This window comes from Pipistrellus hanaki (genome assembly GCF_964339955.1).
Source record: "Pipistrellus hanaki genome assembly, chromosome: 15".
NCBI lineage: Eukaryota > Metazoa > Chordata > Mammalia > Chiroptera > Vespertilionidae > Pipistrellus > Pipistrellus hanaki.
The window spans coordinates 28,607,556-28,747,164 of record NC_140517.1 but is presented as its reverse complement, the minus strand read 5'-3'; the positions used below and the strand labels follow the sequence as shown (position 1 = coordinate 28,747,164).

The 139,609-nt window shown below is 56.6% G+C and overlaps 1 protein-coding gene and 1 pseudogene across 2 annotated transcripts; both read left to right on the top strand.

Annotated features, from left to right (window-relative positions):
• The first annotated feature begins 28,318 nt into the window (after positions 1-28,318).
• On the top strand, positions 28,319-139,261 carry PEPD (peptidase D). The gene is made up of 15 exons (XM_084905647.1): positions 28,319-28,409; positions 38,002-38,185; positions 40,581-40,708; positions 49,114-49,177; positions 54,650-54,697; positions 55,033-55,094; positions 68,490-68,534; positions 78,284-78,359; positions 79,695-79,741; positions 118,163-118,231; positions 119,869-119,946; positions 128,417-128,565; positions 134,941-135,125; positions 138,160-138,351; positions 138,768-139,261. Exons 1-15 carry the CDS (start codon positions 28,393-28,395, stop codon positions 138,903-138,905), a joined length of 1,482 nt encoding a protein of 493 aa, XP_084761773.1. The 5' UTR covers positions 28,319-28,392; the 3' UTR covers positions 138,906-139,261.
• On the top strand, positions 66,292-66,868 carry LOC311633771 (large ribosomal subunit protein uL6-like; annotated as a pseudogene). Its single transcript has one exon. The product of its transcript is annotated as a large ribosomal subunit protein uL6-like (transcript).
• Positions 139,262-139,609: the final 348 nt, after the last annotated feature.

Here is a 139,609-nt window from a genome sequence, read left to right as displayed (position 1 = left end):
CAGCCTGGTATTTGTGTCTCTGTTGGTGCAAGCCACAGCTCCGATCTGGCCTGCTGAGTGGCCGCAGGCAGCTGTACACCCTGAGCTTTGGTTTCCTGGCCTGTGAAATGGGCTCACAACACCGGTGGGAGGGCACCTGTGGAGAGAAGTGCTCTGCAGACGGACCAGCTCTGTGAGTCCTGCCCCGTGGGCTACCTTCCCCTTTGCCTCTGACCCGGCAGCTCGGTGAGCTGTCTACACTCGCGTCCTCACTTACTCCCCTCCCAACACTCCTTGGCCCACTAGGTCAGGCTGCAGTGTCACAGCCACACCCCGGCTGTCTTCACCATAACTGGCAGGGTTCCACTCACCTAATCACCAAATCCCTTGGCTACCCTCTAGTTCCCAGCCCCCGCCACCTCCTCCAGCATTGAGGATGGAAGAGGAGACAGAGCTTAAGTGACTTGGCTGCCCAAGAAAGATCCCTTAAACCCAATAATAACCTGAAACTACAGGCCTCCCCTCAGCTAACCTCCAACAGGCCACTAAGAAGGGAACAGGTGTCCGTGCAGGCCGTGGGTTCCTGTGCCACTGTGGAGGGCTGCAGAGTGTCTGGGCTGCGTCCTATACCCAGTGGACAATCTTCTTCAGCCCTTAGCATGGTCTGTTTCTGGGACAGCCGTGATGTCGGCGGATCAGAGGGCCAGCATCGGGGAGGAGGTTAGACATGTGCCCTGCCCTCTCTCCTCTGTCATCAATAGGGAAGAATGTGACTTTGGATAACTAGGTGGTCAATGAGATAGTTGTTCTGGATCAGGAAATAGGTCACATGCATGCACATATACAAACACTAAGTTACACACACACACACTTGTATACACACACCTGCACAGATATGCACATGTGCACACTTACATGAATGTACACACAGGCACCATACAGACTTCCACAGACACATGGGCATTGGGACGCCTTCTCTGTCAGCAGGGCCCTGAGGCTGCCCTGGGCCTGGCTGGTCTTCATATTGTTCTGGGGGACTCTGCAGAGGAACCCATCTGGAGATCCTTAGATGCCCTCTCACCCCCACCAGAACCCCAGGGGCAGTGCTGTTATTTAGTTTTTCATTTCCTTCCCTTCACTACAGGGACCTCAGCACCCCGAGCCACCCGAGGGTATGCGCTCTGTGCGTGGTCTCTGGGATTCATTTGAGTGGCTCTAGTGGCCATCTCTGACTATTGATTCCACAGTGTCAGACTTTATTAAAAACTCAGTCTGGTCTAGGCATGGATGCTCTGGTGAGTGCACACACACACACACTCACACACAAGCCCTCAAATGCATGAAGAGCACACATTCACACAAGTATGCACGCCCATGCACAAGACAGACACACACCAACACATGTACACATGCTCACACAGACATAAACATGCCATACACATTTTCACTCAAGTACACCAAGCACACACAGCATATACAGTCATGCACGTGCACATGGAAGCACACACAAAGCGCACACACATACACACATACACACACAAACTCGTGCAGCATGTCCTTGAATAACATGTTGTCCAACGCCGTTTCATTGTAACATTGATGAGATGCTGTGGGACGCTTGTTGATGTCCGTTACCTCGGGTAAAACTGGTTTTGTTGTACGTCGTTTCACCGCAGTTCCATGACCCATCGATGACGTGAGGTGAGGACATATGTACGGAGACATGCCCGTTGGTGAACTCGTGGGGCAGGCCGCCAAGAGAGCCTCTTGATTGCTGCCCCTCCTTCTTTTGCCTCCTTCTTCCTTGGGGATGGGGCCTTGGCCAATGGACAGGAGGGACTCGGCTTGGCTGGCCTCCAAGAGAAGAGCAGCAGAAAACACGATTCCACCTCTATTTTCACGTGCTTTCCCACTGGGCCCCGCTCTGACCCCTTCAGAGCTGCCTCCGTGACTTAGCCCCAGCCCAGGGCTGCAGAGGAGCCCGGGGATCAGTGCCCCGGCCTGACTCTCCGCCTCTCTCACCCCCATTGCCTGCCTCCTAGACAACAGCATGTGTCCCAGTCCCTCAAAGACCCTCTTAAGACCTCGAGGTGGGGGTGCCTGCTCCAAACTCCTGAGCACCCTTCCAGGCTGGCGTGGGTGATGCCTCACTGCTGTCCCCGCCCTGGCCAGGCAGAGCCGGCCCATCCTCCGCTGTCCCTGAGCTGGGTGACCGTTGTCCTTGTCACACTGTCATCCAGTGGGGCCCGGCTGTCTCTGCCACACTCGTTAAGTCACTCTTGGAGGCACAGGCAACATCCTCCTGGTCTGGACGAGCCAGGAGCCCGGCTCACGGCAGTCCCTCCACAAAGACATGCGGGTGGAAGGCAGAACAAACGATGCACCGATGGTGCCAAGCCAAGTCAGTTCTGTTCCCTGCGGAGACGAGGACCTAGGCCAGCGGGAGAACGCTCCCCGTCAGCCTGGCTGTGCCCCAGAGGGAAGGGGCTGCAGGGGGGCGTGAGGGACAGGCCATCTCTCAGGCCCACCCCTCAGCAAAGGACGCCTTCCCAGGCAAATCCTTTTCCTGAGTGACAGGGGACATCAAACCAGATGCACTGTATTCAGATCGTATGGATTCAGGTCACTGCGTCCTCACTTTGTATTCTCACCCAGCTGCGGCTCAGGTGACATCGCTAGTCACCCAGACACGTCGCGCTGAAGGGAAACATTTAGTGACACAGAAGAAATAGGTCCCCTAGGGGCCGCTCTGGCAGGAGGGTGTATGTCTCGGTTTCCATGTCCATAGGTGAGCCTGTGTCCAGTGGTCACCTGCCGATGCAAATGTCCCTAATTTATTCTTATCCCCTCGCCCTGCTGAGGTCAAGCTCCCTTATCCCAACCCCTTTCCTTAAGTAAGATCAATTCATCCCAGTCTTAGCTGAGGCTTTTGCCTTTTTAAAGACATTTCGGATATTTTGGTTCTTGACTTTCCACATTTATCATTAAAACAATTATCAGCTGAAAATGCCCCGCTCCCTAAAACAATGCAATCGGACGACAGGAGCATGCTCGAGGTTATAAATAACTTCCTCTCTCCCCGCTACTGTTTGCAGTGCTGTATAAATCTTTAGGTGTGCGAGTTTCATCATTACTAATGTGCTCTAAAATGTAATAAAACTTTTCTCATTAAAAAAGCCAGCCAATCAAAATAAGCACCTCGCAGACCCTCAGACGGAGCCTCGGCATTTGCATTGCAGAACAACCGTAATTTTATTCATGAGCTGGCATAGCCGCAGCCCATCAGTAATTAAACACGGAACAGCTGTCACTCTGCTGCATCCAAGGCAGACCGGGTGGGATAATGAGCCCCTGCCCTGGGCTCCATGCAGGGTTCTGTCGCTGGAGGAGGGGGCCGCCACAGGGAGGGGCCGGTGCGGGTGGTAGGGCGGCTGGGCCGGGGCTCCCGGCTGTCCCTGACCACCCACTCCAGACTGCCCTCCTCAATTCTGCGGGGAGAGGGTTTGCTCATATTTGCTGGGCCACGTGGCACCTGGTGGAGACGGGCCGGGTGGGGCACTTCCACCTTCTCTCTTCTGTGTTGTTTGAAATAGCTTAACAAGGCAGCAGGTGCTATTTTTTGTCATCAAGGGAGTTAATTTGCAAAAAGGGTCTGGTGCTGAATGCTCCTGCTAGACTCCCAAGGATTGGAGGGAAGAACCCTGAATCTAGATAACCAAGCCGGAAGAGGCATCTGCAGCCTCTGGCCCACATCCCCATTCTGCAGACGAGGGCAGCTGAGAGGTGGAAAGGCACTGTGGCTGGGGACAGTCACTGTGAGAGCCCAGTGTTGACTCGGAGTTGAAAGCTCTGGGCTGGGACCCCCACAGCCCACAGTGTGACCTGGGGCAGCTTAGCCACCTCTGGGCCTCAGTTTCCTCTTCTGAATAGGGAGTGGGGGATGGGGGCCCTTAGGGCTGCCAGCACAGATGTCCTGGGAGCAGAACCTTCCTGGGGCACGGTCTGGGGCAGACCTATTTCTCTCCTGTGAAGCCAGATAGGGAGCCAGGCAGCGTTCCGCTAGCAGCCCCACCTGGACTCCCCTGGGACCCTTCTAAACCCCAGTCTGACAACAGCTTCTCTGGACACCCCTGAGGGTCTCTCCCTGCCCTCCTCCCTCACACTCCCTCCCTCTCTCTGTCTTCTATGCGTTTCCAGGTTGTCTGTGCCACCTCCTACCATCTGTGGCACATGAGGGTTGACGACAGGAAAGAAGGTTTGAAACCAGGGACCTTGGTGAGGCCCCGGGGCCTGTGGAGAGAAAGTCCCACGGGGCAGGCATGCACACTATTCGCAAGGACCAGGATGCTGGATAGGACCTACCTGCCAGGCTGGGGCCCTGAGGACTGCGGAGGACAGGGATGCCCAGGAGCAGGCAGCCTGCTGCTAATGTGCACGGTGCCGGGAGGCGCAGTGCGGTGTGGGCACCTGGGGCACGTGTGCGCGTGTGCTGTGCGTGTGTCCACTGGGCGTGCAGTCAGAGGGCGGGACCCCCGGGGCCCAGTGCCTCTGCTCCCTTCTCCACACGGCGGGCCCAAGGACAAGCAGGGAGGGAGGGGTCACTCCCACCAGGTAGGCAGTGGGGTCTCCTCGAGGCCCTCACTGCTAGTTAAGCCCACGATGGTTTGAGTTCAGCAAAGAGAAGGCTTTCTTGGGGAAGGAAGGCCAGGCCCTAGCACTTTGACAGGCGTGGCGTCCGGGGGAGCGGCTGCTGTGGGAGGGAAACCGCCGGGCAGGGTGGGAGCTTAGGGCTGCTCTGGCCCACGGTGCCAGGTGGGCGGGGGCTGGTGGGTGCGAAGACCGAGATGCTGCTTGACCCCGAGGCCGGGCCCGGGCTTGGCAGTGCGGTGGGAATGCAAGGCCTCGGTCCGTCCCGGGGGCTGGGAGACGCAGAGGAGGGGCAGGTCGGTGTCTCCAGGGACCCAGGCCCAGGGGTAACACCGCAGACATGTTAGGCCCCCGCAGGAGCGGCCTGATGGAGAAGGAAGGGGCACTGCCCAGCCAGCAGAGAACCCTGCCCGAGGAAGCCCGCCCCTGCCACCTGTGCGCTAATGTCCTCCTGGGCTGCACTGGCCCCTCCAGCTTCTCCCACCTCCTCACACGGTGACAGGCATCCACGCTCCATGCCACCGCCACCGCCGCCGCCGGCCATGCTGACTGCTCCCGGGGCCGTGCTCGGTGCTGTGCCAGCTCATCGCCACGCGTCCCTGTAGCGAACCACGAGGCGGGAGCTGTCCGTGTCTCCCTGTGCAGAGTGATACCTGTCAGAACACTGGTCACAGGGCGGAGCCCACCTCAAACAGATGGGGCCTCAGGTTGTGCATCCAAAAACCCTGGGGATTGGGGCGGGTGTTAGTTTTGGGGTCACGTGCTTAGCCCGGAACCCATCACCCATGGCTGGGGGTGCGGTGCTCTGATTGGCCCTCGCCAGAGCAGGTGGGCAGTCGGCTGCTCCAGAAGCAGGAGGACAAAGAGTGGGAGAGGGGGGTCCCAGAGACAAAGGGGGTGACCACAAGGCGGATGACTCGTTGGGTGGCAATGCAGGCCCCAGGGAGCGCCTCTTCTGTGCTTCCCTCCGGTGCTCGGGGGCAGGGGCTGGCATGCCTGTCCCCAAGCCTTTACTCGGGGAGCCCTGTCTGTCCCGGAGGCCCTGGTGTGGTCCAGGCCTGGGGGCCTGCCTCTGTCAGCATTGCGGCTTGCCCTGCTCTCAGGTCTGAGGAGGCGCAGGGTGGGGTCCTCTGGCTCAGGCCCTCTGAGCTCTGGCCCTGGGGACCCCATCAGGTGGCCACTGCACTTACATAACTTAAATATATGGAATGTAATTATTTTTTTTAAACATACCAATAAAGTTGTCTCTGATTGTTTTAGTCACAATACAAATAGCTTCAATTAAAGCAGAAATAGGGCATGGGTTTATAGCTCCCATGAATCTAAGAGTAACCTCAGTTCTGAGGTGGAAAAGCCTGCATCTCCCATCCGGGCAGACCATGAATCCTGCGGCAAAATGTCCCCGATTCCAGTCCCAATGGGAACTGCAGGCCGGGAGGAGGGAGAAGGGACACCCCCTGAGTTGCCCGTGCAAGATCCCAACACCAACAGCCGGTCCAGGCCTGTGTGGGAGGGGCGTGGTCTCCAGGCCCACGGGGAGGCTGGATGTGGGTGGAGGACACTGACCCACTCACGGGTCCGCACCTCTCCCTGCCGCCGTGTGCCTGTCTGCCGAGACGTCCAGGGCCTGGGGAGCCCCTCGCTGTTCCTCTCTCCCAGGCCTCTGGGCCTTGGGCTCTGGTCGGGCTCCCTAACCTCACAGCCGCCCAGACCAAATTCCCCTTTACAAGAGGGTAGTTTTCACCTGGGCAACCCTCTTGGACAGACCCAGGCCCCGAGACCCAGCCAACCCCCACGTTGCAGGCGGGGAAACTGAGAAATCCAGGGGCAGCATGGTCCAGGGCCACACTGCAATAGGAGTGGCAGATCAGGGAGTCCCAGTTCAAGGAGGCCTCAGGAGAGGGTGAGGACAGAGGGAAAGCAGCCACCCCCGTGTGAAGGCCAGGCCCTAACCGGCTTCCCTGCCCTGCCCTGCCCCCTCCTCCTTCCCAGGGCCTCTGACTGTGATGGGAGCCCACCGCACCCCTGTCCTGGCCGGGCAAAGCAGGCCTCCCAGCAGCCACCCTCACAGGTCTGTGAGCTGGGCTCAGCCTTGTGTCCACTGGGCCTCAGCCATCCTCCTCAGAGACTTACTCCCCAGAGTGTATTCAGAACAAGCTGCCTGCGATGGTGACCCCGGTGACACCAAGGCTGGAGCAGGGTGGGGGCCTGTCTGACGCAGGGGGGACTTCATGCCTGCCCTTTCTGGTGAACTTGAGCATTTTTCTATCAAACTCCAATGAGAAGGTTTGGGGGACTTTAAAAAGTGGAATTGCAAGAAAAAGATAAACTTGGAGACAAGCATTCCTCTCTAACCAGACTTGTCTCTTTGTCCTTTGCAATGTTTTAGAGTTTTCTTCGTCTAGGTTTTATGTGCATCGTGTTCAGTTTATACAACAGTTCCCGGTGAATGAGGCCCTTTTTCAGTCATTCCTACCAGCCAGTCACTGGTAAGCTATGGACTTCTCTTGGCAAAAGTTCCGTCAGAACCCTTTTCCAAACCCTCGCAGTGGCTCTAATTGCTGTGTGGGTAACTCTTTTGGATTTTGTAAGTAAACATAAACATGTTATCTGCCAGGAATGATAATATTGTCTCGTCTTTTCTAATCTCTGCACTGCTTTTTAAAAAAAAACTTCCAGGCTTACTGTGTTGGCCAAGTACCTGTTTAAAATTTGAGGATAGCCAAAACCGGTTTGGATCAGTAGATAGAGCATTGGCCTGTGGACTGAAGGATCCCAGGTTCAATTCTGGTCAAGGGCATGTACCTTGGTTGCAGGCACATCCCCAGTGAGGGGTGTGCAAGAGGCAGCTGGTCGATCTCTCTCTCTCATCGATGTTTCTGGCTCTCTATCCCTTTCCCTTCCTCTTTGTGAAAAATCAATAAAATATATTAAAGAAAAAAAGATCCGAGACCGGTTTGGCTTAATGGATAGAGCGTCGGCTTGGGGACTGAAAGTCCCGGGTTCGATTCCGGTCAAGGGCATGTACCTTGGTTGCCGGCATATCCCCAGTAGGGGGTGTGCAAGAGGCAGCTGGTCGATGACTCTCATCAATGTTTCTAGCTCTCTATCTTTCTCCCTTCCTCTCTGTACAAAATCAATAAAAACTATTAAAAAAAAAAAAAAAAAAAAGAAGAAGAAAAAAACCTTGAGGATAGAGGGGCCACCTCCATTTCTCAGGGAGGCCCAGAGATGGAGCCCTAGGAGCCCAGCGTCCATGCACCCAGGGCAGCGTCCAGCAGCGCTGTGGTGCTCCCGCCCTTAGCACGCCCACAATCCCAAAGGTCTTGCATTTCCCTGGACTCTCTCTTCCCTCGCAGGCACTCCAGGGCCTGGCTGGGGGTGAAGGCAGCCAGTCCCACCCCCTCTGAGGGTCTCCGTGTGCTGGGGGCTCCAAGGGATTTTTCTTGCCTTTGTCCCCACGAGTCCCTTCCTGAAGACCCCCAGCCCCTGGGTACGGCCGCACTGATAAACCCATTTCCTGACGTAAGGCCCCTCTGGGCCTTCCCCTTGCTGAGCTCCAGAGGGAAACCCAGCTGATTCCTCCCCTTTGCTTCAGGGGTGGGACATGACCCAGAGCTGACCAGTGAGAGGACCTCATTCCCTTACCACGCTGATGGGTTCAGTGATTGACAGAAACATCAATCCTGAGTCTCCGCCATAGCGCAGTCCCACCTCCTAGCAGTGCCACCAGACCCTCCCCTCAGCATGTGCTAACCAGCAGCACCGCTGCTCTCCACCGAGGGGGCAGGGAGAGCGGATGTGGGTGTGGGAGAGACATCCACAAGGCAGTGAGGCCCAGCACACACGGTGCAGGGATGGAGGGCAGGGTTGCTGGGCTCAAAGGTGAGAGTGGTCCCTTCCGCTTGGCTCTGTGGTGGGAGGGAGCACCGTGGGGAATGGCAGCCCAGGCGTGTGAAAGGGGCACTGACTACCGAGTTCTGAGTCCAGTCAGGACAGGATTTGAGGTTGGACAAGAGGGGACATAGGGCAAATGGGGGCTTGGGCAGGGAGCCCCAACATCATGGGCTCGAACTCCTTCTGGAGGGGCTCAGGCTGTGGGAGGGGCTCAGGCTGTGGGGAGGGCCTCAGGCTGTGGGGAGGGAGGGGCTCAGGCTGTGAGAGGGGCTCAAGCTGTGGGGAGGGCCTCAGGCTGTGGGAGGGCCTCGGGCTGTGGGAGGGGCTCAGGCTGTGGGAGGGCCTCAGGCTGTGGGAGGGGCTCAGGCTGTGGGAGGGGCTCCGGCTGTGAGAGGGGCTCAGGCTGTGGGGAGGGAGGGGCTCAGGCTGTGAGAGGGGCTCAAGCTGTGGGGAGGGCCTCAGGCTGTGGGAGGGCCTCGGGCTGTGGGAGGGGCTCAGGCTGTGGGAGGGCCTCAGGCTGTGGGAGGGGCTCAGGCTGTGGGAGGGGCTCCGGCTGTGAGAGGGGCTCAGGCTGTGGGGAGGGAGGGGCTCAGGCTGTGAGAGGGGCTCAGGCTGTGGGGAGGGCCTCAGGCTGTGGGAGGGCCTCAGGCTGTGGGAGGGGCTCAGGCTGTGGGAGGGGCTCAGGCTGTGAGAGGGGCTCAGGCTGTGGGAGGGGCTCAGGCTGCGGGGAGGGCCTCAGGCTGTGGTGAGGGCCTCAGGCGTGCACTTGGGATCCTCCATTTCTTCTAAAGCAGCGGCATTCTTTGACCAGCTAGAAATCTGAGGTTAGGTCAGATTTAGTTCCTCCCCACCCAAGACAACCCACCTTCCAGGCCGGGGAGGGTACCCTCCGAGGGCAATTTCCACTCAGACAAATCATCATCATGGGATTGCATCATATACCACTGATATTAAGAGGAAAATGTACAATTTTTAGTTTGGGAGAGCCCTTGGGACCTTGCTCAGGCCCAGGGTTCTGACTAGTGCAGGTCGGATAAGCCCAGCACTGTCCGTTGCGGACAGGGACAGCGGGCAGAAGCTCCTAAGGCAGACCCAGGGATGGGCCTCAGGAGGGCCTGGGTGAGGGGGGTCAGGGTCCCACGTTGGGCCGAGTGGAGAGGGCTGTGCCTAAGGGAAAGAAACATTGAGGCCAGGAGGCTCATTTTGCATGAATACTTCTCTACGCCTGGTCAGTTCTGTAGCCAAAGCACTTTTGTCCCCTGGAGGGAGTTAGGGTGGATTCGAACTAACCAGGAAGTTCTTTGATTGCTATTTTAAAACTTCTCTCTGTACCTAGTCTGACATAATAATTACCTGCCTGAGATTTATCTCAGGCAGATTATGAGCAATGATAGGGTTTAGGGTGATAATTGAGTGTATCAGACACCTCACCTCCTCCCTCGCCTTCAAACTGAAGCCACGTGGTTTTCTCTCTAGGCCACTGGCGTTCCTGGCCATCCTGCCTAGAGTGAGTTATGGAAGGAGACAGACACTTTGCAATGAGTCCTGTCAGCTCCACCCCGCACCCTGCTTGGGCGGCTGAATGGTGGCTGTTAAGCTCTGTCTTGGCCCAGCACTTTCTAAGTCAGCCCTTCGCAGGAGACTTACAGCCCAAACGCTAAGCTAGACTCCTGCTCATCACCAAGTATTTACTGGGCTCCTACTGTGTGTCCACGCGGTTCTGGGGACACATCGTAAACCAAACAGAAAGAGCCTGGCCTCGGGGAGTGTGGAGGGGATAGTTCCACAGACACACAATCAAACCAACTGAAAAGGAACTGCAGAGACACGTGCTACCAGGAAAATGCCCCCGGCTCAGAAGGGCCCCCAGGGAAGTGAGCCCAAGCAGCCATCCAGAAGGCGAGGAGGAGCGGGCCAGCAGGAGGACGCCTCCGGGCGGGAGGATGGGAAGGAGGCTGATGGGCATGGAATGAGGGGAAAGTGGAGGACATGAGCTCAGAGGCTGGCAATGGTGGGGGTGGAGGATCCTACTCAGTCCCTGTTAGAGTCTCCTGCAGCCCCATCTTCTCCTAGACCCTAGGACCTAGAGAAAGCCCTCTGGGATGGGCTGGTGGTGCAGTCAATAGAAAGCCCTGGGTGTGAGCTCAGGAGTGAGCATCAGCGCTACCCGCGCCCCCTGGCGGTAGGGCAGCTACACCATTGCCGGGCGCCTTGTTCAAAGAACAGGGAAAACTTTTTTTTCTCCCACAGCCTCTCCCTCCACCTGCAGGGATGCTTTTTATTTGCTTTTTAATGCCTTCCTCCCTTGGGCATAGGGGATACTTGTGGGGTGAGTGTAACCTCACAGACACCCAGGGCCCCACTCTAAAACTCAGTGCTCAACCCGAAGCTCCCATTGCTTGTGCTCAGCCTCCCCACCCCACCCCCCCCCAAGCAGAGGGGTGGAGCAGGGGGTGGGGAGCAGGTGTCTGGGAGCCCACTCTGCGATGTGGGGAGGTGGTGGAAGGTGACATTACAAGCCCCAGCACATGTTCCAGTGTCCCTTACAAACTCAAGTTCAAAGATAAAAATTACTACGAATGTCAAGATGAGGACTGCGGAAGTTCAGTCCCAAGCACAGGACCTGGGTCTGTTCTGAGCATGGGGGTGGAGGGTGGGGATGGGGGCTTCGCCACTGTCCTGGTTCAACTCTGGTAAAAGCCTGGAGGCTTTCTAAATGTCTAATGCCTGGGCCCACACAGACCAATTTCAGGGGTGAGATCCCACATCATGGTTTTTAAAATGTGAAGCTAGGGTTGAGAACTGCAATGCCGGTCTGTGGTCTGCTGTGCGTGAGCGTTGGGGGAGCTACCGAGCAGTGGGGGCTGAAGTAAAACCTAGTCAGGCCCCTCCCGTTGAGGGAGACAGATCAGCTGTGCAGCCGCTGCAAGGGGTGCCCTCCGGCACTAAACCCCAGGGCTCGCTGGCTGTGCGTGGAATTGGGGAGAGGGCCGAGGAGAGGGATCAGCGTGGACCTCTGGGCTTCAGGGCTGAGGGGGGTGGAGGGTGGCCTGTGCGGAAGGGAAAGCTGGGGCGGGTGCAGTGAGAAGGAAGCCCGGGGCTGGAGGAATCGAGGCGTCTGAGCTCCCCTTTGAGGGGAGTTCATTTTCCACGTGTAGGACCCAGGTGGGAGCAAATGGTTTGGCTTCCTCGGTTCCAAAAAACCCAATTGGAAGCTTTTCTGGACAGTGACGGGGCTGACAGTTAGGGGTGGCAAAGGCAGCCACAGAATTGCCTCTTGATGCTGTGTCAGGGCAAGAGGACAGGTAGAAATGAGGAGGAACCTCTGTGATGACAGACAGATGGCCCTGGTGGCCCTGGACAGACCTGGGGCCTGGAAAGAGTGGGAGGCACTCCAGCTTTATTTTTATTAAAAATTTGTTTTGTTTTGTTTTAATATTTGTATTGGTTTTAGAGAGGGAGATAGAAACATCAATGATTAGAACCATCAATTGGCTGCCTCCTGCAACCCCAGTACGTGCCCTGACCGGGAACTGAACCATGATCTCCTGGTTCACAGGTCAACACTCAACCCTTGGTGCAAGGAGCACAGGCCACCGGGTAGAGTGGGAGCAGGTGTATTTCCCATGAGGTCTTGGGCCTGGACTTTGCCCTGCTTCTGCCATGGCTTCCTGTGTGTCCTTAGGAGAGCCATCAACAGCTCAGGTTGGCCTCGGTGTATTTATCCATAAAATGGGCATCGTGCCTTCTCTGTTGCAGGGTTCTCAGAGTGGCGGTGAGGGTTGGGATCCAGCACTGCTGGGCTTGGGCCAGATTGCTGGCTTGGCTGGGTTTGGCCACATGCCTCCAGTTTCCATCAGCCCTGGGGGAGGGATAGAAAAGAACGAAGAATAATCTGCAACATTCTGCTCTAAAAACTGAGGAGTTGGTGGTTGTACCATCTGTCAAGATGAGGAAGTATAGGTTAGAGGCAGCGAAATCTGACGTCCAGGTCAGGAAATTCTCGGGACTGGGCAGCCTAGGGCTCTGGTCAGCACCTTCCTTCTGCAGCCTCTTCTGTTGGGAGACCCCTCCCTGAGGGGCTCCAGAGGGAAACCCAGTGGTTCCTCCTCTTTGCTTCCGGGTGGGACAAACCCAAACCTGGCCAGTGAGAGGACCTCATTCCCTTACCACCCTGATTGGTTCAGCGATGGGCACGTGACCCAAGCCAGTCCTCCCAGGCGCTTTGTGCGATAAAGTCCTCTCTTTCTCTGGGATTACAAACTGGCCTGTGAAAGTAGAATGGCTATCTTGGCTGCCGTAAGAAGCCAGTTTGAAAATGAAGCCAACAAGAGAAGAAAGCCAAGCCACAAAAGGGAGATAGATGCCTAATAACACGGTTTGGGCCCCTGGATCCGGCTGCACCTGCAGCAGCAGTAAATGCCCATGCTGTAGTGGGTGCTGTGGAAACAGACACGCTTGAGCGCTCTGGCGCTGGCAGGTTGATCCAGAGCGTGTTTCTCTTAACTACGACTCCAACAGGAGTCCTTCCACTGGCTCTGGGCGAGGGATGGAGCAGCACGGCAGATGGTGGCCATGAGGGAAGTGTTAGGGAGAATGCAGAGACAATCGACACGTGTGCATTTTGTCTATCGATCCTCAGCAGAAACGCAGGCACTGTGTTAAGCTGTGGTTGGTAAAAACAGCTCTGTGTGAAAGCAGAGAAATGAAGTGCTGTGAGTAACTTGCCGGCAATCTGAGGTGAGACGAGGGAAATGGGGCTTGGAGGATCTGTGAATGCTCGGCTTGTCCCCGGAGCGACATCCTCGGAATGCCAATCATCCTGGCTGTGCTCCCGACAAAGCAACTGGGCAGGTGATTTTTAAATGTTTATCCCTTTAATAAAAATGACAATAAAAGCACTCGAACAAACATTTGGGAAACAGAAGACCATCCCTTACAATCCCACACCCCTAATACAGCCGTTGTTAAGACAGTTGGGGAATGGAATGGCAGAGTCCTTGGTGTGGCTGATGAGTCTGTGCGATGTGTTCATTATTCCATCCTCGGCTCAGCCGGGGCCGTGACCAGCCCCAGAGGTGAAGGTGAGGTGGTAGAGGCTTACTCTTCTTTAAAAATATGTTTTTGTATTAATTTCAGAGAGGAAGGCAGAGGGAGAGAGATAGAAACATCGATTATGAGAGAGAATCCTTGATTGGCTGCCTCCTGCACGCCCCCAGCTGGGGACTGAGCCTGCAACCGGGGCATGTGACTGAGAATCAAACTGTGACCTCCTAATTCATAGGTCAACACTCAACACTGAGCCATGCCAGGCCAGACGAGAGCAACACGGAAGCCAGAAAAACCGGCCTGGAATCCTGCCCTATTCGTTGAAGAACTTTGTGATTCTAAGCAAGTTACTTAGCTCCTCTGAGCCTCAGTTTCTTCATCTATAAAATGGGGGGATGATGGCACCTATTTCATTGGTGCGTTATGAGACTGAAGTGAGGTGGAGCTGAGCACATACTGGTTCTCTCCTCGCCCTCTTGCCTTAGCCACACACCCCGGTCCTGGCTGCTCTCCTTGTCCTAAATCCTCCATCGGAGCCTGAGCCACCTGTGGTGTACTGGGCGGGGGAGGCCTCCACCCAGGAAAGGCTGCAAGTGGGGTGGGCATGTTTGTGCTCTCTTCATGCCCACAGTGGATCTGGGGTCAACGCAAGTGTCTTGGGAATGGATCCCCTGTTTCCTCCCACATCGTCCCTGCCTCGGAGGCTCCTTTGAAGCAAGTCCCCTGATGGACATCACACACCTTCAAGAGTCCTTGCTGTGAAGGCTCACAGCCCCAGCCTTGTTACCAGAGGAACTGGCTTCCCAGTGTCTCACTGCATCCTTCTCTGTGCCCGGGCACCATATGCCATCTGTCACTGTCTGCAGGGACCTAGATTAATGGGGGAAGAAGCAATTTCCATGCAGCCACGGTGAAGACGTGACCATCTGGGAAGTGCAGGGACTTTCCAAACCTGCCATGTGCCCAGGTGAGACCCTCCCCTCCCCAGTACACCCAGCCCCTCATTCCACACCGTCCTGTGCTGGGACAGCAGAGGTGCCAGGATCCTGAGATGCAAACAGGAGGCGCTGAGGCTCACACTCAGCCCCAGAGCTGGGGCTGCAGGAAGGCTGGGGCTCATCTCCGCCAAGAGGGGGCTCCTTGCCGAGGCCACACGGCGAGCTGGGGGGCAGTATTAGGCCTTGACTAGGTCTCCTGTCTCTGAGCTGAGTGCTCACGTTGGGGAGGAGTTTACAGAGGCCAGAGGATGTGTCTGTCAGAATGGGGGGTCTCAGGTTCTCCATACTAAGCCCTTCCTCACTTTTGAGACCTTCTCTGCCCAGCCCTCTCCCCTGGACCTGTCTATCACCTTGGAGATGCGGGCATGAGCACCAGAAACAGGGGTGGTGCCTGCGAGCCCTGGTGTAGTGGCTTGAATGCTGGTCCTACCAAAATATGTCCCCTGAACAGACAAGAATGGAGTTATGCCACCACAAGCCAAGGAGTGCCAAGGACTCCTGGCAGCCGCCAGAAGGATGTGAGGCACAGAATAATTCTCCCTCAGCACCTCAAAATGAACCAGCCTGCACACAGCTCCATTTTGGATTTCTGGCCTCCAAACATGAAAGAATAAATTTCTGTTGTTTTAAGCCATCCAGTGTGCGGCAATTGGTTACAGCAGCCCTAGGAAATCAGTCCACCTGGGAGCCCACCCAGGGGCAGGGGCTGGCCAGCCCCGGCTGGTGCGGGTGGCAGGCCTGGCCAAGAGCAGCACCCAGGAGGGCGGGCGGCAGGTGCTCACTGGCAGGGGGGATGAGTCCTTCACATCCTGACTGCCTTTTGTTCAAACACAGATGCTAGAGGAGGTGAGAGAACAAAGCCGGACACTAGCTAAAAGCAGTAAACTCAGATCTTATTTAGTAACCACCGTGGTAGGACAGAGACGTGGGTGTAGAACTGAGCTCAACTCTGAGCTGAGGTGACAGGACCTTTTAACGGGAGAATGAGGGAGTAGGGCGGGGAGTAGGCAGGGGCTGGAGCAGAGTCAGAGAAGCAAAAGCTGAAAAAGTAGGGGTGGTCAGTGTGAGGAGGCCAGTGGGCTAACTGGGCTATGGAAGCAAGCTCCTCCCCCCCCTCCCCCCAGAGCCGGGAAGATGGAGGGTGGGGTGGTGGCGAGAGACTAGATTTAGGTGTTTATTGAACAAATATGTTCGTGGCAACCTTGAGCTCCCCTCCCCCCGCAAAAACTTCAGGGGGCTGTCACCAGTGTGGGGAGAATGAAATTGTGCTCAGAGGCAGGTCCTACAGGTCAACGTGGAGGCCGGTTGAGAAGCTCAGAGGAGCCCGAGTTTGGTCAGAGAGAGTGTCTGCCGAGGAGAAGGAGGCAGGTTGGAGTCCAGCAGTCCTAGGATGCAGTTCTGGTGGGGAAGATGGACAAGCCCACGGCCTCCAGGACAGTGTGGGGTGAGGAAAATGCGGGCGCAGTGAGCACACCGAGGAGGGCTTCCTAAGCAGACGGGAGGCTGGCCCATCAGGGGAGGTGGGCCCATCCTGAAGGCGGTGGAGGAGGAGGTGGCAGGGGGGTTGCCTGGGGAACAGCAAGCAGAAGAGCAGTGTTAGGAGTGTGGCAGTGAAGGGGACACGGCAATGGAAGAAGACCCAGAGCTGACAAAGGAGGCGGGTGGAGTGGTACCCGAGTTTGGGCTGGATACCCAGAGGCCGGGCCAGCTGAGGGGGAGGAGACCTCACTGCTTTAGCCCAGGGGTGATGTGGCATCCCTGAAGCGCTGTGAACAGGGACAAAATCAGATCTTTTATTTAAAGGACCACTGGGCAGAAGCTGGGATACCTTTGTTCAAGTTTCTAGCAATAGCCCAGCGTGAAAGAGAGGGAGCCTGATTCGGGACAGTAGGTGGTGGGGGGCAGGGGGGTGGAGTTCAGAGATATCTGGGGGAGAACTGGCAGCATCTGGTGACAGATGGCATGCTCCTGTGAAGGTGAGTGACACCAGATTTGTGTGGACAGTTGGCTGCACGGTCACTGAGGTGGGAATAAAAAGGGCGGCAAGTAGTGACTCTTTGAGGGTGTTTGTCTCGCCCGTGATACCTGGGAGGTGCGATTGGGTCGAACAGAAATGGAGCCAAGGGCTAGTCTCACCTGGAGAGGAAGCTGCTGCTGCCGCCAGCACGGAGGCAGCAGTTAGAGGGTGGGGGGTCTGAGACAGAGCCCTGGCGGGGGGTGTCCCATTATTTGAGGATGGACCAACTGTCAGCAGTTGAAGGACTGGCTAGAGAGTTGGCAGGAATATCAGGAGAGGGAGGGCAGGTGGGAAACAAAGCAAGAGAGCGTTTCAAGAAGGGGAGACTGGTCCTGGCCAGGGTGGCTCAATTGGTTGAGAGTCGTCCTGTGTCCTGAATCTCCAGTCAGGGCACATACCCAGGTTGTGGGTTCAATCCCCCACCCAATAGGTCAGAAGTTGGCAAATTTGTTCTGAAAAGGGTTAAGGAATAAATATTTCAGGTTTGCAGGCCCTGTGGTGTCTGTTGGAATTTGTGGGGCAGAAAAAGTGTTGACTCTACCCTTCTAGATTCTTCTAGCTGGTTAATAATTAAATTGGCAAGAGGCAGATTAACAAGAGAAAAATAACCACATTTCATTACATACAGATTTACAGGAACCCCACATACATGAGAGAGCCAGAGACCACACACACGAGAGGTTCGGAGACTGAAAGGAAAACGAAGTGTAGGTGGCATTCTGAGCTAAGGATGCCAGAGGTAAGGCGCCTGGGCTTCAGGGGGATAAGAAGAGTAGATGTTCAGTAATTAGACGCTTTCCTGACACACAGATAGGTCATGACAAGTTATTTTTGGTAATAATTCTTATAAGCAAGGCCCCCAATGCAGATTCTTCAAGGAAGACCACGGCGTCTTGATTGCCTTCAACTCAAAATAACCCACATGCTGCCCAGCCAGCATGGCTCAGTGGTTGAGTATCGACCTATGAACAATAAGGTCATGGTTTGATTCCCAATCAGGGCACATATCCAGGTTGTAGGCTCAATTCCCCATGTGGGACTTGCAGGAGGCACCCCATCAGTGATTCTCTCTCATTATTGGTGCTTCTATCTCCCTCTCCCCCCCTCTCTGAAATCAATAAGAATATATTAAAAATTACTCAGTTCTTGAGTAACATAGACACCTGTGCTCTTTTGCATCTGGGTGATCTCATGCAACATCGTGCTTCTGAGATCCATCTGCCTGGTGATGTGGATTCCATTGTACGAGAACACCTCTTTATTTAACCGATCTATCACAGATGGGCATTCCGGTGGTTCCAGTTTGGGACTTTTCTGACGAGTGCATCTCTCAGCGGCCTTGTCCATGTCTGCTGGTTACAGATGCTCACATTTCTGCTGGGTGCACACCCGGGAATAGGTTGCTGGGTCACAAGCACTCTGGGCTTTCAGTTCAGTCTTTGGGAAAATCGCAATTTTATTTCCAGATCTCAGAGATTGATATTTCGGGCTGGAGGGTGAATTCACTGACCATCATGTCACAGTGGGAATGCCAGAGGCACAAGGACCCTTAAGGCTACAAATGAATGGCTTCCTTTCCAGGTTTCATGAGCCATCCAGGGTGAATGTGAAGATCGAGACAGGGTTTGGGGTGAGTGGTGAAGGGTTAAAGAAGATGAGGGGGGCCAAGACCGGTTTGGCTCAATGGATAGAGCGTCGGCTTGGGGACAAAAGGGTCCCAGGTTCGATTCTGGTCAAGGGCATGTACCTTGGCTGCTGGCATATCCCCAGTAGGGGGTGTGCAAGAGGCAGCTGATCGATGACTCTCTCTCATCAATGTTTCTAACTCTCTATCTCTCTCCCTTCCTCTCTGTACAAAATCAATAAAAATATATTTAAAAAAAAAAAAAGATGAGGGGGCATGGCCAGTGGGCAGCCTTCAGCAGGCAGGGGCAGAGTTGAGGGATAGGACCCAGGTGTGGAACTGGGTGGCATCTTCATTGTGGGGATTCTGACTCAGTCCGCTGAACAAAGGTAGGATCTATTAGTGAGTGCCCAGTGCAGACCACACCCCCACGGGAAACAATGTACCAAGGCTGGGCTCTAGGTTGCAAACAATAAAAATGGACTGGAGCAAATAAGTGAACACTGAAAAAAGGTATCACTGGAAGGTGTGAAGCAGTCCTCAGAACCTGCTGAGACCCAGCTGGGGAGACACCCGGAGCGCAGCCTGGCCCCACAGGTGCCCCCTCCCTGAGCAGCCTGCTCGGCTGTCTGCCCATCTCTGAAAGCAGCTCTCCGTGAATCTTCTCTAGTCGAGCTGGACCCTCAGCAGGGCAATGGCCTGCACACTCAGCAGCCCTCAGAAGTGAACGGGTTTGGGGGCTCAGGGCAGCCACAGGGATAAAAGGGGATAGGGTGGGAAATGCCCTGCACCTGCTCTGAAGGGGCCACACTGGGCAGGATGTCACTCCCCATGTAGATGATGGTCAGTGCGTCCCCACCACATCCTTCTCTGCGGTGGCCCCGAGTCGGCAGCCAGCACTCGGGCACCAGAAACAGGGCCCCAAGGGAGCTCTTGGCTGGGCTCCCGGGACCCAGCAGAACAGAAACGAGGCCCCTTCCCCACACTCTCCTGCTCTCCTCGCCAACCGTTTGGGCAGTGTCCCTGCTGGCTGTGGTCACTGCTGGCATTTTCTCACTCAGCCTCAGCTCCTTTGGAATCTTTTAGGCCAGAGCACAGTGTCTGGAGGCCCCGGAGCATCCAGAAGGAAGATGAGACATGCAGGGCCCCTGGCAAGTCCCCAGCACCCGCCCCCCTCCCCAGGAGCGCCGGGGTCTCCAGGAGGAGGGGGAAAGCAGGTGGGCCTGGGGGGCTGCAGTGAAGCAGCTTCCCTTCCCCTCCCCCAGCGGACTAGACCCTCACTTCCCTTCCCCTCGCTGGAGCTCAGGTGCTGGGAGCAATCTCAGAATCCATGGAAACCACAGAGGAGGCTGGAGATTCAGAGGGAGGAGGAGACTGAATGCCTTCTTGCAAATCCTGGGGAGGGGGAGGGGGACATTCCCTTCCTAATGAGGAAAAGCCTAAAACACCGTTTCCCTCTCACTGACAGCCCCTCCACCTGAGGGTTTGCTTCCCTCTCTCTCCAGGGCTGTAGAAATGAGGGAGGACCGTTTCTCTGGAGGGACTCACCGACTGTGGAGTGGGGGCAAGGACCAGGGTCGGGTGAGAGGAGGTAGAGGACAGAGGTTGTGGGGACTGCAAGTCAGGTGGTGGTTGGTGTGTGAACTTGAGGGTTAGGGGTGAGGGTTCAAGAGTGCATGTTGGCAGAGCTGGAGTTGTAGGGCTCTGGATCTGGGAGGTTGGGAGATGGGGGTCAGTAGTGGAGAGAGGGAGGGTTTGGGAGGCAGGAGGCAAGAACTGAAGAGTCTGGGGTGGGGCAGAGGTGGAGGGTGGGCTTGCTCACACAGGCTCTGGGTTCCCATGAACTAGGGTCCTCCCCCACCCAACACCCAACCGTCCTCCTGGCCCTGCCCTGGAAACACTCTGTCTGTGTCCTCCTAACGAACAACCAGGCCTTTTCCTGCAAAACACAAACCCCCCACCATGGCCCCCGCGGGTCCAGGGCGTTCCTTTTCACCGGTCTCACAGCCATGAGTTGATGAGGGTTCCCAAGCCGGTGAATGCACAGGTGGATTCCGGCTCTCCCCGGCACGGGGCAGGCTCTCCCCGGCACCGGGCAGGCTCTCACTGGCACGGGGAAGCGGCTCCTCCTGTGCAGGGAAGGTGATGAGCGGTGCAATGACTGGTCCGAATGCAGAGTTGTACATTTTTTGGTTTTATAGATATTTCCAAAATGCTTTCCAAAGTAAATGTTCCCACTTATTTTCCCAAAGCCTTTTACCATTTGGTATGAGCAAGCTTTCACTCGACGTGGATCTTGGGGTGGGAGTGATGGCTAACGGGCTCTCAGGCCAGCGGGGCTGGAGCTCCGTGGGTACCACGGTCGCCTGGGCCGGCCAGTGAGCTCTCCTCTGGGCAGCGAGGAGGGCAGAAGGAGTGGCCTCACAGGGAAGTAGGGCAGAAAGGGTCTTGGCATGAAGGGCCCTCACTGAGGAGAAAAGAGGGTATGTGATGGTATCGGGGGGGGGTTTGCTGGCACTCAGGACTGATGCCCAGCGCCCATGTCTCATCCCTGGAGAGGTAGCTGACAGCTAAGGACACTAGAGAGGTTAGGCTGCCATGGGGCTGCCCACACAATGAACCCAGAACCTGGCCACACACCACATGCAGCTGTGTGGGCAGAGGTGTCTGAGCCACACCTCAGCCCCCAAACTAAGATTTCCAAGGGCTGGGCTGCATGCCCCCCACCCCCTACCCCCCACCCCCACCCCATAACCACACAGAAGAGCTCGGAGCTTGCTCCTCTGCTGGGCGGGCCTTCCCTTGAGACCTGGAACCTCCTTAGATAGGACCCTTAAGTTCACATAACAAGTGTAATGTGACAGCGGGACAAACTACACCCTGGGTGGCAGTCAGGTCCAAAGACAAAGAGGGGTTTCTGAGCCGCCAGCTCCGCAGCCTGCAGTTCAGGGGACACCCACCAAGACTCTGCATGCCCTTCTCGGCCGGCTTCGGCTCCTCCCTCAAGAGAGGAGGTGCTGGTGGAGGGTTTTGGTCTTTTCACCTCCCAGTTCCCTGCGCAGGCCTGGTGCCCACCCTCACCGGCAGGGCCCTGAGGCTCTGGGCCGCCGGGGTCAGCTGCTGGCCTCCCGGGGAGGAACGGAGAGGCTTGTGCGGGCGATCCCCAGTCCTGCGGGCGGATCTGTGCTCTGGCCCTGAGATGAGTGCTTCTTGGGAGGGTCCTTGTGCAGAAGCTCCTGCCTCTGGCATTTCCACTGTGAAATGGTGGCCAGTGAGTTCTCCCTCCAGCCCTGCATATCGATCTCTGAGATCTGGAGAAGAAATGGTGATTTTCCCAAAGACTAAACTCAATGCCCGGAAGGATGAAGGGAGTGAGGCCCGCAGGCTCACCGCGCTGTCAGCGAAGGTGGCATCTCATTCAGAGGGCGTGCTACTGTCTGGACTGAGCACAGCAGTGGCAACTTCTTGGGTATCTTTTTTAAAGATGCTTCGGATGCAATGGGCAGCACTGGGAAGTGGGTGGGGACTCAGCGTGGACAGTCCCCGCCTTGGACTTGGGCAGGTGTCTCTGCAGCAGCTCAGTGACGGGTTTTGCTCGGGAAGGAGCAGGGCCCTACTCTAGGTTTACACTCGGCTTGGTCCATTCCAGAAGGCTCGCCTGGGGTGAACTCCCCACCGGCTGTCACTGTTAGTCACCCACCCAGGCCACCCGGCACAGACCCGGGCTGTATGCACCCTGTGCCAGCCTTGCTCTGGGTGCGACAGTGCAGGCCAAGCCCCCAGGCCAGGCTCGCGGGCTTTCAGTGGACACAAAGCTCTATCGACATGATCACTGGATTTAATTGGCTCCAGTCTCATCTGTATTTCAGGGGCCTTGAAAGTCTCTTCCAGGCACTCCTGGGGCTCCCCAGGCTGATTCTTGCAGAAGCCCACAGAGCCTTCCCACTTCCTGTGCTACAAGCCTGCTGCCCGGCACAGCCCGGGCCTCCCTGCTCTGCACCACCGCTGCCAGCCTCCGCAGCAGCATAGCTGTGAGCGTGCTGTGCGGAGGGGCTGCCTCCGGGCCCCCAGGGCAGTGCAACCACAGGCGCTGAGGCAGAATCCAGGTCCCTCCCGCCTTCTCCGCCTTCTCCGAGCTGACGGGCGAGGTGTGCTCCGGGCAGAGGTGAGGTGGAGGTCACACTTTCCCCCCAGGGAAGAAGATGCCGGCCCCTCCGTCTTGCCGAAGTCCTTGTGAGAAAGGAGACTTTCCTCCCGCTCCCGGGTCCGGTCGCTGCTCTCATAGGTAAGTGGACACGAGACAGATTAACAAGAGGAAATAACCAAATTCAGTTTTAGACCTGCTTACGGGAACCACACACATGAGAGGCTCCGAGACGGAAAGAGAAAACGATGAGCATGCGCCTTGGCTGAGGGTGAGGTAAGCAGGTTGGGGCTGCGGAGGGAGGGAAGGTCATTCGCAGGACGATAAGAAGAGCAGATGTTCAGTAATTAGGAACGTGTCCTGTCCTATAGACAGGTCATAACAAGTTATTTCCGGTAATAACTCTCTTTATGGGCAAGGTCCCTAATTAAATTCTTTAAGGGAGCGGTAAACTTCCTCCTGAGCCTGCAGGGGCTCCATTGCTTTCAGCTCAAAATAATTCAGGTGCCCAAGTGGCACACGGTGGGAGGCCTGTTCTGGACCCCTTCCCACCCCTGTGGCGCCGGTCCTCAGCCTCCTCTCTGGGGAGGAGGGTCTCTTCTCTCCGCTCCGCATCAGCTTCGATCACCTGGCACAACAAACCACCCAAGGTGATGGCTCCAAACAGCCATTTATGTGGCTCAGGGTTCTGAGGGCCTGCCCCACCCAGCTGGTCTCTGCTGTACCCGGGTTGGCCGGAGCCTGATATGCTAGGTCGGTCTCCCCTGTGTGTCGGCTGGTTGGCAGGCTGTGGTACAGGTGTCTGACACTCTGGCAGGGTAGCTAGGGCATCTTCACATGGGCAGGGCGCCCAGAGGGCCAGCCCAGGGCATGAACACCTTCCAGGACCTCTGCTCTCGCTCATGTCCCACTATCCAAAGTAAGTCTGGTGGCCGCCCAGATTCAAGGGCTGGTGGGAAATGGTAGGTCCTCCCTTCCTCCAACTGATGGACGGAAAATGACATAAACTCCACCTGCAGCAGGACATTCCTGAGCATTGAACCACCAATCAGCACTTGCCAAAGTCCCTAGGTCCCTAATCATATGCCTTACATGAAACCACCAATCAGCGTGTGCTGAGTGCCCTAAGCCCCATCCCCTCTCTTTCCTCCCCTTAAAAGGTGCCTGAACCCCGGCCCTCGCTCTCTTTCTCCTCTGGAAGCAGCCGGCAATGGTACTCTTCTCTTCAATAAAGCCTGTGTCCTGGCATCCCAGTCTCCGGCCCCTCTGTTTCATCTTTCATACAAGACTCCTCTTCTGAATGGGAGGGTCTGCAGCATCACAAAGCAAGGACGTGGACACGGCAGGGGCCAGAATTTGACGTCACTTTTGTGATCTATTCTATGTCCCTAACCCGTCTGATAAACCTCCGTGGCAGCTCTTCATTTGCTGGAGGGCAAGGGTCCCGGCTGGCTCGAGGGGGCAGTGAGCGCTGACCGCTTGGGCGTGGGGCTGTGGGCCCACCCCTTTATGTGGAGGTCGCTCTGCAGGTGGGCAGGGCTGAGAGGGAGCTCACAGGGCATCTCGGTCATCATCACACCTTGGGGATGAGGGCCTTGGTCCTCTCCTGCGACCTTACTTCCCACAGGGCCCCGGAAGTGAGGATGTTGGTCCTCAGGAGCCAGGGGCTGTGCGAGTGTTTCCTGGGGCGCCCCATCTGGTCTCCTCACCACGGTCTGGGGGTGCTTTCAGGGGGGCTGGAAGCACCCTCCTTGAAAAGCTACCCTGACTCGAACTCAGGCGAGGGGCAGCCAGGAATGTTGGCGGGAGCCTCAGAGACGCCCAGTGACTTGGAGCTGGGCCGCGGAGAGCCCGTCCCCCGGGGGGATTTCTCTCCAGGACAGGAGCCACGGAACCAGACTCCCCTGCCCCGGACCTTTGCACTCACACTTTGGATATTAGGAGCATCTTTCTTTCTTTTTTATCAAGATCCTGAAATGTGGTAATAAAGTTACTCCAATGAATAGCCCTGCACAACATGGGAAATGTAATAAAGGTGAAAGCAATAAAAGGCGGGAGAGGAGCCCGCCGCACCAACACGGCCGGGACTTGTGAGAAATAAAAGTAATTATCACCTGCCCAACCTGGCCGGCCCCCTCCGCGTGCGCAGGAGAAAACCATTTCGGAACCTTATTTCCCATATTGAATGTCAATAATTGGATGTATTTATAAGTCTCTCTGGAAGAAAACAGCTTGTGACTCCAAGATGAGAAAACAGTCTTCCAAACAGTGAAAAACAATATATTCCCCATTTCCACACACACACAAAGAGCTTGTTTCCGCTGATGTTTTTAAGGTGCTGTTGGAATGATTTGCCTTTCCGAAGCCACCGTTCCATTTCTCATCTTGAATTGCCTCGCAGACCCCGGCAAAGCACTCAACGGGGACCATTCCATCTGAGGCGGTGACGGGCGCTTCCTACGGAGGCCCTCAGCCGCCTCCTTCCTGCGGGAGGACGGAGACTCAGGCCGGGCTGGGGGCAGGAGGGTAGGAGGAGAATGGCGTGAGTGGGCTCCTCGGGGCCTGAGGGATGGTGGTGACAGCTGTGGTGTGTCCTGGAGGCCTCAGGAGTGGGAGGGCGAGGGCTGCCGCCACGGACACTGCAAACGCTGACGGAGGCATCTGCAGAGCCATGATGGAGAGGCGGCCGCGGGCATTCCATTCCCATCACACTCCTCCCCTCCCCACTGAGGGTGAGGTCAGGCTAGAATATGCCACTGCCCCCACCTCACACCCGCACACCCACACCCCTCTATCTTCCCCCTCCATCTTTCTGTTCAGCCTATTTGTTGCTGGTTTCTCAGCCCAGTCTTCTGTTCTCAGCAAAAGCAAAAAAGCAATCACAGAAACCCCAAATGACACCCCCTGTGGGGTTTCACCACCTGAAGCTGGGGCCCCCCTGTGGTTGGTGCAGAGTCTTGCTGGCTCTTTCCAGATCTCCCCTCCAACCCTCTTGAGGCCTCTTTCCCTCCAGACATGGGCCTGGGTTCCATGCTTTCCTGCCTAGAATTTCCCAGGAATGCCCTGCTCACCACAGTAAGAAATAGTATATGCACCCGGCTGTCGGCCCTCCCAGATGGGGGCTCCTTGGGAACAACAGCGAGGGCTCCTCTTCCTCTCTGTCCCTAGGTCTCTAGGGGAGGGTCTAGACCCCAACCCCTCCCAGAGTGGCCAGTCACAGTGAGAGCTCAGGGCCGGGCGCAGAGCAAGCGTCAGGCCACCTCCAGGGCGGCCCCACAGAGCCCCCCAGCAGGCCAGTGTACGGCAGAATGGATGGGCCCATGACACGGCTCTCCTGGGGACACCCCTAAAAGGCCCCACGGGTGGCTCACGAGTCAGAGTCTGGCTGGTGGTCCCCTCTGGGCCTGCCATCTCCAGGCAGCCCGCTGTCAGCGCGCCCAGGGAGCTGCGAGAGCCTGTGGCCAGCCTGAGAGGGGAAGGCAGGCAGGAAGCCTGGCAGGACAGTGTCCCAGAGGCACAGGGAGCTGCCTTTCCTCGGGGCCTGGGGGGGGCGGGGAGGGGAGGGAGAGACGGGGGCAGGGCACTCCCCGGAAAGCTACGGTACTCCGGCTGCTGGGTCCGCTGAGCACCAACATCTCCCAGCCGCCTGTAGGTCACTAGCGGGGAGACTGTTTCAGCCAAGGGGCTGTGACCTCGGAGGTGTCGCTGCTGCTACCGCTCTCTTGTTGATTTACACACTCCCACTCCCACTCTCTAAAATCAATCTTCCCCCAATTGCCTCCTGGCTCCCAGCAGTGTCCAGGGTCTGCCCTGCATGCAGAACTACGCAATCTTCTCCTGCTCCCAGGGCCACCTCTCCTGTGCCCGCCAGAGCTCTGATGGGGAGGGCGGGGGGGGGGGCAGCCCTCTGTGCCAGGCTCACTCCACTGGCAGGAACGGCCCCTGGTCCAGAGGGGCCTGGGTGGGCAGGTGACATGGGCAGGGCCTTCCTATTACTGCTCACAAACAAGAGTGCTCCACTCAGTTGGTAGGTGCCCTCCCCGAATTATTTTGTGGATGTTTAGAATACTTACTTCTTTTTCACATTAATAAGTACTCAGAGCTGGCAATTAGCTTAATTTTGACATATTTTATGTAAAACGTGTCAGAGGGGCTGTGATTAGCTCCCGAACAGGGGTTTCCTTCCATAAAGTGAGCATTCTGCTCACTATTGGTTATTTTTAAAAAGTGGTCCTTGTTAGGGAACCAAGTCTCTTTAGCTGAAGGCAGAGCAACTTCTATGGGAGGTTCGAGTTCTCGGGGCCCCGGGCCGGCAGTGGGGTGTAGGGCCTTGTGTCTCTGGTTTCCTCCCGTGACACTGGCTGATAGACCCGCTCTGGGGTCCTGCCTGGAGGACAGAGACCCCTGAGAATTGCAATGTGTGGTAGAAAGGGGGAGGCAGGCTGGGGAGCCCTTCTCCCATCACCTCTCCTTGATCTTATCTGGAAAGGCCACCTTCCTCCTGGCAGCGTTGGCCTCTTTGGCTGTGCCATGGGCTTAAGGTGCCCGGATGTTTGCTCAGGAAATTCTCAGGCAGTCCCATGAGGTGGGGACCGTTAGCTCCCACCCGACAGGTGAGGAAACCAGGGGTGGTGCTGAGATTTGAAGCAGCCATGTGGTGCTACCCACTCTGCTTATGGTCTGGCTCGATTCACATCCCCCCCCCCATTTCAGGGGCCTGCTCTCTTCCCAGCTTTGGGGGGACAAACAGCAGCTACTTCCCTATTTCATAGGCCCTGGTGCCCTCCACCCCCCAGCCCAACCATGGAGACCCACATTCTTGTCTTGATAAAGAAACAAGAGATACCCCACACTCAAGCCCTTCAACTAGAAGCTACTCTCAGCTTTGAATTGGCTGGGGCTGGGGTTAGGAGTCCAGGGCATGTGCTGGGCCCCACCTCCTGTCCACATACACTTGCACACCTTCCTATGGCCCAGGACCCCAGCAATGGCCCCTTTCCTTCACAAGAGCCAGTGTGGGCCACTATTCAGGGGTGTGCTAACTGCATGAACTTGGCCCCTGTGTGAACTCAGGCTAGTTACCAACCTCTCTGGGCCTCAGTAAAATGGCATTCAGGTTGGAGCCTACCTCACAGGGCTGTTATGAGGACTCAATGAGCTAACATTGCAAAGGATTGGGGCACAGTACGATGGCAGTTGTTAATATTACAGTTCTTCTAAGGCACCTTCAGCCCAGGTTGCTCTCCTGGAACACCTACTTCCCACCCCCCTCCCTGGTACCCTCCGCCCAGCTCTCAGGAGGACCCCGCACCTAACACCAGTGTCCAGCAGAGCAGAGGGGAATGCCCTCTGGTAGAGTCTCCCTTCCGAACTGTGTCCTCTACGTGCCTCCCCCCCTCACCCCCCCAAAGACCCTCATTGGCCTTCCTGCTCCAGGTCCTCCTTCATCCTGCAGTTGAGGGAGCTTGTAAAGTTCCTACCAGACATAAAGCCCCAGCCCCACATTCAAAGCCCGGCAGGATCTGATCCTTGCTTTTACCTCTAAGGCCACCCTCTCATTCCCACACTCTCTCTCCTGGACACTGAACTTTTCTGTTACTCTGATTGCTCGGGCGTTTGCTCAAGCCATTTCCTTTCGTAAGCAATAGCTGTCACCTCTGGCCCACCCTAGCTTGGGTCAGGGGCTTCCAGCACCAGGTGTCTGTCCCAGGGCAGCTGAGACTCCAGGTGGGAGCTGCTGAATCAGGCACCCCGCCCTCGGGACACGCCTCCCGGGGAAAGGCCTCCTCCCGCCTCGGCCCCGCCCCTCGCTGTAGCCATAAGCCATTGAGCGGAGAGAAGCTCCGCCCCTCAGCGCTCCACCTCCCGGGGCGCCAAGGGGCTCCGCGCTGGAGGGGGCGGGGCCAGGGGCTCCGGCTCTCCAATCCCCGCCCAGGCCCCGCCCCGGCCCCGCCCCGCCCCGCCCCCGCCCCTCACAGCAGGACCGGCCGGGCCTCAGCTGATGCCGCACTTCACGTGACGCCGGAGCGGGGAGAACATGGCGACTGCCAGCAGGTCAGTGCGGCTCCAGTGCCCGGCCTCGCCGGCGGCGCGGAGAGGGCTCGGGCCTCCTGGCGCCCAGTGGGTGCCAGCCCCGCCGGCGTTCTGGGTGGCGGCGTGCGGCGGGTGTTCGCTCGGGGAGCCCCGCCCTCCAAGTCCCGGGCGGCACTGTGCCCGCAGCTCCGCTCCCGCTCCCCGTGGGTCCTTGGTAGGGGGCGGGGGAGGACCCATTCGTCCCCGTTGTGGGCCTGGGTGGGACGCGCGCTTTAACGGCCAAGACCGTCAGTTGGGGAGGCGGCGCGTGGCCAGGGCGCCAGGGTCCTGGGCGCTGGAGAGGAGGCAGAGTTTGACATGGGGCACTTCCCCACTTTCTTCGGGGCCCAAATGTCACCTCCTTAGAGAAGCCTTCCCAAAGTACCTGTTCTACTAAAGTATATAGTATAAAGTACGTAGTTTTTATGTTACTTGTCTTCCCATTTAGAATGTAAGGTCAGGACCACTCTCTGGTTCACTCCTGGGCATCACTAGTGCGTGGTGCACACAGTAGGTGCTTCATAAGCTCTGCTGCATGAAAGAATGAGTGAGTGGTCCTAGTGGGCGAAAGTATGGACGGGCGGGGTCACACTGAAGCACTGGTGATAGTGTCCCAGGTAAGGGAACATTTGAGCAAAGGTTGAGAGTTCAGAGTGTTCTGCACAGGAGTGAGGAGTGTGAGTCTCCGTGCTGGAGGGTGTGGCGCCCAAGATGGCTTCTCCAGACTTTGTCCTGAGGGCCTGGAGCCCTTCAGTGCTTTAATCTGCTCATATCTGCTTTTCAGATGATCACTGCCCTGGGCTGTGTGTGAGTTCGGGGGCAGGACGGCATGCGGGCCTGGGGGTGCTGGGCTCGGAGGGGCGGTGGTAGAAGAGGGAGAACTTCCCCAGATGCAAGGCTGGGTGCTGAGACCAGAATGCAGGAACCGGTAGAATGAGTGCATCTTTATTTGGGGAAGGATGACAATAGAAAGTGACCCCCTCTGTTGGCCTCCAAGGTTGGAAGAGCTTAGGACACTCAGTGGGCACCTGCTATTTCCCAGGAACAGTACTGAGCCCACCCTTAGGTGTTCCCGGGCCACTGGGGCAGGTGGACACATGGGACTCTGTCACCCATCTGCCTCCTCTGGTCTTGGTGTGTGCCATGGAGGGCATGGGTCTGCGCTCAGACATAATGGGACACCCCACCGTCAAGTCATGGCCACGGGCCACTGTGCAGTCTGGCCGTTAGAGTGCTACTAGCCTGGGCCAGGAGAAGCATGGGAGTCCTGGGGTGTGTGCCATGTGATTTTGGGAGCAATGCAAGCCCTAAGCTAGCATCACAGATTCAACTTGAATACTCCTCTGAGGTGTGTCAGGTTGATTCAGCTCTTTCTAGGCAGGGAGTTCAAGCGTGAGACAGAGAGTCCGCCTGCTCTGAGGCCACCCCACCCCATTCCATGGCACTTGGTGGGAGGAAGCCCTGTCTTCTCCGTGGGCCATGTCTTGGGCTTTCCCTGGATAGAGTGAGCCGTCTCCCCTGCACAGGACCTGCCTGCACCTGCTCCTCGGCATGGTTCTTTTCTTTCTCCTCTCCCCTTTGCCTACACACCTGCTGGCCCTGAAGTGTCCTGCTCCTCTGACATAACTGCTCACATCCTTGCAGGCCCAGCTAAGATGGTCCCTGTTCTAGAATCATTTCCTGACTTCATCCCCTCCCTACCCGCAGCCCCCGAGTTCCAGAGAGCCCCAGTTTTCCCCGCTGGCAGGATGCTTCCTCACGTCTGCACGCCTGCCCATGATGGCTCGGTGAGGGCTTGCTGCCCTCATGCCTCTAGGACCTATTCAGTTAGTATCTCCAGGGCCACGTGGCTTCCCTGTCATTGGTGCTGGGTGACATGCTGCTGAGTGAAGAAAAGGGGGATTTACTCTAAATTGTCCAATAGGCGGGAGGCTCTTAGTAATTGAGGAAAGGAGTTGTGGGTGGGAGAGGGACATAATTTTGAGTAGGATGAAGAAATATCTTCAATTCTTTAACTGAGTGGCTCCAGGGATCTCCTGCCCAGAGAGCCTTTGCCCAGAGAGAAGTAGCAGGTGAGCTTCCCTGGGTGTGTACCTGTTGGGTCATAGGTCACACTAGAGTCAGCATTCTTCTGGAGAGAAAGTATCTGGAGGAGTCAGGCTGTAGATCAAAGCTCATTCCCACCCTGATATGGACCTTTTGCTCCTGGAGAGGAGGCCTTAGGCTGACCCTGGGTTGGAGTAGGGGTGGGTCTGTGTACTGGCCACTGAGTGCCCCTTTGCCCTCCCCAGCCTTTCCCAGGGTTGTCCCAGACTCCACCCAGCCCTCTCTCAGTTGTTTCTGCTTAGCCCCCTGGCCCTCCTCCAGAGAGAGGGAGGCAGAACCGAGGCCCCTCTAACCGGGGTGAGCAGGCTGGCCTGGCTGACAGTCAGCCAGGGGGCTTGGTGCCAGGCCTGTGCTGGAGGCTGAGAGAGAGGAAGCAGACTGGTCCTTGGCACTGTGGCTCCATCCAAAAGTGGCGACACATTCTAGGGCAAGAATCTTGTCCTAAACTGTGCTGTAGATGCCTGGGCATCAGAGACCTTTGCACCCTCCTCAGCATGATGTTTTTAAATGCATGAAGTAAAATACAGAGGTTACAAGGAAAACCAGTTATATTGGAGTACAGTTATTAACATGTTAAAAATAAATTTGTGGTATAGTGATATATACTTTATCAACACATCTATACTAATAAAAGGATAATATGCTAATTATACTGGACGTCTTCCGGACATCCTTCCAGACAAAGCCACAATGGCAGGGGCCGAGGAGGGGGATCAGGTCAGCAGGGGAGAGCGGTTAGGGGCAATTAAGCAGGTAGGCAGAGTGGTTAGGGGTGATCAGGCAGGCAGGCAGGCAGGTGAGCAGTTAGGAGCCAGTGGTCCCAGGTTGGAGAGGGTGCAGGCCTGGCTAAGGGACTGTCCCCCGCTCCATGCATAAATTTTGTGTGCCGGGTCTCTAGTTAAATAATAAAAGCCACAGGTCCAATATCCACCTTAATTTTGAAATAGTGAGAGCAAAGTGATATTTTGAGATACTGTAACATCAGTGATATATGAAAATAACCTGTGATTTTTGTTGGTGACAGTCACATACTACTGATGCTGTTGTGGTTAGTTGCTTACATTAAGAAAATTTAAGAGGTTAGAGCAAATATAATTTTCCCCCCCATCCAAGTAATTGGTGACCTAAAATTCTATTGGTGAATCCCCAGGGATCTAGGAGTCTTGAGTAAGAACCCACAAGCCAGGTAGCCATTGGGGGCAAAGGAAGAGGTGGCTCAGAACCGATTTTGGGAATGGGTGCAAATGGGGGATAGGGAACTGCTTGCAGGGGCTGCAGGATCACCCCAATCCTGGCCACTGGCTGCTTCTTGGGCCCTGGTGGTCCGTCTGCAGGGTGCGAGCCGGCCTGTGGGGACCAGAGCTTATTCTGTGGAGTGTTTGATGCCCGGGAGCCACTGTCTGCCAGCCCCTGCTGTCTTCCCTGGGCACTGCCTGTGCCCTCGCCTGCCTGCAGGAAAGTATACCTATGCTGGGACTTCAGGATGACCTGGCTCTTGCCTTTTAAATTCCGGGTGCCTGTTAAAAGTTCCAGCAGACGCCAGCTGGAGATGTTTTATGAGTGCTGCCTTTGCTGAACTGGCAGAGAAAAGTCACTGTGTTGGCTCTGGGCCCAACATTCCCTCTGGTGGTTTGGTTTATGCCATGAGGAATCAAAGGGCATGTCTCTATAAACCTGGATTCGGGGAGTGCCCTGCCGTCATGAAAGACTGCAGCTCAGCAGCCTGCCTGCTGGCTCAGGCTGGCCGCTTCCCTGCCGGGCAGTGTTGTAGGCTCTCCTCGCAGTAGCAGCAGAAGCTCAGAGAGGTGCCTTATCGAGTTCTGTCTCATACTGGGCTGCTTGGCCCCCATGCCAGAAGGCCATAGTCTGGATTCCTTGGTGGATTTAGGTCTCTCAGAAGGTTCTAGACTAGAGGAAGCCCAGCCCTTCTGAGAGCCTTCCAGGTGGGGGTGTGGTGGCAGGCCCAGTGGTGGGATGGAGCTGGCAGCCGGTGTGTTTGAGGAGGGAACTGAGCCAGAGAGGCCAGGAGTGGTGGAGAGTGAGGTGGGTGGCACTGGGCTCTGCAGCCTCTTGGGTCTGGGCCCCTTTGGTGGGGCATCTGTGGCAGTGCCTGGGTGCATTCCCTCAGGGCTGCTGGGAGTCTGTAAAGATGAGGCTCTTCCCCGTGCCCACCCCGCTCATGGGCTTTGCTGAGTGGGAGAAGAGTGTGCAGGGCCCTGGGCACACGGCAGGGATACCGGCGGCTGCACTTCCAGTTCCTGACAGCGTGGCCCGCTGGGAAGCAGGCATGACGACCATCACCTCTGCCTTACATCCTTGTGACTGAGCCTGAGAGGAAATGGTCTGACTTACTGGGAGCCTGGCCCCTGTGTCCATCCTTCTGGGAGAGATGGAGGGACGGGGCAGCCGAGAGGGAGGGAGGCTGTAGTCCTGTCAGCATGTGTAAGCTGTGCATGGCTCTCCACCCGGCCCAGCCTGGCTGGGGCCCGAGTTTCTGCTTCCTGCCCTGCGGAGGCAACTTCCGATCTGCACAACTGTGTGTGTGTCCCCATGTTGTGACTGTTGTTTATTCAGCAAATAATTATTGAGCACCTGGTGGGTGCCAAGCAGGGTGCCAAGCATTGGGCACAGCAGTGAGCAGAGCAGACCGGGTCTGTGTTTCCACAGGGTGCACAGCGGAGAGGCGGACCTCACAGAGGAGCCTCGGTGAACACGGGCTGCATGTGTGTTAGCAGGGGAATGTGTTCTTGCAGCTGGGGACCCGGCTGAGCCTTCCTCAGGGGACTGGAGAGAGGCAGTGCAGAGTCGGTTTTTAGAGCCCTGGGCAGGTTAAGGGAGTGGGGGAGAAGGAGGAGGGGAGCTGGTCAGGAACCATCAAAGGGTGAGCTATAGGGAGGGCGGCCTGGCGGGACTGTGGCCCTGTGTGAAGGGCCTGCCAGCTGTCATAGTCCCAGATCCCGCGGGGGAGAGGGGGAACCGGGAGTGGATTCTCTGTTCTCCCCGTCTCCTCACCTACTCTAGTCTCCTCCTTCCCACCCCCTCGGTGCCTCTCCCTGGCTAGACCCACCTGGATGCCAGAGGCTTGGAGAAGCTTGCTGATGAAGAGTCCTCAGGGTTCCCTGGCCCAGAGCTGGGAGAGTGGAGGAAGCCCAGGCCATTCCAAGTCGGGGGATGGGCAGGGGAGGGACGCCAGGGAAGACCATCCTGAGGAGCCAAGCTGTGAGGAGCATTTCTGCCTCTGAGGGTCCCACTGTCCCTGAGCGGGGCTGCCTCGGCCGGCCAGTAGCCTGTGGGTTCTTGATGTCGTGCAGGAGGGATGTCACGGCACGAGTCCAGGTGATTTTGAGAGCACGGTTATTAAAGCTGGGGACACTGGCGCGAGGAAGGGTTTAGGACAGAAGCAACAGGCGAGCCTAGGCGGGGCTGCTTTGACTCACTGCGAAGCCAGAGAAAAGGGGGCCCTGGACGCAGGAGCAGGGTGTCAGCTGAAGAGGAGCTGCACCTGCTGCTCCCATGCTCCCCTGGTTGCTAGTCCCTGGGGACCCTTAGAGTTTAGGGTGAAGAAAAAGGGAGAGGTGCAGGCCTGCTCTCGGGAGGGAGAGGGGACCCTGAGACCTTTGTATTGAGGGTTTTAGAGTTTAGAAGGTTAGGGGAGGTCTTAGGGAAGGATCTCAATAGAGTGAAGACTATTCATTAGCTTTTCCAGGTGTCGTGGTCTCCACTGATTGGTCGTTGCAGCTGGTCCTGGCAGCTTTTCTGGGCCTGGAGCTGAAATACAACTGAGGCCTAGATGCTATGTCTAGGGAGGTGACCTTCTGTACCTGCTGGAAATCTCTCTGCAGTTTGTTCAGCTGTCTGTCTCAGTCTCCCTGTTCCCCTTGTCCGGGCTCACTGCCCGGTCTCACCACAGCCCGGTGAATGCATGCGGTGCCCCCGCCTTTCTGAAACCAAGTGCAGTGAGAGAAATTCCATGTGCCTGTCTCGCTCTCTCTCTCATGCCATTCCAGGCAGAGCCCTCACTCTCACCTCAGCTCTGGGCTGTGCTCGGCCTCCATGCCCGTGTCCCTCCCCCCAGCCCCCTAGGCTCACCCCACCTGCTGGGGCTGCCCTCCCTTCCTGCTCTTCGGCATTCAGCTCCTCCACCTGGCGTGCTGCACCTCGATGTCTGGGAAGGTGCTGGAACGAGGCAAGGTCCCTGCCCTCCTGGAGCTTACATCTTACCTGGAGGGCCCAGTCCAAGAAACATGTGGTGTTAGGCAGTGACACAGGCTCCAGACAGGAATGAAGCGGGCGGGGAGAAGGTTTGGGTGGGTTTTTAGAAAAGCTTCTGGGAAGAGGCTCTGCAGAGACCTGGGAAAACGGATGTAAGCACTGGGAGAGCTTTCCTCCCTGGGAATAGCAGTGAAAGGCCCTTGCGGGGTGGGGATTGGGCTTGGGCTGTGTTCCGAGTGCACTCGAAAGCAGGAGGCTTGAGCAGGGGAGTGCCTTTTTTTTTTTTTTTTTTTAAATATATATTTTATTGATTTTTTACAGAGAGGAAGGGAGAGAGATAGAGAGCTAGAAATGTCGATGAGAGAGTAACATCGACCAGCTACCTCTTGCACACCCTCTACCGGGGATGTGCCTGCAACCAAGGTACATGCCCTTGACCGGAATCGAACCCGGGACCCTTCAGTCCGCAGACCGACGCTCTACCACTGAGCCAAACCGGTTTCGGCATGGGGAGTGCCTTTTTGAAGGGCCCCTATGGATGGTGCACACCAGGCTGCGGGGAACCTGGGACTGAGAGCAGTTGAGAGTTTCCTGTGGTGGTCCCGGTGGAAGATGGGAACTCCAGCATGGAGGGCGAGTGGAGGATGGAGGGAGCCTGGTGTGGCTGGAGCTGGGCAGGGTTTCAGCAGAGAGTGTGGCCCTCAGTGTGCTGGGCACCAAGCGGCCTCTGGGTGCTGCAGTGCAGGGAGGAGCAGGGCTGAGGCCTGACAGAGCATGGTGGTCAGGACATGGGGATGGTGGGCTTAGGTGGCTTCAGAGGAAATTTACCGCAAAAGGGAGAGAGAACTAGACTGTTGGAGGAGCATGGGGTCAAGGGAAGGGCTTTTATTTATTTGCTAGAGGCCAGGTGCATGAAATTCGTGCACAGGAGTGTGTGTCCTTCAGCCCAACCTGCACTCTCCAATCTGGGACCCCTCAAGAGATGCCCAACTGCCCAGTGGGATCAGGCCTAAATGGGCAGTCGGACATCCCTCTTACAATCCAGGACTGCTGGCTCCCAACCACTTGCCTGCCTGTTTTCCCTTAATTACTTTAGCCTGCCAGCCTGATCACCCCCTAACCACTCACCTGCCAGCCTGATCAATGCCTAACTGCTCCTCTGCTGGCCCAATTGCCCCTAACTGCCCTCCCTTGACAATCTCGTTGCCCGTAACTGCCCTCCCCTACAGGCCCAGTCACCCCTAACTGCCCTCCCCCTGCTGGCCTGGTCATCCCTAACTGCTCTCCCCTGCAGGCCCAGTCACCCCTAACTGCCCTCCCCTGAAAGCCTGGTCCCGCCCCCCCCAACTTCCCTCCCCTGCTGGCCTGATCGCCGACAACTGCCCTACCCAGCTGGCCATCTTGTGGTGGCCATCTTGTGTCCACATGGGGGCAGCCATCTTGTGTGTTGGAGTGATGGTCAATTTGCATATTACCCTTTTATTAGATAGGACTAGAGGCCTGGTGCATGAAAATTCATGCACTGGAGGGGGGTCCCTCAGTCCAACCTGCCCCCTCTCACAGTCTGGGAGCCGTCAGGGGTGGGAGGCAACCAGTGATCAGGGCGGGAGGCAACGCCCCCATCACATCTCTGCTTTTGCCACTGCCAGCAGCGCAAGCCTTGGCTGGCCCTGGTTATCTGAGCCTCAGGCATCCCTGGGCAGCTGTGGCGCTGAGGGGACTGGGGCACTCTGGAGATAGGTGTGTGGCAGGAGGGTACTTGGCGCCGCCATCTTGTGGCTGTGAACGCCACCATCTTTGAGGGTGGGGCGGTCAAGTAGCATATTTCCTCCTTATTGGCTGTGGGCACCGCCATATTTGCAATGGTGTGAGGGTCAGTTAGCATATTCCCTCTTTATTAGATAGGATTATTAGATAGGATTTTAAAAATGGTGAGGTTCCTGTGTGTCTGGATGCCGAGAATGCTCCTGGGGGAAAATTGATGCTGGAGCAATGCAGGAATAGGCATCGAGGGGCAGCCACGCCAAGTGGAGGAGCTGTGGGAGCAGGCGTGGGGAGTGTCCAGAGGTGGTGGGTTTGGGGAGTGTGTGCTGGGAGGATAAGCTGTGAAACTCAGTGAAAATGGAAGCCAGTGTGGAGTGGGATAGAGGTGGGGGTATACACCCACCTCTCTGCCAGGCCTGGCTCCTCCCATCCCCAGTGAGTCTCAGCAGCCAGTCCCTTGCCGGCTGCTCTCCTTAAGGTCAGTGTCCCTGGTGCTGCCACTCCCAGGCCCATCTTGTCATGGCTCCCCTTGGCCACTCAGCACACACTCCTGGGCCTGGCGCTGGGTGTCCTGCATGTGTGTGTGTGTGGGTGGGGGGGGGGGGGGGCGTTATCCTGAGAGTGTGTGTGTGTCCTGAATGTGTGTGTCTGGGGTTGTCCTGGGTGTGTGTGTCGGTGGGATATCCTGTGTGTGTGTGTGTGGGGGGGGGGTGCTGGGTATCCTGTGTGTGTGCGGGGGGGGGGGGGGGTGGTGGGGGTGAGGGGTTGTCTGTGTGTGTGGAGGGGGGCACTGGGTGTCCTGAGTGTGTGTGTGAGTGTGAGTGTGTGTGTGTGTGTGCGCGTGCGTGTGTGTGTGTGTGTGTGTGTGTGTGGAGGGGTTGTCCTGAGTGTGTGTGTGTGGGGTATTCTGGGTATATGTGTGTGGGGGGTGGGTATCCTGGGTGTATGGGGGGGGGGGTGTCCTGGGTGAGTATGTGTGTAGGGGTGTCCTGAGTGTGTATGTGGGGGGGGGGGTCCTGAGGGTGAGAGTGTGTGTGTGTGTGTGTGTGTGTGTGTGTGAGAGAGAGAGAGAGAGAGAGAGAGAGAGAGAGAGAGAGAGAGAGAGACACGGCCAGCCCGGCTGCAGGTCTGTGATTTGCAGAGAAGATGCCACATGCAGGCGTCTGGGCAGGGAAGCAGAGTTGTTTGGGCCAGATCATGTTTTTTCAGGCGCGGGTGTAAGGTCCCTGAGGGCAGGGATGGAGTGAGTATGTCGCCACACCATTGCAGGCTTTCCCTCCCTGCGCCTCACCTGCCCTGGTGACATCCCCCGTGCCCAGTGCTGGGGACGTGGGGGAGGCTGTGGTTGACACGCCCCTGTGAGGCCGGTGAGGAGCCTGTGCTAATGGGGGTCCCATGCCAGGCTTAGCCCTCTGGTCCCCCAGACTGCCATGGTGGACGTGCTTGGCGGTGCTAACAGAGGCCTGTGGCTGTGTGTGCTCTTGTCTTGCAGACCTTGCTTTTGGCTGGGGAACGAGACCCTGAAGGTGCCTCTGGCCCTCTTCGCCCTAAACAGGCAGCGCCTGTGTGAGCGTCTGCGAAAGAACCCGGCCGTGCAGGCCGGCTCCGTGGTGCTGCTGCAGGGCGGGGAGGAGACGCAGCGCTACTGCACGGACACCGGGGTCCTCTTCCGCCAGGTGAGCCCCCCGCAGCCCCCGCTCCAGCGCGCACCAGGCCTCCTGTGCTGCCTCCCTCCTCCAGCACCAGCGTGGCGGGCCTTGGGCAGCTTTGTTTCCTGAGGGACCCTGAGAGGCTCTCTGCAGGTAGGCCCGGGCCTGGGCGCCAAGGAAGCCTGCATTCCCGGGGGCAGAGCTGTCACCCGCCAGTCAGCTCTCTCAGGTCAGAGTACAGAAGGATAATATTCCTGGGGCCGCAAGCAGGCTAGCTTCATGGAGGAGGCAGCATGTGGTTGCTGAAGGCCAGGGTGAATTCTGACAGGTTGGGGTGGGTGGCAGAAGGTGGGCTGGCAGCTTCCCAGGGCCAGAGAGAGGTGCAGATGGGAGTGGGGAGGGGGGGCATTTCCTTCTGCCGGCAGCAGGGAGGACGAGGGCTGCAGAGGTCAGGGAGGAGGCATGTGAGCAGGGTGCTGAGCAGGAGCCGGAGGCCCAGGCATTCTTTCCAGCTTGGCCAGTGCTGACCCTGCGACCCTCACCTGGGAAGCGGTCCAGGAACTCCTTGAGGTTCTGGAAACCTGTGGGGTGGCAGGTGGCCCGGCTGCAGGAAGCCAGCCTGGCTGTGGAGGCATTGGCTGAGAATCGCTGACGTCACCCAGTTCCCAGGAATAGGGGCAAGACAGAGGAGCTCTCTGGAAAAACCAGGGGTGCCCTGAGCTGGCCCACTCTCATTGATCCTAGCATCGCACCTATTTTACAGATGAAGAAATTGAGGCTCCAAGAGTCAAGCTGGGATTAATTAGAACCCCATCTCTGGACTCCAAGTCTAGTGCGTTCTTCTCCCTGCCATGCCCAGAGCTGGGGCCTGACACGCTGGAAACTCCAGGACCTCCCTGGGGACAAGCAGAGCCGAGGGGACGTGGCCACCCGCAGCCAGGGGCCCAGGGGACGTGGCCACCCACAGCCAGGGGCCGAGGGGACGTGGCCACCCACGGCCAGGGGCCTAGGGGACGTGGCCACCCACAGCCAGGGGCCTAGGGGACATGGCCACCCGCAGCCAGGGGCCTACGGGACATGGCCACCCGCAGCCAGGGGTCTAGGGGACATGGCCACCCACAGCCAGGGGCCTAGGGGACATGGCCACCCGCAGCCAGGGGCCTAGGGGACGTGGCCACCCGCAGCCAGGGGCCTAGGGGACGGGGCCACCCACAGCCAGGGGCCCAGGGGACGTGGCCACCCACAGCCAGGGGCCCAGGGATGTGGCCACCCACAGCCAGGGGCCTAGGGGACATGGCCACCCACAGCCAGGGGCCTAGGGGACATGGCCACCCAGCATTTAGGGGCCGAGGGGACATGGCCACCCATAGCCAGGGGCCTAGGGGACATGGCCACCTGCAGCCAGGGGCCCAGGGGACATGGCCACCCGCAGCCAGGGGCCTAGGGGACATGGCTACCTGCAGCCAGGGGCCTAGGGGACATGGCCACCCGCAGCCAGGTCAGGGAGGAGGTAGGGAACGTGAAGGGAGCTGAGTGTGGAGAGGAGGTGGCAAGGCCTGGCTCTGCAGCTAGACTGTGCACTCCACAGGCACAGACTGGCTGAGATCCGCCGCCTAGAGTGATGAGTGTTTTTACCGAAAGCGCCTCCTGCTGGAAGGGTTTCCTCTGTCTTGTTGTTGTAGTCACAAGCCCGCAGGCCCCTGGTGGCCAGCCCCGGAGGGCTAAAGTTTTTTCTGACTTGTTTTGGTGCCTCTTGAAGTTTACATGTTCTGTGGTTTAAAAACTGATCTCCTAATTTCAGCTGTTGGCTCCATCACGGATGTTTTGCAAGGTTAATTTTGGAAGCGTTCCTCCTCCACTTGCTATACCTTTCTGCCGATATTTTAGCTCAGTGTTTATTGCCAAACACGGAAGTCAGCAGCAGCCCCGGGGGTGGGAGAAGGAAGTAAGGAGACCTGAATGGAGGAATCCATTTCTGTGCAGATGTCCAGACTGGTGTCTAAGGCAAGGCGGCATCTTGCCTGCCTGTGGCATTGAGGCTGCAGAGATGCAGGTGGCAGAGAGGCATGTGCAGGGCTGAGCTGGACCTGTGCTCATGGGTACCCTCTGCCCTATCAAGGGCCAAGGGGTGTGGCCAGTGAGGTGGGGGTACAGGTGGGGCTGGGGCATGTGCGTGAAACATATCATCAGAAAAGGCTCAAAGCAGTGCCAGAGGAGCCGGCCAGGCTGCCCCTGCCAAACCCTGGGAGGAAGAGATGGGCAACCCGAAGCCGGAGTGGGGGCAGGAAGCTGAGGTGGAGGGCTGTGTGAGGCTGGGGCCCGTCTTCGAGGGCGGCCAGCCTGAGGCAGGTGCCCCAGCTCCCTTGAGCCCCGTGTTTCTGTCCTGCTGCCTGGGTGACCGTGGTCCTCGTTCCTGCCACAGGAGTCCTTCTTTCACTGGGCATTCGGAGTCACTGAGCCCGGCTGCTACGGCGTGATTGACATCGACACCGGGAAGTCGACCCTGTTCGTGCCTAAGTTTCCTGCCAGCTATGCCACCTGGATGGGCAAGTAAGGAGCAGTTCTGGGTGATGTCACGGTGCCCGCTGACCCCGGCTGGCCAGGGTGGGGGTGCAGGGCCCTCTTGTGGATTGCAAGGAGGGGAAGAGGAGCAAAGGGTGGGCGGGTTAGTGGTCAGGCCTGTTGACAGCCTGCTCTGGGCCAGAGCCCGGCACCCTCTGTTGGGAAGGGGAGTCAGCACCTGAGCCATTCTGTGGTCATGTTGCCTTAGAGATACTGCTTATTAATCTTAAAGTCCTGGATTCCTGGCTTTGTAAAAGTGCCTGAGGCTTGGGCCTCAGTGGACCAGCGTGGTTCTGTGGAAGGTGGCCCCACGGGGGGTGTGGTGGGAGTAGGTTCCAGTCAGAGAGGACAACCCAGGGCCCTTCTCTGAGGCCCATCGCTAGCAGCAGGGCATTGCTGGATGCGTGCTGTGTGCCGCCTCTTGGCTAAGATCCGCAGGGCCACAGCTGTGTAACCCGCCTTGGCCGGCTCCCTCAGCTGGGGTAGCGAAGTGCGGGAGCAGAGGCCTGGGCCTTGCTGAGACACCCCTCCCCCATCACCCAGGGCCCCTGCCAGCTCCAGGGCCCTTGGCCGCGTCCACCTCTCTCCGCAGCCGCTCCTCTCAGCGGTGCTGAGGCAGAGCTGTACTTAACCGGGGACACGCGAGGTGATCAGAGGATCCGCTAAATGGTCACCGCCTCCCGGCATGCCATTTCTGCCTGGAGAGTGATTATTGAGGGCTAATGGGTAAATTGCAGCCTTCGCCGCCTCGAGTCCCTGAGTGCTCATTACCAGGTGCGCAGGCCTGTCTGCGGCTGGTTTGAGTGACAAGGCACTTGGCTGCTGCAGGAAGATGCTCTGTGCGGAGGGCCAGGGCAGGCCCCTCCCTCACGCCTCTGCTTCACGTGCCACCCTCCCCCTCCGGCCCTTCAGTGCCAACCCCGTAGCCGCCTCTGTTGGCCAGGCGTGTGCTGCTCTGCTGCCTTGAGCTGGGGCTTCGCCTCATGAGCTGTAACAGTTCTGCTCTGAGCCCGCTCTGCTTGGCACGATCCCTGGCCCTGGGCCTTCGATTGTGCTGTGAAGACTCGGCTCCAAGCAGAATGGGCAGCAGAGAGAAGCGGGTGAGCTTTCCCTGGCAGTGTGTTCACCTGGCTCGGCCCTGGGGAGAGAGGGGGCGAGTGGACATGCCCAGTCCCATTGGCCTTTGCGGTGGATGGCTGGGCAGCCACTTAACTTTCGCCCTTTCAGAAGTCCCTGGCAGATGACAGAAATGTTTCCCTGCTGTGTAGTGCGTTGGGGGAGGGGGCACTGGAAGGTCTGCCTTCTTCCCAGAGGGAGGGGCAGGGGACGGCAAGGCTGTGAGAGCCCTGAGTGGGATGTGGGGGGGACTTGGAGGAGGCCTCTGAGGGAGACCGCCTGCTTGTACCCGAGCGAGTCTTGTGCCAGCAGAGAAATGGCCTCAGGTTTGGCCTGGAGCGGGCTCTCCTCAGCCCATCCGGGCACTCCTGCTAGCTCAGCAGACCCAGGCCCGGCCACGCAGGTGCTCCTGGGTAGGTGGCTCTGGCCTCACCGAGCTCTTGCCTCCCCTCGTGTTGTGACCTTCATTCCATTCCTGGAGGGATCCCCATGACTCCTGCTTTACAGAGGAAATGCGGTTGGCCCCTGCAGGTCCACGGCCCGTCTTGCTGGAAGCTTGCTGACAGCTCAGTGTGGTCTCTCTGCAGAGCGGGTCTGGCTACTGTGGGGTCTCTGATTTCCTATCTGTGGGACAGGAACACTGCCACTGGTGAGGCCCTGCCACTGTGGAGATGGTTACATTTGTGACCCTAAAATGAGGTGGTGAGGATGCCAGGAACAGACCATTTACAATCTCCAGAAAGGGCCACTTCCTGTGGAGGTGGATCTTTTCCCTCCTGCCTAACTTGGGTCAGGACCTGGTGGCTGCTGGGGTGCGGGATGTGGCAGGGTCACCATGGGGCCTCTGAAGCTGGACTGTCAAGGGCACCGTGGCTTCTGCCTGGTCCTCGTAATGGGACATGTGCCCTGGACACAGCTGCTGTGCTGGAGGAAGTCCAAACTCGCCCCTTTGGAGAGGAGCAGAGGCCCCTCCCGCCAGAGCGGAGATCCAAGCCCAGCCCCGAGTCCTCCTCTGAGGTCCAGGTCCTGTGGAGCCGTCGCCTCTCTGGGCTCTGCCACAAGGTCATGAAGGAGGTGCGTGTTTTTGTGCTCCCCCACATGCCATGTGGTGTGGCCAAAGCCCTGGTGACTGGACAGTCTTGGCGAGGAGTTTCCTGTTGGGAGCTTAGATCTGGTCTCTCCAGGGCTTCTCCCAGAGCCCGTCCTGCACCCTGAGGGATCAGAGCTGAAGCCCCAGCTCCTCTTGCCAGTGATGCATCCAGGATTAGCCTGTGCCTGGTGGCGCCCGTGCCTCTCAGCCTCCCTGTGCCCTGGCTCCTCCGTGCAGTGGGCGTGGACAGTGGTGGAAGGAGGGCCTGACCAGGGTTTCTGTCTGGACGTGGGGAGGGGCTCTGAGGGCATCTCAGCTGTGTGTCTGTCTGCTTCTTTGCGCAGAAGTCGGGGAGTGCCTGTCCTGGAGGGTGGGCATCCCCCAGGGTTGTGGGAGGAGAACCGGGACCCTGCCTTCCAGTGGGAAGCCCGAGGGAATCTCACCGCAGCCACCACCTGGGGGTCAAGGGCACTTGCCTGGAGGGTCCATGCCCAGGACCTGGCTGGTCAGGGGACATTATCAGCTGGCTCCTCCGGAGGGTAATCCTCAGTGAGAGGAATAATGTTCTGTGTGTGGCCACGGCTGGGTTTCAGAGCCACGGTTACAAGTTCTCCTTTAGTCTGTCCTGCTTTGCCAAGCCAGCGGACTTAGAGGCGTGGCTGGCCTTTGAGGGTGCCAATGCCTGCAGGGTGGGTCCGCCTGTCAGAAAGGCTCATGTGCACACTGGCAGCCGGACGGAGCACGGTGGTCCCAAGGGAGTTGGGCTCCAGTGCCGAGCTCAGGCTCGCCTCCTGCAGGCCTGGCTCCCGTGGTGCCTTCTCTTCCTCTGCTCCGACCGACTCCAGGCCTCCTGTCCTGCGCCTTGGGGAGAGAAGGATGATGGGGACAGGGCTTGCTTGCTTGGAGCTGGAGGTGGGAAGAGGCCGATCTGACGTGGCCGTTCCCAGGCGCTCTCATACTCAGTAGAGCTCGGGAGGAGTGCGGCCGATGGGATTGCCTGGCCTTTGCAATCAAAGCCCAGCAGACGGACGTTTGACCTTCAGCTCCTCAGCTTCCTTTTGAGCCTCTATCTGATGGCTTTTGAAAATCCACCTGGCAGATGAAGTTGCCCAGGAAAACAACACCCCATCTGCAGATCCGCCACTTCCTGCGTAAACAGCCTGTCCTGTTGTCTGGCCGAGGTGTGGAGGGGCCTGTGGGCAGCCTGGTGCTGGGCCTGTTCCTCACCCAAGCCGTTTTGGGGACAGAAGCGTGGTAGTTTCCAATCTGTTTTTATGTGGAGTCTGCCTACACAGTCTGTGCCTTTCTGATGCAAGAGGGTTCCCATCATTTATGTCAGAGTCAGCTCAGCTGACGGCAGCTTTATCTGAAAAGGCAGGAAAAGCACCTTGGACTGTCAGTACCCACAGAGGGTGAGTGAGTTTAGGCCAAGTCGGGGAACCCTCTTAGAGCCTTTGCAACTTGGTAGTGCTCTGCTCCTGTCCCTGGTTCGAGCTCGAGACAGTGAGCCTGGCTCAGGGTTTGGAGGGAAGAGGGTGTCACCTGACTGAAGGCACTGCCCAGGGGTGGTGTGAGCGAATTTCTCCAGCCTGAGGCCCTGAGCACTGCTCTTTTGAGATGGGAACGGATGTGTGTGTGTGTGTGTGTGTGTGTGTGTGAGTGTGTGTGTGTGTGTATGCCTAAGTGGTGTGTGTGCATATATGGTGTGTGGGTGGGTGGTGGGGTGTGTGTGCACAGGGATGGTATGTGTGGGGTGTGTGAGTGTAGTGGGGGTGGTGTGTGTGTGTGCATGTGTATGCATGTGTGTGTGTGTGTGTATGCATGGCGGTTGGGTGTGTAGTGGTGTGGTGTGTGTGTGTGTGTGTGTGTGTGTGCGTGCATGGGTGTGGAGATGTGTGCATGGGGGTGGGGTATGTGCGCATGGGGATGGGGGGGTGTGCATGGGGGTGAGGGTGTGTAGTGTGGTGGTATGTGTGTGCATAGGGGTGAGGGTGTGTATAATGGAGTGGTGTGTGTGCATGGGGGTGGGTGTGTGTGTAGTGGGGTGGTGTGTGTGTGCATAGGGGTGAGGGTGTGTATAATGGAGTGGTGTGTGTGCATGGGGGTGGGGGTGTGTGTAGTGGGGTGGTGTGTGTGCATGGGGGTGGTGTGTGTGCATGGGGGTGGGGGTGTGTGTAGTGGGGTGGTGTGTGTGCATGGGGGTGGGGGTGTGTGTAGTGGGGTGGTGTGTGTGCATGGGGGTGGTGTGTGTGTAGTGGGGTGGTGTGTGTGCATGGGGGTGGGGGTGTGTATAGTGGGGTGGTGTGTGTGCATGGGGGTGGGGTGTGTGTAGTGGGGTGATTTGTGTGTGCATGGGGGTGGGGGTGTGTGTAGTGGGGTGGTGTGTGTGCATGGGGGTGGGGTGTGTGTAGTGGGGTGGTGTGTGTGCATGGGGGTGGGGTGTGTGTAGTGGGGTGGTGTGTGTGCATGGGGGTGGGGTGTGTGTAGTGGGGTGGTGTGTGTGCATGGGGGTGGGTGTGTGTAGTGTGGTGGGGTATGTGTACATGAGGGTAGGGGTGTGTGCATGGGGGTTGGGTGTGTATACTGGGGTGGTTTGTGTGCATGGGGTAGGGTGTGTGTGCACAGGAGTGGAGAGGTGGGTGAGGGTGGGAGGTGTGTGTATGGTGTGGCATGTGGTTTGGTGTGTACGATGTCATGATGTGTTGTATGTGGTTTTTCTTAGCCACTGCCCCTCACCCTGTACATACACCTGGGTCACAAGGATCAAGGTTGCTTCAGCCTGTCTGGTGGCTTTGCTCTGTCTCTCTTTGTCTTCAAGGGAGAGTGTGCGGCACTGATGGGGGCCAGGTCTTTGTGAGGAGGGTTGAGGGAGTTCCTCTGGCTCTTACTCCCAGTGGTTTGGGGGAGCCTGGTCCCGGCAGCCTGAGGCGTGGCCAGGGGTTTGCCAGGATCCTCGGTCGGGAGCCTCTCCCTGGCGCGCCCCCCGTCCCCCCTGATCGCAGGGGTAGTTTTGGTTAGCTCTCCCCCTGGAGCCGGGGCCCTCACCCTGGAGCCTGTGCCCTTCTCCCGGAGCCTGGGAACCTAGGCTCTCCCTGCCCCACTCTCTGAGGGGCGTGGTCACCAGGAGCAGGTGCACGCATGGCTTCGGGGAGGTCTGCTTCTCTGACAAGCTGATGGGATCTTGAAAAGGTGCTGCCTGCCGACCCAGAGCAGGTGCTCCCTGTGCAGAGGGTAGAGGGGAAGCAGTACTGGCTGCCGCTGAAGGCAGTCTTTGGTGGTAACTGCTCTAACTTCAAGGTTATTTAGTTATTAACTACATGCAGGCGGTCAGCTAACCAGCGAGACCTGCGCTCAGAAATGTCGCGCTCTAGATAGAAGTTGAGCCATGGGCATTAATGTCGTCTCCTCCTGCTGGAGGCCTGCACAGGTGGTGGCACTCGCTGCATCAGCCTTGATTCTGGGATCTGGGAAAGGCCTCCTGTCCCCCAGCTGCTGGCAGAGGCCTGCACTGCAGTCCCTGGACACTGGCTGCACCTGGATGCAGGACCTCCTTTGGATGGGACACTCCTCTCTCCTGCCTTTAGAAGGGAGAGTGTCTGCCGAGCCACCCTCTTCTAGTCCAGCTGCTCCTGTAGGGATCTCCCATATGACAGATCTGGCGTGAGCTGCCTCTGGACCCAAACTCCAGATGGCAGGGTGCAGGCCCTCAGCGGGCTTATAGCTGCCCAGTGACCTCCGGCCAGCCCTGTGGGGCCCGTGTGGACGTGCCACGCCTCCCGACAGCCCGCCGAGTCTTGTCTGCCAAGCCTCGCTTCACTGGCTTGACATGGTAACCTGGCACACTTATTCCTTAGTGTGATATTTAAGTGGTTTTTTACTATAATTAACTCTAAAGCATGAAAAATAGTACTATTCACACTTAATTATCTTTGCCCTTTAGAGAAGAGTAATGTGCAAAGTGCCATTACTTGCAGCCTTTCAGGTTGTATTTGTCAAATGGGTCTTCCTGTGGAGTTGGGTGGTTTTGGCTCTTGAAGCCCATGTGCACTCTGGACTGTGTCATCCAGCTCTTGAGAAGGTCAGAGGGCATCTGCACTTCCTCCCGGACATCAGGGTGGCAGCGGCAGGCTCTCTCGTGGGCGGGCTGGCCCTTGGTGCTCCTTAGCTTCCATGGCAAGTGGAGTGACTTGTGGCTGGTAGGTGGAGGGTGGGCAGGTGAGCTCACAGCCCTGGGGCCACATACAGATCACACCTGCCATCTGCTCACCTTCCTTTTGCCCCTTCCTTCCCCCACCTACTCTGGTTCCGCCTCGTTATGGCCTTGACCTCAGGATGAGTGCCCAGAAATGTTCCAAGGTCTCAAGCCTAGGTTTCTGCTGGGACCTGACCTCCAAGACTCCCAGGCAGGGAGGCAGGGACACATTTCCTGGGCGTCCCTCGGCCGAGTGGCTTGGGTGAGCTGGGAGGATTAGGGTCCCCGTTGGGATTGGGGGTGATAAAGTCAATGCCCAGACTTAGGGAGCATTGAGGCTGGTCTTGAAGGCACGTCCTTGGCACTTCCCCAGGCTTTTGGGGGTTTGCGTTTGATGCCTGTCACAGCTGGAGGTGATTAAGTGACTGGGGCCCAAGGGTGGTGTGGGGACTTTCTGAGGACACAGGGTGTTAGTCCTGGGCTGGGGCTGGAGCCAGAGCAGCCAGAGTGGGTGACTGGGGACGCTGCCAATGGCGCGGCCTCTTGTGAGCCTCTTGCGCTCCTGGCGTGCACTTCAGCACACGCTGCAGCCCCAGCCCTGAGAGTGCCATTCGCCCCTGAGTAGCACGGGCCCAGCCAGCTGTCCAGTAAGCCTGGAGCGGGGCCTCTGGTGCCCTGGCTAGTGGTTGTCGTCAGTCCATCCCTGGCGGCTTTAGGTGGTGCTAATGGAGGCGCCAGGCTTTGGCCACTTAACTTTGAGTCATGTCTCATCTGTGAAAGCTAGTGTGCCTGGATTGTGCAAGTTTAATCAACAGTAGGAGCTTAACACCCATTGCCCACTTCAGAGACTCCCAAGGGAAATGAAGCAGGTAGTTTTCAGGGGCCCTGAGCAGCCATTGCAGTGAGACCCCGTCTCCTCGGCCCAGCTTGCTGCGTGTGGCTGTGAGCTCCCTGCTGCTGGTCCCTGAGGCCCACCTGTCTGTCTCGGGTCCTCACTCTGTGCTTTGTGGCTACAGTCTGGGCTGGGGCGCTTGCTTGGGTAGAGAGGGAAGTGGTACAGGGCTCAGAGAGGGGAGGGATTCTGCTTCATGGCTAGCCATGTCTGAGTGTGTCTCAAAGGCACATGGAGCTCCCTCTTCGAGGTGGCCATCTCCAAGTTCCGAAGTGCCCTCCCTGCCCTGCCCCTCTGAGCCTGCCCAGCACACAGTGCGCACCCTGTCATCCACTCGCCCTTGGCAACCCACGAAGCACAGCCGGAAAGCCACCTGCTGTTTTCACTTTGGCTCTAACGCTTGGTGGCTAGAATACCATGCCATCCTAGGCAGGACCATGCTGACGTGGAGCCTGGGTGTGGGATGGTGCATGCGTCCCTCCCTCCCCGCTCCATGTCTGGTGCTGCTTCTCATGAGAGCCCCGTCACAGGCAGTGACAGGGACTCATCCCCTGACCAAGAGGCTGGGGGTGGCCTGGTGTTTTCCGGGACCTGCCCAGAGCACCCCTGACCACGAGTCCTCTGTGAGGTGGGCAAGGGCTGCCCAGCCTCCTCTGCTCCGTCTTCTCCCTGGCTGACTTCTCGGGCCCAGTGAGCTCGAACGTTTCTCACCACAGTGAGTGATGCTGATATTGACTTCTCTGAAATGTGAAATCTTTCACTTTGCTTTAAAGAGGCTCTGTGGTGCTGGGAGGCAGCTTGCTTCAGGCCCCAAAGCGTGGGCTGTGCTGCTGGCGGGCTCTCGCTGGCGGTGGAGGGAAGCGCTTGGCAGTTGCTTGTCCAGGCGGCCAGGGTGCGGATCGAAGGAGGAGCAGAGGCGGCTGGGTGAGGTTGAGGGGTCAGCTGTGGCTCAGAGGTCACTTTGAGGCCCGGTACTTTGTCCCTGAATCTGTGATGGACACATCCGCTTGGTGCCAGGTGCCAGTGAACTAGGGATGGGCCGGGGCTTGGGGGCAAGAGGTGGCCAAACCCTGACCCTGGTGTTCCTTGTTTTTCCCTTCGAGGATCCACTCCAAGGAGCACTTCCAGAAGAAGTATGCCGTGGACAGCGTCCAGTATGCAGACGAGGTCAGTAGCAGCTGCCGCCTCCTCTCTGAGCAACTCCGGGCTTCAGCTACCCCTTTGCCCTGGATTCCCTCTCCTCCCACTGCCACAGCCCGGCTGGACGTGCAGGATGCCACACCGGACCGCTAGCCCCTCAGCAGTGCCCTCATGTGGGGAGAGCAGGTGGGAAACCTGTGCCTCACGGCTCCCAGGAGACAGGCCCCTCCTTTGCAGGGCAGTGCCCTGACTCGGTGGTGGAGCTGAACTCCATGGGGGAGGCTGTCTCTGGCCCTGCCTGGCCTGGGCCTTCCTGTCACTCCAGCCCACACCGGCACCCTCCCCTGGCGCCGGGGCCAGGTGTGGTCATGGTTCTGGTCTGTACCCTGCCCTTGACTGTCTGTATTTGTCACTAAGGCCTGGTTCTTTCCCCTGACTTTACTCTCACGCTCTTTGCCTTCCCAGTCAGGGTCCTGTGGCATCAGAGCTGGTTGGGACCCAGGGCGGAAGTTAGCAGCCCGGGCAGGGTCTGGTGAAGACAGCATTCTGCCTGGTTGGATTGTGAAGGAGGGGAGCTTTTGATGGATCTTTATGTATGTCGTGTGATTTCAGTGCCACATTATCCAGGAGTGACTCCTAGCATCTGAAGAGTCTGTTAATACTCCCGTGATCTGATGTATTGATCTCTTTGGATATAGAATCTAAAATAGTCTGAGCATTTATTTGCGTGTCCTTAACGAGGTCATTGCCTCTTACCTCATATTTCCCAGTGCTGGTGAGGGAGGGACCTGCTCTTCCTGCTCAGCCCTGGTCTCACCTGCTGATGCACCCTCCCCTGTGGCAGGTGTGTCCCTCCGGCCTCCATAAACTGCATCTTAGCATGACTAGGTTTGGGAACTTGACCTTCTAGGCTCCTCCGTGCGAAACCTGGAGGGGCAGCCTGGGACGGCTCCTGGGATGGGTTCTGGGACGGGTTCTGGGACTAGGGCCACCATGTCGGAGCGTCTCTGTGCCGCAGCCTTCCTGGCTTCCGGCAGTCATCTTACGACTGAGGAGGACTCGGCCTCATTTATGCTGTCGTTTCTGAGGAGAAAAGAGATCTGGCCTCCAAACACAGTAAAACGGGGTCTTGAGGGCCAGACAGGAAAGCCCGTAATGACAGTGTAAGTCACAGCCGCAGCCCTGCTCACAGTCTGTGCTACGAAGAGGACCTCACACGAGGGCTTCAGCGGAGGTCAGGGAAGGGGCTCTCCTCCAGGCTCAGGCGCCTCACAGCACCCCCTCGTCCTTGGTGCTGGTTCTCAGTTTGGTGACATTGTCGCTGCTGTGGTGCCATTTGGGCACCAGGGAATGGCACCACAGCTCATGTTGATCGTAAGACAGGTCTTCTCTCCGGGGTGGCACCTTCGGGCTTCAAGTATTGCCAGCTCCTACAGATCTCCTTGTTCCCTCCCACCCCACCTATCACAGGGAGGAGGCTGAGGCCGAGGCTCAGAGACGAGAAGGGCCTCGTCCACGGCCCGACAGCTGGGGCAGCAGAATTGGAATGCAGCCCCAGTACGCTTGGACCCCGAGGCCTGGCCCTTCACCTCTGCATTTTCTTTGTCAGAAATGAGGGTGCTGCAGGACACGTCTATGGAGGTGACGCAGGCTGTTAGGCACCTTTGATTCTCTGGCTCAAAATGGAGCCTGACAGAAATACAGGCTGCAGGACTGAGACCTGGGCCGAGGCACTGGAGGCCCCAGGCCTGCTCCACTGCGGAAGGTGACAGGAAGCCTTCTGCTGGGGCTGGGGCCGGGGCCGGGGCTGGGGCCGGGGCCGGGGCTGGGCCTGTTCTCCGGTGCTCAGGCCCATGGAACTTCAGGCAGCCTTGGTCTGTGACCAGCCCCAGACGGGAAGCAGCTAACGCTGTCTCCAGGAAGAGGACAGGAAGGCCCCAGCCCCAGGCGTGACCATCACCTGAGAGCAAGTATAACATGCAGGTGTCTGATGTTGCGAACCTGGCTGTCTAGTTTCCTTCCTCCCCATGATGATCCTGAGTTTCATTATGGAGAAGGTAGAGCGAATGGTGGTTCCGTTGAGAACGGGCGCCTAGGAGAACCCTGAGAGGCTCTTCCAGGCTTTGCTGTTGAGGTGCCGTGCAAAGGCTGGTATTCCTGATTGGGTGGGAGCTGGCGAGGTGGAGGGCACATGGTACCCTGGTTCCTAATGGCAGATGTTGGGAGGCACGAGGGTCACCAGCTCCGATGCAGGCAGGATGGATGTAAGAGAAACCACTGTGCAGCACAGCGATGGATGCTGCCTGCCTCTCAGCCTCGGTGTGACGAGGCATCAGGGCGGGGTGGGGTCTGTGGCGGGACCTCTGGAGAGGCAGCTCCTCCGTGGAACTGCTGGCCCAAGTTGTTAGATACTCTGATCATTCAAGAGTAGCTGCAGATAGATCCATATTGTTTGTGACGTTTCCTGATGCTTAAATTTTAGAAACAAATTCAAAATGTAAATGCATTGCCTACATTGCCAGCCAACGTTGTGCACCCGTTTCAGACTGCCATGGAAAAGTTCATCCAAGGGCTGATTCTTGTGTGGTGACGCCCAGGTCCCCGGAGCAGTGTGGGCTTTGTGATGGTCCAGAGCCCTGTTCTGGCTCCCCTGTGAAGAACGGCCTGCAGGGTTGGCTGGAGCTCCGGACCTGAGGGCGTGTGAGGTGTCCACAGGAGCCTTGATTGTCCATGGGCTCTGATGAGATCTGTGTGTGCTGTCCACCTCGACCTCCGGAGCGGCAGGCCTGCCTGGGGAGTCGATGTGGCGCTCGTCTGTGAGAGCTCATGGGTCCCTGGTGACCACACTCTATGGACGTGAGGCCCTGTGCTCGGCTTGTGTGGCTCAGTGGTTGAGCATTGACCTATGAACCAGGAGATCATGGTTTGATTCCCAGTCAGGGCACATGCCCAGGCGTGGACTCAATTCCCCATGTGGGACTTGCAGGAGGCAGCTGATCAGTGATTCTCTCTTGTTGATGTTTTTATCTCTCTGTCCCTAAAATCAACAAAAACGTATTTTTTAAAAAGGAAAATATATTATTAAAGAAAAGAAAAGAAACGAGGCCCCGTGTTGACAGAGCAGTGCTGTCCTGTGTGCCCGAGCTGCATTTCAAGCTGGCAGCACGCCGCCGTGTCATGTCCCCTAATTGTGGAGGCATGGCGTCAGGCTGTGCTGATGAGAGAGTAGCACTAATGGGTCTCCGTGGGGAAGGGAGGGCAGATGGAGCTGCTGGCTGGGGGAGGCTTGGCAGCCGCAGAGGTAACCGGGACCCACTGGAGCATGGTGATCAATAGAAGATGTGGCCCTGCCGGGACGAGCAGGCACCCGCCGCCTCTGTGGGCCGAGACTCGCCTGCACCGAGAGGGCTGCTCTCTCCTCCATCGCTCAGGGGCACGTCCTGAGTTGCTGCCGAGAGGAAAAGCAGCAGCTTGCACGTTTGTTATCCTACCCCTTTCTCCCAAGGACAGTAGCACATGCATCCCCAAGTGCCCGCGGCTCTCGGGCTCCGCTGCTGTAACTGACAGGATGTCCTGTGCTGATGAATGGAGACCCTTCACCAAGGTGACAACACACCCAGGGCTCGAAGCGAGGCTCCCCCTTTTAATGAGCCCCCCTCCAGGAGGGCCTGGGGAGGAGCAGGGACTGCGCAGAGCCGATCCTCCGTGCAGCAGAGGCGCTCTGAGCAGTTGCTGAGTCCATGAGGGGTTTCCAGGGAGATGGAGCCTCAGGCGCCGCTGGGGGAAGTAGTTGGTTCAGTCTGGAGGGCATCTGGCCGTGAGCAGCAGAAACCTTGACGAAGTATATGGCTTTTCCCCTAGAAGTTTCCACTGGGTCCGATTTGTTTGTTTGTTTTAAGGAAATAAAATGTTTAAGGAATTTATCTAAGGAAATAAAGGCTCATGTATAAGGATGTTCACCAGGACATTATTTGTCATAGGTAATCCTTAGAAATAATTTGTGTCCAACAGAAGAATGAGTGACTTATGCGATATCTGGCGAGAGAATACTTCACAGCCGGAGGTTTAGCTCTGGGCTGCACTCCTTTTTAACGGGCAGCCTGGCAGGTGATGGAGCCTGGAAGCCGCTCTCGGTGGTGAAGTCTGGATGTCTGCAGCCCGGCTCCGGGTGGTTAAACGAGGCGGCGTCTCAGGAGCCAGCACAGGCCGGGCCCAGGGCTCGCTGGACGCTCCGTCCCCGGCGGTGTGACCGTAAACACCGGGCTTGGAGAATATTTAATGAGGGAATACGTGAAGCGTGTAACTTCCTGCGATCCAAATGTCACTGCAGGCCTGTTTTTATGTGCAGAGATAAAAGGTCTCTGGGGATGGGCTTGTAGATGTGTTTTATGTTTTTATAGTTTTCAGTATCTTCCAGGTTTTTTCTGTGAGCCTCTCAGTATTAAAAAGCACATATATACACATGTCAAAACTATCAAAATGTGCACTTTAAATATGCGCGGTGTAGAATATGCCAGTGACAGCTCAGTAAAGCTGTAAAACAACAAACAGCAAATCCTCCTCACTCTCGCTGAAGCATTTCCGGTGGGTCTGGGGGAGGGGCAAGGGCTGCAGAGAGGAGCCTGGTCTCCGCTCGGGGGGCTCAGATACAGTGGGGGCTGCAGTAGCCAAGACTCAGAGCGGACTGAGGGGTGGGGCCAGGCGAGCAAGAAGGTGCTCCCACCAGGGTGGTTGGCACTCGGGTTGCAGACATCATGGCTAAGGCAGCATGATAGGCACTTAGGCCAAGGGAATGACGGCCATTCCCAGAGAGAAGGGAGTGGATGAACCTGCCTGGGGGCAGGGGCCTCAGTCCTGAGTCTGAACTGATGAAGTGGCTGAGATGGGGGAAGGCATGGCAGGCAGAGGCGAGAGTCCTAGAAAGGCCTGGAGAGAGGAGTTTGCATAGTGTGCTCAATCAAGGGGTTTGGTAGGAAGCCAGCAGCACACAGAGGCCTGAGGGCTGGGCTGGCCATGGTGGAGGGATGTGGATCGGGGATGCAGGCCGGGGAATGGGAGAGGATTGGGGATGGCTGACATCCCACAGGCTAGGGGATCACTGAGGGGCGGGAAGGGAAGTGTCTGCCCTGGGATGGGAGGCTAGTGGGGCCAGTGTCTAGGAGGCTGCATACAGGTCTTTCAGGAGGGACTGCTTGTCAGATGCTCGGAGGCACTGGCCTTGGAGGGTGGGCAGGCCTGGCTGCTCGAGCTCAGAGCCCTCCTGGGCCTGGAGGCAGGATGGTTGGTATGTGGGAAAGTGTGCCTGGCTTAGGTTTGAATTCCTCTCTGCCACTTTACCGGAAGCCCCTATTCCTCATCTGCTGGATGGGGGCAGCCACAGCAGCACCTGCTCTAAGGGTCTGCTCACCACACCTGAGCTGTCATTGAGTGATGGTGGCATATCGTCTCCGTCCCTTCCTTGGTTGCTCTAAAGTAGATTTTTCTTTTTAAACCTTTCAGATCGCCAGTGTCCTGGCCTCACAGAGTCCCTCCGTCCTCCTCACTTTGGTAAGTGTCCAGGGTCTGGGCAGTGGTTGGGGTTTTGGGAAGCCACCATCCGCCTCAGCTGAGCAGCCTGAACTGGCGTCTGCAAAGAGCGCTGGAGAGGAGCCCTGTTTTCCTGCTTTTCAAGGTGCTGCAGACGGAGGGCCTGCCGTGGGTGGGGTCCGGTTTGGCGTTGACCTGAAATGCAGGAGGAGTGGCTTCACCAGGCTGGGGTGGGAGCTCCAGGTCCTTCCCGGCCTGGGCCTGGTTCTGAGCCTGGCTGGGGGAGGCAGGCCCTCCAGGGCAGGCTGTGGGTGCCAGCAGCCCCGTGTGACGCATCTGTGTCTCCCTCTCCCCAGCGCGGTGTCAACACGGACAGCGGCAGTGTCTGCAGGGAGGCCTCCTTCGAGGGCATCAACAAGTGAGTGCTGGGGCCAGGAACTGCTTCCTCCATCCTCACCGCTCACACCTTCGCCGCAGGCCTTTACCTAAAACTAGACAGGAAACACGCAAACAGGAGCATGCCAAAGGGGGTCAGACGGGACACTTTGAGGAAATGCTGGGAAAATCATTTGCCCAATTCCCTTCAGCGTTTACTTTAAGGAACACTGCCTTTCTCTGTGAGCTCTGGAGTGAGGTGCAGGCCTGCGGAGTGCTGGGGAGCCCGGCCGCAGTGTCCGCACAGGCAGGCCCACCTGTGCCCCTGCTTTCCCTCCAGGATCTCTCTGAGCCCGAGGTCTTTGTTCTTATCCGCCCTCCTTCCTTACTGCTGGCCTCTAACTTCTCCCAGCCCTGCTGGCAACATCCCCGCCCCCCTTCTCCCCCATGTCTCCTGCCGCCCTAGCCCTGGGTCAGGACCCCCTTACCTGCCCTCACGCCTCATTCGAGCCCCAGGCCTAGCCCCCAAACCCTCTTTCTCCTCCTGGGTCTCTCCAGGCAGGAGGGCAGGTTTTAGGCTCCCAGTGCAGCGCCTCACCCTCCTTACCACTCGCACGCTGTGAGCACGGAGGGTGCTGGGTCTCTGGGCTGGGTTGGCTGGCCCAGGGGGGTGGGGGGGTGGGGTCTGTGTTGCTAGCTCAAGGCTACAGCAGACAAGCCCTTGGGGGTGCACCTGCTCCTCCAGGCTGCTGAGCTGGACAGCTCCCAGTCGGCTCCTGCGCCTTGATCACTGCCCCTCCCCCACACTGCTCTGCCCGTCCTCTGTCGTCCTTTGGTGGACTGAGGCAATGACAGAGGAAGTGCCTTATCATTATGTATGAGCCTGCGCCATGGGAATTGGTGTGTGTGTGTGATGTAGGGGTGATTAGGAAGGATTATGAACTCATAAATATGCAAGACTCCCCCTCTCCCCCCCACATGAGAGAGAGGGGGCAGGGGGAGCAGGTGTCAGGTTTGCTTCTTTTCATCGCTCACATCTCCGCATCCTCTTGGGAGTTTTCCCAGAGCAGCCATATCTCCCACGCTGGCAGCAATTAGCTCAGCTCGTTGAAATGCTGGCCATGGATGTGCTGTCTTTCCCAGGCCCTTGGAGGGGGTGTGTGTCTGTCCTGTCAGGCCTCCTCTGGCCACTCCAGCACTGCCAGGTGCCGGTGCTCAGTCCTGCTCACCTGCCTCCACCTGCACCAGGGCGTGGCTCTCTGGTCCCTGGCCGGCCCCTCCAGCCTCTGCTTCATTCTCTGCTTTGCGGGGAGGGCCTGAGCTAGGAGGAGGGAGCCCTGATGGCCCCTTGCTGGCCAGCTCTGTGACCTTAGCAGATTTGCCCTCTGAGCCTTGGCTCCCCAGTGTGTGGCGTGCTTGGACCTGTCGGGATAAAATGAGACCCACTCATCTGGAGCCTAGCGTGGAGCTGGTTTTCGGTAAACGGTCACTCGTGCCAAACCCCAGCAAGCCCCGCTGCCCCTCTGAGCCCCGTCTCGGTCTCTCTGTGCTGTGGGCAGGGAGGCTTCAGGATGGCTGGTTACAAGACTGGGTGTCGGTGAGCTGTGGGGCTTCGGGCTCCTGGTACGTGTCTTTGCTTGTCCCCCAGAGGTCTCTGCTGCAGGTAATGCCTGCTCAGCAGCCAGGACAGGTGTGGTGGGTGGTGTGGCAGGCCTGGTTCTTGGGGAGCTCAGGATGTAGCTCCTGAGAGGGGAGCACTGCTGGCTGCTCCCTAAGGTTTCCTGGAGAGAGGTGGGTTGGGGTGGAGGCTCACGGACTTCATCGCTGTCATCCTTACCCTCCTGGGAGTCGTCCGCCGTGAACCCAGCCTCTCCCATGAGCGGACCCAGCCTGTTTCCTGTTCCTCCCTGAGTCTCTCAGCCCCTGCCAAGAGCCCGAGGATCCGAGCTTGGTCAGCCCCACCGACATGGTCAGCATTTGGGAGGCTTTTTAGAGAACCAGGGGCTGCTCTAACTTTGCACATTCTCCCCCAGGAACTGGGCTGGTCCCTCTCCAGCCCGTGATCCTGTCCAGAGGCGGGTGACAATGAGGTGCTCCCCAGGCCCCTCACGGCTGAGCCAGGGATTCCTTACCATACCCGTGCGGGCGCTCAGTGTCCCGGCCTGGCTGATGTATTGCGTGTGAGAGCCTCCCTGTGTCTCTGCTTTGGGGTCCTTTGGCCTGCTTGTGGTTCTCCCTCCCCTCCTGTCCCCTGGGGGCTTGTCCCCTATGCCTCCCTCTGGCCTCCCCTCCCACTGTGCAGTGTAGTTCCACCCCATACACCGCCATGGGCCCTGACCCGGCCCAGCCTCGGCACCCAGCTGCCCACAGTGCTTTCCCCGCAGTCACATCTTTTCCTGGGACCTGGTGCAGCCCAGCCCCTGCCTTCCACCCACCTGGGCTGTCGGGATCTCCACCCTGCCACCTCCTGGCCTCACTGCCAGCCTGGGGAGGCCCTTGTCCTTGAGGCTGCTGCAGCTCAGCGGAGCTCACCGTCTGCCCTCAGCAGCTCCAGCTGTTGGTGGGGATAATTATAGCCTGATTCCCAAGCAAGAGGACTCCTGCTGTCCTCCTGCTTTCTAGTGCTCAGCTGCTTCTGTCGCCGGGTGCTTCTCGCTGCCCTAATGAAGGGCCTTGTGGGGTTGGGCCCTTGTGACTTTTCCTGTAACACATCCCATCTTGGACCCTGACTGACCTGCTTTAGCAGAAGTTCAGGTTTGCTCTCTCAGTTTGTGCTGCTGGCCGTCCAGGCTGCCCTCATCCTTTGGCCTGGGGAGAGGAGGGAGCTTGGCAGAACAGTGGTCTCCGTCCACTTCTGTCTAGGCCTCTGGGTCCTACTCCGGCTGGGTGAGCAGCCCGTGACCCCTCCAAGTGTGGCTTCGCGGGGTTGGCCGCGTGAGTCAGCCACACGTGGGCTCAGTGCTGGTAGGGCTGTGGGTTTGGTCCTGGGAGGCCTCAGAGCTCCCTCCCCCTTCCGAGACCAGACCAGGCCTGCTGCCTGCAGCAGGGAGTGTGCCAGGCCTTGCAGTGGTGGGGTTGGTACAGGAGCAGGAGCAAGGAGAACAGGGAGCCAGAGATGGGGTAGGAATGGTGGACGTGCACTGGGGTCTCCCCATGGCCTGGGCTCCCTAGACTCAAGGGGTGTGGCTTTGTCCTCCCTGGGGAGCCAGGGTGAAGGGAGAGGTGGGGATGGTCTACAGAGTGTGGGCTCTGGCCCAGGCCCTCGCTCCTACGTATGGCTGGACGGAGCAGGGACAGTTCCCGCAGGAGGTGTGGAAGGAGCAGGCTCCTCTGTGGGCTGTGGCCTGAGGAGGGGGTCAGGCTCATGGTCAGGTCCTGGTCAGGGCATGGCGGGGCGGGCAAGGGCTGGGGGGGGCGCACTGAGATGGAGGGACAGCTCTGCAGTCAGGAGGACAGGGGCTTCTTCCTGTGGGCTTTGGCCACCACAGCTGCCTGAAGGGTTGGCCCTGCAGCCTGGGGCAAAGTCAGACTTGCAGGTCCATGTCGGGGCTGAGGAAGTGGACTTTCGAGCTGATTGTTCTGAGAGAGATGCCGACCGGGAAGGGAAGGAGGAGGTCTGTGGGGGCTGAGGTGGCCTTAGCCAAGGGTCACTCACACATCAGGGTCATATAACTTAATGGGGAACCTTCCTGACATGAGAGCTCCCCTGAAACCAGAGGGTGTGTCCAGGAGCCAGGGGTGGGGTGGAGTGTGAGGTACAGGGCGCTCTGCTTTATACTGTTGCCCAACAGGAATATGATTGATACTTGACATCAGTTGCTTAGTTAGGACCTACTTACATATTTCTTATCTTTTGGCATTTACTTAATTGCTTTGCATATTTGAAGACCATCAGTTACAAATTAATTCTATTTAAATAAGCAGTTAATATGAAATTGCTGGGCTTGGGGGTTATTATTTCAGGAATATTAATATTTAAAGATGTGAATTTTAAAAACCACGAAGTAAAGGGACATTACTAAAACTCAGCAATTACAGCAAAATACTAGTCTGTGGTGTGGGGACCTTGGCTTTCTGGTTGCTGTTAACTTGTGTATCAAGTTAGTATTTGGGATTGGGCTTCTGATTGCGGCCCTCGGAATCTCCATGCGAGGGAGTCCTGCAGGGACAAGAGCCTGCCTCAGCCCCGAGGGGCGATGGGGAGTGGGGGCTCTCCAGAGCTGGCTTTCCAGGCGGGCCTGGCTGTGCGTGGGTTACAAACGGCAGGGAGGAGGCCGGCGGCTGGGGCAGGGGTGTCACCCAGCCCACAGGTGGAGCGCAGGGAATTCGCCTGTGCTATGATACGCGCCCCACCTCACTCCTACCCGCTCAGGCACTGGTGCGTTTGTGTTTTGTTTTTTTACACAATTACATGATTCTCATAGAAAATGCTAACTAGCACAGTGGCAAAAGCAAGGAATATCGGAATTTCATAGCTATGACTTAAAGCCTGGTCAACATTGTGGTGAATGTTTTTTGGACTGTTGTGAGTGTGTCTGAGTGTGTTTCTCTGTCTGGGTATTTTGCTTATGAGTGTGTGTGTGTTTCTGTACGTGCATGTATTTGGGTGTGGATCTTTGTGTGTTAGTCTAAGTCAGGGGTCAGCAACCTTTAAGACATAAAGAGCCACTTGGACCTGTTTTCGAAGGAAAAAAAAAACCTGGGAGCTGCAACACCATTGCGACATTTAAAACAAATATAACACTGCATATATTGTTTCTTACCTTAATGCTATATACCGGATCGTGCAGTTAGCTGTCAATCTGAAGAAAAAACGGATTTTTTCACTTAACAATGTAAAATATATTTTTGCAAATTAATAGCTAATTAAAATATTTAATTTACCTGGTTAATGGGATTTTTGCTCCTGAACCTCAGTGCACAGTGTCCGCACACCAGGGCTGTAAGATGTTACCTTCATTTTCACACAGGCTTGCAAGTTGTCATCTGTGAGGCGTAATCGATGTTTGTTTTTAATATAGTTCATGTTGGAGAAGACCTGCTCACATACATATGTGGAGCCAAAGATCGACAGGACTCCAAATGCATACTTTTTCATGTTTATATAAATGTTGGGGATGGCATTCCATGTTTCGAATACAAGTTTGTCCTGTTTGGGAAGGTTTTCAATATCACTCCATTTATGATTCTGAGCCAGAATGGCCTTCTGACGGGCAACATTCTCAAGAGTAGTGGCCAAGCATTTGAACTTGGACACCCATATATCTTTGTCGGCTATATCGGCCAGTTCCATCTCAAGATCAGGTTGACTTACACCTGCAAATGCAATCATATTCAATAGAGATGGATTGATCGCCAGGGGAGTGACAGGGAAGGATAATGTGTTTTTTTCCTCTCTGAACTCACAGAATCATTTCCCAAATGAACTTTGCATTGTGGTGATTGCAGACTTCAAATATTCCAGATTTATCGTATTATGACTTTGTTTGAACTCTCTCAAAGAGGGAAAGTGAGACAGTGTACCTCTCTGTAAATCTTTGACAAACATTGTCAACTTGCGCTCGAATGCCAAAACCTCCTCCAGCATGTGCAGGGCTGTGCTTCCTTTCCCCTGAAGGGTTGTATTTAGTGTGTTTAGATGTGCAGTCATGTCTACCATAAAATGTAATTTTTCCAGCCACTCTGGTTGTTCCAGCTCAGGAAAGGTGAGCTCTTTGCTGGCCAGGAAAGTTTTTCCTTCTTCCAAAGATGCGGCAAAGCGTTTTAGCACCTTGCCTCTGGACAGCCACCGGACCTTGTTGTGGAGCAGGAGGTCAGAATATATGCTTTCCACTCACTGTACAGGCCCGACTCCCAGTGACAGTCACACTGCAAGCCCTCTCTTTCTCTTTCTCCAGTCCTCTCTGTCCTCTTCTTTTTCCTTCTCCCTTTTTTCTCTTTATTGCTTTTTTATTATTATTATTTTCAGTGTCCCCTCTGTCAGCACCTCTCTTTCCCCTCGCAGCAGTCTCCTCCACCCCAGCGCAGAGGTGCACGCTCAGCGTGCCCTCAGTGACATCACACGCTGTGATGTGAGGGGGGAGGTTGGGCCAAGACAGGGACGCTGTGGTTGCCTAGTGACGCTAAGTCGCCAGCAACCTGCCACACAGAGTGCCAGGAGCGCCGGAGGCGGTGGAGGTAAGTGATACGGCTCCCCGCCCCCCTCTCTTCCCCCCACTGCTATCGGGTCCGGCTGGGAGCCACAGCAAAGTTTCAAAAGGGCCGCATGCGGCTCCGGAGCCGCAGGTTGCCGACACCTGGTCTAAGTGTATGTCTGGGTGTGTGTGTCTGGGTGTGTATCCATGTCTCTTGAGTGTGTGTACCTGAGTCTGTGTGCATGTACTAGGATGTCTTTTGTGTTTGTAAATATACACCTGTGTGCATTTGTGTGTCTCTGAGTGTGTGTCTGTTGTATACACAACCTTGTGTGTCTGTGTGGCCTCTTCTCTCTATGTGTATACCACCTTTGTGTGAGTTCATCTGTCATGTTATCTGTGTTTGTTTATGTGCTGGGTCACTTTGCTGCTTGGGGGTATGTGTGGATGTGTGTAAACGCACGTACGTTTTGTGCAGTGAAATTTTACTGGTGCGTTTGGCTGTGGAGGAGATAGGCCATTGCTTTTCCTAATGTCAAAGTGACATTTGGCGAAATGGGAGGCAGAGTCTGTGTTGTCGTCTTGATTTATGTCATCTGCTGCTCTCTCTGTTCTTCCCGCTGAAACATGCTGGCTGCCTGTGTTCTCTGGTATTTCACAAGTAGGGCTTTAATTCTACAGCATTTTGGTGGGCTTTGAATGGAGTAGTGTTATATGCATATTAGGAACCCAAAAGCTTTGGCCACTACCTGCCCATACCCCTTCTCTCTTTTCTCCCCTTCCCTGAGGTCCTCATCGGGCTCGGCCAGGAGTGGGTGTGGTTGTTTTTAAACACCAGTAATGAGGCCATGGAGAGTCCTGGTTGGTACAGCCTGCATTCCCTGTGTGCGATATCCTGACCGAGATGTCACAGGGCTGAGGACGCGGGGGCTTGAGGGCTTGCTGAGCGCGCTCCTCTGAGGCCTGTCCTTTATTCTGGGCTGTGTGGTGCTCCCCAGCTGTCTCCTGATGGCTTGAGCTGCGGATTGCACACCACAGTGTCAGAGACACGCCCATCTGATCCTTCTCTCTCCTGAGGTCCCCCTTTTTTTTAAAATATATTTTATTGATTTTTAACAGAGAGAAAGGGAGAGAGATAGAGAGCTAGAAACGTCGATGAGAGAGAAACATTGACCAGCTGCCTCTTGCACACCCCCTACCGGGGATGTGCCCGCAACCAAGGTACATGCCCTTGACTGGAATCGAACCTGGGACCTTTTAGTCCGCAGATCGACGCTCTACCACTGAGCCAAACCAGCTTCGGCCTGAGGTCCCCTTTTCAATTATGTTCATCCCAGCAAAAAAACAATTTGGCTTTATAGATTTTTCTATACTGATATTTGCTTTTTATTTCATCAATTTCTGTTTTTAAGTTTTTTTTTTTCCTCATTTCTTTAGGTTTATTTGTTCTTTAGCATCTTGAGAAAGAAGAAAGGGACATTCTTGTGATGAGAACTTAGATTATGGTTTTCAATGTTCTTTTTCACTAAATACATTTAGAGCTATACATTTTCCTCTAAGCACTGTTTTAGTTGCATCTCACTGGTTTTATTTTATGTTTTTATTTTCTAATTCCATTATTTCTTCTTTGAACTGTAGCTTATTTTCCAAACAATTTGGGATTTTACATTCTTTTTGTTACTGGTTTCTAGTTTAATTCTTCTGTAATTGGTAAACATGTTCAGTATTTTAATACTTCGAAGTTCGTTAAAACTTCCAGCATATGATCATTAAGATAAATGTTTCTTGGGTACTTGAAGAGAGCATGTTTTGGCTTTAGTGCTCTGTATATATCAATTAAGTCAGGTTGATTAATTATAATTATTCATATCTTCTGCATCTTTCTTGATTTCTTTGCTTGTTCTATCACCACAATGTCAAACGGTGATTTGTGGACTTATTTCTTTTCTCAGTCTGTCAATTTTATAAATGGGCTTTATTAGAATAAAATTTACATATAAGATTCATTATGTACATAATTCATAAGTTTAAAAGAACAGCTTTATTAGGATACAATGTACATACATTACAATTGACCTGTTAAAGTGTACAATTAAATGGCTTCTGTATATTTACAGTTTGAGCAGTTATCATCACAATCAATTTTAGAATATTTTCATCATCCAAAAAGAAACCCTGTACCCACTAGGAAGTCATTTCCCATTCTCCTAGCAACAATTAATCTACTTTCTGTCTCCATGGATTTGCCTACTCTACTATTTGATGTAAATAGATCATGCAATATGTGGCCTTCATATCTGGCTTCTTTCATTTAGTGTGTTTTCAAAGGTCATTCATGTTGTAGCATGAATCAGTTTTGCTCATTTTTATAGCTGAAAAAAATATTGTAGTCTAGACACATACCATATTATGTTTGAATGTTTATCAGTTGATGAACACTTGGTTGCTCCCACCTTTTAGCTGTTAAGAATAATGCTGCTGCCAAAACCTGTTTGGCTCAGTGGATAGAGCGTCGGTTCGCAGACTGAGGGTCCCAGGTTCGATTTCCATCAAGGGCATGTACCTTGGTTGCAGGCACATCCCCAGTGCGGGGTGTGCAGGAGGCAGCTGATCGATGTTTCTCTTTCATCGATGTTTCTAATTCTCTGTCCCTCTACCTTCCTCTCTATAAAAAAAATCAATAAAATATATATTTAAAAAAAAAGAATAATGCTGCTGTGGACATTGATATACAAGTTTTTGCGTGAACATATGCATTCATTTCCCTTGTATATATTCCTAGGAATGGAATTTCTGAGACCTATGGTAACTCTGTTATATTTGTTGAGGAATTGTCAAACTAACTTACATTCCCTCAACAACACTTGTTATTATCTATCTTTTTTATTGTAGCCATGTAAGTGGCTGTGCAATAGTATCTCATTATAGTTTTTATTTGTGTTTTCCTGATAGCTAACAGTGAGCATCTTTTCTTGTTTACCACACGCATATCTCCTTTAGAGAAATGTCTGTTTAGATCCTTTTCCCATTTTTAAATTGTGTTGTAATTTTATTATTGTACTAGAGGCCCGGATTTATGCACTGGTGGGGTCCCTTGGCCTGGCTTGTGCCCTCTTGCAATCTGGGTCCCCTCGGGGGATGTCAGAGAGCCAGTTTCACCCGATCCCCTGTCTTTATGCCAGTGCCTTTATTAACTTTTGCTCTAATCTTTATTTTTATGTTCCTTTGTCTTGCTTTGGGTTTAGTTTATTCTTTTTTAGTTTCTTAAGATGGAAGGCTAGGTCATTGAGTTGAAATAACTTGCTTCCTTTTTAATATAGGCATTTACAGCTATAAATTCCTCTCTAACCACAGTGTTAGCTACTAACTATACACTTAGGTATGTTGTATTTTTTGTTTCCATTTTTTTTCATAGTATTTTTAGTTCCCTTTGTGATTTCTTCATTGACCTATTTATTGGCCCATATTTAGGAGTGTATACTTTGATTTTCACATACCTGTAAATTTTCCTTCTGTTATTGATTCTAATTTCATCCCAATGTGGTTGGAGGACATACTTAGTATGAATCAATCCTTTTAATTTGGGGGGGAGTTATTTTATGGCCTAACATATGGTCTGTGAGGAGAATGTTCCATGAGCACTTGAGAAAATGGATTATGGCCGAAACTGGTTTGGCTCAATGGATAGAGCGTCGGCTGGGGGACTGAAGGGTCCCGGGTTCGATTCCGGTCAAGGGCATGTACCTTGGTTGCGGGCATATCCCCAGTAGGGGGTGTGCAAGAGGCAGCTGATCGATGACTCTCTCTCATCGATGTTTCTAACTCTCTATCTCTCTCCCTTCCTCTCTGGACAAAATCAATAAAATATATTAAAAAAAAAAAAAAGAAAAAAAGAAAATGGATTATGCTCTTGGATAGTCTGTTAGGTCTAATTGGTTTGTAATGTTGTTCTAGTCTTCTGTTTTCTTGTTGATCTTCTTTCTAGTTGTTCTATTCATTACTTCAAGTATTAAACTCTCCAACTATTGTAAATTGTCCATTTTCCATTTAATCTGTCAGGTTTTGATTCTTTTATCTTGGAGAGATGTTGTTAGGTGCATATATGTTTATAATTATTATATCTACTTCATGAATTTTCCATTTTATCAATATAAAATGTTCTTTTATTGTGTTTAGTAAAACTTTTCATCTTATGCTTATTTTGTCCTTTTTTGGTCTTTTTTTGTCTTTTTTGTTTGATGTCTTTTTTGGTTTCTGTTTGCATGACAGATGCAATTTGACTTTTTTAAAAAAATATTTTATTATTTATTTATTTATTTATTTTTTTTTTACAGAGAGAAAGGGGAGAGAGATAGAGAGTTAGAAAAATTAATGAAAGAGAAACATCAATCATCTGCCTCCTGCACACCCCCTACTAGGGATTTACACACAACAAAGATACATGCCCGTGACCGAAATCGAACCTGGGACCCTTCAGTCTGCAGGCTGACGCTCTATTCACTGAGCCAAACCACTTAGGGCACACCTTGATTTTATGATGGGGCTAAATTCTGGTAAGCCAGTAGAAGTTGAAAATACATCTAATACACTACCCTACTGAACTACATAGCTTAGCCTAGCCTATCTTAGATGTGCTCAAACCCCTTCTGTTATCCTAAAGTCGGGCAGTGATCTTGAGTTTTATCTCAAAAGTGATTGCTTTTCTCCTTTTCTTCTCACCAGGAAGCAGTAAACACAGATGTGCGTTTTGTAGACATGTTAGGGTACAAAACACAATATCCCAAAAGCAGTGGCAATACAGTACACTGTGGAGTATCAGTTATTTACCCTTGTGACCATGTCGCTGACTAGGAGCTGTGACTCACTGCCTGTGCCCAGCATCATGAGAGAGAATTGTACTGCATGTCAGTAGCCCGGGGAAAGATCAACATTCAGAATTTGAAATACAGTTTCTGCTGAATGCTTATTCCTTTCACGCTGTCAGAGTCGAAAAATCATGTCAAACCATTGAAAGTTGGGGACCATATGTATATCTTTTTCCATCCTTTCACGGATTTGTCTTTGAATCTAAAGCTTCTTTAGCTCTTTGCCGCATCTACTGTGAGGATGAAGACCATTCTCAGCATCAGACTGTCGACATTTTAGAAAATGTGGACATCTCTCTGAAGGGACACATCGTTATTGTAGAGGGCCAGAGGCACCCTTCAGAGGGGCTTCTCTCACATCGATGTAGAACTCAGCCTCTTTGGAATGAAAAGGAAGAAGAGGCTCTGGGTTGACAAATGGTGAAGTAGAATGGCTTCATGTACAGGACATCATCAATGGTGTACTGGGTTTCTGTTACAAGGTGAGGTCTGTGTGCATCCACTTCCCATTGTTATTCCGGAGATTGGTTCTTTTGTTGAAATCAGAAATTTCTTGGGCAAAAAAAATACATCTACAGGGTTTGGATAAGGTTAAGTGTTTCTTATTCAGTATCTTAAGCCCAAAAAGATGAGTTAATTCTTGAAGGAAATGACATTGAACTTGTATCAAATTCAGCTGCTTTGATTCAGCAAGCCAGAACAGTTGAAAAGAGGATATGAGAAAATTTTGGGATGGTATCTATGCTTCTGAAAAAGGAACAGTTCATCAGGCTGATGAATATAGAGATCTAAGTTGTCTAGCCTATAGAAATAGCTAGGTGATGATTCCTCAGATTTATTTGTGATATTTTAAAGATGCAGTAAGAAGCCATGTATTGGGGAAATAATAAAATGTGTCTCTTTAGAACATGTAGTTAGTACATATTTATTTTTATTCATTCTGCCAATCCCTGCCTTTTAATTGGATAATTAATCCATTTACATCTAAAGTAATTACTGATAAGGAAGAGCTTTCTTCTGCTATTTTGTTTTTTATTCCATATATCATATGTTGTTTTATTCCTCAGCTTCTCCACTGCTACTTTCTTTTGATTTATTTGATTTTTTGGTAGTATATGGTTTTGGTTTTTTTCTCATCTCCTTTTCTGTATGTTCTAGTTATTTTATCAGTTGTTACCCAGGGGATTACAGATGATTTCTTAAACTTATATGTAACAATCTAGTTTGCATTAATGTCAACTTAATTTCAATAGTATATAAAAACTTTTCTCCTAAATAGTTCCATTTCCCCTCTCCTTTGTGCTGTTATTGGATACAGATCATATATCTATCTATTTTATGCTTATCAATACAGATTTACAATTATTTCTTTACGTAGTTGTTTTTTAAGTCGATAGAAGAAAAGATATAAAAAAATTCATTTATACTGTCTTTATACTTGATCATGTAACTACCTTTACCAGTGCTCTTTTTTACTTCATGTTGATTTATACTACTCTCTATTATCCTTTCATTATATTTTGAAAGGTTTCTTTTGGTATTTCTTGTAGCACAGGTATCCTAGCAATGAATTATCTTGGTTTTGTTCATCTTGGTTTTGTTTTAATTTCTGCTTCATTTTTGAAGCACAACTTTGCTGAACATAGAATCTTGGTTGACAGTTTTTTCTTTCAGCACTTTTCATATGGCATCCCACTGCCTTCTGACCTCTTTAGTTTCTGATAAGAAAGCAGCCACCAATCTCTTTTTAAAAATATTTTTTTATTGCTTTCAGAAAGGAAGGAAGAGGGAAAGAGAGATATAAACATTAATGATGAGAGATAATCATTGATCAGCTGCCTCCTGTATGCCTCCTACTGGGGATTGAGCCTGCAACCTGGGTATGTGCCCTGACCAGGAATTGAACCTTCTGGTTCATAGATCAACACTCAACCACTGAGCCATGCCAGCCGGGCAGCAGCCACCAATCTTATTGAAGATTCCCTGTATGTGATGAATTGCTTTTCTCTTGTTACTTTTAAGATTCTCTCTTTGTCTTTTATCAGTTTGATTATGATGTGTCTAGGTGTAGATCTCTTTAATTTATCCCATTTGGAGTTCATTTAGCTTTATGCATGTGTAGATTAATGTTTTTTATTAAGTTGGCAAAGTTTGAGGTCATTATATTTTTCAAATATTCTTCTGCTTCTTTCTCCATTTCTTCTGAGACACCCATTGTGCATATGTTGCTAAACTGTCTGCCTAGCAAGGATGGAAGATGACAGCTTGTTCCCCAATTGGTTACAACATATGTCTGCTGCAGGAATAAACAGCAGCCTTATATGGGCTAGCAAGTCATTAAATTAAAGTTTGGGGCCCTCTTTTGGTCATGTATTGAATGAGGTATTTCTTGCTGGGAGATGATAGACCTAATGAACTTGATTTGTTTTTCCTCTGTAGGTTCAATGTCAACAACACCATTCTTCATCCAGAGATTGTGGAATGGTAAGTACAACCTGTGGCTACCTTGACTGTTCATTGTGCTCAGCTCAGGCAGGTGAGAGACCCTGCTGTTCCTGCCTACTCCCACTCAGAGAGCCCATCAGACAAGCCAGTTCCCAGATCTTCTCTCAGAGTCTTCTGTCTTCTTTGGTTTATTTTTTGTTTGTTTGTTTGTTTGTTTGTCTGTTGGTTTGTTTTTTTTTTGAAAAAGCATGAGTCATTTGAATGTCAATGAAATTTCACTTATCTTCTCCTTTATTTTCAGTCTTTTGAAGCTCCTACTAAAAATAAGCCAACTGTTGGTAGCTCAGTTAAAGTAGATAGTGAAAAGACTAAAAATAAATATCAGACACACGACCAGAAAGGTAAACATGTTTCCTCACGTCATGTACCTATCTCGAGTAGTTGAGAAGAAAGTTATACCCACTTTCTTCCTTTGGTGATGTTGGCAGGCCCTACCTGCAGCATAACTGGTTTCTGGTAGGTCAGAGCAGGACGAGCTTCCTCAGGTTGGGCATTGCCTTTGTGGATTCTGGAAGTAGCCCCCCAACCCTAACCCTACCCCTAACCTTGGGTCATTAATTTTCTTCCTAACCATCAGATTGCTCTTTGATAGCACCAAAGTGTTTTTGTTTTTTTTTAAATATTTGATTTTTTTACAGAGAGGAAGGGAGAGGGATAGAGAGTCAGAAACACTGATGAGAGAGAAACATCGATCAGCTGCCTCCTGCACACCCCCTACTGGGGATGTGCCCACAACCAAGACACATGTCCTTGACCGGAATCAAACCTGGGACCCTTCAGTCTGCAGGCCGATGCTCTATCCCAGCGTTTTTCAACCGCTGTTCCGCGGCACACTAGTGATGTTGCCTGGTGTGCCGTAGGTGCAGACAAGACAAGAATTTTATAATTTTTCACTATTTTGTTTACTTAATATTTCATAATAAAGTAATTATAAAATACTTTCTTTGTGTTTATTTGATTCCTATTCAAGAGAATTACTTTATATATAGTCAATATAGGCACAGAGTTAAATTTTTTAACATTTTCTAATGGTGGTGTGCCTCGTGATTTTTTTCATGAAACAAGTGTGCCTTTGCCCAAAAAAGGTTGAAAAACACTGCTCTATCCACTGAGCCAAACCGGTTAGGGCAAATGTTTTTATTTGCTGTATGACTGCACTTACTCTGAATATAGGCGAGAAGTAAAGCAGGGCCTTTGCCATAACATCACCTGACTGGGAGGTGGGTAGACTCCTCATGTCTGATCCCAAGGCCATATGGTCACCTTTCCTTGTCTGTCTGGGCGGGCTTGCTCACCTAGTCTTGGAGCTTGGGAACTCTGTGACCTGAAGGGTGAGTAGGAGTTGGTTGATGAGGTTGGGAAAGACTGAAGTGGAGGAGGAGATAACTTGTTCGAAGGCTGGAGATGAGGAAGGGAGATCGCCTTGTGTGCCCCGCGTAGAGCCTCACACTGACAGGTGCCTTGGAGGGGGGTTGGAGAGCTGGGCAGGGGCTGGGTTGGCCATGGTGCCAATTTAGACTTCGTCTTGAGAGAAATGGGAGCCAAGGGAAACCTTTGACATATTTAAGCAGAATGGTAGGATCAGGTTTGCATTCTAAGAAATCATTTTGGCTTCAGGCTGGAGAGTCAATTGTAGGGCAAGAGTGGGAACAGGTTGCAGGAAAGAAGCTATTGTAGGTTCTGGTGGCAGTGGAGGGTGGTGGGACGGAGTTGAGAGGTAAACTGTCCATCAAGGGGAATGCTCCTGACAGGAACTTACTGTGACAGTTGCTTGAGGGGGAAGTTGAAAGTGACTCCGGGTTTTTGTCCTGAACAGCTGGAGACAAAGGATGGTGATGGCTAGGAGGCACAGGTTCTGTGTGGTGATTTTGAGTCAGGGACCAGTGATTGGGCCAGAGGTGAAGATCTGAGGCTGTTGGCAGGCATCACTACTGACCCTGGAGGAGTGGAAAGCAGGCCTGCCAGCTGAATGCTGTCAGCGGCCCTGGCCCAGTGCCTGTCATGGCCCACATTCTGAGGGTGGGGCCTGTGTTCTTAAGTACATGGTCTCCTCTTGTTTCCGTAAAGTAACAAATGCCTGGCTCGTCTCTAGCCCCCAATCGACAGAAGAATAAATCCTGGATCCTCGGGAATGGGCCGAGTCCACTCACATCCCACATGTGGCGTTCCCTCGCGGCTGCTTACAGTCGATGCTTTATAGATGAAGGCTAAATGGCATGCGCCAGCATCTTTAAGGGATGAGTCATTAGTTCATCATTTTGGAACAAACACACTTTAATTCTAGTGACATTTCCAAGGCTCTGGAGTGGATTCTGCGTTCATAAGAATACTTCCCAACTTTATTAAAGCCAGCAGCAGAAAGGACTCATTTGGCATTTGATGGCAGTAGAACTGTTTTAGAAATGTCACATGGTCCTCACTGCCTCAGGGGTGGGTTTTCATAGAGTGGGTGCTGGCCTCTGCACAGTGCGAGCCTGGCAGTCATGATCATTGCCCTCCTAGTCACTGAAGGAAGGAGTCTGGGTGGAATGGGGGCTGGTCCCTCGTTTGCAGGAGAGAGGGGCCTTTTCTGAACTTTAAATTATGACTCGTTGATGCATCTTTGGGCCCCTGCATCCTGAATGCTTTTAACACCATCTGTCTCTAGGCCCCATAGAGAGAAGCTCTCTGGGATAATGGATAAACCACCCACTCAGACAAATACAACCTCTAACCCCAGCCTACTCTGCTTGGAAAGTCACTTAATATTCAGAGCCCCAGCTTCCTCCTTTGTAAGGTGGGGATGGGGGGGTCCCTGACTCCCAGTGTGATTGGGGCCTCAGCCTCTTGTTCTGTAAGAGGGACACGGAGGAGTCTGTAACTCCAGCGTGGGTGTGTCTTAGAGCATCGGGCCGCCCTCACTAAGTACCTCATAAACAACGGAAATGCATTTCTCCCAGTTCTGGAGGCTGGAAGTACAAGATCAAGGTGCGGACTGGTGTGGTGTCTGGTGAGGATCCACTTCCGGGTTCAGAAATGGCCGTCCTCTCTGAGACCTCACACGGCAGAGGGCACAGGGACTCTCTGGGGCCTCTTTTGTAAGGCACATGAGGGCTCTGTTCTGATGACCTGATCATCGTCCAAGGGTCCTGCTTCCTATGGTCAGACCTTGGAGATTAGATTTCAGCAGGAATTTGGAGGGAGACAAACATTCTGCAGCACTGAGCGTCAGTTTCCTCCTACAAAGCGGAAGCGGTTTCCCTGGCTGGGTGGCTAAAGAATTCAATGAGAGCATAAGTGTGTCACCTTTTGAGACTTCCTGTGTGCAAGGTATTGTGCTAAGCCCTTGACACGTGTCAGCTTATTTAAAGAGGTATTTTGTATGTGTTATACGGTAGGTTCTCTGATTATCCCCATGCTCCTGGTGACAGGACAGTTGATTTGCCCAGGAAAAAGCCAGGAGCTGGGCCCAGGTTGATGGCCCTGGGATCTTGGGCTGCCCCTCGCAGCTCTGAGGAGCGCCTGTAGGGCGGGGCCTACCTGCAGGTCAGCCTTTCTCTCAGTTCACTCTTGGCCACTGCACAGGCAGGGGTGTCAGACCCCTGAATGGGTCTTGTGTCAGGCCCTGGATGTTGGGGGTGGGAGGACAGGGGCTGTGCAGCTAGCACCATGCCTCCTGCCACCAACATGCACCCCAGCTCCTGCTTAGCAACTGGGCTGGGCTTTGGGATTCCCCCCGGAGCCTGTCTGACGGGGAGGCCGCGGCAGCCTCTGCCGTGCTCTCGAGCTTCCTCTCATTTTGTTTGGTGCCATTCATTTCCTTTTGGTGACTGCTTTATTGTTTCCATTCTCTCAAGCGGTGCCTTTTTGATTTCCTGTAAATCCCTCTATAATCATACTCTTTCCCCCAAACACGAGATCATAACTGATAATTTCTCTTCTTGTGCTGGGTATTGCAGTTTGAATGTGGAGGTCAAAAGTTGAAACTTAATAAGAGCAGGCATTTCACTTCCATAATTTAGGCTGTGTTTCTCTTTTCTTGTTCTGCAGATGATTAAATTGATCTGTAGGTAGGCTGGGAAATGAAAGGAGATGCTTTTGCGCTGTCTAATAGCAGCGTGCCCGGAATTTGAGTTCAGTTCCCCCAGAAGCTCCGCAGGAAGCTGGCATGTCAGCACGTTCCGTGCGCCTTCCTGGGTTTGACGTGAGACTGTGACACTGAGTCATCGGCCGGCCTTAGAACCGGTAATCATACCGAGCGAAGGTGTCTTGCATGTATTAATCAGGCAGTGGGTAACAGATCTATTTCTACCCCATTGCTATGTTCCAGAGATGGTGAGGATCAGGGGCAGAGCACACCAGGATCTACATCCCAAATTAGAAAAGGCACATAGGTGATGGCCTAGATTCTCGATATGTATGTGAACACTATTTCAGTAAGGATACTTTTTGCTGTTTTTGACTCCAAACATATAGGCATTCAACCCTAAGTTAATAAGAATCCCAAGTGGAAAGTGGGGTTCTCAGCACAGTGAGAACTTGAGATATGGTGTGCAGAAGGCAGGAGCCGGCTGTGGGAGCCTCAGGGCCTGGCCGGGCGCCTCCCCTGCGTGTGGCCCTCGTCTGCTTGGTCCCAGTCCGGTCCTAGACCCGCTGGACTCAGTGCACTAAGCCATCACTACTTCATGGCTCTGGTTTCTCTGAGAAGACTTATTCATAGAGCCTCTTGAAGATATGGAATTCCAACCAGCTCTTTCTTTGCTGTCCCTGCTGCTGTTCTGGAATTTCACCTTTTGCATCACTGGGGGGTGGAAGGAATGGTCTCGGGGGCCCTGATAGAATTCCCATCCGCCTCTTCCACAGACCCATCCCCCATACCTTCACCTGCAGGAGAGACGGAATTCCTGTCCTTCCAGGTGGGTTCTGTTGAACACTGTGGCACTCTGATGCTTAGAGACTGATTTTGGAAATACTCCAGCCCGTCTTGCTACTGATTTCCTCTGTGGAGCATTCTGACCTGTTAATTGGTGTCTTCATCCTGGGTTTCATGCCCAGAGGCAGCTTTGTGACCTGTGAATATTTAAGCGGGAGGTGCGGGGGAGGGAGGGAATGCACAAATGAATCTCCGCGTAGTCCAGGCGTAGTCCGGTTTTTGTCATTTCAGGCCTGAGCCTTGGTCCTGCCCCTCCCCCGCCCAAGGTGCTGCCGTGTGCTTGAGCGGCCCTGGGAGGGGTGATGCTCACTGCATGGCCAGGAGCCGGGGCCTCTGCCTGAGTGCCCGTGTCCCAGCACACCAGGCACCTCCTCTTGCTGTGGGGAGAGCCCTGCCTGCTGTCCAGACCTCTCAGGTGGCATCTGTGAGGTCTTGTCCCAGGGCCTTGTCCTTGATGCTTCATGGGGGAGTGGCCTTCTCCTCTCCTAGGGATGGAAACCTTGCAGTTCCAATTTTCAACCATGACATGCACATCCTTTGGGGCTGAGTGTGACACTAAGCATCCCTCACCCCAGAGGCCACTGGGCCTGCAGGGCAGGACCTCGGCGCAGTCCCCCTTGCCTTGCCTTTCGGAGCTCAGGAGTACGGTAATGGAAATTCCTCATCAGGTTCCGGGGTGAATTTTTCCTCAGGAAGGGAGGAACTGCAGAGTGCCGGAAAGTCCTATTTACTACAGTAATCTTCGAAGTTTCTGGCGCTTGCCCTAACCGGTTTGGCTCAGTGGATAGGGTGTCGGCCTGCGGACCGAAAGGTCCCAGGTTGGATTCCGGTCAAGGGCATGTACATTGGTTGCGGGCACACCTCCAGTAGGAGGTGCGCAGGAGGCAGCTGATCAGTGTTTCTCTCTCATGGATGTTTCTAACTCTCTATTCCTCTCCCTTCCTCTCTGTAAAAAATCAATGGAAAAAAAAAAATATATATATATATATATATTTTTAAAAAGTTCCTGGTGCTTGTGTCATGGAGATAACTGGGCCAGGCTGGTATGCCTGGTGCCAGGAGGACATCAGGCGCAGAGTGCCCCATGGGCAGTTGGGAAAGCCTGTGCAAGCAGACGGCTATTTTCAGGGCCTTTAACACCCGGATTAAATGGGCCAGGCCAGTGCTCGGCCAGCCAGTCTCTCCGGAGAACTGCTTTTGTGGGCTAATTTGCCCTGATTCAATTTGATTTTTTTTATTTATTTAATATGACTTAAAAAGTCATTCCCCTAAAGAAAAAAAGAAAAAAGAAAACCAGCCCTGAGAAAACCAGCTGGAGCCCAGTGTGTCACCCTCCCTGAAGGGGCGTTGGAGACGCGGCAGGACTGTGGTCCTCGGTGCGGAAGTGCCGGGTCTCTGCAGGGAGGAGAGCGTGGTGGGGACTCTCCTTGCTCCTCGGGCAGATTGTGAGCTTTTCCTTCTCGTCTCCTGGATCAGGTGCTCAGGCTGCGGGGAGAGGCTGTGGGGGTCTGTGAGGTGGGCTCCTGGGGTCAGACTCTGGCTGGGGATGAGGCAGTGGTGGGGGAGTCTGGTCTGAGAGCCCTGTCCTGCTCAGGGCATGCCAGGTGAGTGACTCCCACGGACCTGGTGAACTCCCCCTGGGAGGCCTCCTTTCTTTGGAAATGAGGCCATTGCCTCTCTTTGCTGGAAGGAGGGTGTTTCCAGCATTGGTGCGCAGCCCAGATACTATTTCTAACGCAGGGACTGTGTCTGCTCTGGGCCAGGCACTGATGTGGCCCTGGGCTGCGGCGGGGAGGAGACCCAGCTGAAGAAGAGATGACAATGTGACAGCTACGGAGGATTCCTATGGACAGGCCTGGGGACAGAGCCCTTAGCCTGTGGGGGGATGGAGGAGCCCCTCCACCTTGAGGAAAGTGCCTTTCTGTGGGCGCTGGCGGGTGAAAGGTCACCGAAGGGGCACCGACAGGTTCCCGGCAGAGGAGTCCGCCGTGGGGACGGGTGGGGCCTGGAGAGCTCAGGACTCACCTGTAGCTTTACCTGTACCCTGAGGGCGTCCAGAGGGCACTGAAGGTTTTGAGCAAGGAAAGCAAGGTTGGGTTTGCATTTTCTAAAGCTCTGCCTGTCCGGGAGCAGACAGCCTGGAGGCTTGGAGGCCAGCAGAGGCAGGCGAGGTTGTCCAGGCTGAAGAGAGTGGGGTCTCGATGGAGAGACACCGAGGGTCTGAGAGAGGTGGTGGGGGATTCACAGTCCGTGGTCATCACCTGGATGTGGGAGCAATGGACGGACAGGGCGGAGTCTGGGAGGATGCTGGTTAAGTTTTGCACAGCAGGCGATGGCAGAGCTGGGATTGAGATAGGGCACACGGATGGGGGCGTTTCTGTCACTGTGAGCTGGAGGCGCCGGGGACCTGTGCCAGAGGGACTGTGGGAGCTGGGAGATGGGACAGAGCTACTGTGCCATCCACCCCCAGGCAGGTCTTCCCTGCAGCCCCTGTGTCCTGGAGCAGCACTCACAGGCTCCGGCTCTGGTTTGACTCTCATGGAGGTTTGGCTAAGCCTGTGTGGATAGGTGGGCACAAGGGTGGGGGGGAGGGAAGGACTGTCAGGGACATGAGGAGGGGTGCCAGGGGCGGCACTTCCTCTGGAGCCACTGATGCCTCTGGGTTTGGCAGCTGGGGTGAGAGGGCAGCTGGCAGAGCGTGGGGTAGGGTGGGGTGAAGAGAGAAGAGGGGAGGGAAGAGGAGGGGAGGAGATGAGGAAGAGGTTCCAGGTCCCACTCCAAAAGCTGCTCCCACTCCTCTCCCAAGGCAAGCACTGTTTCTGTCCCCTTTCCAAAATGTGGCTGGGTAGTGGGGGGTAAAGCTTGGCGAGAGGAGGAGGAGGTAAATGAGGTCATGGAGCTTTAAGTCTTAGGGACCATGGATGGAGGGCTTGAGGCTGGGATCTGAGCCCAGGTGTGTGGGAGGAGGGGCTGAGCCTCGCCTGGAAGAGGACACCCTTCCCTTATAGGGGTGGGAGGGAGGAGAGCACGAAGGGGCAGGGAAGGTTTGGTTGTCTGAATAAGGCAAAAGTGTACCCAACTGCTGGCTTCTGTGCTCTCCAACAGATGCGTTCGTTCGTTCGTTCATTGTCTGGGAAGGGAAGGGAGACACTGAGCTGGGGAGGGGAGAGATCTTGGCAAGATGGAGCAAGTTAGAGGAGGCCTCCCGCAGGCCCCCTGGCAACTCACTGCAGAGTGGGGCCAGGGGGAGGCTGTGGGCTGGAGACAGAGCTACTGTGCCATCCACTCCCAGGCAGGTCTTCCCTGCAGCCCCTGTGTCCTGGAGCAGCACTCACAGGCTCCGGCTCTGGTTTGACTCTCATGGAGAGAGCTAAGCCTGTGTGGATAGGTGGGCACAAGGCCTACACGTCTAAATTGTTGGCAAGAGTGGTGGCTGGAAGGATGGACCAGGGGTCTAAGCTGAACAGAGAGGCGGAGGGCCAGAGGCAGCTGCAGCTGGGGCTGTGCCCACCTGGGTTGTCACCACAGCGAGGCCCACTCCACTCCCCAGTCCCTCAGGCTGGTGCGCAGGACGCAGTGGGGAGCAGTACACCAGGGCTGCATGGTCATCCTGTGAGCGGGTTCGGATCTCTGGAGCTGAGCTGCTCGCCTGAGTCCTGTCCGTGCCTCTGGACCCTCCCCCCGGAGCACAGGACATGCTTCCTGTTCCCCAGCAGCCCAGTGGCTCCCAGCTGCCCGGTGCAGGCACCTTTATGATGGCAAAGAGCAGACTTGCAGGGTCAGTGTCTGCCCTCAGGAAGAAAGCGGGTCCGTGTGGAAGGAGCCTCAGTGGGCTGGGGGTTTGCCTTTGCTACATTTCTCTCTGGTTTGCTGCTCTTGAGGGCGCTGAGGGCGCTAGGGCGTTCCCTGTGGAAGAGGCAGAGGTGGCTTTGTTGCAGGTGCGTCACCCGGGGTCAGAGTGCAGCGCTGGCCGTGAGGGATGGCTGAAGACTCTGCTCCTGACGCCTGGCCCAGCTGCCACTCTGATGCCCGGACCTGCAGTTGCTTGTTTGACATGGTAGAGGTAGAAAGCAAGCATTTATTTAGCTTCTCAGTGTGAGTCTTACTCGGGATGAGATTGATTGCGAAGACCAGAAACCTAACCATATTGGGCAGATGGATAGGAGTTTATTGGAGGACTCCTTGGAGTTCGGTGCAGGAAGTACATTGGGTCTCTGGTGGTCAGCGGGGTCTCTTGGCTGCATCTCCTGCTCCACATGCGCCCTCTTCCCCTTGCTGTCTCCTCTTGTCTGCTCCTCGTCCTGCTTCTGTCAGCAGAACACTCTTCCCACACTCACTCATGCACCATGCCGCCCCTCCGTCCTGCCCCATCTCAGGCAGTTCTGATTCATGGTGTGTCTGCGCTGCCCGGGCAGGGGGACCTCTTCAGCCAGCTGGGCAGAGCCCTGGGAGGGACACACTGAGGATTCGGGTCTAACAGCCTCGCCATGTAGATCTTTCCTCATTTTTATGGACGAGGAAACAGTCTCTGGGCTTCTTCTGCCACCCACAGCAGCCTCTGATCTGGGAACTAGAAACAGCCTGCACATCCGAGGCTGGCATTAGGTGAGGACGTGTAGCTTTCACTGCTGCAGTTTGGGGACCCACCCAGCCGCCACCCCCTGCCCGGGCAGCCCATTTGCAGCCTAGCTGGGCACGGCCTGGCCCTGGGGTCCTTCCCAGGCTGGGCAGGTGTGGCAGCCCAGGCTCTCCCTGAAGGTCCAGCCCACTCCTGCTGAAAGTCCCTGACTCTCCCTCTGTTTTTCCTTCCCCGCAGCCGGGTCTTTAAGACGGACATGGAGCTGGAGGTTTTGCGCTACACCAATAGGATCTCCAGCGAGGCCCACCGGGAGGTAAGCGGGGCCCCACTTGTCGGAACGCTGCCATCTGGCCGTGTTGGGCGAGCTGCCTTGCTGTGTGGGGCCAGAGGGCAGTGTCAAGATGGACGGTCTCAGGGCAGCTGCAGTCCCGAGTGCTAGTGGATCAGGCAGGAAGTGTCGCTTCAGCCAGTCTCTCCTCTGTTCCCCAGTGGGGACAGGGCAGGGACAGCAGAGGTTAAGGCACCCACCCCCGAGAATTTCCCAGCAAGAAGTCCTCACTTCCAGGGGGTGGGGCTTCCTTCCTGGTATTCCCAAAGGTCCAGCTCCTTTCACCTAGGGTCCAAGCACACTTATTACCGTCCTCCGTTAACCATCCTCCCGGGTCCTTTCCCAAACCTTCCCACTTCGCTGAGGATCGAGAGCAAATGAGGAAGTGACGGTGGTCAGGGTGATGGGATAGCCTGGTGCCTGCTTTGTGTCAGGAGACAGACGAGGGTCATGTGTGGGCAACAGACTCTTTTGTCTGAAATCATTTTCTCTGTTTTTTAAAATTTCATTTTCCAACTATAGTTTTCACTCATTATTTTGTATTAGTTTCAGGTGTATAGCATAGTGGTTAGGTAGTCCTATATTTTACAAAGTACCCACTGGCACCGAGCAGAGTTACTGCCGTGTTACTGACTGAACTCCCTGTGCTGTACGTCACCATCCTGTGACTGCTTTGTAAATATCAGTCCGTTCTCTCTATCTATGAGTCTGTTCCAATTTTGTTCGTTTCCTTGTTCATTAGATTCCATTTATAAATAAAATCAAAGTGTATTTGTCTTTGACTGACTTCACTGAGCCCACGGTGCCCTCCGGGTCCATCCATGCTGTTGCATATGGTAAACTTCCTTTCTCTCTTTTAGATGGCCAGGTCATATTCCCCGGTAAAAATGCACCACAACTTCTTTAGCCACTCATCTGCTGATGGGCACTTGGGTTGCTTCCATGTCTTGTAAAATAATGCTGCAATGAGCATGGGGGCACATATATTCTTTTAATGGCGGTTAAACAAAGGAAACCTTTCAGGTCAGTCATCGTAGCTCTGAGCGTTATGTGTTCACAGATGTCTTGATCAAGTTTTACCTGCCATCAGCCGCCGCAGATGTGTGCTGGGTGTTTATCGGCTTCTGATTGGAAGTGCTTGAGTGGTTAAATAAAAGAAGCTTTTTTTTTCCTAATTTGTCACATTTTTGCACCATTGTGTGCACATAACGTTCTTTTCTTTTTTTAAAGAAGAGATTCTTTTGAAAAAGTGCTGTCCCTTATTTATCAGGCAGCGCCACTTCTTAATAAATATGTCTTTGCTTAATATCCACCCTCCAGGTGATGAAGGCTGTGAAAGTGGGAATGAAAGAATATGAACTGGAAAGGTAAGCTGCTGTGTGTCTCTGGGTGAAGATGAAGATGTAAACACAGTAATTGATGTTCCCTGAGCAAGTCGCAGAGGAGGTCCTCAGTGGCGCGGCTCACTGCAGGGACTGCGAGCTGGGCTTGGGCACCGTGGGCAGAGCCTTCTCCTCCGACCGAGGCCACATTGCTGGTGCTTGGCAGAGTGTTTGATGGTAATGGTCTGTGATTACTTCTGAGGCTGCTTTAGTGCCTCATCATTTCACTCCTGGACTCTGTTTGTGCAATTTGCAGGAAACTTTACCAAAGCTGCTCTTGTGACTGAAGGGCGCTAGTGAAACAGCCTGTCATTTATGTGTAAACACGGTCATTATGTCTGCTGCTAGGACAGTGCCGTCTCAGGATGGCTAAGTGGCTCATAAAGTGTTCTGGAGAGCTCTGCCGGCCTGGCCTGCCGCGCTGTGCAGGCTTCCTGGGGCTGCCCGGTCCTCACCTGCCCCAGGCCTGGGCTCAGCACGCTATGGCAGTGGCATGAAGAATCCCTTGGTCAGACCCAGCTGCTCCAAGGGCTCCTTCCGCCCTGTCCTGGGTCACCTCCAGTGACTGTACCATCTGGAAGCTCCCCTGGGGAGAGGGCAGGGAGATGCTGCCATTTCTGCCCCGTCACACAGTAGGAAGTCCGTATTTCCCTCTCTGTGATGTGATATAGTAGGAAATCCACGTTTCGTCTCTGCCCCAGTTCCTGGCACAGCACTTCTAAAACCCTCAGAATTCCCCCAGTGACAGAGTCTGTTGTTGTCCATAACTGGAGGCCCAGTGCACGGATTCATGCCCAGGTGGGGTCCTAATGGGGGCTGTCGGGGCTGGGCCAGCTGGAGGGAGGGGCCGTGGCGGTTGAGGGGGACTGATCAGGCCGGCTGGCCACTGCAGTGCACACCATAGTGACCGGTTGTTTGGGTTGTTCTGGCTGTTCCTTCATTCCGGTTGCTTGGCTTTTATGAAGATAAGCCCCTTTCAGCCACACCTGTGTTTATGGTTGCTTGGCTTTTATGAAGATAAGCCCCTTTCAGCCACACCTGTGTTTATGCTAATGAAGTGCTCGTGACTGGGAGAGAGGCTGGAGATTGAGTTCTGACCAGTGATTTTTTCCATTTGTGCCTCCGTATGGACCCTCTATAAAAACTGCTCCACAGGCTGGTGAAGGCAGGGGAGATGCTGGGAGGAGGGCTCCCAGAGGGCGTCCAAGCACCACACGCCTTGCCCGACCTTGGCCTGTGCATCAACCCCCCTGGCTCATCCCGAGTTGTAATCTTTATGAGAAAGTGGTAATAGTACAGGAAGTGCTTCCCTGAGTTCTGTGCGCCATTCTGGCAAATTTCATTGGAACCCCAGATTTATAGCCAGTCAGTCAGAAGTACGAGAGGCCTGGGCTTGTTATGTCTGAAGCGGGGATTATTCTTGCTGGATGGAGACCTTCACTCTGGCCATTAGTGTCAGAAGTAAGAGGTAGGACCCCCAGTTGGTGCCCACGGAGAATGAGAGCTGCTGGTTGGGAAACCCACACATTGGTGTCAGAGGTGTTGTGAGGACAGGAAAAAGAGTTACCTTTCACCCTCGGCCCCCATCCCGATCCTGGCTGCCCTCTCCTGCCTGGCCTTAGAGCTTGGCGCTGCCTCCCTCGCCCACCTCGCAGGCCCAACTCCGCCGGGGGCGCCCTCAGGCCGCTCTGCTTCCATGTCGCCCCCCCCAGCCTTTCTGGCCGGCCCACGTCGCCAGGGCGGGTGAGGGCGGGTGCGGACGGAGCCAGCCGTGGGAAGCAAGGGCGTTAATGGTCACCCTCACATGTCTTTCTCAACGTCTAACCCTGAAAGGAGTGCTGAGCAGGGAACCCCAGGTTTCTCTCCTCTTCCCTGGGGGGTGGAGTAATGCTTCAGCGGGGACCCAGGAGGATGGGGAAGGGCAGGCAGAGCGCCAGCCTTGGCCTCCCGTGGTCTGCTCAGTGCAGTCTCTGCTCGGGATTCCCAGTGTCTTCACTCTGTGACAGGAAGCTGTCCGCCTGCTACCAGGGACGTGGTGGGTGGCGGGGGGAGGGGGAGGCTGAGATTGGCCCTGTCCCAGGAATCTGGTCTCATCTTAATTGGCCCATAGTGACCCACAGCTGATGCCCAGTGTGGATCCCTGCCATCCGCCGCAGCCTGCCGCCGTGTGCCCGGTGCTGCGGGGAGCCGAGCTCCGGAGGTGACTCCTGGGAGGGGCCCGAGCTTTCTCCCGCACCGGGTCCCTGAGCCCAGCCCGCTGCAGCCAGACAGGCCTGCATGTGGGCTCTGGATCAGGGGCCTGTGGGAGTACTTCTTCCACCTCCTTACCCGCCACCCCCTCCCGGTAATGCCAGTCTTTTTCTTACCTTTAGTAGGAGATTGCAAATACTGCTGCCACCCCCAGAATAGTGGAATGAACCTTGAAGTCCCCACCAGGATTTTTATTTAGTTTTGTTTGGTTGCAGTATCTGAGACCAAGTCCCAGGTCTGACATTTCTCCTGTAAATGCATCCCGGGCGGCTCTGTTGATGAGGATACCTTTTTCCTTTCCATAGCCACCTCGTCGTTATCACATCTAACTAAGTGAGCAGTAGATCCTCCATATCACCAATAGCTAGTCCACATTGGTCTAAGCTGTCTTTCCCTGAGTTGGTTTGTTCACACCAGGAGTTGCATTTGGCTGTTGTTTGAAGGAGGGTCTCTTGACGCCAAGCCCTGGGAGAACTGCCTTTGTCTTCAAACCGCTCGGCCTCTATCCCCTCCCCCACTCCTGGGCTAACGCACTGCTGCTGCCTCTGGGTCCGTGGCAGCTTTCAGAGACATGAGATCGTGGCCAGAGCAGCTGCCCTGAGGGTGCTGTGCGGCGTTCACTCGGCCTGTGTGCCAGGTGTGTGTGCCAAGCGCACCTGCTGTGCCTGTGCCCGGCTGTGGCCGTCACGGGAGACAGAGGGGAAGAGGTGCCTGCCCCCAAGCCCCGACCTGAGGGCCCCTGCGCGCTGAGAGCAGGGGTTTCTGGGTAGAGGGTGGATGGAGTTGGGGACTGCTCTGGGGAAGAGCTGAAGCAGAGATGTTAAGTGCAAGAGACAGACTGCCCCTGAAGGACAGGTGGGTGGGTGGCCTTTTCAGACAGAGGGTGTCACTCCCTGAAGACGGTGGGCTGTGTGAGGACATTGTCACACCCCGGGGTGTCCCTGGCCAGAGGGCACATTGCGCTGTCGCTGCGCCGTGCTGGGGTCAGCGTCGCGGTCTCTGTCCTTGGAGCCCCGTGTACCGCAGTGTCTGCCCACGGCGGGCGTCAGGACACACGTGGGGGTGAGTTCAATGTCAAGAGAAAGAATAAAATGTCCTGAGCTGTTTTTTTTTTTTGCTGTTGTCGGTGCCACTGTGAACACTGGCCTTTTCCTGACCAGGTGAGGAGTGTAAAACCTCATCTGAAGTGTTATCTCCCCCATCCTTCCTCACCTCCCCCTGGGTGCGGCCCTTTAAGCACAGGCTGCACGGATCCCTGGGAAGCCGCCGGCTCCGGGGCTAGAAGTGTGCGGACCAGCTGGACATCCCCCGGGGCATGGCCACCGCAGCCCAGAACGGGCCCGGGGCAAGGAGGCAGGGATCCTGCGGGTCGGGCGCGGAGCGAGGGTGGGGCAGAGGGAGGCTGTGTTCCCACGGCAGGCACGCCACCGCCCGCACAGGGTGCTCAGACTCACTCTGGCTACCGGGAGGCCACTTCTAAGATTTCTGCTTCCAAAAATTTCATTATCAAAAGTTTGTTATAAAATCTTGAGGGCATGTTAAAAATAAAAAAGAGTGAGCTGATGGCATTTATTAAGACACCTCCTCCGTGCTGAGCCTGTGAGTGGGGTTTCAGAGGGGATGGAAGTCATTTTCCGCAGTTGAGGTGCAGTAAATTGTGTTAAACCAATAAGACATTAATGTTTGGGTAAATCGGGCGCTAACAGCATCTGACTGCAGGCCCAATCAGGCAGGCCATTTTGCCGCTCATATTATTTAATGTTAGTGGCGTAACCAGCTTGTCGCCGGCTGGCATGGGGCTGGCAGCTGAATCAATTACCTGCAAACACTAATTTAGAGCATGCTCAATTGGCTGTGTAAGCAGGTCCCGGTTCACATTTGCCACAAGGAGATTAATAACTTGATGTTTTTGACAGCCTGGGACCTTAATTGAAATTACGCTCCTTCTCTCCAAGCTGTGAATAGGGCATTTTGGCCCTTCCCTGACAGCTCCTCTGGGATTGTGCGAGGCGTTTGAAAGGCACACGGACTGTGAGGTGTGCGGGGACGGCATGGCGGTGCCCTCCGCGGGCCGGATCCTTCCTGGCGAACACCAGGCCCATCCGGAGACCCTGCACGGCCTGGGCGTGGCTCTGCTTGGCCGAGGCAGCAGCCGCCGGACCAGTTCCCGCTGCCTTCCGGTCGGTCGTTAGTGAAGAACTCGCCCAGCTGTGCTCCTGGGATCAGTCTCCTTGCCTTTCCCTGCCCTCTGGGCCGATGGAGACAGTCAGTTCTGTGTGTTCTTGTGCCCGCTGGGCCCCGATTGGGGTTGGGGGACAGAGCCCCAGCCTGGGGGTTTCTTCCAACAAATACCACTGAGACACACACACAGACACACACGCACACTCCTCTCACCCATACCACGTTACAGACATTACCCACACAGACACTTGCACACCCCACACACACATCATGCACACACAGCACGCACACACTCCACACACTCATACATCGTACACACAGCACGCACACACTCCACACACACACACACACACATCGTACACACACAGCACGCACACACTCCACACACTCACACATCATACACAGCACGCACACACTCCACACACTCACACATCATACATAGCACGCACACACTCCACACACATATCGTACATAGACAGCACGCACACACTCCACACACTCATACATCGTACACACACAGCACGCACACACTCCACACACACAAACACACACATCGTACACACACAGCACGCGCACACTCCACACACACATCGTACACACACAGCACGCACACACTCCACACACTCACACATCGTACACACACAGCACGCACACACTCCACACACACCACGTGGTGCTGGGTCAGGTGGTTGGTCTCACCTCACCCGCTCCGGGGAGCAGGTTGCAGAGCCCTCACTGAGTTCTGTTGAACAAGGCCCTCTTTTTCTTTCTGAGGATGACAAATGTAACTCCGGTCAGCGTAATTGTAAGGGGGGAAAGTTAAAGGAACCCCACAACCCCTCTAGGCCCTGGTGATTGTGGCTGCAGAAAGCACAGGCAGTTGAGGCAGACATGCTGCTGCTTTCCGTACCGCTCCCCACCCCAAGACGAGCTTATCCCTCACTCTGTCCCACCCCAACCCCCTTCATCTCCAGGCTACATCTCCAGCTCCCTCTCAGTGTAGCACCCTCTTCCTCCACCAGCTGGTCCCTCCTGGAGCCCTGTCACCACTGAAGGACCATCTCTCAGAGGCCCAGCCCTTCTCACTCTGGGTTATCTGGAACTCTCCCTGCTGGGCGTGCGGGGCATGCTGGTCATCATGTCCCTCCCCTCAGCCCTCATGGGTGGAGCAGAGGAATGTAAAACCTCATCTGAAGTGTTATCTCCCCCATCCTCCCTCACCTCCCCCCCGGGGTGCAGCCCTTTAAGCACAGGCTGCACGGATCCCAGAGGAGCTGCCAGGGAAGGGCCAAAATGCCCCATTCACAGCTTGGAGAGAAGGAGCGTAATTTCAATTAAGGTCCCATTTCACTGATGATGGACATCAGCAAGAGGCTCTCATCTCCCTGCTTGCTGGAGGTTCTGGAGATGTACAGCCAGCTTCCCACCACCTGGGAGTGGTCAGCCTGGGCAGTCCTGGGCACCAGTGAGGCGCCCTCAGTTTATCTGCCCCCATGAAAGTGCCTGAGGTTTGCACGGGACCTTTGGGGCTTCAGGGTCTCTGAGACCTGCACCCTGGGTAAGAACAGGTGCGACAGGCCCTTCTCTGTGGGCCTGGTCACTGTCCATGGGCAGTGCCCTGTGACCTTCGTCACAGATAGAGCCTCTCTCTGTTGGCCACTTTGAGGGATGAGCTGTGGCATGGCTCATTCCAAAAGGGCCCTGATGCCCTGGTCCATGTGGCTTAGATGTTGGGTGTCGTACGTGCGTTGGAAGGTTGCCAGTTCGATTCCCGGTCAGGGTACATGCCCACGTGTGGGCTCCTTCCCTGGAATGGGATGTGCAGGAGGCAGCTGATCGATGTTTAGCTCTCACATCGATGTTTCTCTCTCCCCCTCTCCCTTTCCCTTCTTCGCTCTCTAAAAATACATTAGAAATCTTATAAAAAATAAACAAAAAGGGGCCCCCAAGACCCTGGCCTGGTGTGGTGAGAGCAGCTCTTGGCCTGTGTGGTGAGGCTGGTGCCGGTTTCCTGCCAGCACTTCCTGGACTGTTGGGGACAGGCTGCACGTTGCCACCGCGGGAGAGCTTAGGAAACCCCCGGTGGTGTGTGCCCCTCAGGAAGGCCGCCCCGCGCCCTGCACCCGCCGGCCACACCGCAGTGAGCGGAGCCCTTTCAGAGAGCCTGGGTCTCCTTAGGTGGGCAATTCCTTGGGGTTCAGAGGAGGCTGCACCACTCCATACTAGCAGAACCGTCCCGTGTGCCCACCAGCCAGCTCTGTCCACACCACCTGGCCCCAGGGAAGGGAGTTGTTCTCTCCAAGATGCTTGGCAGAGCCTGGCGTTGGAGAGTGTAGCTGGGGCCTGGGGTGGAGAGGCTGTGGGACTCTGGCCCAAAGCAAGGATAGCTCAGTTTGCCTCTGAGAGTAATTGAGAAATGGGTACATTTAGGGTGCCAACCAGCCTGGCCCCCAGCCAGAAAGTGAGCAGAGAAGCAGAGGGAGAGCTCCCTGCACATACGCGCCTGTTCTGCGAAGCTGTTGAGGACAAAGCCCGTGGAAACTTCCTCCCCGGGGCCAGCGGAGCTGCCTCGAGAGAAGCCTGCTGAGTAACCATGGTGCCAGTGGCATCTTTGGGATTTGACTCCAGTGTTTTATCTTTGAGCCTGAGTCTGTCTGTTGATTTCCAATAAGTGTTTACTGCCAGTTAAGGAAGCAGTGTTTTTTCTATGGCTTGCTAGGAGATTTTCTTAGGAAAGGGCGTTGAATTTTACCAGCGGCCTTTTTGGCATCTCCCGTGTGTGTGTGTGTGTGTGTGTGTGTGTGTGTGTGTGTGTGTGTGTTGTGTGTGTGTGTCTGTCTGTGTGTGTGTGTTTTAAGTAATTAAAAAACTTTGTATTTTGGAATAGTTTTAGGTCACAGAAAGGTAAAAGGAATACTAGACAGTTCCCACGTACCCTGTACCCATATTCCCCCAGTTAACGTGCTTATGATCCATTCGTCACCACTTGTGAACTGCATCGACACATCGTTATTATCTGAAGTCCACACTTCATTCCGGCTCCCTTGGCGTTCACATGACGTCCTGCTTCTGTCCCAGGATGCCACGGATCACACTTGTCCTGTGCCCTTAGGCTCCTCTGGGCTGTGGCAGTTTTTGCTTTTGGTGATTTTGACAGTTCTCAGGAATACTGGTTGTGTATTTTGTAGACTGTCCTTCCATTTTAGTTTTTCCGATGTTTTTCCCCCCCACGAATCCGTCTCCCACTGTCATCTTCAGAGGGAAGTCTCTGCACAGCCTGCACATAGGAGTGGGGTTACGCTCTGTCTCCCCGGGGGAGGGGGCGCTACACACACTGTTGGCTCTTCTTCCCCACTTACTTATATAGCCGTTTATTTACTTATATCTGTATGGATCTATATTTTACACTTTGGATTATGATTTGATATTATGCTATTTATTTTGTTGCTCAAATCATCCCAGCTTTGGTCACCGGGACCCTCTCATTAGGCTCCTGTGCCCCTCTGACATCCCTTCCTCCCCCGCATCATTTTGCCTTTGGAGCACAGCCTTACTCTCTGCCACCACCAGATGCTCTAGGCTCATCTCGTATACTTCCCACTGCAGCCCTGGAGTCAGCCATTTCTCGGAGGCGCCCTGCTTCCTTCTATTGGAGAATGGTATTAGACACCAAGATTGGAGGCTGGTGTGCCTGAGATGAATTTCCTGACCGTCTTCTTGGTGTATGGCCAGCATGGCTTCCATGGCACACACTCTGCTTTGTCAGGCGGATTACTGTCTTAACGAACTGCAGGACTGAAATGGAGAGGCAGTGTACCCAGTGGTTAGAGCATCGTCTCTGTAGAGACTGGTGTCCTGAGCTTGAGTCCCAGGTCTGCCACTTGCTGTGCCTCTGTGAGCATTATAAAGGATTGCTTTGTTGTTCATACTAGCATTTTATGTAGATTCAAATAGGGGATTGAGCTATATGTTTCAAACTCTCTTTGCCATATTTTGAGATCCATATTTTTAGGTCATGATGGGAAACTCTCCACAATGTTATGTTTTCTAGAACAATTTAGAAAGCACAGGGCTGTCTGTTCCTCGGAGATTAAAGACGTCCTTGGGTCCTGTCAGAAATTATGTTTTTGGGGAGAATGTCTTCAGTAACATCCCAGATTTTCCTAAGGAGTTGTTGTAATCTAACTCCATCCTCTTAGAGTCAAAACAGTATGTTTTCCTGGAAGTTTTTATTTTCAGCAAGAATTTTAAGCTTATTAGCATGGAGTTATTTTATTTCCTGAAGTACCTCCTCTTTATCTGTTATTGTGTTTCCTTTCTTATTCCTAATGTATGTATCTGTGCTCTTTCATTAGAGCTTAGCATTGCCAGGCTTGCATCAGTTTTGTGGTCTTTTCATAAAATCTGCTTTTAAATAAGCATTTATCAGCTCTGCTGCTTGTCCGCTTCAGAGATTCCCAGTTTTAATAACTCCTTTCTCCTCCCGTCCTGACCTTGTTTTGAACATCTATCTTTTACTTAATTGAATTTCCGCTTATTGTCATTCTTCTTTTGCAAGAGATGAGTTTTGCTGCTACGTTTTCTAATGCTGCCTTGACCACATCCTAAGAAGTTTGGGTTGATTTGATATTTGACCCTAAGGAGTGAACTAAGAGCATTTCTTCTAATTCTCAGATAGACGTGGTTGTTTAACTGCCATGGTTAACTTTTTGTTGTTAGTTTCTGGCTTTGCCACCACTGTCGTTAGAGAGCATAGTGTATGTAAATCTTATTCTTCTTAATTTTGAGATTTTTTTTTCTTTATGACCTATTTAGAAACATTTTTATTTTTATTTTTAGAGCTCATACTTCAGTGCGCCTTAAATCAGGTTCCTTATCCTGTTCTATCGCTTGCCTCCTCTCTCTGTTTCACACACTCACCACAGTGTTAGGAGAGGAAGTTTTGTACATCCCTCTTTGTGATTCCCATAGGTTTTTGTTTTATTCATTTCCATACCCAGTTGTTTGAAGCATTCAGGTTGATGATCACTACATCTTCATTGCACATTTTACCTGTATACAGCTTACACGAACGAACCCCTTTTGACCTGACTAACCCTTGTGCCTGGATCTGGCTTTATCTGGAGTTGTGTTGCTGTTAAATGTTCTTTTAGTTGCATCTTTCCGGGTGCACCTTTGCTGACTCCTCTGTGTCTGGCTTTGTTTACTGCGGACAGTTTCCTGTTCCAGACCGAGCGCCTCCCAGACCGGTGAGCCCCTGGCATTTGTCATGAGGACCAGCGTGCTGGCTCTCAGCCACAGTCCCGTCCCCGTGGTGCTTTCTGGCATCTGTTCTGCTTTGCTCACTTTTAAGCTTTTGTGTCGTTAGCAAGTTGGTGGAGGTTGCTTTGTTCTCTTTTACATACATCCCATTCTTATTGTAGAATTACTTTAAAATTAAGAAAATACGAGCTGTATTTCTCTACGTTTTCTATCTTAGTTAAAAAGATCATTGATTTCTCACTTTGAAAAGAAGTTTAGCGTGGACACGTCTCCTTCTCCCCTGTCTTCTGGTTTTTTATTGCGTAACTTCTCTGCCCATCAGTCAGTTCCCACACTTGCGTCGTCTTAGAGTCACTGGGATGGCAGTTGTTTGGAGGAAGCCCTGTCTTCCTGGGCCCAGGGCGGACCCTGAGCTGTGCGGTGTTTTCTCTTCCCCCCACCACAGCGGTCTGAGCCTTTTCCGTCTCATGGCACCCAGACACATGACTGAAGTTCAACAAAAAAAATGCGTTTTTTGCTGACCTGATTAAAACATTAGGTCTGATTTTGACTCATTCACACTGGACAGCTATTGTTGTATTGTCTGTTGTCATTTTTTTATTGGACAGTCTAAGGAAAAGAGGTCAGGGCCCCGACTAACTAGTCAGGTACTGCGTGTTTGACGGACTCTGCGGCAGGCACGCCAGGGTGCCCGCTACGGCTCTTGGTGGAAAGTCGCTGCTCTGAGGCTCGGCTTTGACCTTGCACGTGGAGAGTCCTCTTGTTGCCGCCTCCGTGAAGGATGGCTTCACTGGGGGTTGAATCTTTGTTCCGTGAAACCACTCCCTCCGTTGTTGCCAGGGAGCTTAGGCAAATTCTCTTCATGCTTTTTTCTAGGGAACTTTTTTGTTTTCTTGCCTTGATGTTTAGAGAATTCTTTCTTTATTCTTGAGAGTAACAGGGTTTTCTGAGGATCTCTCTGGTACTTTGGACAGCGGAATCCTGCCAGCCCCAAAGCTGGGGTAGTGGCTCAGGTGAAGGCAGCCCCTTGAGAACAGGTGTGAGCTGGGTGGTGTTAACTCACGAGTTCTTTAGCTCAGCTGTCGCCAACCTATCGGACCTCATAGACCACCAGTGGTCCGCGCCCGCTGCTTTAGCCCCGGTGTAGGCGGTGCTGCGGAGGGCCATGACCTCGGTGGCAAGACTCAGGTCAGGTGCATTCTTTTTTTCTTTTTTTTTTTTTTTTAATCAATCTTTATTGTTCATATTATTACAAAGGTTCCTCATTTCTTCCCCCCTCCACCAGGTTCCCACCCCACCCTCCGCCCCCTCCCCATCCCCCATTGTCCTCATCCATAGGTGTAGTTTATGTTCAGTCTCTTCCTCCCTCCCTTTCCCCGATAGTAAATCCCTTTTCAGATAGTAAATCTGTTACTTAGCATTTTCTCATATCAATAATACCTCCACATGCCCAATGATACATTTCACACAACAGACATTTCCAAATAGGTCAACCAGCCTCATCCAGGCCCCACCCAAGGCACTCACAGATCAACACCCCAGCCCTATACTAACTCAACACATCCAGATCTAAGCCTTCATCACTTGATTCAGCAGACCCTCAAGTTCCCACAAAAGTTTCCAGCCATGTCTGAGAGACAGCCGTGGGGCAGGGGCAGGCGATGAGTGAGCTGTTCCGGGCCTGGCTGCTCCGGGCGTGGCCTCTGTTGCTCTGGTTCGTTCCACAACCAGCTGCTCCGGGTCTGGTCACTGCTGCTCCCGACCTAGTTGCTCTGGACTTGGCTGCTGCTGCTCCGGGCCTGGCCGCACCCGACCCGGCTGCTCTGGGCTGCTCTGGGCCCGGCTGCTCCGGGCCCGGCCGCTCCGGGCCCGGCAGCTCTGGGCCTGGCCGCCCCCAGCCTGGCAGCTGCTGCTCCGGGCCTGGCCGCACCCGACCCGGCTGCTCCGGGCCTGGCCGCTCCCAGCCTGGCAGCCGCTGCTCCGGGCCTGGCCGCTCCCAGCCTGGCAGCTGCTGCTCCGGGCCTGGCCGCTCCCAGCCTGGCAACCGCTGCTTCGGGCCTGGCCACACCAGACCCGGCTGCTCCCAGCCTGGCAATCAGGTCAGGTGCATTCTGATGTAGGCCAGTGAAGGGTAGAGCAAAGCAGTCACACCTGACAACAGAGCAGATGCATGGAGGAGGACACAGGTAACAGGTCAGGATGTTAAGCAATAGCCTGTGAGGCAGGAACAGCTTGGTCACCAGCGAGGCCGGCCTGCCCGCAGTGGACAGGCTACCCACAGTGGCCACTTGTCCACCTGAGTGGGAGTGTCACACTCTGTGTGTTTCCTGTCTGTCATCCCATGGGCACTCCCAGGGGCAAGCATGTATCCCCTTGGGCCATGTTACCCGAGACTGTGGTGTAATTCTCATGTCACCTGACAGATTTCACTCCCAGTCTCTCTGTGGCTCCCGCTCAGTTACAGGAGCGAACGTGGTGACTTGTTGGGGGACAGAAGCTGTGCAGACAGGCTTGGGGTTGCCCCTGCGAGCTCCCATGATGTTCTAGGATCCAGCTCTTTAGTCAGAACAATAATACCTTTCTTTACTGTGAGTCTTTTCTTTTGAAAAAAACTTTTTTTTTAATTGATTTCAGAGAGGAAAGGAGAGGGAGAGAGAGAGATACAAACATCAGTGATGAAAGAGAATAATTGATCGACTGCCTCCTGCATGCCCCACACTGGAGGTCGAGTTTGTAACCTGGACATGTGCCCTGACCACGAATCAAACTTCTATCTCTTGGTTCATAGGCCGATGCTCAACCACTGAGCCACTCAGCTGGGCGTGGAGCTTTCTTTTAAATTCCTATTCCAGCCCTGGCCAGTGTGGCTCAATGTTGGCCCACACGCCAAACAGTCTCAGGTTTGATTCCCAGTCAGGGGCCCGTACCTGAGTTGCAGGTTCATTCTCTGGCCCTCCTGGTTGGGGTGTGTGTGGAAGGCAACCAATTGACCTCTCTCACATGGATGTTTCTCTCTCTCTCTCTCTCTCTTTCTCTCTCTCTCTCTCTCTCTCTCTCTCCCCTCTCCTTCTCTCTCTCCCTCTCTCCATTCCTCTTTCCGACTCTCTCTAAAAACCAATGGAAAAAATATCCTCGGATGAGAATTCACAACAATAAATATAATTCTTATTCCACATGTACTGGATTCCCTAGACGCCTCCTCCAGGCTTTTTCCCTCTTCCCTCTTATTCCCCTTGTGCATCAGGGGAAGTTCTCAAGCTGTTTTCCGTTCACTTCCTGTCACTCCTCACACTGGCTCTGCTGCCCACCGATTGCGCCCGTTCTGTAACCTGGTCGCCACACCTTCACCTTCGAGAGCCCTTTCCCATCGTGGACGCTCCACGTGCTGTCCGTCCCCGTGGATCCTGTGAAAACTCGCCCTCTGTTTCCTCCCGTTTCCCACCAGGGGGCTTGTTTGGCTCCTCCTGCACGCGAACCCGGCGCTGTCTGGTCAACCCCGCGATGCAGGGTCCCGTTGGAATCGCTCGGGCCCGGAAAGGGCGAGGAGGTCTGGGCTTCCATGGATTCATGTGCGAGGGCAGCCACCCAGAGGGCTGAGGAGGCCGGGGTGAGCCACACCTAGGGGGCGCAGGCAGCTTCCCCATGATGGGTCCGCTGCTTTGGCCACAGCCCGTCAGATGGTCTCCCTTCCCCTGCGAGTCTCCAGAAGCTTCTGTCAGGAAAGGACTATGTGTGTGGGGGGTGGAGGAGGGACCCCCTGAGGTTCCCACTTCTCAGTGGGAGGAGTTTTCTAGCAAGACAAAGGCCAGAGGCCATAGACTGGTAGCCTCTGGGCTGTTCCCAGTGCTCAGGCCATGGGGTTTTGGCCCATGCAGTGGGGATTTTTGGTTTGTTCTGAGTTAGTAATTAAAATCTGGAAACTTCCCAGAAAGTGAAGTAGTAACCTAGGGCTGGTTTCTGCAGAGCAGCCACCAGGGGGCTGAGCACAGGCTTCGGCACCTGGCGCAGGCCCCACCCCTCCCCTCCCATCACCCTCTCACCACTCTCACGCCACGTGTAATTGAGAAAGATGTCTCATTCCAGGGCTGTATCAAACGAGAGGGAAATAAAGATGACTTACGGGTCATGTAGTTCAAGAAGAATGGGAACGGCTGCTTCTCATGCCCCACCCCCCATTCCCTGGTGCCTCGCCTCTCGGCTGGCCCTGGCCTCACTCCCACTCTGGAATGGCCTTTCCACTTTTTCTCCAATCCCCCGGGGCCAGGGAGCCCTGTGGCAGATGGGAGGGGAGAGGGGGTGTGGACCAGGTGCTGCCTCAGAGGGGAGCCTGTCCAGTTTGGTTCTGGCCGGCAGCGGGCCCAGCGTCTAGTGAGGAACTCTGTAGGAGCCGTTGTTCAGTGTGGCTCCCCGAGCAGGTTTGGTGCTGGGTTTTAGAAAATTCTCACTCAGACCTGTTACGTGCAGAATAATGTTCCCTGTGGGAGCAATTATCCCTGGCTGGGAGTTTTCCCTCCTCGCTCTGAATTCTGTAGATGTTGTGGAGGGTTTAATCTGGGAACTCTGAAACCCGTTCCCACATCTGCCAGCAGGCATGTCTGCCCCTGACACCGGGAGGCAGTTTGTGATGGAACCACAGAGAGTTTCCCACTCAGAGGCCCCGGCACAGGCTCCATGGGGCCTCCTGCCAGGCCAGCCTCTCCGGTGCCTTGGCCCCTCGGTCCGTGTGGAGGGTGGATAGTATGGCCTTCCAGCTTCCTCCAGCATTGTCAAAGGACATGCCCCAGCCCCAGCCAAGGCCCCCCACAGCTGCCCCTGAGCAGGTGAGGATAGGTGCAGGTCGGGGTGGCGGTCAGGAGATGGGCCCCGGCCGCTCTGGCCACGTACCTGCCACGTGGATATGGGACTCCACACGCTGTGCTTGAGGCTCGTAAGAGATGAGGATGCCAGGGAGCCTGCCTGCTGACGACTGTGGGTGCGTCCGATGTTGGTCTCAGGCCTCAGGCCCGGGGTCTGGGCGAGCGTGTTGTCATGTAGTGTCCTGGGACACTCTGGGCCAAGGCACTACCTGCCCACGGTCTGCTCCCGTCCCTGCTCCTCTGAGCAGGATGAGGCGATGGCCTCTTCCCTCTGCTCCGGCACCTGCAGGGGCCTGGCAGGGAGCTGAGGAAATGGGTCTGGGTTGTGGTTACTGCTGCTCACAGACCCAGCCGTGTTCATGTAGATTCCACCATTTTGTTAGAAAAGCCAGTTCCGCAGCCACAGAGCACTGAGGCCCACCCCTCCTCACCCCTCAGCTCCTGCGTGTGCGGTAGTGCCCTCCTGGGCTGCTCTGTGAGTGAGCCACACACAGCACCAGCCCAGCGGTCGGCACTTGTGACAGCAGTTTGGGGCCCTGTTTGTGAGTGGCAGTGGCTGACCTATTCTAGTCTGTGTCTGGGCCTGGGTCAGGGTCAGGGTCTGGGAGGGGCCTGTCATGACCCTCAGGAGCAGCACTGTGGCCAGCACAGGTGTCTCTCCTGGGCACCCTGGCTGGGCAAGTGCATGATAGCAGCTCTCCAGCTCCAGCCTGGCGTGTCTCGGGCTTGGCGGAGGGCCCTGCCTCTCCAGGACCCCCCCTCCCCCTACACACACACACACACACACACACACACACACACACACACACACACGATGCCTGGGGGCCGTAGGGTCAGGGCCTGGTGAGTTTGTGTTTGCTGTTTTACTTTGTCTTGCTTCCTGGAGCTGTGGAGATGAGCCCGTTGGGTGTTGAGTAGGTCTTTTGGGGGCAGGGCCTTTAGCAAAGTGGTATCAGCTGCAGGACTGGGAAAGGGGTACCTTTTGGATGCACAGTTTGCAAAGGGGTACCTCCTTGCTCCCATTAGCACAGACACTGGCCTGTGCCCCAGGGGCCCTCGGCAACATTCTGCTAAGCGGTAGGAGGGGCTTGACCGTGACCTAGGCAGCTGGTGCTGCTGAGGCTGGACAAGTGTCACTTTCCCACAGGCACAGAAGAGTGAGTCTGGGGCCCCGGCTGCTAGCAGGACCCATCCAATGAGAAGGTGCTTTGCTCCCCAGTGTGGGATATTTAAAATAGGCTCCAAGCACTCGATATATTTTCAGCATGAGCTGGAGTCTTTGAACCATTTATCTTGGCAGCTCTTCTTGAAACTGGGGAAAGGTGGAAATTCATCTAGGTGCTGAGAAAGGAGCCCGGGAGAAAAAAGTGTCTGGTGCTGTCATGATGGGTGGCGTGCCTGGAGATAGTGCTGGTGGCTCAGGGATCAAACAGCTGAGCAATGGCTTCCCAGGAAGGACTCGGGGAATTCTAAGTAGGTAATGAGGAGTGACTTTCTTTTGATTTACAGCAAGACTTGGCCATCAATCTGTAATCCTTTGAAGAGGACAGAAATGAATCTCCGAGAGGCTGCGGTCTGGATGCCTCGGACTGGCAGTCCTTCCTGGGGGGATGGGAGGGGCCATAACCTCCGCCAGGGACAGTCTGGGTGGGCGTCTGCCTCTCTGCCAAGAGGGCCCAGGCCTCCCTGGCAGGTGACAGGGCCGGGCCCAGTGGGTACAGAGAAGGGGGTGGCAGAGCCAGTCTCAGTAAGATGCCCTTCAGAGGTTTCTGCAAGCTGAAGGCGCTTGACCAGCTGAGGCTGTGGCTTTGGGTGGATGGAGATGCCAGCAGGAGCCAGTGAGGAGGCTGTTGTGGGGCCCGGGGGGGAGGGGGCAGCTGGGCTGGAGGAGAGGGTAGGCTGGAGGGGGAGTTTGGAGCTAGAGCTGAGGACTTGCTGATGAATTGAATGTTGAGGTTGAAGGAAGAGGAGGAATGGCGATGAGTCCCAGGCTTCTGACTTGGCCCCTGGTGGTGTTGGGCCATGCTCTGCCGACCCTGTCACGCTTCCCCCACGCTCCCTTATAGGCTGGTGTGGGGCAGCTCCATGCCACTGCGTTTTCCTGGTGCTTCTTTCTCTCTGCCTCCTGCCTCCCACTCAGTGCGTTTCCTGCCTGAAATGCAGAGGATCTGCCCTTGGGTTGTGTTTTTATAAGAATGGGCAAGAGACCCCCCGGACCCTGGCACTGCACTTGGGGCTGGCTGTGTTTCATGTTTCGCCTTGAATAAGTGTGGTGTGCATACTCGTTAAGCAGGCCCTTTCACTCTGCCTGCCTGCGGGTACATGGGGTGTGTGTGTGTGTGAGTGTGAGTGTGATGCACGCTGGTTAAGCAGGCCCCCTCACTCTGCCTGCCTGGGGGCAGATGGTGTGTGTGTGTGTGTGTGTGTGTGTGTGTGTGTGTGTGTATGTGTGTGTGAGTATGATGCATGCTGGTTAAGCAGGCCCCTCACTCTGCCTGCCTGGGGGCAGATGGTGTGTGTGTGTGTGTGTGATGCACGCTGGTGAAGCAGGCCCCCTCACTCTGCCTGCCTCGGGGTACACAGGGTGTTTGTGTGTGTGGTGGGGGGTGCATGCTGGTTAAGCAGGCCCCCTCACTCTGCCCACCTGAGAGTCCACAGGCCCAGCCCTGGCAGTCAGTCTCCTTACCCTGAGCAGGCAGCAGAGGAGCCGGGCCGGGAGATGGAGGGGTCTTATGACACACAGGGACAGGACAAAAGCCTGTGATCCCCACCCAGGCAGAGGAGTGAGGAGCCGGGCAGTGGTCCTGGGACCTGGGAAATGACAGTCAGGAGCACGTGCAGGCAGGAAGGTGGTGGCTTTGAAAGAGGAGTACGGGGCAGTGGGAGCGTGTAAGACACAAAACCCCTGAGGCCAGGGCAAGTTCCCTCAGACCACTCCTGTGTCTGTCCGTGTGTTCTGTTCAGCAAGCATTTACCAGGCACCTGCTGCATGCCAGGCCCCGTTCCGAGCTCTGCAGCTGCAGCAGTAGGAGAGGCCCTGCTCCCGCGGCACAGTGCTGGGCAGAGAGGCCACGGCATCCACGCGCCAGCAGCAGCACCCGCGCCTTCCCTGAGCTCGCACCACGCCAGGCAGTCTGGCCTTGCCCACTATTGCAGTCAAAGGAGGTACCACCCACTCCATCCTCATGGCCACCCTGAGCCTAGGGACTACTGCTAGGCTTCTTTTATAGGCGAGGAAAGTGAGGAACCGAACAGCTAGGTTGGCCAAGGTCACACCATTCGCAAGTGGGGGAGCCAGGAATTCAACCCTGGCCATCAGCCCTCTCGCCCGTGTTCCTCACTGCTCTGTCCTGGGGACCTTGTCTGAGTGGGCCGCCTTATCACCCTCGCAATTATAGTTGTGCAGTGTAGGGTACTGGAAGGCATGGTTGTCTTTGGGGAAAGTTCTGGTCTTAAAAATGGCTATAAAGATAGAGGACGAATACCTGTCACATAGTGGATTGTGGTGACATATCACCTAATGCCACCATTGGGGCAGAACCAGCCAATTCTAGGTGAGGAGGGAGATCCTGCCTCCTGAAGTGGAAAGGCTGACTAAGAAGGGCAGGAGGCTCAATTGTCCACCTCCATGGTCAAGGTCAGCCTCAGCCAGGAAGCCCTGGACAGGCAGGGATGCAAGAGGGGGCAGGGGCAGAGGTCACCGGCAGGGATGCTCGCAGGGCCCCGGGCAGTGTGGCAGGCTCAGGGCTGCTCCTCCCTCAGGTGGAAGGGGGGCTCGGCAGACTCCTTACTTAACACTCGGAGGATTCAGGGTCACAGAGCAGCCAGCCAGGCTGGGGCCAAAGTTGAGCACATCAGAGCAAGGTCCTGTGCCACCCCCCCCTCCCCCCAGGGCTGTGAGCTTTTCCAGGCGGCCTCGCTTCCTGTGGATGTGGTCACTGGCCCAGGGGAGCCCGATGGCCCAGTGGTTATCACGGAATCAGGTGTGTAGCCCTGGGTGGGCAGATAAGGGGCATGTGTTAGTGTCGCAATGTGGTGGTGTGGCAATCGTGCACAAGTGGTCCTGGGCCAGAGAGGCCAGCCTCACCAGAAGGATGTTAAATGGCAAGCGTTTCTGAGGACAGGCTTTGATGCCGCTAAAGAGGGCTGATCTCGCTGGGCTCGGTGTGCCCCGCAGAACCAGTCATCTCTTCAGGACCCAGACTTTCCTGGAGGGGTTCCAGGTGCCGTAGGTCCCGCCACACGGGCTAGGAATCACCTTTCAGGTTGTCCATTTCGAGAGCTCCGATTTGACCCGGGTCCAGCAGGCTGATAGGTCACTGCCTGTCCTTGCCAAGCAGACCGCTGTGGGCACCCCACACTCTGGCCAGTCTGCTCTGCCCTTTCGTTGGATTACAAACGGTTGTTGGGTACCTACAGGTGCCCAGAACTGTTCCAGGAGAGACAGAGCAGAGGTACACTGTGTGTGAAGCTCTGGGAAGAGAGAAGTAAATTAGTAAAATGTGCATATTTAATGGTGACAAATACTACAGAAAAAGGAAGCCAGGGGAGGTAAGAGAGGGAATCTTGGAAATGATTTGCAGTTTTGAAGGGGGTGGTGTCGAAGGCTTCTTGTAAGAGGAGTGGCATAAGTTCCGGGGGGGCCCATGGCCCAGGCTTGGGGGTCATGGGAGAGGAGAGGAATAGCTGGGAGCCAGAGAGGACAGGAGCGGGGATGGGGTTGAGGTCCGAGAGGCAAGAGTCAGGTCCCTGTCCGGTGGCGGTGGGGAGCAGCTTTGGCTTGTGCTGAGGAGAGAGTGCAGGGGGCAAGGGCAGCAGCAGCTGGAGCCAGTGAGGAGGCCCTGCAGTGAGAGAGGAGCCGGGCTCAGAGTGCCGGAATGAGAAGAAGGCAGGTTTGGGCGTATTCTGTGCAGGCCCTGGTGAACCCAGTGGCCCAGTGATCGCGGAATCAGGGCTGTGTCTGACTTTGAAAGCAGAGCAAGCAGGACTCAGTGTCAGATCAGGGGTGACTCCAGGGTTTTCGACGTGAGCACCTGCAAGGATGGAGGTGCTATGAAATGAGGCAGAGAAGACGGGACCGCCTGTGCCTGAGGTTGAGGCAGCAGCGGGAGGACAGAGAAACCTGTGGGGAAAGATTCACTCCGCCAGGTCACTTCCGGGTCCCTCCAGCCTTCTGAGACAGGCCCCATAGGATGTCTCTGTACATGGGCCATTGCTATGTGTGGGGAAAAGCCAGCATGAAATCACAGAGAACGTTTCTTGGAACCCTGGCTTGTGGCATCTGCTGTTTGCTGTGGGGAGTTGATGCCAGGCATTGGTCAAGGCCCAGAGTGGCAGCACCTGTCAGGTAATGAGCTCATCTCATCATGGAGAGGCCGGCTTCCCAATGATCCTGCTGCACTGTGACCGCACACACCTGAGCAACCAGCGCCTCGTTTGGTCGGATTTTCTCATCGGGAGAGTTCTCTTTGCTGAGTGCCCCCAGGGCCATCGCCAAGCAGCCCTAGTAGACACAGTTGCTGGGGGAGTTTGATAGGTATTCCAGCCAGACCAAAGGCCAGCTTGCCCTGTGCCGGGCAGGTTGCCCATGCTTGGCCCGGCATCCCCACACACCCATGTGGGCAGGGGGAGAAAGGTGACCTGCCTGTGCCTGAGGTTCATCCTCTAAGAGAGGATTTTGAAGGTCTGGTGCTCAGGGGCCCCCGGGCGTAGGTTCTCAGCCAGAGTGGTGGGGCCAGCAGTGCTGGAGCCGGGTGCTGCTGGTGCATTCTGGGAGCTATGGGTGCATGTGAGAGGTGCCCAGGTTATGGGAGCTCCAGATACGCCATGCTTTTCCCCACTCAGGCCACGAACAGTCTGGAGCAGCCCTTCAAACTCCACTGCCCTGTGCGTTGCCGAGAACTGTGCCTGGCCCGTACTGGAGCTCAGGTCCTTTGCTAGAAAGCGTTGGCTTGTTGCCTCCATTCCTGTAACAGTGGGGAGGGACCACACTCAGTCCCGGAGCTGCCGCTGGTTGAGACATCACCATTCAGCTCCAGGAGAGCACCAGCTGGGAGAGATTATTTCCTGCCACCCACTGCCAGCTGCGGGCGGGACGCTGTTCCCACCTCCATCACCCAGAAGCCACTCCGATCCTGGCATGGCTGGCTGGACAGTGGGAGAATTCACCATCAGGCAAGGCTGGGGGCAGAGTGGGCCCTGGCACAGGTCTTGGCCTTGCATGTAATATGGCTAATGGGTCACTGGAACCTTGATCCGCCCCTTCTCTTGATGCCCTGCTGTCTCTGTTTTCCAGCAGCAGCAGAGAGCCAGGTCAGTCTGGTCAAGAGAGGAAGCAGCAGCATGCCGTAAGCTCTGAGCTAGGGCTGGATAAGGCGGGCATGGTGCCCCTGCTGAAGGGCACAGAGTGGGTCCTGGGAGAGTTGGGGGTGGCAATCCTGCCTCTTGGCCCGTTCTCTAGGCCCAGGGAGCAGATGGATGTGTTCCCTCGGTGGCCCTCTGAGATTCTGCTTCCCGGACTATCCCCAAGTCTATTGGTGACATCCTTGGGGTTTGCGTCTGGGCGCGGGGCCAGCTGTGAACTGGAGAGTTATTTCCAGCCATCCAGGAGGCTCAGCCACTGCCTAAGGCACCTCTCTTCTCCTAGTTCATGGCTAGATGCTTCACTACATTGTTCTTCCTCGTTCGTCTTTCTGCCCCTTTCACTGGCTCTTCTGTGACTTGGTGGTTGTTGGGTAGCGACTGGGTCACACCCCATGTGTTATCAGGGGTTCGGAACCCCACCTCTTCCAATGATGAGATTACAGGACAGGAAGTGGCAAGGGTCGATAAGAAAACAGGCCCCTCACTGCACACCCTATGCTCCTCCGGAAATCACTGTCCAAGCGGCTTAGATACCGCCACCCCTCGCTTCTCCCCCTGACGCCGCTGCCTGCTCACCTTAGTGGGCAGTTTAGTTGGATTTATTCTGATGGGCTCTATGCACTTAGCAGTAGAGAAAGATATTTGTCATTTTGCAATACAACATCAAATACAGTGACCTAAACGATGGTGACAACCGAGATTCACCCACAGTCTAAAATTCAGCATTATTTATGACGTCTAGAGGTCCAGTGCCTAGAGTGTCTCCTTAATCCAGTCTGATGCTGGAGCCCTGCTCCCAGGCCGCCTGTGTCTGCCATGGCTGTTAATAACAGCTCCTCCAGGCTTCCTGTTTGCCGACGGAAAATCCATCTGAAGCTTTTGCATCTCATGTGGCTGTTAAAAATTGATGTTCCTTTATTGATGTAACTGGTTCCTGCCAACTACTTGGGGACAAATAAAAGTGGCTGAACTCAGAGACAAGCAGAGAACCATTTGTTCATGGGATTGCTGGCCAATTGATGTTGGTAGTTAAACAAGCTATCATTTAAAAGAATCTTGAAAGAAAAAGAGTAGACTGTCTGAGAAGTCCGTGTTCAGAGGGACTGTGCCAGGAATGAGATACAGCTGTGCTGAGGGTCAGGCGGGAGCCCGGTTCTCTTCTCCAGCCGCAGGGTCCCTCCTGCTCTGCTTTCCCTGCCGCTGCCCACACTCCGGGCGCTCCCCCGGCCTGATTGCCAGTCTTCTCACACGCCCTGTTCTCCGCCTCGGGCTGCTCACCTGCTCTGCCTTTTGCTGCAGACTCCCTCCTCCAGGAAGTCGGCTCATGAGTCCTTTCCCTCTCTGTGCGTAGCGTCTTTGTCCAACTTCACACCATTGCACATAATGAGGGGTCTCGGTCTCTTCGAGGTCTGAGGCCCAGGGTCTGCATCCTGTGCTCACAGCACTCACAGCTGGCACACAGGGGCGTGCGATGGTGTTGCTGACAGACCTGATGAACGAAGCCCAGGGCCTCCTGAGCACCCGAGAGCTGGGTGTGACAGATCTCTCCCAACAGCTTCTCTTCCCGGCCCCCAGGATGCAGGGGGGCACTCGCAGGAGCACCAGCCCAGGCTGGTCTGCCTACAGAATAATTACTGCAGACTAGCAACAAGTGTGGACAATCAGGAGGCAATATCATTGATTTTCCCATAAAGGTGCAATTTGTAGTAAGTGAGAGAACCTTCCTGACAGTATCTCACCCGTCTTCACTGACTGGCCCTTGCACCCCTGCGGGGAGAGGGGCGAGTGTCTCAGGGTCACTTAATCTGTGGCCGCCCCGGAGGCTCCCGAGTCCCACTAGGCTCGTGGCCAGGGTGCGGGCAGCGTCTCCTCAGCCTTGGGAGGACTGGGGCCTCGGCCGTGCTGTCTCGGTCAGGCAGGACATCGGCCTCGGTCAGCGGGAGATGCTTAAAAGAGGCTCATGCTTGACTCCGGGTGGGTGCTGGGAGCCCCTCATTCCCCTCCCCCCTCCTCCTCGTCTTCCTCTCCCTTCTCTCCCCTTGGAGCACCCGGAAACCAAGCTGGAAGCCTACAGGCCAGAGGGGGCTCTGGGCCCGGCCAGCCTCAGGCTTTTGTCCTTCTCCCAGCTCCAGCACCTTTCTTCCTTCTCACCCCTTCCTGGAGGCCAGCCTCTTCCTCCTTCCTGCTCTACCTCCTCCGGCGTTTGTTGAGTGGAAATTCAGTGCCAGACACCAGGCTGGCAGAGGACCTGCTGAGAGCCTGGAGGGACCCCACGTGCCTGCCCACGGCTTTAGACTCGCACCTGAGCACTGCACCGGCTGGTGTCGGAGACCGGGCAGAGGCGCTGTGGGAATGCAGAGTGAGGGCCCGGGAGCCCTCTGCCTGCAGCCTGGAGATTCTGACCCCCAGGATGCTGCTGTGAGAGAGGGCCACAGGAACAGCACTGTGACAACCAGTCAGAGTCCGACCATCATTCCCCCTTCACAGCTGCGGGCCCCGAGGCCAGGCAGGCCTGCGGGGGCCAGGAGCCCTTCCACCCGGTGAGCCCTGCCCGGAGCTGAACAAGGCGGGGCGGGTTCTGGGGCCCTCGTCCCCCAGCTGCATCCCGGCCCCGAATGCTCATTGTCCTGGGCTGTGGCCAGGTGAGGGCTTGGTGTCCTCACTCCTGGGACTGGCAATGGAAGTGACAAGGGAGGTGACCTGTGAGTCACTCACTCTGGGTCCTCAGCTTGGCTTCCAGATTCTGTTTTCCATCATGGTAATTGCATTTATTATTCATAAACTCCTAAAACTGGCTTGTGGGCCTCAATTTCCCAAGCCCCCCGGCTGCCACAGCTGAGGCTCCTCCGTGGTGTCGGGCTTGCCAGGTCCCCTGTGGCTTTGAGTCAGGATCAGACGTGCAGCGAGGGCCCTTGGAGTTTGGAAATGGAACAAAGGGTTCCCAGCGCCGAGGCTTTCTGGCAGCCCTGGGCGGCTGGCCTTTCCCTCCTGTCTGGAAGGGCGGGCCACGAGGGAGCTGTCCCCCAACCACCCGCACTGGCCACCTCCTCCGTCCCACCTCGACCTCGGCCTCCTGGGGCCGTGCTGTCTCCCCTGTGTGCCATCCGCGCCGCGGGGCCCTGCGCCCGGGATATCCCCTCCCTCCCGTCTCACTCCTCTGCAGGCTGCCCTGTCTGTGGGTACCCGCCCAGGGTGGGCGCTGCCGAGTGCTCTCAGTCCTTCCCTCGGAGCAGGGAGGGCAGCCTGCGGTGGGCTTGCCCTCACCTGTGCGTGCTGGGCTTCCCACTGCTCCGCCTGGCTCCCTCCTGGCCCCGTTCCCAGCACGGCCCCAAGGCCATGAGCTTCCCAGCCTCCTCTCGTGCCCCAGCTGGCAGCTTTCTCCTAGGCTGAAGGGGTTTGTGTTTTTTTCCACTGCCCCTCCCCCATCGTCTGTGGTGAAGTCCCGTTTCTGCGGAGATCTCTGTTACACAAAGACAGCCACCTCTGAGGGATCAGCATCCGTCTGTGGCTCTGGCTCTCCAGAATCAGTCCCTGCCCCGGGCCTCGGGAAGGCCAGAGGCGCTGTGTCCCACGTGGGTCTGACACAGGAGAAGGCCTTTGTGCCTGATGGCGGAGGGCGGTGTGTGCCTGGGAGGCTGAGGCTGGCGGAGGGCCCAGGCGGCTCCAGGCCTGGTGAGGCGCTCTGGACCCTCGTGCTCAGGTTCAAGTCTCTGGTTCACAAAGTAACGGGCTTGAAAGATCTGCCCCTGCCGGGGGGAAGGCAAACACAGACAGGTGCTGGAACAACCTCTGAAGACAACAGGCAGTGGCCCCCAACACTGAGCAGCCCACCCCTGGCCCGCGGACACACACAGGACATGGGCGAGAGCGGGGGGGCCCGGAGCCCGCGCGTAGAGGTAGATAAACTCTGGGGTTTCATAAAGCAAGCACTCGAGGAGTGAGAACGAACAGGTTGTCCCTGTGGCCGGGAACATGGACGGCTGGCTCTCCGGAGGGCCAGTCAGCAGAAGCCGGACTCCAGGGCGCGCTGTGTCATTCCACTCACACAAAGCCCCGAGGCAGTGGAGACGGGTCAGCGAAGGGCCCGGGTGGCAGTGGCAGTGGCACCTGTCAGCGGACTAGAAGTTCTGGGTCTTCATCGAGGGGGTACGTTTGTGAAATCTCCACACTCTGGGACCTAATGTATGTGCACTTTGTGTGCATTTCAATAAATAGGTTTGGGAAAACACACACCGCAAAGCAGGGCTGCAGCGTGGTCTCTGCACCTTTGAAATTTACAGGCACCTCAGGAGCCACAGGCTGACACGGTGAAATGGCCACTTGCGTGCTTTCAGAATTATTCTGCCGGCCAGTGACAGGGAGAAAATGAGAAGTTAAATGCAATTTAGGGAAGTACCGCCTGGGCTGTCCATTAAGGCCAGGACCTGAATATTGAGTCGATTAGAAGCAATTATAAAAGGGACAGCATTTCTTAATGTTTCTCATTTGACAGGAGGGTTTTTAAATATGGGGCATTAGTTAATAAAAAGCCTCTGAAGCCTATTGAAATATATCACCTAATTCCTAACAGTGCATGGCCACCGAAATAGGTAAAGAGGGGATGTGAAGTTAATATATAGTTATTATTAAAATTGCATTATAAATTAGTTAAGTCCCCTGGAGGTCCAGAGTGGGCATCATTATTCCGAGACCGTCTCCAGGGCCTTGGCGGGCCCTGTGTGCTTGTGGATGGGAGTGCCCCGTCACAGGGAAGGGGGCTCCGGCTGTCGTTTAGGGCTAAGACACCTGCTCACGTTGGAAGAGGCGAGAGCCAGCGACCAGACTGCAGCGACTTCGTGAGGAAACCTCTTCCCTAGTGACGGAAGTTTCTGGGGAGGGTGGGGCCTGACGTCCCTGAGCTCCTTCTGTGCCCTGGGTGAGGAAGGCGGAGAGGTGGGTGGAGTCACAGGCTTGGAGTTGGTTGGGGCCACGTGCAGGGGTCTGTGTAGCTCGTGGTGCGCTGGGGGCCACCGGTTGCCCCGGAGCTGGTGGGGTAGATGCCACTCCCTGAGGACATTTCCCCAGAACACCCAGTGCAGCATGGACGTGGCCTGCCTCAGCTCCGGCCACAGCCGCAGGCGGATGTGGAGGGGCCGAGGGGCCGTCGGCCCCGTCAGGGCCACTGTTTCCAGGTGCGTGTGCAGGGAGCCCGATTCCCCACCTTTGCTGGGTAGCAGTGCGTTCACCCGGGGATCTAGAAGCTGTGAATGGAAACCCATCCAGACCCACGCTCTTTGCGGAACCCAAGTTCTGTGCCCATGGGCGTTTATTGAAAATCGCACTTTATCCATTCTAGGTGATTTGCTCTGTACCTGTGGAATCCATTCACAGCGGCAGGCTCCCTCCGGGCAGACACGCTTCCTGGGCAGCTAGGTGGCTGGGTTCCCAGCGACAGACCAGAAGCAAACTGACTTCTCACTCAGCCCTTGGAGCGGCGTGTTTGGTCCCATCCTGTGTCTGCCCCTCCACTCCAGTGGGCGCCGAGCCGGTCATGTTTCCCTGGGGGTGGGTGGTCCATGGAGAGCAGTGTGTGTGGGGCCAGAGGAAGGCTGACATCTGACGTCCCACTCACACCACAGGAGGGATACTTCCTGTGCAGATGAGGTTTTGCCACCAAATCTAATGGGAGGAAGGTAAGTGGCTTTTACTGCAGAGCTGAGCCGGCATTCTTACGGCTTGGATTCTCCACACCCACACCAGAGAGCCTAGCCTACAGTGTTTGTTTCTGAATTGTGGTCTCTCTGGGTGCTTTGTGTGGGTGGCAGGCAGTGTGTGCTTGCGACCCCTTGTGGCAGCTTTGTGGCGTGTTCCTGTATTGCAGCTGTGTACCCACTCGGGATGTAAGAAAACAGACCTGGTGGGCCCAGTGGGACAAGGCTGGGTCCAGGGGAGCTGGTGTTTAACAGATAGCTCTTACTTATTCCTAACAACTACTTTCAAAGTGAAAATAGCTGTACACTGATGAGAAGGCTTGCATATACCATTAGGGAATTGTCAGTGCAGAGCAATGTAAACAAGATATGAAAAATAACCTGTGATGCAGGTCACTGGCCCCTGTTGCTGTGACGAACATGCTTTCTGGGTCTCTGCAGGGGCACAGAGAGGCTTTGATCTGCTGAGATCCCACGAGGCAGAGTCCGGTCCTCCTCCCGCGTGAGGCGGAAACCTCCCTCTGGCAGTGAACTAGGCCACGGCATCTGTGGGCGCCACATAATCCGCTTACCCAGCCCTCCGCTTGGAGTGGCTTCCCGTGGCCACTGTGGCACTCAGCCTTATCCCTTCGCCTCGTGGGGCTAATTCCTGAAAATGGAATTGCCGGGGGACTTTCACCACGAAGTTCTCGGCACCGCTGTGGATGTTAATGTGTGGTGAGCATGTACTGCGAGCTTCCTGGGGGCTTTCTCACTCAATCCCACCAGGTGAGAATGGCATCCTTTCAACTGCATTGGACATGGTCAGGAGGGCGATGGGAACTGGCCCAAGACCCCACAGCGGACGGGAGGGACTTAGAGGAGCCACACACTCAGCCCCTGAGCTGGGCAAGCACGCAGACGCACCGCACACACCCCCATGAGAGCCCTCTTTACAATCTGATAAAGGAAAAGTGGTACCTCACCTTTTCCCCCATCTCTTGATTCCTGGCAAGGTTAAACTCTCAGAGGCATTTCTTGGGCATTTGTTTTTGTGGCCTGTCTGTGGCACCATTGTAATCACTGATCTACAAGCCTACTCTGAATAGGATTCTTCATGTTATTGTTCTGGTTACCAAAATATTTTTCCCAATTTGATATGCAGAAATTTTAAATGTCAATCGTCAAAATATTCCTTTCCTACCTAGTTTGTCTTTTGCATAATTACAAAAGCCTTTTCTGCAACTTCAATACAGGTCAATTGTACACATGTTTTATTCTGTATTTGTGATTATATGAATTTCTTTTTTAAAGTATTTTCTTTATAATTATAAATTATCTCAAACACTGGCATGTATAGGGTAATATATCCATGTGTCCACATGGTTTCTTTTTTTTTATTTTTTATTTAACTCTTTATCTAAAATTTTGCCCCCTCAAAATGAACAGTTGACCTACTTTCATTGGAATAGTAATTTTTCCCCCCACTGACTTAAAACTCTACCTTTACCATACTCTAAATTCCTATTTGTATTAGTCAGCATGGGATAGCCTCTGACGCAGTAACAAACCCCAAATCTCAGGGGCTGAGCAGAGTGACCATTGGTTTCTTGCTCATGTTGCCGTCTGAGGCAGCCCCGTGGCTCTCCTCCGGAGTGTCGGGCTGCCTGGCGGTGCCCTGTGAGGAGGAGAAGAGAAAGCACAGAAATCTGACAGCTACTCTTAGAGCCTTGCCTGGCAGTGGCACACATCACTTCTGCTCACATGCCCATTGGCAGCCTGCAGGGTGGCTGAGAAATGCGCCCAGAAAAAGGAAGTGGAGTGGTGAGCACACAACCAGCGTCCATTAGGGCTTCTCTTGGATAGATGGGGGTTAAGACTGTGTGGGTGTATGTGTGTGTGCACATATTGTGTGTGCATGTACACACCTGTGTGTGCATGTTCTGTGTTGATTGTTAGATATGTTCAGGCCAGTCATCCCTGCCATCTGTTATCCTTTCCTTGATGTTTACTGAGAACCTACTGTGTGCTCATCGCTGTGCCCAGCTGGGATCAGGGTGACCTGGGCCGGTCTCTGGAAGTTCCCTTTGAGACTGGTAGGGGAAGGGTCAGGTGCTGTGGCACAGCCGTATGCAACACCAAAAGCCATGTGGGGTGTATGTGTGTGTGTGTGTGTGTGTGTGTGAGAGAGAGAGAGAGAGAGAGAGAGAGAGAGAGGGAGGGAGGGAGGGAGGGAAGGGAGGAAGGAAGGAAGGGAGGCCTTACCTCTGAAGGGCTTTTGATGGTGAGAACCCCCTCCAGCCACCACCTCCTGGGTAGGCAGGAGGGCCATGAGGGAACCTGCTTAAAAGCTACCCAGGCAGCCAGGTGGGCGGGGGAGCAGTGAGGAGGGGCGGCAGTGATCCTGGACCTGACAGGGTGCTGGCAGTGGGTGGTCTTGGGATGCTGTTGGTGCGTCCGGAAAGGAGCGCTTAGGGCAGCTGGGGGTATGTGGATGCCAGGCATATGGGAAAGCAGCCTTCACGCTGTGGCCCTCTCCCTCCTCCTCCAAGCTCTGTTTTCTGGGCTTCAGAATTTTAGAGGGTAATTTGGTTGCTTACACGGGTCGCCCCAGTAAGAGTGTGCCGGAGGGGAATGGAGAAGTCTGCCCTCGTCCGCTGTGGAGCGTGACGCAGGCCGGGGCCAGGAGCCTGATGCAGCACTAAGAGCCGTGAGCGGGGCAGGGTGTGGACCCTGGTCGTGTGCTCACCCCTCCGCTGCCTCCAGACCAGGCGGTCTGCACCGCCAGGACGAGCGCACGCAGCTCTGGCACGGCCCTCTGCCCTGGGATTTCACGCAGGAGTTCCTGCTGGTTGTCTGCTGGCTTTGGTTAGCAGTTTTAGTGCCATAAAGGAAGAATATTAACTTTGCACCAATAGGCAAAGAATAATTAAAATATAATTAAAAACATGAATTCTTCTAATGATTGGCTTTATATAATGTGTATTTAAAAGCAAGACATCTGTTAAGGCTCTCTTTTGAAGCTCCCCAGAAACCAAGAGAGGATTGCATTTTAATTAAAAATGGATTATTTCAAAAACAGTTTAATCACCCTGTCATCTTAGGACTTAGACCTTGTTAATTAGCTATTGATAAATAGGTTTAAGTTACCAAAAACTTAAACTCATGGGGGTTAGAGAATTATATTTTTGGGGACTTGCCCTGATCTCTGGGATGTTGGTAGGGGAAATGTTCAGAGCAGGTGAGCTCTTCAATCTCCTCTCCCGCCCTCTGTAGACCCCGTGTGGCCCTCCCACAGCCGAAGGGAACAGATTCGGGGCACCTCTGTCCCCCACCCCCGCCTCCCCCCCCAATGGACTTGGACCCGAGCTTTGTAGCTCCTGGGAGCTCAGGAGGGTCTCCCCTGGGAAGTGCTCACCTGGCGATGCGGCCATGGAGGAGCCGGGAGCCCTGGCTGCAGTGGCCCAGCGCCCTTGGGTCCCGCCAGCAGGGAGTGTCCCTGGCCTCCTTCTGCACACTGACCCTCCCCCGCCCAGCTCACGGCCAGTTCCCGGTATGGGTGTCCCCGGCTTAAAATACCCGGAGTGGTTCATGGGGGCCTGGCGGGAGCAGCGCCTGCCTCCCCTCAGAGCCGAGAGCAGAGGGCATTTTAGGGAATATGTGGGCCCCGAGATGAGCCGGCGTGAGCTGGGGCCCGCGGGGCAGCTCCCCGGCTCAGAGGAGGCGGTTCCCGGGCCGCCCAGGGCTGGAGCAGGCGGGAGGCGAGCGGCGCTTCAGACTGCCACGTTTGAGAGGCATTGATATAAAATGGTGCTTCCAGAGAACCGACACACTGTGAAATGCATGAGGGAAAGGAATTTGAGGTTTGGAGATAAGATACCCTGGAGTCTAGAAACAATGCACACCCTGGAGGGTCTAAGCAAAGCTCTTTCCCCAGAAGGAATGGCTGGGGGCTGTCTCCTGAGGATGGTCTTTAGGAAACACCTGTTTGGTGGACGATGCCAGGTTTTGTGATTCCACCGGAGACGGTGTAGAGTTTGTGGCAGGGGACACCTCCAAGGATGTCCCTGGCAGGATTTGGAGGGGGCAGAACCTGCCCTGAGACTCAAAACTGCACACACGCTCCGTAATTCTACTTTTAGCAGCTCAGTGAACAGAGGTATGGCCATCTAGTGGTGTGAAATTGGTTAAGTGAATTACTGTGGTACTGCCTACACAACTGTTTGCTTGTTCGGTCAATCATCAGGAAAGCACGGAAAACCTCCTGTATCCCAGGCGCTATTCCAGGCTCTGGGGCTCCCTCAGTGAAGGAAATAGATAAAACCCCCTGCCTAATGGCAAGTGAGAGAGGGTGGATGGCTGATGGACATGTGGACGGGCAGATTGATGGGTAATATGTTCGATAGTGGTGAGGGCTAAGGGGGCTCAGGACAGGCATCCCTGAGGAGGAGACAGTGGAGGGGAGACTGAGGGGAAGCTGTGGACCTCTGGGACAGACACTCGGGCAGAAAGAACGGGTGCACCCAGTGGCCCAGAGAGGGGAGCTGGCCTGGTGGTCCCAGACTGAGAAGAGGAGGGGGGAGGGAGAGGGAGACAGGCTGCTCTGGGGAGGCCAGGGTCGAGTTTGAGCAGAGGAGTCCCTTAAATTGTGAAATGGCCCCTCTGCGGAGCACGCTCTGCAGGGGCAAGAGCTGAAGCAGGGGGGCCGTAGACCACTGTCACCATGGACCAGGCGAAAGGCGGCGGCAGTCACCAGGGACACGCAGTGTAGTGGGAGAAGAGTGATTCTGGACCCAGAGCTTTGGCAGGAAAATCGTATGAACCTCCATCTATTGTTTTAGGAATTTTAGCAACAGGATTCCCTGGGACACCCTTTGTCCTTACAGATTGCCGTGGGCTCAGTTGGCCCCGTGGGCGGTATGAAGTAGAAGGCAGAAGCCGATGAATAAATTGATGCAATTACCTGGAAACACTGGCTTTGTCTTCTAAGCTGAACCTACACAAAACGCTGGGACACTGCATTTCCTCTCCGGGCCTCATGCTCGATGGAGACACGTGCACACGTGCCCCCAAAGATGGCAGCAGCACCCGGTGACAGCGACAGCCCGGAACCAGCGTGCTCGCCAGCCGAGGCTCGGCACGCCCTGAGGATGGGAAAGCACGGCTCCCCACCTCCCCGCCCCACCGGCGAGGGGCAGAGCCGCAGCCAGACGCAGGGCCTGTTTGACTCCATTTACGTGAAATCGGTTCCTTAGGGGAAGCTGGCCTGCGGGTGAGAAGCTAGGCTGTCTGTGGGAGGGGAGTCTGCCTCGGAGCGGCCTCTGGGGACACAGTTTGTGGCAGATCACTGTGCCGGGCCCTCATGGTTTCAGGCCCTCTTCTGTGTGTGTCAGATTCGGTTAAAAGGTGACTTTAAAAAATGTTTATAGTTTTTGAAATCTGTGCTTGCACATAAAAAAGGCTTGGAAGGATGGTCAACAAAAATTGAATAGAGATTATCTCTGGAGAATAGGTTATGGGTGATTTTTATTTTATTTTTACTATTTTCTTTGTGTAGAGAATTTCTAGGACCTTTCGTGTGTGTGTGTGTGTGTGTGTGTGTGTGTGTGCGCGCGCGCGCGCACACACACACGCATACACACATGTACACATGTATTAGGTTTATAGCAGTCTGATGCAGCCAGGGCTCTGACACCTACCCAATAACAGACACAGGGAGCTCAACAACTCCACCCAATCAAGCATGTCAAGAATAAAGGAGAATATTTGTTAATTGAATGTCATGTTATGTCCTCAGTTATGCTTAATACAAGATAGGCAATTTAGAATTCCCAATTATCCAATTAAAATGCTAATTATCTCCTACCTTGATAAGCCGCTCTCGGGGACAGAGCAAGTGGCTTCTCTCCCGCCCTCCCATCTGCCTGCCGTGACCACCACTGTCTTTCTGCTGTCCTTGCCTCTGGTTGGCGGATTCTCCCCGTCCAGGGCCTCTCCGGGGCACCAGCCCCCTTTCCTCCAGCCGCCTGAGGCAGCTGCCCTGGGCTTGTGCAGGGCCGCTTGTCCTGGCTTAGTGTGAGGCCGGGCTCCGGGAGGAGCAGCAGCCGCAGCCACCCCGGCGCTTCGGAGCAGGAGCCTGGTCCTCTGGCAGGTTTGTCCAGTCCTCGCCATTGCAGGCCCGAAACCTCGGAGCCATTGGAGTCAGAGCCGTGCATGGACTCCAAGCTCCCACACAGATTCCGGGGTTCCCTGAGCCCCGCACATGGCCGCTCTGAGTGGCGTTTCCTCACCCGAGAAGCAGGAAAATAGCTCCTCTCCTGGAAGGATGGTTGTAAATGCTCAGCGTTGCAGGTGGCTGTTTGGTTTTTCTTCTTGGAGGAGCTGTGTCACCTGCCCCAAATATCAGACAGAGTAGGCAGCAGGGCCTGCATGGGCTGAGTTCTACATGATCTCCAGGCCTGCCCCCCCTTCCCCTCCTGTGCAGACCCTTCCATCCGGGGTGCTATGGATGGGACCCTGGCAGCAGCTGAGGAGTCGGGAGAGTGGCCTGGGCAGGGAGTGGGGCTAGCAAATCTGTTTTTATCCAGTTATAAGGTAGGATGTGTGGGTCATCTCCATCTGAGGATTCTGTTACCAGAAGTTCTCGGGGTCTAAGCCAGCTGCTTGCTGTGTCTGACAACTCTTGTGAACTATTCCTGATTGTGAGTTCATGCTCAGTGTATGTGGGATATATATAGGCATGTATGTGTATTTGTATATGCATGTGTGTACATGTTTATGTGTACATACTTGCCTAATAATAGACAAACATGTACATTGACCATACCTCCACTATGCCCACAGCCAATCAGAGTGAGTATGCAAATTAGAAGGCCAAAGATGGCGGCCCCCAGCTGCTCCAGGTGCGAAGTGAGCAGGCAGGGCAGGATGCCTGCTATGAGAGGGAGGGTAGGGGGTGGCGGGCAAAGGGATCTACAGGAGTGGAGTCTGCAGCAAAGACGAAGAAGGCAGACTCTGCCCAGAGTGAAGACCTGGGTCCCAGGTGCTGGAGGAAAACCAGTGCTGGAAACCAAGGGAAGGAAGGCCTATTGCACGAATCTCTTCATACAACAGGCCTCTAGTATGTGTATATTGTGCTGTGTGCGTGTGCGTGCGTGCATGCGAGCTTGCAGATCCTGGCTGGCCTGGGTCGAGGGTTCAGATGTTCAGTTTGGTTTTGTGTCTGCTCCTGCCCAGGTGTCACCAGTCAGGACCGCTTTGTTAATTTCCTGGCACGGGGGTTTCTAAACCGTGAGGTTGTTCACACCTGAATCTGACCCATGGAGGACAGACCCGGGCTATGCAATCTGAGGAAATGTTCTTTCTTTTCCCCAGAGCCCGGTCAGGCTTCCTGGTGGCTCCTGTGGTGCTCATGAATTTTCTCCCAAATCTATACTTTTGCTGAGGGTGCACTCCTGCCAGGGCCCCACCTTTATGTGGGGGTGGGGCTCAGGTCTAGCCCCCTACTCTCGTGTGCCGGAGGTCTTGCCGCTGTCCCCGCATGGCCGTGAAGCCAAGGCCTCCAGGTTCCCTTCCTTTCCGCCTCCCCGTTCCTGTCCTGTGAGCTGCTGATTGTATTTCATGCAGCACCGCCGGGTGTTGGGGGAGGGTCTCCAGTCACACGCTCTGCCCTCCTGTCCTTGTGACTGAGTTTGGCCGTAGGCTGTCGGCAGAGCTCAGGCCCTGCGGCGCGCCCTCGTCTGGCTCAGTTTACCGCATTTTGTGTGAAGGTCTGGGGGGTCTCTGTGGCCTCCCGTGGGAACCGGGCCGCCCTGTGTCCTGTGGCTGCGCCTGCCGAGCGCTGGCCGAGCTGGGCGCGTGGATTGCTCGGATGCTTGGTGGAGTGTCCACTCCTCCCCCCACCCCCTCGGAAGTCAGAGAGATGTCAGACGTGTGTCTTCCACAGGCCCGAGCCACCACACCTTCCCCCCGCTCGGCGCCTTCCCGTGTCCACAGCCAGGCCGAGGCCAGAGAGGCCGGGAGGAGTGTGAGCAGAAAGCCTGGGCCCGTTTCAGCCGCCGGCTACTGCCACCAGCGCACATCACGCTCACACCCTGCTTGTCCTCACAGCATGTTAGGAACGTTCACTTTAAAACGAATTTAAAGTTCATTCAAAACAAATGGAAGAACTTCAGGTCCTGTAGACTTTCAGCCGTGGCGACTCGTCTTCTCAGCCCTCCCTGTGGGGGTGCGTGTCCGCGGCGGGGAGAGCCGGTGCGGCCGCGGCTGTGGGTGAAAGCTGGGTCAGCTGGTCCTTAGTTCCACAGCTGTGCCTCTTACTCTTAATCGCTTTTTTCGTAAAAGAAAGCGATGGAGGCTGTTTCTCCGAGTAAGTTACACAGAGCAATGCTGCTGCTGAGAGCCGAAGCGGGAGGCGGCCAGCCCCACCCCGTTTCCTCTCGCTGCTGGGGACGTGCCTGTTCCTCGCACTCTGCCTGTCGTCCCCATCCTGTCCCCATCCTGTCCCATCCTGTCCCCATCCTGTCCCGGCTTCAGCCGAGCCCGCTGTCCCCATCCTGTCCCCATCCTGTCCCCATCCTGTCCCCATCCTGTCCCATCCTGTCCCCATCCTGTCCCATCCTGTCCCCATCCTGTCCCCATCCTGTCCCCATCCTGTCCCATCCTGTCCCCATCCTGTCCCGGCTTCAGCCGAGCCCGCTGTCCCCATCCTGTCCCCATCCTGTCCCCATCCTGTCCCCATCCTGTCCCGGCTTCGGCAGAGCCTGCTGTCCCATCACCTCGAGGACGGCTGTGCGCGTGAGGCCTGCCTCCGTTGGAGCTTCTCTCAGAGCCCAGGGAGCACCGGCTCCGCGGCGGCGGGTCTGGCCCTGAGCTCGGCGGCCAGGCAGGCAGGAGGGCTTGCTGCGTGGAGTGCGGTCTGTGCCACTCTGCTCCCGCCGTGACTTGGCCTTGCCGTCCCCACAGCCTCCGGGACTGAGGCTGAAGTCGGCGGCAGCCGGCTGAGTGCTCCTGCCGTGAGCGGGAACGTGCGGCTCTCCGCCTCCCTGGCAGTTCCTGACGTCCTTTCTCTGGAGGAGATGTCTCCCTCACAGATACCAGCCATGAGGGTCATCAGGCAAACATGAACCCGATTGAACCGACCAGCAGCTGCTTGGTACCCGACTGTACAGTTACACAAAGCCTGTGTTTACAGTGCCTGGAAGTTAGGCTCCATGCAGACGTTCTCTAAAGCAGGCGGAATGTCAGAGCAGACTCCCCACGACGCTCCAAGGCCTTGTGCTTCTGGAGGCGGGAGGAGGGGTGGGCTGCACCGCCCTGTGCCTGGCCCCCTGATGGTGGAGGGTGGGCAGGGCAGGGCCTCCTGGAGGGCACCTCGGGAGGGGAGAGCAGTCCCCACCATTGCCCGGTCTCGGATGGGTGCTGTAGAGCCTGGGCCCTCGGAGCTCTGGGTCCCACGGAGAGACCAGCCCTCCCAGTTCCAAAGGCAGCTGGTGGGGAGAGGGGTGGCGTCCTAGCCCCCCCAGAGTTCTTGCCTTCCTGGCTCCCAAGGGTTCACACTGTTGATGTGGGAGTGGGAGTGGGTGTGGGAGTGGGTGCGGGTGTGGGTGTGGGTGCGGGAGTGGGTGTGGGTGTGGGAGTGGGTGCGGGTGTGGGAGTGGGAGTGGGTGTGGGAGTGGGTGTGGGAGTGGGTGTGGGAGTGGGTGCGGGTGTGGGTGTGGGTGCGGGAGTGGGTGTGGGTGCGGGTGTGGGTGTGGGAGTGGGAGTGGGTGTGGGAGTGGGTGCGGGTGTGGGAGTGGGTGCGGGAGTGGGTGCGGGTGTGGGAGTGGGTGTGGGAGTGGGTGCGGGAGTGGGTGTGGGAGTGGGTGCGGGAGTGGGTGCGGGAGTGGGTGTGGGTGTGGGTGTGGGAGTGGGTGTGGGTGTGGGAGTGGGTGCGGGTGTGGGAGTGGGTGCGGGTGCGGGAGTGGGAGTGGGTGTGGGAGTGGGAGTGGGTGTGGGTGTGGGAGTGGGTGTGGGAGTGGGTGTGGGTGTGGGAGTGGGTGTGGGTGTGGGTGTGGGTGTGGGAGTGGGTGCGGGTGTGGGAGTGGGTGCGGGTGTGGGAGTGGGAGTGGGTGCGGGTGTGGGAGTGGGAGTGGGTGTGGGAGTGGGTGTGGGAGTGGGTGTGGGAGTGGGTGCGGGAGTGGGTGTGGGTGTGGGAGTGGGTGTGGGTGTGGGAGTGGGTGTGGGAGTGGGTGCGGGAGTGGGAGTGGGTGTGGGAGTGGGAGTGGGTGTGGGAGCGGGAGCGGGTGTGGGAGTGGGTGTGGATGTGGGTGTGGGTGCGGGTGCGGGAGTGGGTGTGGGTGTGGGAGTGGGTGTGGGAGTGGGTTTGGGTGTGGGAGTGGGTGTGGGAGTGGGTTTGGGTGTGGGTGCGGGTGTGGGAGTGGGTGTGGGAGTGGGTGCGGGTGTGGGAGTGGGTGTGGGAGTGGGTGTGGGTGTGGGTGTGGGAGTGGGAGCGGGTGTGGGAGTGGGTGTGGGAGTGGGTGTGGGAGTGGGAGTGGGTGTGGGAGTGGGTGTGGGAGTGGGTTTGGGTGTGGGAGTGGGTGTGGGAGTGGGTTTGGGTGTGGGAGTGGGTGCGGGTGTGGGAGTGGGTGTGGGAGTGGGTGCGGGTGTGGGAGTGGGTGTGGGAGTGGGTGTGGGTGTGGGAGTGGGAGCGGGTGTGGGAGTGGGTGTGGGAGTGGGTGTGGGAGTGGGAGTGGGTGTGGGAGCGGGTGTGGGAGTGGGTGTGGATGTGGGTGCGGGAGTGGGTGCGGGTGTGGGAGTGGGTGTGGGAGTGGGTGTGGGTGTGGGAGTGGGTGCGGGTGTGGGAGTGGGTGCGGGAGTGGGTGTGGGTGTGGGAGTGGGTGTGGGAGTGGGTGCGGGTGTGGGAGTGGGTGTGGGAGTGGGTGTGGGTGTGGGAGTGGGTGCGGGTGTGGGAGTGGGAGCAGGTGTGGGAGTGGGTGTGGGTGCGGGTGCGGGAGTGGGTGTGGGAGTGGGTGCGGGTGTGGGAGTGGGTGTGGCTGTGGGAGTGGGTGCGGGTGTGGGAGTGGGTGCGGGAGTGGGTGTGGGAGTGGGTGCGGGTGTGGGAGTGGGTGTGGGAGTGGGTGCGGGTGTGGGAGTGGGTGCGGGTGTGGGTGTGGGAGTGGGTGCGGGTGTGGGAGTGGGTGTGGGAGTGGGTGCGGGTGTGGGAGTGGGAGTGGGTGCGGGTGTGGGTGCAGGTGTGGGAGTGGGAGTGAGAGTGGGTGCGGGTGTGGCTGGTGGGGCTTGTCCCAAGTCCGGAGAAGCAAGGCCCCGCCTCTCTCCGCCTTCCTGGAGACCGCCCTGTCCTGCCCTTCCTGCTTGTCCTCGGCCATCCTCCAGGCCAGTGCCCAGCAGCTCCTGTGCCTTCCCCTGAGCCCCTCCCTGCGGTCAGGCCCGGGGGCCCAGTGAGTCCAGCGCAGGGGCTGGGAGAGCTTTTGTGTTCCTCCCTGGCCGTGCCCAGCCCCTCCCAGTGGCGGGGTGTGGCCACTGGACGTGGGAGTCACCGGGAGATATCACCCCCAGCCCGGCAGAAACTGGCCCCTACGCCAGCCCGTCTCCCCACAGGGCCAGCGCTGTCCGCCGATGGGCCTGGCAGGCTGGGCAGCACCAGTGTTGCGGGTGGCAAGCTCCTCTGGCCTTGCTCCCTCCACACTGAGCCCTGTGCTCGGTGGCCTGTGGCTGACCCGGCGCTCAGCTGCAGCCCCTCAGAGCGATGCCGGGCTCAGGCCCGCAGGGCCGGGCGGGCGGCGATGGCTCGGCACCTGACTCCCCCCTCCTCTCCTCTCCTGCAGCCTCTTCGAGCACTACTGCTACTCGCGGGGCGGCATGCGCCACAGCTCCTACACCTGCATCTGCGGCAGGTGAGCGGCCTCCGGCCACGGCAAAGGGAGGGCCCCGTTCCCCAGCTCAGAGGCACCTGCTCACTCCGCGCCCACGCCTGCCCACCTAAGCGTGGAAGTCACTCCCCCCCGGCCCGGAGCGGAGGCGGCCTGCCTGCTCTGGGTGCCGCCTCACCCTCCCACACAGCGCACGCCGCATGCTGGCTCCTGTGTGTGTGTGTGTGTGTGTGTTTCTGTGTGTGTGTGTGTGTGTGTCTGTGTGTCTGTGTGTGTGCGCATGTGTGTGTGTGTGTGTCTGTGCGTGTGTGTGTCTCTGTGTGTGTTTCTGTGTGTGTGTGCGTGTGTGTGTCTGTGTATGTGTGTGTTTCTGTGTCTGTGTCTGTGTGTGTGTGTTTCTGTGTGTGTGTGCGCATGTGTGTGTCTGTGCGTGTGTGTCTGTGTGTGTGTTTCTGTGTGTGTGTGTGTCTGTGTATGTGTGTGTTTCTGTGTGTGTCTGTGCGTGTGTGTGTCTGTGTGTGTTTCTGTGTGTATCTCTGTGTGTTTCTGTGTGTATCTGTGTGTGTGCGTGCGTGTGTGTGTGAGTGTGTTTTTCTGTGTGTGTCTGTGCGTGTGTGTCTACGTGTGTGCACGTGTGTGTGTTTTTCTGTGTGTATCTGTGTGTGTATGCAGATGTGTGTGTCTGTGCGTGTCTACGTGTGTGTGCGTGCGTGTGTGTGTGAGTGTGTTTTTCTGTGTGTATCTGTGTGTGTGCATGCAGACGTGTCTGTGTGTGTGTGTCTGTGTGTGTGTGTGCGTGTCTGTGTGTGTATAGGTGTGTGTGGGGTCTGTGTGTGGGTTTTTCTGTGTGTATCTGTGTGTGTGTGTACGCGCACACGTGTGTGTCTGTGCGGGTCTGTGTGTGTGTGTATAGGTGTGTGTGTGTGTGTATAGGTGTGTGTGTGTGTATAGGTGTGTGTGTGTGTGTGTGTGTGTAGGTGTGTGTGTGAGGGGCATGTCCTGGCTGTGGGTGGCCCTTTATCCCCTGCCTCCCTGGTCAGATGGTCTGGCCGCACTCAGCCAGGACGGAGCCGCGAAGCAGGCGTCCTCGGCACATGAATAATACATGTGGACGTGTCAGTCCTTGGAAATGTTCTCTGGTAGATAGAGAGAAAAATCATTATTTCTACTTTTATGATTCCTGAGACTCCAAACAGGGCCATAAATATTACACCCAGGTGAGGCTTTTCCTCTGGACAGAGAAAGTCCTTTTTTTTCTTAAAGGCCTCGCTCGTGAGGAGCGTTCTCCTGAGCACGGAGCGAGAGGCCGGGCCCTGTCTGCGTCCCAGCAGGCCTCCCGGCGGCCGACCCGGCCCAGGCCTCCCAGAACGACTCCCCTGTCCCTCAGCCACCGGGAGAGGCTTCCCCAGACCCCGTTCTGTCCTCCCTCAGACCCACAGCCCAGCTCCTGCCCCAGCACAGCGCCAGGGAAGCCCTGTAGCAGGGCCCTCTCCACCCGAGAGGCTGCCCACCCATGTGTGGCTGTGGGTGACCTCAGGCTGCGGCCTGACCAGCACCCTGGGCCTCTGCCTCGGGGATAGTCCTGCCCGAGGGGCAGGTGTTGGGGCCCAGCCTGGGGCCTGTGGGAGGCTGAGCTGCTGACTTCCCCTCCCCCTCCGCAGCGGTGAGAACTCGGCCATCCTGCACTATGGACACGCTGGGGCCCCCAACGACCGGACCATCCGGGACGGAGACATGTGGTGAGTGAGGCCGCGCTCCCGGCCCGGGCTCGGCGTGCAGAGCGGGGCCACGGGGACCAACCTCGGGAGGGACTCACGGCCTCTGGTCCCGCCCCCGAGGCTGACCCCACGGGGCCGTCCTGCTCTGGGCCCGGCCGCACTGCAGGGCACCGGCCTCGGGGTGCCCCCTCTCCAGGAGCGAGGGAGCCCCAGGGGCGGGGGCTGGTGCTGCGGGGCTGGGGCGGGTCCTTGAAGAGGGCCTGAACTGCCCCCCAGGCCCTGCCCTCTGACCTCTATCCGCCACCACACTGACACCTCTGTCTCCGGGCTGGGAGCGGGCACCCCTGTCCTCTGAGGCCTGGCAGCCTCGGCGCAGGACCTGGGCAATAGCAGCCGTTGGTGGAGGAGGTCGGAGGTGCTGCTTCGCCACACGCTGTTCACACGCCTTTTCTGGGCCGCCCGGTGCTCCTGCCCCTCAGGGAGCCATGACGAAGCAGTGTGGGCGGGGCCGCGGCTCCGCCCTCCGTGGCCTCCCTGTGGCGGACCCTCGGGTCCTGCCTGGGGACCCCGTGTGAGACGCTCATCTGGGCCCGGGTCCCACCTTGCTGGGCCTCTGCTCTGTGGGTGTCTCTCAGTGCTGGACCAGCCCCCCAGCCCCTGAACTCCTCACCACCGCCATAGGGCTTCCGAGAGCCGCCCAGAGGCCACAGCCCCACTGGCGGGCCTGTCGTGGCTTCGCACCGCGCTGTGGCCCTGGACCACAGCTGAGGGCGGAGTGGGCCGTCCTCTGTCCCTCCCGGGGCTTCGGAGCCTTTTCCGCCGGCTGCGGAGGCCCCTGAGCAAGGCCCCCGCCCGCTCCAGGCAGTGCCAGGCCTCCTCTCCGCGTGCCCTGCTGTCTGTCCCCGAGCCGGAGTCCCAAACCCCTCCTCACGCAGGTGTGGCCAGCCCTGCGGCAAGGAGTGGGGCCCGTGCCCGGGGTCCTTCAGGGCCCTGAACTGAGAGGCGTGCTCGAGTTGTCACTGCCAGGTGTTTTGGGGAACCTACTCTGTCCCAGGGTCCCCCTACCACGGGGTGCACCACCCTTTTGAGTGGCCAAGTCCCTTCCGTCACCCACGGTCAGTGGCTGGACGGGAGAGTGTCTCAGGCAGAGTCGGTAGGAGCCCAGCTCGGCCCTCAGGAAGGAAACAGCCTCGCAGTGCCACTCCGAGCCTCAGGTCACACGTCGGTGGATGGAGACCGCACACACCTCTGGGGACTGTGCGGTGCAGAACCCACGGGTGCCTCCCCGGGCCTGGGCCGGGAGCCCGCTGCTCCCTGTGGCCCTCTCTGAGTGTCCAGCATCCCAGACCGAGGCGCACAGCCGCCTGGACACGGCCCTCCCCTGGCCTGGCACCAGCGGCATCTGTTGATGCAGATTTTCTCGCCCGGCTCCCACGAGGGACCGGGGCAGGCGAGGTCACTGAGACACCGGAGAGGACCAGGCCCGAGGGCAGGCCAGGGGTTTGGGAGAGGTTGGCTGCCTCAGCCTTGGCTCAGCTGGTGACTGAGGAAACAGAGGGCCGCCCTGCCCCCTGGGCCCTGGCTGAGCACTGTTGGCCCCAAAGAGAGACCAGACCGCCTGGCCTCTTCAAGGACTCTGGCCTCCTGTCGTGTTTCCTGATGTTCTTTGACTCTGTGGTCCGTTCTGGCTGGGAGGACAGGACGTGGGAAGCCGGGCCCCAGGCAGGGTCTGGGACCAGCCACAACAATGGTCCCAGCTGTTCCGGGCGGCCCTGGCCAGCCGGAGGGCGGGAGTGTTTCTCTCTGAGCCGGCACACCCAGAGGAAGTGGCGGCTTCTCCCGTCCCGCCTTGATTTGCCCCAGGGAGTGTCTTCACCCCAGCAGAGCCGGCCCAGCTCTGATCCTGGGGTGGCCCCTCGGGGTGGGCCTGGCTGACCAGGGCGCAGCGGACAGCAGCCCCCGCCCCAGCCCAGGTGCTCTGCCCTCAGCCTCCTGGCGGCGCTGGCACCTGCGTCTCCTGTCACGGCTTTAGAGACAGAAGTGATCCCAGGAATCCCTTGGATGTTAATGCCAAGCCCAAATTGGTGATTTTATTTTTCTAGTGCCAACTTTGAAATGTAGCCAGTAGAATAATTATGAGTTTATTATAGTCAATTTATTATGGAGCATTTACAACAACATGTTTTGTTGATTACTGCTTTGGCCAGATTGCTGGCAGCGTTTATAAGCCATTGTTTTATTGAAATTGATCTGTTGAGCACCCACTGCATTTGGTAAATAATAAATCACTGTTATCCCAACATAAAAGCCGAGGCACTTCATCATAAGGTATGAAACCAAAATATGAGCAGCGTGCGAAATGCTTCCTGAAGCCGCATCTCCCGGAGAGTGACGCTGTGTCCCAGCCCCAGAGAGATCTAACACAGGGGCTGTTTGGGGGCGGAACTGGTCCAGAGTCAGACTTGACCGGATAAGGTGGGGAGTGGGGAGTGGGTGCTGAATGCACCAGCCCTTCCTAACCCTCTCCCCAGAATCCTAAACCCGTGCCCCCCCCCCACACACACACACACAGGGAGCCTGAGAGAGGCGGGGCTGTATGACAATGAGCACAGAGGGTCCCCAGATGGCCTTCCCCTGCTGAGTGGCCATCCCTCAGCCTCAGGTTTCTCTGTCATCATTGGGGTAACACAGCTCGTAGCTCTGGGAGGACTCGGTAATGGTAGTGCTGAGCGTGGATCCTGGCCCAGCGTGGCCTAGGCAGCTAAGACCTCCTAGGCAGCCATCTCCCTGAGCCAGCAGGCCGGGGCCTCGCCTACCTGTGCTCCAGCAGCTGGTTCCAGGACAAGCTGGAGGTGAGCAACCAGGCCCGTGTGTTCACAGCCCTCGAGTCACGTGGTGTGCCTGCTTTGTGTTCAGCCCCCGACTGTGCTCTGGGTGTGTGCCCGGTGGAGCCTGAAGCTGGCCAGGCCACCTCCCACACCTGTCCTTTCAGTCCCAGGAGCTTCCCTGGAGCCGGCATGGCCTCCGTCAGCCTCAGTGAGCACCCTGGAAATTGGGGCCTGTAAGTTCTTAGCCCCTCTCAGACTTGTCACCGAGAGCTGCACAGAGAGTTTCGAGGCCCACACCTCACCCCACGCCAGCTCCTATCGCCCGCGCGTCCTCTGCGCCCTCCTGCACTTGCCTAGTCCTCCCCAGACAGCCTGGGCTTTGGAAACTGGAGCCTCCAAAGTGGGTGGAGGTGCTGAGAACTGGCATGCTGCCCGTGAGCCACTAGGGGGAGCCGGTGTCCACGTTTAAATCCACTGGGAAGCAGTGCACCTAGAGTTGGGCCCACTCTTGTGCTGGGCCCACTCTAAAGCCAACCCTGTTGGCACCCGCCTCTCCTGGTCCTGTCAGCAGGTTCACCCCTCGGGACGGCGGTGGGAGGTGTGCTTCCAATGGGCTCTGATTTGGAAAGCAGCTGGGACACCCTCTTCACCTGCCTCTCCATCTGAGCCTGCGGAGGAGTGGTCCCTGGGGTAGGATGCCCTGTGGCCCTTCTCAGCCGTCAAAGCCCCAGTCTAAGGATCACAGGCCTGGTTTGCCCGGCTGCCCACAGGAAGTGGCTGGTGGGTAGTGAGCCAGACCTCCCAGCACTTGCCAGAAGAGGGCAGCACAGACTCAGAACATGTGGGCTGGGCCTTCTCCCTGTGGCGTTGGTCTTCTGCGTCCTGGGGGCTGGAGGGGTGCGGCCAGCCCAGTTAGGGGAAGAGACCTGCCCCAGCCTTTCCCGCTCCAGCCCTGTTGGGGACTGGGGCCCCATCTGTCTCCTTCCCCGATTATGGGCAGCCTGAAGCCCCAGCTCTCACGCCTTGCCCTGCTGACCCGCGAAGAAGGGACACCGCTTATGTCCACCAAAGCCCCACTTCGCTCTGCCCTGACGTGTGAGAGCTGCTGGTGTCCGCCCTTGAAGACCCCGAACCCTGGCCGGCATGTCGCTTGTATGCACTGCTCCTCCCGCTGCCCATGGCACATCCCGCGCTGAGGTGGCATCAGAGCCCCCCTCTGCCAGCTGCCCCGCGCTGCCCTGTTCTTTCCTCCGGCAGATGAGGGGTCATGGCCAGGGCAGGCTCTTTTCCCAACCGGCCACCCTCTTCCTGCTCACAGCGCTGCTACCAGCTGGCTCCTTCCTGCCCCCTCTCTCAAGTCCGTTCCCTGCTAATTCCACGGCTTTTATGTGGCCTGGACATTAGCTAAAACTGCTTGGCAAGGTCACCCTCAGCTTGCCCCCTGTCTGTGGACAGCAGCCTGCGTCTCCGTCACAGACATCCATCACCCTGCAGGCCGCTGGGTCTGTCTGCTGGTGCCTGCACACTGCGGCCTGCGGACCTGCATGTCGGGGCTGGGGGCTCCTCCCCGATGGCCAGGGGCTGGGGTGGGGGGCCTGGTGCCCCAGTGGGCTTGATAGGATGAGCGTCACCCCCAGGCCTGCTCCCTGGTGCCAGGCCAAGCCCAGCCCAGGCCCCCCCACCTTCCTGTTTGTTTCGTACCCACACCCCACTCAGATGACCTCACAGGCCAGCGTGAACACTCGGCCCAGACACCACGGGACACGCTGACCGAACAGTGAAGCGCGGCATGTGCTGCGCGCATGACGGCGACTCACCGCCGCCCCCACGGCCGCTCCCTGCCCAGCCCCCGCCCCACGGCCGCCGGGCAGCCAGCCCTGGGGGGGCAGCCGCCGGGTCCCACCCACACACCAGGCCGGGTGCCTGCAGGTCCTTCCTGGGGACTGGCCGCATCGCTGCTCCGCTCCTGCCCTGTCCCCAGGGAACAGACACACAGGAGGCCCCGGCCCGCGCCGGCTCTTGCCCCCAGTGAGCTGGGATGGCTGGCCAAGGAGCTGCTGCCTGGCTCTCCTGCCTTCCTGCCCTCGGGGGCACTCTTGCGAGGCTGGGTTGGGGAGCGGGGATGCCCGAAGGTATCGGGGAGAGGTCTGCCTGGCGGCCAGCCTGCGGCCCAGAGGAACCTCAGGACTCCAGCGATGGTCTTTGCCGCCCGGCACACCGGGCTTGGCACTCGGAGCGTCTGGCTGGAGTGGCGGCCTGCTCAGGGGCCCCTGGAGGGGCTGCCCGCTGCGGCACATAAGCTGGAAGTGACCGGTGCGCCTTCCTTTCTGTCTCACGCTAAGGTCTGAAGGGAAGTGAGGGTTTCCTGCCGCTCAGAAATCCCCTGGCCTGGCCTCGGACACACACTGGGTGGCTGCACGTCGGGGTCTAGAATGTCCTCGGAGCTGGGTGTGTGCGTGCACACGTGTGCGTGTGCGCATCGGTCTTGGGTGAGGTGGTGAGGTTAACGTGAAGCTGCACGCCGAGTGCGGAGCGGCCCTGTGCAAGCACTGCCGCCTTCCCCCGACTGCTCCCAGCCTCGTCACCGGCCCAGTCCGGTGCAGGCCGCCTGCCTGTGGGCTGGCTGGTCCCTGCAGAGGGACCGAGGGCGCCGAGGGGCCGGGGAGGGGCTGGGTGGGCCTGTGGTGGCAGGTAGCCCGGGCATGGAGCTGCCGGGAGGAGCCAGCGGAAGACAGAGCCTCGCATCCCAGCCAGAAATAGAAGCCGCTGAACACATGCGAGGAGGGAGGCCAGCGTGTGCTTGGAGACGGAGTATCCCCCAGATGTCTTACATTATCACACACCTCCCGCAGCCAAGGGTGGTAGGGTTCCTGGTGGTGTCTCCAGGCAGCCAGGGAGGAGGGCCCTGCGTCCTCGGCTGAGCCAAAGAATGACTGAATTCTCCATCGTCAGCTTGGTTAGAGGACGGATGAAGTGGACACAGAGGAGTTGGCGGGAGATGATTTATGAAAGAGATGGCTTTCATCCCTGGGCTCCAGAATGGCTTGGAGCTGAATAACTTGTGTGCAGGAACTCCGGGGTGGGGAGGGGGGGGTTGCTTTTTTTTTTTTTTTAAGCAGAAAGATAGGGAACTGAGAGCACGAAAATAGACTTGAGCCCCGTGCTTGCGCATCGCGGGGCAGGATGGAGCTGCCGGCTGCTTGTGCACTTCCTTCTCCAGAAAGCGGATGATTTTAAAACAAAAAAAATGCAGCCGAGGCCTTGGAGAATCTCAGTGACAAAGCCAGGCCGGCCGGTCCCCCCAGGCACCCGCCCGCCACCCCGTGTTCCTTGGGTGCTGAGCAGAGTCGCCTGTCCGCCTGGGAAGTCTGTTCTCGCTGTTAGACGCCGTAGCGTCTGTGTGCTCTGTGGGCTTTCCTGGCTTTTTAAATAGTGCGATTTCTGTTTCCTCTGAGCTCCGCGCCCGGGGTGCTGCTGCAGGGCCCCGGCATCTGTGTCCCCCCACGCTCCTGACTGTCTTCCTCGGGCCATTCCTGCCTGTTCTGAACAACAAGCCACAAACCATTTTCCTTCGTTGCCTCCAAGGAACCCGGATGAAAATGCTCTGCTCCCGGGTGACACTGGCCCAGGGCCCCGTGCAGCTCAGTCCCATGCCTGCCTGCACGCTGGCCCCAGAGGACACGAGCCTGCAGCACTGTGGCTGTCCCATCTTAAAGGCGGGAACAGAGGCTCTGAGGGCCAAGTGCTGGTCTCTCAGCTGATGCCCCCGCTCAGGGCCTCGGTAGTTGAGAGGAAAGATGTGCCTATCTTCCCAGCCAGCCCTGGGGGAGTGAGCCCTGGGCAGGAGTCGACCTGCAGGGAGCGCTGGCCCAGCCCTGTGGCATCTGCAGCCTCCTGGGGAGCAGGTGGCTGGGCGTTTCTGTCAGGGCCTGTCTCACCGTCCGCTCCCACACCGGCGTGGTGGGTCACCTCGAGTGAGGCCCAGGGCCCCCTCGGCCTGTGACTTGGACCTAGCCCACAGTTCCCTGCTATGCTGCGGGGGCTCTTCCCCACCCGAGTCACCTGAGGTGTTATCTGGTGCTTTTTGCACTGTTGACACTGCTGGTGGTGTTTTGCAATTGGAAAAAGACGGGAGATTAAAGAGTGCCCAGCTAGGAACTCTGTATTCCAGCAAAATACCCGGGGATCCTGAGCATTCGGTTTTTTCCTTTAAAATTCTGTTTTGGTGCTGCCTGTCACACCACGTGGGCTGTGGGGTAGAGACCCCCAAAGACAGGCAGCTTTTAGGACACTGTTGGGCGGCGGTGTTGACCTTTAGTATTTGGGTTTGGGCGAGAGCCCCTGGCAGGAGCGAAGGCACAGCTCTGCCCCTGCGCTCGCTTCGGCTCCCAGAATGTGTGGCTGCAGACCGGCCCCACGGGGAGCGGGCAGCCAGGCCCCAAGCTGAGCGGCTCCAGCCAGTCACGCACCCCAGCCCCTCCATCTCAGCCCACCTGGCTCTGGTGCACCGGCCTGAAGACGCAGCAGGGTCTCAGGCCTGGGCCAGACCATGTCCCTCGGCGTGGTCCTGACCCTGTGAGGGTGAGGGCTGGTGGGCGCCCACCCTGTGCTTGCCTTGAGCAGCCTGCCGAGTGGTCCGGTGGGACAAGACGGGAAGGGGGATCTGTTTGAGCGCCCTCCTCCTTCCATCCGGGGCCCTAGTCAGCCTGGGGCCCAGTGGGAGCCATGCCTGGACCCAACAGCCCCTGTGAGTTCTGTCCCCCCCACTGTGCAGGGGGAGGGTCCTGAGGCCGGAGCCTGTGTGCAGTCTGGCAGCCAGGGTGTGGGAGCGCGGCTGGGCCCTCTCCTGACGTCGGGGCACCAGGGCCCTGTCACTGGATGTCCAGAGGGCAGGTCATCGCGGCCTGTTCTCCTGACTCAGCAGTCGGCCCATCTGTCCCAGCCGACCTGTCACTGCTGCTCACGCTGCAGCTGCAGGCCTCGTCCCTCCTCTCTCTCTCCACTCCTTCGCTCCGGCCTGCTGTGCCCGCTCTGCCCTGGGAATGCTGGGGCTCTGGGCAGCCGCAGGGTGGTGTGCGGCTGGCCAGGCCCCGGGAAGACCCTGCTGGGCGGGGTGGCTCTCCTCTGCCGGGCCCTGCGGAGCAGGGAGAGGGAGGCGCTCCGGCCGGAGCTGACCAGACCTGTTGGCTGGGTTTTCACGGAGACACCGGGGCCTGCGGAGGCAGGTGGTGCATCTCAGTCCATTCCTTGTCAGACAGGTGCATGCGTGCTAAGGGCCTGTGCAGGCCATGCGCATTGCCTCTTGGCTGCAGCCACGCGCCGTGCCGGGAGCAGGGCAGTCCTGGGAGGGTCTGTGGGATGTTCACATGGAGGCCGGGTGGTGGAGGGGTCCTGGGGGCAGCTCTCTCCCCCCCTCATTCTCCAAGTGAGTCTCCACAGCCCAGCATCCAGTGGCCTGGGCAGCAGAGGTGCTGGAGGGCAGCGGGTGCACGGGGTCTTCCTGCTCTGGGGTCAGAGGTCCCGGGACGGGCAGGGCTCCTTTGCTGCTCGTGCACTGTGAGAAGACACGGGGCTAGGAGGCCCCAGCTGCCGCCCTCGAGCGCCGGGTGGGCAGGAAGCGATGGGCAGGGTGAGACCGTGGCCTCATGCCCTCTCTCCCGCAGCCTGTTTGACATGGGCGGCGAGTACTACTGCTTCGCCTCCGACATCACGTGCTCCTTCCCTGCCAACGGCAAGTTCACCCAGGACCAGAGGGCCGTCTACGAGGCGGTGCTGCGCAGCTGCCGGGCCGTCATGAGCTCCATGAAGCCGGGTGAGCAGGGGCCCGGGAGGACCCCCTGGCGTGGGGTGGAGGCGCAGTATGCCTGGCCCCGCGCTCTGAGGTGGGCACCACAGAGAAGCAGGTCTAACACTTGACATGGGGAGTCCATCTCCACCTCGATGAGCAGCCAGAAGGCGCAGGGGGTGTCAGAACAGGGGCCTGGCGGCCACGCAGAAACAAAACCACAAGCCAGCTCAGCCCAGGTCGCCCCTTGTGCCCTCTGACCTCCTGCGCACCCCCTGCCCGCCCGGCCACTGGGTGTCAGCACGTTCCCTGCCGCGTCCCAGCGCAGTTCCAGCAGGCGGGGCTCCAGCAGGCGGGGCGGGGCCAGGGCTGGGCACTGGCACCTGGCTGAGCGTGCGGTGCCCTCTTGCCCAGGGCCAGCAGCTGCAGCTGGGTCTGGCGGGCACCGAGCGTCCCTCGGTATTCAGGGAAATAGGCGGAGGCTGTGGGGCCATGGGGCTTGGCCGTGACAGGCCTTGAAGGCCGGACTCAGCTCATGCTCAGATGACTGGGGCTGTGGCAGTTAGCTTGCACCCCTCTGAGGAGACTTCATTTTAAAAAGGAAAGAGAAGAGGTCCTGTGTGAGCGCCCCGCTGGGCTCCCTGCCGGCCAGCACCGGGCTCGGCACCGGCTCCACAGCCCCTGCGGCCCACAGGCAGCTGCTGGGGTGACTTACAGCCGAGTCCTGCTTTTGAGGGCCCCCAGCAACTGCCTCCGAGGAGCGCACTGTGAGGGGGGCCCCTGCCTGCCCTGGAGCCCTCCCCCCTCGTTAGAAGCTGGGAGCCAGGGTGGGTGCTGGGGGAGGCCAGGCCCCGTCCACACCCTCCCTTGTCCAACGAGAACAGAGCTTGGTGATGAGTCCCAGGATCAGGAGCTCAGAGATGTCCCAGAGAAAGACAAGGAAGCCGGAACGTGAGCTGTTGACGGGACTCGCCTGGCTTAGCAGCTGCGTAAGCAAACAGCATCTGTGCTGATGTTTAAAAAGCAGCAGTTCGTCCTCATCACTGCGGGCGGCTCCCGGGGGACCGCTGCGAAGACAAGTGCAGGATGGCGGCGTGCCCCCCATGAGGGGAAGGAGGCAGTGCTTCAAGTCCACGGAGGAGGTGCAGGGCGGACCACTGGTCAGGGGCTGAGGGAGAAGCAAGTGCTTGCTGTGACCTTTCCATACTCTGCCCTTTAAGCCGGCATGCACCCCGCCCCCATTGCCTGTAAACACGGCCTCTGTGCAGCAGCCGCCCCAAGTGCTTGTCTCCTCTTCACACCCCTCCTTTACCCCAGGGTTGAGTTCAGCATCAGTCATTTACGTAAGCATCTCAGGTGCAGTGCAAGCGTTTGCCTGGGCTGTTCGGCAGACCCAGCCCCTCCAGGCACCGCAGAGCACTGAGATTTCCTTCAAACGCCCAATGCAGCCTCCCCTCCCACTTCCAGCACCCAGTGCACCTCCCTCACCCTCCTTGTTCACACCCACCCTGGTCACCCTGGCCTGGGGCTGCAGGGCCCCCCTCCTGAGCCCGCCCCCGGCTCCCACACGGGTGGTGCAGACCACGCACTGGGCTCTGGGCCCTCCATGGTCTGTAGGAGCAACCCCTCTGTCATCCCACGCACAACCTGTGCGTGCGTGCGTGCGTGCAGCTGCCCCACTTCTGGCTCTGCCCTGGAGCCAGGTTCTGGTTGTCAGGTTCTGGTTGCCGGTGGGAAGTGCCTTGGTGCCGAGAGGGCCAGACAGCAGGAGAGGATGCTGTTAGAGCCGCGGTGGCCGGTGGGAAGGGCACCGGGAGCTGTGCCAGCCCACGTGGCTCCCGTGGCCTGTGGTCAGGCACCTTTGCGGGCTGTTTCCCTCAGTGGGGCAGGGGTTGGACTCTCCTTAGCAGGCCTCTCCTTAAAGATGGCGAGGAACGTGGGGGTCAGCTGACAGAGGTGGGGGCACCGCGCACCACCCAGACCACAGGTGCCCTCTGGCAGGAGGGCTGTCTCTGGGCCTGTGTGGTCTTCTGGCCTCAGAAGTCCTCCTGCTTGCTATAGGACAGCGGTGAGTTCCGCCCGCCCTGGCCTCATTTACTCCTCGGGGCGCTCTGCCAGAGGGAGGGGGGACCACGAGGACACTGAGCGAGACATCCGCGTTCAACTCAGCAGCCAGGCGCCTGCAACTCGGGCACACGCTATCCTGCCCTTCGGCAGCGAGAGGGGGTCCCCAGAGATTCTGGCAGAGGCAGGGGTTTGAGGGGGGTAGGCTGGAGGCCCTCATCCCGGGGCCAGCTTAGCCTGCCAGGCAGCTCCCTGCAGCCCACAGGGCCTGCCTTGGGACCCCTGCCCTACGCCTCCCCTCCTGCACCCCCCAGGGCCTGGCTCATGTATCATCCCTGGAGGGCCATTGTCTTAGCATGAAGTGAGCTCTCTGTCTGGAAGAGACTGCGAGGATGCAGCTGAGGAGCGGGGCCGGGGGGGGGGGGGGGGGGGGGCGGGTCTTGGCTCAGGGCCTCTGAGCCCCCAGGCCGTCACACTCCGGGCAGGAGGCCCCAAGGCTGTGATGGATGCCTCTGAGGCTCTGGGAACCAGCCCCAGCAGAAGGCCCAGCCGGCTCCCAGCCCATCAGGGCAAGGTGTGGTCTGAGGGGGGGCAGGTGGTGACCTGGGGCTGCTCTGCACACATACTGGGGGCTGGGCCCTCTGAGCCCACAGGCAGGTGATAGGGCACAGACCGAGAGGTTACTGGGGTCTGAGTGCACAGGAGTGTGGTGGGTGCACATCCAAGCCCTGGGCCCTGAGGTGACAGCACTGGCTGCAAGAGAGCCACGAAGACAGCTGTGGCTCATACACAGGCCACACGTGTACCTGGCATGGAGCAGGCACAGGTCCCGCCCTCTCAGCGCTCAGAGGCTGTAACCAGGGCACTGCCAGTGTGCTGTGTCCTGACAGCACAGGAGAGGGCAGTCTGGGAGGGCTTCCTGGAGAGTTTCAGCAGAGGCCCAGGAGGAATGGGCTGAGTCTGGGAAGGAAGGACCCTTGGAGGGGTGGTCCCCCGCTAAGGAAGCAGCAGTGGAAGACACCGCTCTGTTGGCCCAGAGCGGAGGAGGGGTGAGGCTGGAGAGGGAAGCTGGGCTGAGGAACGTGGGGCTCTGTCCTCGGGGCACGGACTGGCCCCATCTGACCTGTGTTCTAAAGAGATGGCCTTGGTGTCTCCGCCTTAGGCGGAGGGGGGGGGAGGAAACAGCAGGGGGCAGGAGGGGTGGGGGCTTCAGATTCGGGAGAGGTTTGGGACAACAGGACAAGATTTGGTGTGTGCTGGAGGCAGATGGCACCTGTCTCTGCAGTGTAACCCCCCCAACGTGGTGTCCCCAGTATGAGCAGGTGTGGGGGACCTCTGATGGCTTCGGGCTGGGCTGTGGGGGCTCCGAGGGGCCTGTGAGCTCTGAGGTGCAGGGAGCCCAGGAGTCAGGCCTGGGCCTCGAACTGTGGGCCGGGCCTTGGCGGTGGGGACCCCCTCCAATTGTGCCCACCCCACCCCTACAGCAGCCTCCACACACTTCAGGGACCCTTGGCCTGGCCACGGATGTCGTAACACCATCCGGGCCAGACACTGGGCCAAGTTGCTGGAGGTTTAGTCACTGTCACAACCCTAACCACACACAGGCAGCACTCACTCCCGGCCAAGAGCGCCGTGTACGAGGCCTTCCCCGAGGGCCCACAGGCGAGGAGACTGGAGGCGCCGTGGGGACCGCCTGGGCCCACACGTCCGGCCCCACAGGGGCCCCGAGGACCGGAGAGGAGCCGAGCTGCCAGCGCGAGCGTGATTTATACCTGACCCCTCTGCGAGGCCGCCCGCTGGAAGCTGGCCAGGGCCGAAGGCAGGCTGCTTCTGGGGGCTTTCCTTTGGCCCCGGGGAAGGCCTCCGCAGAGCAGCACTGCGCTGGGGTTGGGGCCTGGGCTCCACACAGGATGCCCCTCAGCCCAGGCAGCCTTCCAAGTGTGCAGAGCTGCTTGGGGCCCTTTCAGGCTAGGAGCCTCTGACGGGAGCAGACCTTAGGGCAGAGCAGGCAGTGCATTCATTCCCCTCTGAACCGGCACTCACTCTGCCAGGCCCGGGGGGCACTCACTCTGCCCGGCCCGAGGGTCAGAGCTGGGGCATCGCTCTCCTGGAGGACACAGGAGGAACAGGGAGGCAGACCTGTCCAGAGGGTTAGGAGCAAGGGGAGAAATCACTGGGACAGCGAAGAGAGGGATGGGGAAGGACTCCAGGGTGAAGCTGACTTTGATGCTAAGTCCCCAAGGATGAGGAGTGTCGGGTCAGGCCTGAGGCGGGGAGACCTTAGTGTGCTTCTGGCACTGGGTGGCCTTGCCTGGGGAGCGGGAGAGGGAGTGCGGGTGTCTGTCTTGGAGGAGAGCAGTGTTCCAAGGCTGAAGCAGACCCAGCTTGTGCCCACAAGAGAACAGAAAGTAGACCCAGGGTCTGGCTGGACACAGTGACGGGTGAATGGTGGCTTACGGCAGTTGGCGGGCAGTGTGACCCAGTCCCCGGTGGGCGCCTCTGCAGCCGGCTCTCCAGGCACCACGCGGCATGTTCGCACAGGTGGCCTCAGAGGCTCAGAGCGCCGGCTTGCCCTGGTCGCACAGCACAGAGCAGCTGAGCTGGCATCGGTGCGCCGGGTCTTGGTTTCAGATGGCCATACCTTTAGAAAAGGCTCCCACCCTGGCTGCAGAGGGGGTGCAGGTGGCTCTCCCTCCACAGAGCGAGTAGCCGGACTCCAGAGCCCAGGACATCACCCCCACCCCGGCACCCCGTGGGCCAAGGTGGGGAGAACAGGGCTGGGCTCCACGGAGGCCCCTGTCTCCGGGGACAGGCCTGGGTGTCCTGCATCCTGGTCTCCCTGCACCTTGGGCCCTGGGCAGCCACTGCCATGTGAACTAGCCAGGATGCCACCCCACCCCCTCTTACCTTCCACCTGCTCCGAGTCTGGATCCCAGGAACCCAAGAGGTTAGACTAGCCCTGGGCCTTCACCCACCCAAGACCCCAACTGTGGGGCCTCTGTCTCTGGCAGGGGAGGGACCCCCATCTGGGGGACTGGTGCCTATGGCCCGTCTCTCTCTACCCCACGAGCCATCGCCTGCCCTCTGAGGTTCAGGGCCCTGAGCCCAGCCCGCTGCTGGGGGCCCAGCCGTGGCCAGCGAGGGACCAGTGCAGCCCTCACAGTCCAGGATCCCAGTGCTGCCTCCTGCAGCGGAGGTCGACGGTGATGGGCTGTGCAGAGAACAGACTATAGCTGTGAGGGCAGGGGGAATGGGGCGTCTTGGGAGCCAGGGTTGCCACATGGAAGGGGTTATATGGACCGGTAATGGCCACCTCTGCGGCCAGAGCACAGTATAAAGGTGCGGGCCCCCAACCTGTCCACCTGGCCCTGGGCGCCCTGGGGCCACGTGGTCTGCCCAAACTTGGCCCTCGTGAGGAGGGGCAAGGAGCTTCACTGGCCTGGTCCCTCTGTAGTGCTTGTGCTGAGCGCCGTGGGCAAGGCTGAAGGTGGGGCTCCATGGAGCCCATGGGCAGGGCTGAGCATGCTTCTCCAAAGCCCCAGGCTGCGCCCCAAAGGCCCCGGCGGATGCGGGCGGGGCTGAGCCAGAGCCCTGGAGAGCCTGCTCACCCTGAAACTCAGCGCCTGGGAATGCTCTCCACAGAGGCCTTGGCCTCAGAAATGTGGGGCAAAGATGAGCTTGATTAGCAGCCTGGGGCTTGGATGTTTGGGCTGCCACAGAGATGGTCACCCAGAGCTAATAGCAGGAGGGGTCACAGACCCCTGCCAGCCAGCCCGTGAGGCTGTGCCAGCCGCACCTTCACCCCAGAGACCTTGGCTCTCCTACAGTGGCTCCAGAGACGTTCAGCCCCATGGAGGGGGGTGGCGGCTGCAGGAGGCTCCTCTCCCCAGCCATGGCTGCTTCTGGCCCCACAGCCTGAGCAGCACTTGGGCCTGAGCCTTGTCTGGGGTTCCCTGCAGCCTCCATCCCCCACACCCACTGATGGGGACACTCGGCTCCTTCTGGTGCCCAGTGATCTGGCTGAGATCCCACGGCCCCCAAAGCACACGCTGGCCGGGGAGAGGGACAGACAGCATGGCCTGGGAGCAGGCCTGTCTAGGCCCTGGCCACGGGTGTCAAGCCTGCCCCTGAGGACCCAGTGGAGAAGGTGGGATTAAGTTCCAGAGCTGTGGCTGGCAAAGCCCTGCATGGAGGGCACCCAGCCTCATCACCCCTGCCCTCGCCTCAGGACATCCCGCCACAGCCAGTGAGGGCTTTGTGTCCCCCAAATCTTGCCCTGGGAAGCCCTGGCCAGGCCACCAGTCTCCACAGCTTACTGAGCCTCCTTCTGAGCCGCAGGCGTTTGGTGGCCTGACATGCACCGCCTGGCTGACCGCATCCACCTGGAGGAGCTGGCCCGCATCGGCATCCTGAGCGGCAGCATCGACGCCATGGTCCAGGCCCACCTGGGAGCCGTGTTCATGCCTCATGGGCTCGGCCACTTCCTGGGCATTGATGTGCACGACGTGGGAGGCTACCCAGAGGTCAGTGTGCACACGCGGCCCAAGGAGCCCGCCGGTGGGCTGTCACTGAGCCGAACTCCCCAGGGTGGGGTGGGGCTCTGGGAGACGGCTGGAGTGCAGGGAGTCAGGCAAGGCCCATGCCCCTCCTCCCCTTCCACCTATTGGCTGGTCCTGTTCCAGGCTGCTGCCACAGTGTCCACACCCCCAAGGCCAAGGCGGGAGCTTCTGTGAGCAATGCCTCCTCCAGTGGCCGCCTCATAGGACCTGCCTGCGGGGGGCTGCACTCTGCAGAGAGGCCGGGGCGGTGCACTGGGTGTGGCCTTTCCTGAAGGCTGGTAGGTGGCCGGTGTGCCATGCATGGGGTCCCCACAGCCAGCGGGAGCCCCGAAGCTGGGTCTTAATGACGGGGCTGGCAGTGTACTCGCCATGCCCTCCTGCCTCTGGCTTCATCCAGACTGGGATGACAGGGCTCCACCAGCTGGTACTGGCCCTGGTTCCCCTGGGACTAGCTGAGCCCAGTGCCCTCACAAGCCAGCAGCAGACCCCCTGACCCTCCCTCCCCATGGCGGTCTCTCCTTGGCCAGGGGGGAGCTTGCGTGGCGTCCCCAGCCAGGCTTTCCCATCCACCTCCTACCGACTGGTCCCCGAAAGGACCACCCAGAGGGCCCTGGGAGGCCCTGCCCGGCAGGTGGCTGCAGCCTCTCGGGCCCCAGTGGGTGGGGGCGAACCGGGTCCTGCCGCCTGGCCCGGTGCCCACGGCGCAGGGGCTGATTGTGCAACCAGTGCACGCCCTGGGGCCCACCAGCCAGTTAGCCAAGACTAGGCTTGGCCTGCTGGCTGCAGGGTATTTTGAAAGCACTGAGAACGACTTTGGGGGGGTAACGGGGGATTGCTCAAGAGAAGCATTATTATTCAATTATTTTTTCCTCAAGTGTAAACAGTTAAATTTGGAGAAACAAAATCAGTTTTAATTTCCTAATTTCTATCCATCACATTGTGTACAGGGAGCCAAGAGCAGGGCCTTCCAGACATTGTTAACTGAGGTTCGTTATTCATTAGTCGCCAAAGCACTTTTTTCCACCAGAGAAAATTGGCAGCAAACTGTTTTCATCTTTTCCAGTAAGCAGCCCTTTGTGCTCAGACTATTCTTCTGACAGATAAACATTGTGGAAAAAATATGGCTTTTCCTATAAAAGTCATTTGTTTTACTTCAGGCCTGCAGACACATCTGGGTCTCCTCTGCTCGGAGCCCAGTAAAAGTTGAGGCCCTGTCAAGCCCTCTGCCCGGGTGTAACCCCACGTGGGCCAGGCAGAAGCCAGGGCCCCCACCTCCGAAGGGGCTGGAGCCCCTGGGCCAGAGGGATCTGCCCTGCACTCTGCCCAGCCCTGTCCTCCCAGCCCCGCTCTGGCCGTCCCGTTGGCCCCAGGGCAGACTCGGAGCAGGAATGCTGTAAAGGGGCAGTGGTTGGTGGACTGTGCCCCAGGGGTCCCTGCCATTCCTCCCTCTCCTCACCTGACATTTGGGGAAGGAAGCCTGTCTGAGTACAAGCTCAAGCAGATGCCCTCCTGTCCGCACGTCCGTGGGACAGCTCTGCCTGGGCCCAGAGCAACTGAGGGGAGCCGGGCCATGACCTTGGCGGGTCTCTGCCTCCGCCAGGCCCCTGGCTTTGGCAACCTTGGAGTGAAAAAAGGGACAGACACTTGGGGGTAGCATGAAGGTAAGGCACAGGAGTGGGGGGGCCAGGGCAGGCACAGACTTCAGATGGAAGGAGCAGAGACCCCGACTCGTAGCTCTGACGAGCAGTTTCTGGGCAGGAGATAACCCCAGTCACTTGGCACCAGGATTGCCATTCCAGACTGGACCCTTCCGGGTCCCCCACCCTCCTGCCTTACCCCTTGTGTGGCTGAGCAACCCACCAGACAGGCTTCTGTGCCCAGAGCATGACCCACGGGGGTCACGGTGCCTTGTGTCCCTTCCTCACCTCCATCCCAGCAGGGCTCATGCCAGGTCCGAGTGGCTGTGCACGCCAGTCTGTGTCCCACTGTCCCTGCCCTCATGGAAACGGCCACAGCCTTCCCCGCTGTGCCCGGCCTTGGAGGCCGAGCCAGCCTGTTTCTGGTTACCTTACATGAACCACTAATTGAAGTCTGATGTTCTTGGCCCCCAAACAGTCAGAAGTGACAGCTCCGTCTCCAGCAGCTGGGCTGCAGGGATTGCTGCGAGCGGGGCCGAGCACGCTCACGGCCTGACCAAAGCTTGCTTGCTGCCCACTCACTCCCAGGCCTTGCCCCAGGGACCTGAGGAGGATGGGGAAATTCTGCAAGTGTCTTAGGCACCACCTGCCCTCGCAGCCGGGCAGCCCTGTCAGCTACACCCGGGTGAGAAGACGGGCCCAGGCTGGGTCATGTCGAGGAGGGGATGCCTCTGCAGGGAGCAGCTGCCGCTGCTGCCCACTCCTCCTAAAGGGCTGGGAGCCGTTGCCCAGGGCTGAGCTGGGTAGCCAAGAGTCTGGGCAAGAGCCATGTACACGGAATACGCGTGCATTTGCGCAAATACCCGCCAGAGCTGGTGCTGGCAGGCCCGTCCTGATGGCAGCACCTGTCCCTCCCCCTGGAAGGCCACATGGAAAACCCACTTGGCCTGGGCGGCCGGGCCCAGCACTTCTGGGGCTCGTTTTCACGGAGCTGCCTGAAGGAAGGGATGCAGCCCACGCAGCCTCGCAGCCTCCTTAAGAGCTTTTTTGGCTTCACGGCTTTGGCTTTTCCCCTGGTGCGGAGAAGGCCCAGGTGAGGGCCGCCGGACAGCCAGCCAGCCAGCCCTCTGGGCCGCTTGCCTGTGTGTGTGCATGTGGTGTCCACAGGGCTCCCGCAGGCAGTTCTCAGGGTAACGGGCAAGGCCACTAAGATCCGGGGTGTGTGCAGAGGACAGGGTCTCCTCTGAAGTGCCTGTGCACAGCGCTGCTGCCGCCACACAGGCTGGAGCCAGCCTTCACCCAGAACGCCTGCGTGGGCGGAGGGAGCCTCGCTAGGGTGTCCCTCATCCTCCTCACCGCAGGGCGTGGAGCGCATTGATGAGCCCGGCCTGCGGAGCCTGCGCACTGCAAGGCACCTGGCGCCAGGCATGGTGCTCACTGTGGAGCCGGGCATCTACTTCATCGACCACCTCCTGGACGAGGCCCTGGCTGACCCGGCGCGCGCCTGCTTCTTTAACCGGGAGGTTCTGCAGCGCTTCCGTGGGTTTGGAGGGGTGAGTACCAGTCAATGGGCCCCCTGTCCTCGCTCCCAGAATACCCCCTGCTGCTGCCTGTCACCTCTTTGTCCCAGGACAGGAGCCCTAGTGGCCTCCCTTTCCTGTGGTCTGTCAGCCCTCACAGAAGAGAGAAATTCTGCAAACCCCTGCCCACTCCTGGGGCTCCCATCCTCCTGGCAGCGTGCAAGGGCAAGGACAGGGTTGGCAGGCGGCATGAGCGCGTGGCCCCGGGGATGAGCCTTTCCCTCTGCTGTCCCCGGAAGGCCTTTGAGGCCGGCCCCTGTGGTCAGGGGCAGTAGCGACCATCCCCTGAAAGGGCTGCTCCCACTCAGTGGCGGTCAGCCTGAGCTGGCAGGGCTGGCCCTCTAACCTGAGCGTGAGGCCAGCTCAGAAACAGGCCATGGGTCTGACAGGTGCGCATCGAGGAGGACGTCGCGGTGACTGACGGTGGCTCAGAGCTGCTGACCTGTGCGCCCCGCACGGTGGAGGAGATCGAAGCATGCATGGCAGGCTGTGACAAGGCCTTTACTTCCTTCTCTGGCCCAAAGTAGAGCCAGCTGGAAGTGCCCGGGGGGCAGCCTGCTGCCTGGCCGGCCAGCAGCGAGAGATGGAGCTGAGAAATCACATGCCAGCCCCGAAGTTTGACCACGCCAAATAGTGCTTTGAATCCCAGGAGGAGCACTTCCATTAACTTTCTACAAGATCACACCCTAATCTGTTAATACTTTGTTTAAATGACAGTGGCTCTTAAAATGCTAATTACAAAAAAACCCTGTTCTTTAATAGCCACTAAATTGTGTCTGTCATTTGTATTCCTTTGCTCAGGAAAGAAAGATTTCCAGTGTTTTGTTTTCTCTCAAAAATCAATGCACAGAATGGAATTTTCAATTAAAGTTTCCCAAGATGGGCCTCGTGTGCACGTGTCCTCTGTCCTTTATCCCTTTGCAGATGAGCTTGCTCACTGAGACCCGGTCACAGAGGCCCCGGGTTCAGGTCAGTCAGACACACGGAGCTGTCCCACACCACACCATTGCACACACCGTAAGGTGAACCGGTGGCCTTTTTGTAGTTACTGCCTCGCGGCTAGCTTTGCAAAATGGGCAGAATTATGGAGCACTTAAAACAGTTATTTAAAACATAAGACTTGCAGAGACCCCTTGTCCTTGATTTCTTTTTCATGCGGGACATCCTAGCAAAGCCAGCATCTGAAAGGTGACAGCACCTAAGACAGAGGCAGCACCATGAAAAGGTGAGC

Coding starts and splice junctions, on each gene's coding strand:
- PEPD (XM_084905647.1), top strand. Junction 55,095..68,489: donor TCCTTCGAGGGCATCAACAA/GTGAGTGCTGGG, acceptor TTTCCTCTGTAG/GTTCAATGTCAACAACACCA. Junction 119,947..128,416: donor ATCCGGGACGGAGACATGTG/GTGAGTGAGGCC, acceptor TCTCTCCCGCAG/CCTGTTTGACATGGGCGGCG.